Source organism: Ambystoma mexicanum, chromosome 9, assembly GCF_040938575.1.
Source record: "Ambystoma mexicanum isolate Mex_15411 chromosome 9, UKY_AmexF1_1, whole genome shotgun sequence".
In the NCBI taxonomy this organism is placed as follows: domain Eukaryota; kingdom Metazoa; phylum Chordata; class Amphibia; order Caudata; family Ambystomatidae; genus Ambystoma; species Ambystoma mexicanum.
In genome coordinates this window covers 467,789,970-467,934,148 of record NC_090931.1, presented here as the reverse complement: position 1 = coordinate 467,934,148, position 144,179 = coordinate 467,789,970, and positions in this window count along the sequence as shown.

Below are 144,179 nucleotides of genomic sequence, written 5' to 3'. Positions count from 1 at the left end.
CTACACGTCCAGATGATAGACAAAGAAAAAGACACTGCTAATGACAGTTGGTTTGGATCGCTCTTTTATTGGGTTCCACGATGGATGGCAGAAATGTACAAGTTCCTTGGAGCCCTGATCGTGTTAGTGTTGCTGGGATTCTGTGTGATTAGGATAATAATCACACAGGGCAGGTAGACAGCAAATAAGGCTATAGGGATGAAAATCATGAACAATGTTGAATCAGGATGGAAGGCCAGAGATCTGACAGATGAAGGGGTCAGAGATTTTGTGAAAGCCAGTATCCATGCACCTGAGGGAACAAAATTCCTGTATCCGAAGAACCATAAGAAGTATGTAGGAAGATGGATCTATTGCAGTCCAAATGGATAGTGCATGCTCATGACTTTGAACAAGGATGGACATGTGAAATCAGCTGGATGCCTGAAGGGAGTCATATAGATATGGATCCCTTAAAAGCATTTCTTCAGACAAGGATGTCTAGATGTGAAGAATGATGGGAGAGTGGTCGATTAAATCACCCAGAGGGAGGAGTGTAGTGAAAAAGCCAAGTACCCCCACCTCAATCACCTCACCCATAGTGCCTATATGTTGGCGGCCAGAGTGTGAGACATGTGCGGTACATGTGAAAATACCCATACTTAAGAGAATCTGGGAAGCAAGGTTCCCATTGAGAAAGCCATACATGCATATGAGACAGTATGTTGGCCATTTGAATGAAATTCCGGAAGAAACAGGACAGGTGAATGACAAAGATGAATGGAGATATCATGCACAAAGCAAGACTGACGTGCATAGAAGAGATGCAGAGACGAGAGAATACAGGCAATTCTATAAGGTACCAAGAAGCTATCAAAGATAAGAGACATTTTGGGATCAAAATGAAGAAGCTTATGCTAACGTGATAGATGAAGATATTAAGCTGTTTTTACACGTATGCATGCAAAGAAACGCAAGCAGACAAAGTATTCTTGAGGCTAGCTTTATAGTGAATAGATTGCGGCATCTGCCAACATGTATATATGAATATATTGGAGTCAGTAAAGAATAGATGTTTCCACTACGTACAATAGCAGAGCTGAGACAAAGAAGGAAGGCCACTTTTCCAGTATGTCGCAGTTAGAAACACAAGTGAATTACAGACGAATCTCAGAAAGGCAAGGCTGGATGAGCCAAGAAGCCAAGGCCATATCAGGCTGGGGTGAGCTGAAGATGTCAGAGGTCTATTAGAAAATAGTATTTTAATACACTAGAAACTCGATTTTGTGGTCTTCAGTCACGTGAGGAGAAGAAGTTGGACGAGTGTGATGGTCACACCTACGCATGAGGGCAGAGCGTGCCTTCACTCCCCTGAATTCTCCAGAGCTAAGAACACTCCAAAGGAAAAGTTCAAAGTCCTAATTGACAGCAGACCACTGAGGTGATGATAGATGGAGATGTTCATTGGTGGGAAGCTATGGTTAAAACAAGCTCACCAGCACCTGGACGCCCAGCCTGTGTGCTGTTATACATAGGTGGGAAGGTACTGACGGAGGTTAGTAGCCAACCAATAATAGAGGACCGCATGCTCAATGGTCCTATAGTTATTCAGCCAATAGAACGTTGTGTATTTAGTGACGTTCGTAGTGACCTGTTTAATGGAAGGGCTTAGTTGCCCTTTCTGATGTTAAGAAGCCTATCACATTATTCCACTGCAGTAGACGAGTATGGATTGTATACTTAGATGATCCTGTTAGACCCTATCAGACTTGCCACTAGGTTTCTGTAGTTTTCCACGTAGGATGACATTAGTAACACTATTTTCTGTTATATAAACAAGGTTTTTATGAAATGCATTGAGTGTGAAGGTCGAGTGGATGTCTGTTGATGTCCGTTGTACTCCCTGTTTTAGATAATTGATATTAAAACAGTTATCCTTCTGCCAACTACCTTAGTTGTTTCTATTACTGATGTTTGAATAATTTCTGCATCCATCTCAAGGGTATTGCTACCTCATCTTAAAAGGCTGGGAACTCCAATTCACGTGGTAGCAGTGAGAGGATGGTGTTATGCTTGAGCTAAAACATGGCGCTGGTGCACAGTGTATTCTGGGGGCACTCAGAGCCATAACGGATATTTAATCCATGCCTCAATGAAAAGCTGTACTTACTTTACTGAGAGCTGAATTTACTTTGCTGAAAAAAACATGCTTTCCAAACCTGGTATGCAGTCAAGGACATTCTGCTGGGAAAGCTGGTTTTGTTATGTCTTGTTATGAGTTATGGGACTGTTTTCCGTGGCGTTTGTTCTTAGGAGAGGGATGCGCTTTGCTCCTTGAGGTTACTGTCGGTTGACCCAGCTGGCAACCAACGGTTACCCATCAATGCGCAAGTGCATTGCCAGAAGGTTCGAGAAATTACCACCCCTTTTTGAGGAGTGCATATATGCGGAACTCCTCAACAGTCAGACGGGATAAGTACAAAGACCTCAGTCGGAAGGGGGACGCCTTTGTCCGGCATACCTGTGGGCTGTTGTGTTCTCGGCCTGGATGTTACCGGGGGCTTTCAGCTGCTTCTGACGAGATGAGGGATTCAGTAACGCCCACGGTGATGTATTTTCATTTTGAATTGTCTGTCTTTTCTGTGATTTATTTCTGTGTTATCACTTGTTGCTTCCAAGGTTTGAATAAATAGCCGTATAAGTGCTCATTATTTTCTAAGCGTGCGTGTGGTTGTAAGTCATTGCGTCATCTACCTGCGTTCAAAGTATTGGCTCTGCAATTGCGCTGGTGATTAATGACTGTCTGTGCACTCTGGGCGAGCAATACATTTTTTGCGACGAGGATGGGATATTTGTGATGAATTGCTCCAAATATTAAAGAATCTGTTTGAACGCAGATAGGCTTTGTTTGCATTGCAAGCGAAAGTAATTTGGCAGCGAGTGTTGGACTGTGTTAATCTGTTTTTTTTGGTGTGTGCGTGCCTGCGCGAGTGACTGCAGTGTGGAAAGGAAAATATATATATATATATATATATATATATATATATATATATATATATATATATATATAGAGGTTTTGTACATTATTGCAATGATGAATAGTTTGTTCAGGAAAAAGAGCGTTCCCGCTGCCGGTGAATGTTCTGAAGTTATCATTCCAGGCTGGGCTAAGAGCCCATATGATAAATTGGGCCAGGTGTGGACATGCGGCGCGGGGCTAAGTGAAACATGGGATCATGGATTAGAAGATGCTGATCCGTCTGATGTAATGTTGTGCTTACAACAAGTTTCAGTGGAAAGGGGAAGGGAATGCACCGCGCTGGGTAGGCGGGGTTGGGTCCTCCTGCATGCCTATAGGAAAATGCATCAAAGGAATTTGGAAATGAAAAATGATATTTTGCGATTGGAAAAAGAGTTGGCTGCAGAAAAGCATATTGCATTAATGCAGCAGATTCAAATGAAACTTTTCAAAGATGAAACTGACACATATCAGGCTGTGGCCGAGAGGGCAGTAGTCAGAGTAGCCCGGTATAAGTACAGGAAAAGACGGGGAGGGATCAACCAAAGAAAGGTGGCAGCTGTAATCGCTACTGCCGGTGTGGACTGGGATCCGGATAATTGGGATGGTGACATTTTTGACTCAACCAGTCCAGAGAGCAGCTCGGCAAATGAGTAAGATCCCAAAATGGAATTTAATCAGAAGACAGTGGTGGCTAAGCCAGTTAGAAGACGGCGAGCCGGGCCCCACCCGCAGAATCCTGCGGGTGGGGTTGTGGATTTAACCACGCTGGAGGATTACACTCAGCAGGAGGCTGGGGACATTTTTACCCGTTTGAGGCAAAAATCAGGGGAACCTTTATTGACATGGATGGTGAGATTGCTAGATGGGGGCGCCGCGGGGTTGTTGGTAGATTCCACGGACTCACCGTGTTTTCTACCCTTGTCAACTGACACCAATGTACAGGAGGTCTTAAGGGCAGGGCCGCCCCCTGATGAGAATGGCCAAGATTCACAGGTGTCTTTGTTGCACCTAGCATCCCAAGCATGTAACCGTAAATACCCCATTACCACAGATTGGCCTAGTGAGGAAACAAAGTGGTATACTTTGAAAGAGGCAATTCAAAAGGTCAGAGAGCATGCTATGGAAGAGGCAATTCACGTAGATGCTCCAGGACACATGGGGGCCGTGCCGCTCTCAGTTTCAACTAGAAATATGGTGATCAGAACTGCACCGTCCGCATACAAAAGAGTCATTATGACTTTGCTCGTAGGTATGACAGGCAAACCCACTGATAAGGTAGTGGATGCCATTCGGCAACTGCCAGATTTAGGGGAGTGGGACAAGAGTGATGACAAGCCTCGGGAGAGAGAGGGGCATAGTGAGAGAAGAACTGAAGGCAGGAGGCAAGATAGTAGAGACTCCCGAGTGTCTAGGAAAGACATGTTTTTGGCTTTGTTAAAAGATGGTGTGCCACAAGAAGAAATTGATGGCATTGAAACTAGGGTAATGTATGAATTATACAAAAAGAGAGGGCTTGCAGACAAAGAGCGCTATAAACAGGTTAAAAAACAGGCAGTAACCAAGCCACAGGGGGACACCTCACCTTCCGCTCCTCTTGAGGAAGAACAAGAAGAAGGGTCTATGGGGACACCTTCCCCGTACCAGCTAACATATGCTGATTTGAGGAAGGTGGTGAGTGCAATGCTAGAGGAAGAGTCAGGTCACACTCATTCAAAATTTGACTAGGGTTACGGCCAGGCTCCGGCAGCGTCTGCTCGCATAAAAGTTGATAGGCGGCCCCATGTTAATGTTAAGATTTTTTGGGGGCCAGGAAATACGCAAGGGGTGCGAGCATTGATAGACACTGGGGCAGAGGCCTCTCTGATTCATGGCAATCCAGCACAATTCAAAGGCAGACAATTTACTATTACAGGTCTCGGGGGAAAGGAGACCCCCCGCAGTACAAACTGAAGTGGAGATGAAAATAGGCAATTTGACTAGGCAGAAATACCAAGTGTTGATTGTCCCGATACCTGAGTATATAATTGGCTTTGATATTCTGGAGGGGTTGACTTTGGGACTTGGAGGTAAAACTTACCAGTTTGGGGTGAGTGCATTGACCTGCACACCCATTACCGTAAGCAAATTGAAGATGCCCCCAGTGCAAGTGCCTGTGGCAACCAAGCGGGTAGCAATGAAGCAATACTTCATTCCTGGGGGGCACAAGGAAATTTCAGACACCATCAAAGGATATGTGGAGGCGGGTGTAATACGCCCTATCACTACCACATGGAACAATCCTCTCTGGCCTATAAAAAAAGGGGATGGGTCTTGGAGGATGATGGTGGATTACCGTGAGTTGAATAAACACACTCCTCCCTTAGTGCCCGCGGTCCCAGATGCCATTACCTTGATTGAGAATGTCCAAAAGCTTGAGGGGACTTGGTATGCAGTGGTAGATTTAGCCAATGCATTTTTCTCTGTGCCAATTGCTGAAGAGTGCCAAGAGCAGTTTGCATTTTCTTGGAGCGGGCGCCAGTACACCTTTACAAGGTTACCTATGGGGTACATACATAGCCCGACTATCTGTCACTGGCTGGTGGCAGAGCACTTAGACAAGATACCGTGTAAACCTGACATACAAATCTCTCACTACATTGATGATATTTTGATTCAGGGCAAGGATGAGCGCAGTGTGCAAAAATAGTTAGAAGTCATTATGGAAGGATTGAAGAAGGAAGGGTGGGAGATTAACCCGAATAAAATTCAAGGACCAGCTGAAACAGTGATATTCCTAGGGATTCAGTGGCATAATGGGCATCGAGAAATGGTGCCGAAGGCCCGACAGAAAATACTTGAGTTCACCACTCCAATGAACAAAAAGCAAGATCAGCAGTTCATAGGGCTGTTTGGGTTTTGGAGACAGCACATTCCCCATCTAGGGCCGATACTGGCCCCTCTCTACAAAGTGACACGAAAGAAATATGAGTTTCAGTGGAGGGAAGAGGAGCAGAAAGCATTTGATTTGACGAAAGACACCGTGCAGCAGGTGCTTGATCTATGGCCATTAAAGGAAGGCGAAGTGGAATTGAATGTGTCTGTACAAGACAATTATGCTAACTGGAGTGTGTGGCAGAAACAGGACAGGAAACATGTGCCATTGGGGTTTTGGAGTCGTAAGTTACCCGATGTTGGTAACTCATACACTCCGTTTGAGAAGCAGTTGCTGGCATGTTATTGGGCCCTTGTTGATACCGAGCAAATGACGGTGGGCCATGATGTATTAATGAGGCCAGAAATACTGATTATGTAATGGGTACTGAGCTCTCCTAAAACACATAGGCCCTCATTACGACCTTGGCGGAAATCGAAAAACGATGGCGGAAATGTAATACCGCCATCGAATACCGCTCGGTGCGATTATGACCCGTCACCGTAAAGTACGATGCCATTAGCGACACCGTAGTGAACGCCAACGCTAACTGCACCAAGTACGCGCACGCGCGCCATGCAAAACCGTAATTACCACCATGGCGCAACGGTACGCGAATTCTGACCCTAGCGGACATTTACTTAACACCATCAAGCATGGCGGAAAGTACCATTCCGCCATGGTGAGAATTACGGCATCGTGAACCAACCGTAAATGGCCCTACTGAGTGCCTGTACACCACTCCCTGCCCACATTGCACAACTCCTCGTAGGTGCAATGAAGTTACACAATGCAACCAGTGAAATGTACAAGTCACCCATGCATGCCAACGAACAAATGAATGTAGGGGCTCCAAGTGCCTTGTGAGTGGCCATCCATATTTGGCATGTCACCATTGCCGTACTGATGCAGCACAGGCATGTGAAGGTTCAAGTACAGCAATATGAACTGAAATATGAGACAAAACAACAACAGGCCCCCATCGCTTGACACCAGTGTAAGGCAACATTCAAAGCAGTATCCTGAGGGAGACTGCACCAGCCCTGTACTCTTGCCAGTAAACAAACCAACCATCAGCATAAGCATGTACCACACAAGTTGGCAGAGTGACTGAGCAGCCAGGCTCATCTCAAGAGGGGCCAATGGGAGCTGCAGGGCACAGATGGCACGAATACAGAAGCTATTCCAATGGACATGACCTCAGTCTCCCTCCAAGAAACGCACGCAAACACAGGCATCTGTGACCAGCCATTTTCTGATAATCACATCATTCCACCAATCCACCTGGCTGACCAGCATCTGTTACACAAAAGCTAATCCCCCGCCCCTGAGCATGACATCATTAAAACAGTCATAATGGCAGCCCCTATCCCTGACCTTACTGGGCTTCGTAGGCAAACGCGGCCAGTACAGTACCACGCAACTATACTCAGAAGCCGGAACCCAATGCAGATCTTCTCACAAGACATCGCTCCACAAATAGGAATATGCTACATTACTTGCAAAGAATAATGCTACACGGTTAATATCAGAATAAAATTTTAATGCACATCAAATTCACCAAGCCCATACAGCTATTAGGTCATAAACTCCAAAATATTTTTCATTACTGTGGGCTGCATCCGCAATAAATGACCAGCTTCTTCTTGTGTGACGCCCTGTTCCTTCATGGTACACAGGGGCTACATTCACGTTCAAAAAGGCAACATGGAAGCGCCTAGAACCGCAGGGCCGTCCCATTAGGTAGGCACTAGTCCAGCTGAAAGGTTGATATGTTGCTCCTAGCCACTAGTACTGCGTAAGGGCATGTGGCCCATTGGCGATCGTCCCATAAGATCGTAATGGTGCTCCACTGATTAACTCAAAGCAGCAGGTGTCGGGAGTAAAAGCCATCTGCAGGAGTGGCATACAGATGGCAGCGGCAAAAGGGGAGGAGATACCTGTCACCCAAATGAAATGAAAAAGAATAGTATGGGCATCAGAACTTCATTTGTATTACTCACTTCAATGATCACACTAAATCTACAGCCATATGCATGCTAGCCCACTCAAAAGGATTATTTCCACCCAAAAATCAATTGCGAATCATAACTATATAAATCGAGGTGAAAACACTATTACAAACGAGTGTTTGTGTGCATGCGTCTGTTAAAACAGAATCCATTAGATGGGATTAGTAATGTGCATAGACACAAGTGTTTGAAGGCGCGTCGAGACAGGGAGGGTTCAACAAGGGCAGATAGACGATGGTCCCACTATGGCAGCTCTGCATCACATAGCGCAGGGGAAGGGGATAGATTCCAAAAAGCAATGTACATGGCAAACTCTCAATTAAATCATCTGTCCATGCATCCATACATCATTCCCTCATCCCGGTATAAAAACGCCTGATTATTTACTCACATAACATTTGAAATTTCCATTGAGTCTGTGCGTAATGCAGTCTGCAAAATCCACTGTGCTCCAGCCCGGAATTCTAGTGTTGTGAAGTAACATGTATTTGGGAACGTCCTGCCTTATCGTCCACTACGCTATTGCGCATCCCATACTATTCATATCAATCATTGCATTCTCGCCATGGCCCCTGTCCCAAGGACATTAAACAATAGAACGTTATATTTGCAGTCAGACCTGTGGGCGTCTCCTCGCCGCTAGCTGAAAACCGAAAGCGCTGTCCTTCGAATTCCTCATTTGCAACATCACGTCGAAAAGGCATCTGTGACCGCTTGAAATCACAAATTCATCCATGTAGTGCGGCAGTGTGTGAAAATGGCAACTGGCTTCACTCACAAATGGGACGCCCTGCCCGTCGGTGAACCTCGGTACAGTGCTGCATGAGGGTCCACCGTTAATCGAGTACTACATTCCACTGACCCTTCACAAGTTTGTTCGCGACTGCAAAGATAGTATGTGAAACAATGGGACCATAGCAGAATGAACATATAAACCAATATTTCACTGCCATCGGGATTAAATACATGATTGTAATAGCAAGATGCCATGCGTCACATTGCAGCGTTGTGTGCGGGACGTGCTCGCCCAAAGGGGATTGCAGCTGGCACAGGTGGAATGAATCACCACAGGTGGAGGCTATACAGCCTGAAAACACATAAATTGCACACCCAACCCCCTCCCACAACCACACCCACTCCAAAATGCTACCGGCAGGACTAGCGATGTTGGCCCTGGGGGACCTGATAGCACTGCAAGTACTCCAACTTCAAGAAGAAGACGAACACCAACTACTACAACAACCGGCCACACAGAGGAGACGCAGGAGGAGGAGGAGGGCAAGGCAGGGCCAGCAAGGCCCACCAGCACAGCCACTACCACCACGCAGGCAGCCCGCAATCCCACGCCTCCGAGCTCATCCGTTCAACCTCACTGCTGAGCAGATCCACACCCTCTACCGTTTGGACCGGGACACCATAACCGCCATTGTGGACATGACACACGCTGACCTTGTCAGCATGATAGATAGCCCAACCGCCATCCCACCCCTACTGAAGGTGGTGTCTGTACTCCACTTCCTGGCCACAGGCACCTACCAGCACACAGTCGGACAGTTGCATGGCATTTCACAGCCACTGTTGTCACGGACACTATTGCAAGTGCTCGATGCCCTCCTGAAGCACGCAGACGACTACATCTCTTTACCACGCTCGGAGCAGGAGATTACAAACACAAAAGTGGGATTCCATGCACTTGCCGGCATACCGGGTTGCATTGGTGCCATCGACTGCACCCATGTGGAATTGGTTGTCCCACATGCCCTGGAGGTCCAGTACCGCAACCGGAAACAATATCATTCTCTTAATGTACAAATGGTGTGTGACTCCAACAGGATCTTTACACATTGTTGTGCCCGATTTCCTGGATCAACCCATGATTCTATGGTCTTGAGGAACTCTACAATACCACGCTACATGGAGCGACACGCAGGGAACAGATCCTGGCTACTCGGTGAGTCTCATTTCATGCATGATAATGTGGGGTATGTGATGCGGCAATGACCTGGCAGGAAGGGTGGGGGGGATGCGTACGTAGCAATGTCATTCCACAAACATCCTTTATTGTCCACATACAGGTGATGCCGGGTATCCACTGAAGAGATGGCTCCTTACACCACTCCGGAACCCACAGAACCAGCATGAGGAGGACTACAACCATGCCCACTCACGTACCCGTGTAGTCATAGAACAGGCATTCGGCCTACTGAAGGCTCGTTTCCGCTGCCTCAGCAGGTCTGGCGGGGCACTCCTGTACCGCCATGAGAAGGTTGCAAAGATGGTCATGGCATGTGTCATGCTACACAACATGTGCGTACGTAGAAATGTGCCCATGCCCCCTGACGCAGAACTGCAAGCACCTGAAGATGGTCATGATGAGGGTGGGGATGTGGCAGCACCTCAAGGAGTCCGCGAGGCACAGGAGGCCCGTGAAATTCGTCAGAATATCATAGATTCATGCTTCTAGCACTCACGCCTGGTGGCTGATACATGGACACGGGACTTGTGGCACTGTGTGTGTCTGGAACATGCACAATGTGGACTGTACGCCTATAAAGGCCTCGTACACAAAGATCAATGTCCACACATCTCATTGGATGATTATGAAATGTTTATAGCATATGTGAAATTATATTACCACCCCATCGACCCGCCACCCAAGAAAGCCCAACACCCCCCCTCCACCCTCCTACCTCCCCCCCGAACACCAGTGTCCAAAGATGCTCATTGTCAGTGGGCAGACGCTATTGCAAGCCCCCTCTCCGGGTATCAGGGGCACCCCTGCCTGTGGAGCGCAGGTTCCTCCCAGATCTACGTTGGGGGCTGCCCTGGACGGAACTTGCAACGGATGATGTCTCTGCCTGCTCACGTCCATGCATGTCCCTAAGGGTTTGTGAGAGCTCAGTGAGCACACGGCGCACAGCGGCAAGTTCACCACATACGTCTTTGGACATCGCATGCAGTTCCCCCCTCAGGCTCTCGGTGCTTCTCTCCATTTGTACCCTTAGTGTCTCTGTACTTCGCTCCATTTGTACCCTTAGTGTCTCTGTACTTCGCTCCATTTGTGCCCTAAGTGTCTCAGTAGATGTTTCTATGGCTGCCTTAGAACCCCCACATTCATCAGCATGCTCCTTGAGGAGCGTGGCCAGTTGCTGCTGTTGCACGATCACCTGGTCGAGGGACTGTTGCCTCTGCTGGGCCATGCCCATTTGCGGTGGTGTCACAGAGGGGCTGATCACCTCATGTTGCCTTGCCACAGGGCTTGTGGGGGATGGCCAGTCGTCGTCTTGTGGGTGCCCCTGCGTGGTATCCTCATGGTGTACGGGATGAAACAAACAGGGGGATTGAGACAGGTCATGGATGGGTCCTACATCGACAGCACCGTTTTCTGTGTCGGAGCATGCTGGCATTAATGCAGTGTCACCTATGGTGCTGCTGCCACCAGAAGCAGTGCCTTCTGTGGCATCCATTGGGGGGACCTGTGGTGCTGCTGTTGTGGGCATGCTGGCTGCTGGGGTGCCTGTTTAAGTCCCCTCCTGTGTGCTGCCACTTGATTTGTGCTGCTGCCGTGTCTTGATCCGTGCAGCTGAGGTGGAGGGTCTTTGGCCGTTGGTCTTGGCCCTTTTTGCAGGTGTGCTGGTAGGGGTGTCCTGAAGCTCGTCGTTTGAATCGGACCCTGTGGTGGAGTAAAGGAGGGCGAGCGTTATTTATGGGTCTGTGGAAATTGGAATGGCAATGTATCACATGCATTGGGGTGGTACCTGAGGGTGATTTGGGTCAGGGCCTTGGAGGTGGTTTCATTTTTGTGTGGATTGAGGATGCAGTTGTTTTGCAGCCTGCAGTTAGGGTGTGCATGCTGCACGTGTAGAGGGTGTTTTTAGGATTTTTAATTATTTATGTATTTAATGTGACTTTTAAAGTGCGCTATCAGGCCAATGTATGTGGACGTTCTCCTGGACATGTGTTTCTGTTGCACTATGTGGACACATGGTACTTCACATGATTGGACATTGTGGATTTAGCATTGTTTTATTTGGCCCACCTACCTGATTCTTCGGATGTCTGCACTCCTTTCTCCATCCCTCCGACTCCCTCTATACTCTCCATTCCAATTGTGGAGGCACAGATTTCTTCCCAGGGGGTCAACTTGATGGGTGATTCCGATCCTCCCCCGGTAGCTGTGGCAATGTTACGGTTGGCTGATAGTATGCTCTGTACGCGTATCCGCAAGTCGTCCCATCGCTTTCTGCATTGCTGTGGGTTGCGGGGTGCGGTCCCCACCGCACTTACCCGCTGTGCCACCAGGGCCCATATGGCCTTCTTGTTCGCAAGTGCCGTCCTGGTCATTTGCGTCGAGAAGACGACGGCAGCATTCTCCTGGAGGGTCTCTGTGAGCACGGTGAGTTCCTCATGGGAGAAGTGGACCTGCCGCTTGCGGTCGCACGCTTTTTTAGCAACTTTTCCCATTTTGATTGTTTTAACTAGGGTGGCTAACGGGTTGGGATGTGTCTCAGGGTCGGATTTGTAATGGTTGTGTTGGGATTCTGATTTTATAGGTGTACGGCGTGCTGTTTCCCGTTCCGGCCCCATGTTTTTACTTCCGTTTCCGTATATTTACGGTCACCGTATTTTGCGATTACCGCTCATTACGGTGACCGCTATGATGGGTGGCGGAATTGCACCTAGGGCGCCCTACGACGGCGGTGAGGGGCGTTTTGGGGACATTTCCGCCATCGCGGACTTTGCACTTCCGCCATGGCGTAATGCTCGTGCCCGATGGGTCAGAATTAGCCGCACTTTACTCCATCGTGCAATGGCGGAAACGCTATTTACGCTATGGCGGTCAGGTCAGTTACTTTCCGCCAGGGTCGTAATGAGGGCCATAGAATAGGACATGCTCAAGAAGCCAGCATAATTAAATGGAAATAGTACATTCAAGACAGAGCCAAATCAGGGAAGGGTGGAGTTGCAAAATTACATGAGCAAGTAGCCAACATACCGCCCTCAGATTACGTACCACCGGAAGTGCCTGAAAAACGCAAGTCTCCTGTGAAATGGGGAGTACCTTATGGCGATTTGACCGTGGAGCAGACGGAGCATGCCTGGTTCCCAGATGGTTCGGCCCGATATGTGGGAACCGAGCGATACTGGGAAGCGGTGTCGTACAATCCCAAGACAAAAAAGATTTTGACAACGTCAGGGAAAGGGAAGAGCAGTCAGTTTGCAGAGCTTTATGCAGTTTACCAGGCATTGAAACAAGAGACCCCTGGTCGATGTCATTTGTACACGAATTCATGGTCAGTGGCGAATGGGTTGGTGGTGTGGTTGCCAACTTGGCAAAAGAATGGGTGGAAGATTCATTCAAAAGAGTTGTGGGGAAAAGAAATGTGGCAAGATATTGCAGAAATGTTATCACAAAGTGAAGTCACTGTGTATCATGTGGAAGCGCATTGTGCTACAGACTCATTAGAATGTTGGTTTAATTCTGTTGCAGATGAACACACCAAGATTTCATCTGTGGGTGCGGAGGCTCAGGAAGACGATTTGGAGGATTTGGCCAAGTGGGCTCACCAGAAATGTGGGCACCTTGGAGAAAAGGCTACTATCAGGTGGGCACAAGCTCGAGGAATCAGTATTCCTTTAGAGGTAGTGAAAACAATCATTTTGCAATGTCCAGTGTGCCAACACCAACAGCATAGGCCTATCCCTCAGATTGTTCGGGGTACATTGCGAAGAAGAAAATTACCAGATCAAATTTGGCAGATTGATTATATCGGTCCCCTGCCAATTAGTAAAGGTTGTCAGTATGCATGCACTATTGTGGATACATACTCAGGATACATGATGGTTTTGCCGTGCAAGCGTGCCACACAACTGAACACCATTAGGTTGTTAGATCAGATCATATTGCATTACGGAGTGCCTTTGCAGATTCAAAGTGACAATGGGTCACACTTTAAAGGCAAATTGATTCAGGAATATTGTCAGGAAAAGAGCATTGAATGGCTCTACCATGTGCCTTATTACCCTGCCGCTTCAGGACTGATTGAACGAATGAATGGTTTGTTGAAAGAACAGCTGCGCAAATCTGGAGATGGCAATTTGGCAGGCTGGCGTGATCGTGTGTTTCATGCGGTGCAAGTGCTAAACAATAGGCCTGTGAATGAGCATGAAACTCCTTTGATGTGGCTAATGACTCCTGCTTTACAGATTCAACCCAACTCAGTCAGAGAAACCCTATTGTACTGGGAAATTACCCCGGGTTCTTTAGCTCCCTATCGGGCGACTCCAGAGTCAGCAGGGGTAGACTTGCATTCCCATGAGGAAATCAGATTAGACCCAAGAGGGATTGTCGTAATTGAAACAGGGATTGGAGTACAAATTCCCCCAGAGCATATGGGATGGATTGCCCCTAGATCTGGCCTAGCATTGAAGGGAATTCAAGTGTTGGGAGGGGTCATTGATGCCGATTACCAAGGCGAGATCAAAGTCATCCTGATGAATAGTGGGGACCAATTGTTACCGATCCACAAGGACGATTGGGTGGCCCAACTAATTATTATCCCCGTTAAGTTGTCCGTGATTAAGAAGGGGGAGCCTCCTACAGTGTTAACTGCCCGTGGGGATCGTGGTTTTGGCTCTTCAGACAGTATGGTACAGGGTGCGAAGGTGTGGGTGGAAAGCCCAAGTGGCCCACCAGTACCCGCAGATGTCATTGCATCAGGCAAAGACCAAGTAGTTTTAGTGATGGAGCCCGGTAGAAAGAAATGGCAATATGTGCCCGCAGACAAATGTTACCTAAGAGAGTGATTTACAACACTGATATCTCTTTTCTGGGTTTGCCTTGTAGATCCTGTGTCTGGCTGGTGTAATTGTGGGACTAAATGGACTCCGTTCGGGAGAGTCAAACGGCATGCTGCTACCAATGAAAAATGTCACATCTGTGCCAACGATCAAGGAGAAACTGATAATGATGAGTAATGATGTCCAAAAGCAGCCCTATGCAGAAAAGGCAGCCAGATCGAAGACATGGATTTGTGAAATGCGGCAAACACGTCAGGCGCAATTGAAAACAACATTGATGCCAGTTATGCGAGAGGCATCTTCAGGACGGCGAAAATATCTCCAATGATCACCCAAACGGAGAATATGTAGACATACCTGGCACAACAGGTGCTCAACATTACGCACTTTTGCCTTACTGACGTGCCCAATGCTGAAGCCTTACTGACTACGTGCTCAGTAGCAGTGCCGATGCCAGTTCCGGTTCTAAAGCATATTTTCGGCGTCACTCACAATGATTCTTTGGTTCAAGATTCCGATATCAGGCAATCCTTTTACGTCTATGAGTACTGCAGGTTTTGCCAGGAAACAGATCGCAAATGGAGAAACTTGACACGTATTATAACCTATAATATAACTCAAGGCGATGTGTGTTACCTTATGACATGCAATGCAAAAGAAATTGGCAAATGCCAACAGCTCAATTTAACTAAACAGCAAAATCAAACTGTGTTCGAGAAACGATTGTGTTCACGAGTTCCACGCACATGTACCAGTGTGAATAACACTATGTCTTGTAATCATACAGTGATAGCTGCCAGTCATGTGAATCATGTGAAACTTCCAACCGGATGGCTCTTTTCAAGTGGCAACATCACATACACTTATATTCCAGCGAACATTTCCAGAGGTCCATGTGCCTTAACTCGATTAGGACTAATGATGTTCCCTTTACACCCAGCAATACCTCGAGGCAAAAGGTCAACTTTTGAGTCTCTGGGTTTATCCCCCAATCGTGATTCACATGCGCATTTGCTATCAGAAGCTGAGGTTCTAGCATTAACCCTTTCATTAGTGGGAGTTTGGGGTTTAGCTGCTGGGGGTTACAAATCTTTGATCAAATTAGCATGTTTAGTAGTCAAAGCACTCAATCATACTTCTCAAGCATTAGAAGAGTTACTCCTTGATAGCAAAGTTATTAGAAAAGTAACTTTGTAAAACAGGGATGCTGTGGATTATCTATTGCTAAAGCATAATTTATGTTGTAACACAGTTGAAGGTATCTGTTGTTTCAATCTAAGTGATCATTCACGATCCATTGAAAGTCATATTCGAGGTTTGAGGGATCTCATTTCTCAAGTGTCCCAAGATCATACTGGGAATTGGTGGGATTGGTCATTTTCATGGATTCCTGATATTGGGGGTACACTGCATTATGCTTTTGCTTGTATTTGCATTATATTAGCTATCATATTAGATTGTTGTTGTTGTATTCAATGCATTCCCAACTTAGTTTTAATATTTCGTTGGTTTCAGAGACCGGCTCCTCTGCCACTGGGCTATGGAAGATAAATATCCAAGGGTGGAATTGTTATGCTTGAGCTAAAACATGGCGCTGGTGCGCAGTGTATTCTGGGGGCACTCAGAGCCATAATGGATATTTACTCAATGCCTCAGTGAAAAGCTGTACTTACTTTGCTGAGAACTGAATTTACTTTACTGAAGAAAACATGCTTTCCAAACCAGGTATGCAGTCAAAGACATTCTGCTGGGGAAGCTGGGTTTGTTATGTCTTGTTATGAGTTATGGGACTGTTTTACGTGGCGTTTGTTCTTAGGAGAGGGAAGCGCTTTGCTCCTTGAGGTTACTGTCGGTTGACCCAGCTGGCAACCAACGATTACCCATCAATAAGCAAGTGCATTGCCAGATGGTCCGAGAAATTACCACCCCTTTTTGAGGAGTGCATGTATGCGGAACCCCTCAACCGTCAGACGCGACAAGTACAAAGACCTCAGTCGGAACGGGGACGCCTTTGTCCGGCATACCTCTGGGCTGTTGTGCTCTCAGCCTGGCTGTTACCGGGGTCTTCCAGCCGCTTCTTGCGAGATGAGGGATTCAGATACGCCCATGGTGATGTATTTTCTTTTGAATTCTCTGTCTTTTCTGTGATTTATTTCTGTGTTATCACTTGTTGCTTCCAAGCTTTGAATAAATAGCCGTATAAGTGCTCATTATTTTCTAAGCGTGCGTGTGGTTGTAAGTCATTGCGTCGTGTACCTGTGTTCAAAGTATTGGCTCTGCAATTGCGCTGGTGATTAATGACTGTCCGTGCACTCTGGGCGAGCAATACAGATGGTTAGATACCCATCGAGATAAGTAAGCTTTGGAGTCCCGGAAATATTGCACAACAACTGCCATTCAGCGCAAAGGACGTGAAGCTCCTTGTGGATAGCGGTTTAGTGTAATGCAAGTCTTGTACAAGCTAGGTTAGACAGGTCCCCCTGTTTTTAGTCAGAAAGCCCGCACGGCGTCTACAGGAAGCTGAACGAACGGAAGGTTGGAGAGACTACTGAGGAGGCGTATGATCCTGAGAGTCGGAGGTTGAAAAACACAAATGGTGAGTAAAACTGAGAGAGGTAGCAAAAGTGTGAATGGACAGTAGGTAAAGAGAACAATAAAGGAAAAATAAGTAACGGAGGGAAGTGGGGATAACATAACTTGAGAACGATAAACGTTGAATATTGTGTAAAATGTACTTGAGAAGAGGCCAAGCAATTAAGAAGTATTGTTAGGAGGGTCCACGATAGAGGGTATGCATAGATACCTGCGTTTTAAAGAACGTAACAGAAGGAACAGCACCTAAAGTCCCATAGCGGATGACGTAGGAAACAGTCTCGGTTAAAGACAAAGGGCCTCATCACGACTTGGGCGGTAACGGTAACGCTATTAGCGCGGGGGCTATTAGCGCGACCGCCATAGCCCCCGGCGCTAATAGCGCGGGATCACGACTTTGGCAGACTTGGGAGTCCCCATTCCCCATTGAGCCCATTCGGGAATGCCCCATTCCCCATTGGGCTCAATGGGGAAAATTCGCGCTAATACCGCCGGCGGATTTCCCGCCGGCGGTAATAGCGCAAATTTTCGGCGGATTTCCCCCCAGCTCAGAGCTGGGGAGAAATCCGCCGAAGTCCTGCTTTGGCGGACCCTTAAATCCGGCGGTAATAGCGCTACCGCCGGATTTAAGGGTTACCGCCAAAGTCGTGATGAGGCCCAAAGTCTAAAGAGGGGAGTTCAAACTCTGTAGGAGTATTTTTTAGAGGCAGAGTTAGTCTTCAGAAAAAAGGCTGAGATATATGTTTGTCTGGCCGAGTGTGTTTGTCTGTCTGTTTATTTTATGTGATTGTGTAATGATGACGAAACAACAGACAAAATTGATAAATGTAAAAAGGAGAAACGTGAGAAGCTAAAGTGCTAAGCGTGTATTTAATGAACTTGTATTGAGGCTGTTTTCTAGCAGATTAAAGTAAAAAAAATGTAATAATAAAGCGTTTGGAGCCTGCGACGATTGGTGCACACTCATATTGTTTTGTTTTCATTGAAAAGTATTATTGAAATTTGCAAGAAACAGTGAGTTTTGACAGTCAAAGAGTCACGTGTCAAAATGGAGGATATTACTCTGCTTATAGATTTCTGTAAGCACGCATCTAAGCTTAGACAGAATAGTGCAGAATGGGTTAAAGAAACCGCAGACAAAATGTTCATGCAATGGCCACAAGAGGGATCACTATCAAAGGGATTTCGGCAGCATATGACGACATATTTGCTTGCTGCATATAGGGGGAAAAAGGTAGACAAGCGACTAGCGAGCTTAGAGCTCTGGAAAACATATCAGGAGGAGAGAGAAGACATGTCTCCTGTAGATTGGATACTTAATATATGCAAAGAGGGCGGTGAGGAGTCTCCGCTCCACCCGCCACACCTGAAGCAGACGGCGATAGTAAGAAGGATGACGGGCTGTACCCATTAAGGGAATTCGAGGGAGCAACAGGGTATAGTGACCCGGTGTAATGAATCGCCTGTGCAAAACAAGGGACGAAGACCCAGATACAATTATTGAGAGAGATGTAATCTATAAGGTCCTAAGGGACAAGGCGAGACACAAACAACCAAGTATATCTCTAGATATAGGATGAGACATAAAGGGATGGACAGGAGAAAAGGATAAGACTGATGAGTTAGCGTTTATACAGAACGAATGGACGCGTAGTTAGATTTTGCTCAAACTTGATGGTAAAAAGCATCGAGGAGGTGAGGGAAAGGGTAAATCGAGAAAAACAGAAATTAAGAGATAACCAAAGGCAAAAGACGCAAAGATGAAGAAAATACAAGGGGAAAATGAGAGAAGAGATATGAAAGAAAAGAGAAGACAGGGTAAGGGAGGAATCAAGGAAAATAAGATACTTTGATGATGAATTAGAACAAAAGAGAAGGCAGAGAGCACGCAATCCTGATCACATGGGAAAGGAGGTAATGGATCCTAATCCAGTAGTGACATGGGAAGATTTAGAAGCGTTCTTCCCAACACATGAGCCAATAGCAGGTCCGCCAAGAGCAAATCTGAAGGATTAGTTTGATTCAAGAAGTATTGGGGACGCAATCAATAAGGCCTGTCATGATATGAAAACTAAAAAAGTACTGCAGGGGAAGGGTAAAAATTATCGACTCAAGAGTATGCAGGTGTATGACAGAGGAAGCCTTATGCAGTGTTAAAACCCAAGGAGCTGTCTTTAGATTGACTGACTCTGAACAGAGATGATGAAAAGAGAAGTCATGCAAGTTGGGGACAGGATATGTCAGACGAGGATAGAGATATATTATTTATGAGGAGGATGGTAATACATGTAGCCCTTAAGGGTGTTTTTCAATGGGTAGGAAAGTTAGATGGTCGGATTTAGACCTCCTTATATCTCGGGCGTCAGAATTGGTGACGCAGCTAAATCGACCTAAAGCGCGGTCCCATGGTCAGAGGGGGGACTTGCCACAATATATAAGCAGGCTAAGATCACTACCAGGTAGAAGGTGGTGCAGAACCATTGTCCCTGACACTGACAGACAAATGAGGGGTGACAAATGTGACTTTGGGAGTTCACAGTTTCCCCTGTTAGAGAAGAGCGGGGCCAGACCACAGTACATACTTTGGCCATAAATAGATAAAGATAATTTACGGTGCAGACTTTTGAGTTTAAATTCTCGTGTTGGGAAATAGATATAAAAGTTAGAGAAAATAACAGAAGAAAATATTCTACCCCAGGGGACATTTAAGGTCTCCTGATTGCTATTCATGGGGAGAGGGCTGATGATGTATGGTAAAGAGCAGGATATTATGATGTTACCATGGTAAACACAGCTCATAGTGGAACGCCGTTTTTATATTAAAAAATTACAGGCTGGAAAGTGCTGTATCTGGACATATCAGACATAAGAGCTATAAATGTGCTAAGGGCTGCTTGACAAAGTATAGAAGCAGCTTAAGAAATTGATGGGCATAGAAGCAACATAGTGGTCAGAGATTCAGTTGACCATTGCCCATTTTTGCAGGCTTTCTTGCAAGAAAAGAATCGCAACAAGGATAATGTTAGGAAAAGTGAAGAGGCAAGGGTAGTATAGGAAAAACTACCCAAGCACACCATTGAAGGGGCAATGTTGACTAGTGGAGATGGATCAGGTCCACAGCAATCAGCAAACATGAGCGTGAAAAATCAAAGTCAGTTTGACCAAGGCAATAATGGATTTATACCATGGGGAAGGGGAGGTTATTGAGGAAAAGGCTTCCAGAATAATCAGGGGAACTTCCAGAGTAATCAGAATGGGTTTCAGAACATGCAGAATGATAATCAAGATATGCAGTGAGGACAGATGAGGAGACCTCCACCTATATGTTGGACATGTGGTATGACAGGTCATTGTGTTTGCATGTGTAGAAGTCAAGGATTCGTGCAGAATAATCAATTTTTGAGAGGGGGGATTTCTAACCCGCCTGCATAGTCGCAGCAGAATGGAGATGGGTTTGCTCAAAATCAAACAGTGCAGTAGACAAGCACTGAGAGTGTAGCAAGACTGTAGAGGAGGTCCCAAGTACAGCCCGCACTCCAACCGTCCATTTTGAAGTACCAGGAACATTCACGCCGAAATACGTGACATATGATGAGCAAATAAACCAGCAGAGAGCCGCAGTGAGGCTCTGTCCAGTACCTATCAGAAGAACAGCACCTATTGAAGTACCGATACCAAGGAAACCATGGACAGTAAGGTATCCATAGAGAAAGCCATATCAACAAATAAGACTGGAATGAAGATCGTCTGAGTACAGTCCCTGAAGAAACCAAAAAGGTCTTAATGGACTGACTCACATATAGAAGATGTAGTAACGACTTGAGAATGATAAAAAGAGATGAAACACCATAAACAAAGGATATCGTGAACCTAAAGTGAAAGGACGATGTCAAACATAAGAAGCTTAAGCCATGAGCATGGCGAGAATATTCAACCAGTTTACACGTGTACATATGCTTGGAGCCGAAAGAAGGCTGAGAAAATCGTGCAGCTTGCTATGCTTAATAGAGGGATAGTGCAGCAAGCGCCACCTATACATATCTACCTCAAAGAAGTATGTTATATAAGTATACTTCCACTTTGCACAAGAAGCAGAATTAACCAAGACTACTAAAGGCCACACAAGAAGAGTTTCATATTTAGCGAAATGAAGAATAGAGTGGCAGAAACAAAACTCAGCAGAGGCAAATCATGCCGAGAGAACCAAGGTTGTATCCGTCAAGAAGGATAACCAGTAGTTACCATTAATTGAAGCAAAGAATAGAATATACTGCTCTGAAAGGTCAAGATGAGAAGCCAGAGGCAGGTGGTGGGTGAAACGAAAATCAAATACACAAATTATATGAAGAAGAGGCAAATTCACAGTGTCTGAATCACGTGACCAGCCGAGCGAGCAGAAGTGAGACCTCCACACCTACGCATGGCGACGGGCCAGGAGAAGATATCAGAACTTTCTAAACAGAAGATGTAGTCTTGAGTCCCACCACAGTGAAATAATTGACACACGGCCACTAAAGTGATGATTGATTGTAACAATAATTGAAGGAAGGCCGGGGAACTAAGGGGCGACATGCACCTGGCCGACCATTCTGCGTGCTGCTAAGCAAAGTGGAAAAGTATGAGTGGGGATGGTGCCAACCCAATCACGGTGGACCAAGTAATCTAGGGTCCTATAGTTAGTCAACCTCTAAACGTTAAAGGTCAGTGATGATGAGTGTTTAGTAGAAATGATGTGTTTTTTATGAAGTTCGTTGGAGTTGTGAAGAGAGAAGGAAGATCGCACATCTGCTGATCTTCATGAGACTCCCCGTTTTTTGTACTTGTCATTAAACTTGTCATTAAACGGACTCCCTTTGCCAAACTGTCGAGTTGTCATTATTGATTTGTTGTTGAAGTATTAATCTGCACCCTCATCTATCTCACGGGTGCTGTTATCTTGTCTTAAAGTGCTTCTGAGCAAACCCTGAGTCTATGGGCCAGTTGGGGGTCTCAGAGCACACTTGGTAGCAGATATCGGATGGTTATCGATTATCGAATAGCTAAGACACCCATTGACTGTCGACATAAAGTAACTCTAGGTCCTCGGCAATATCACAAGTCCTTTGCCATCCAGCTGAGTAGACCGTGACTCTCCCCGTATACAGTGGTTAGAGTAAAAATAGAATCTGAAGACAAAAGTCTGAAGGGCCCACATAACCCCTTCCCACTCCTACGGGCAGCTGAGCGGGTGAACGGCCGGAGAAGGCGGTGACGAAGGCGGTGATCCCGAGCATCCAGAGAGGAAACATCTGAACGGTGAGTGATAAAGACTAAATGCTTTGGCAAAAGTATATACCTAAGAACAAGTGAGGAAAAAGGTAACGGAGGGAGGCGGGAAATCAAAATATAGTCAGAGTGGAGTAGGATGTATATATATATATATATATATATATATATATATATATATATATATATATATATATATATATATATATATATAAGAGGGGAAGGAAATAGTGACTCAAAGGGTGACTAAAGTAGTAAAGGAGGATACTGGGGAGGACAGCCGAGAAGAGAGAGGGTACCGCGGGAGACACCCGAGAAGGGAGAGGATTCGCCTTATTCCTACACTTTAATATAGCGGCTATAAGAAACTTGCATCCAGAGTCCTGAATGAAGAGGAACAAATAGGTCATCACGGCGGTTAAAGACGCCCGTGAAAGGGATGAGTTTAAACTCCATGTCGGGGTAAAATATCAGAGGCAGAGGTCTATGTAACCAGCTGGAGTTCGTCTAGTCTGTTAACTTCTGTATTATGTGTTATTTGTTGTGACATCATAGGACGAAAGTTTTCCTTCCAAGAACTAGCATAAAAACTGCACGATTGGATACTTGGAATGTTGTAGAATGTAACCTGATGTTTATTGAGTAAAATAGAAGATTGGTGCGCGCTAATATTGTTGGAATTGTCTAAATACCAAAAGACATTACAAGTGTTGTATAAATAGAAGGTGAACAGGTGTAAGCATGGAAGACATAACTCCATTAGTACACCTGCGCAAGCAGTTGGCAAAACATGCACCTAAATTGAAAAAGTATTGTGCAGAATGGGTTAAAGGAACCACCAACAAAATGTTTATGCCATGGCCACAGGGTGGATCGTTATCTAAAGTGGTCTTACAACACATGATAACATGCTTGCACGGCACATACACGGACATACTCCTCTCCTTCCCTCCTCTGTGACTGTCTGTCTGCTATCCAGGAATGGTGTGCCGCCAATGACCTCTGCCTTAATGCCAGTAAGACTGAGATTCTACTCATCGGCACACCCACTCCCTCCTTCCCTGCAGCTCTCTGGCCAGCCTCTCTTGGCCCTCTTCCTGCTCCTACCTGCAAGGCAAAAAACCTTGGGGTCATCTTCGACTCCACACTCTCCTTCTCTCCTCATATATCTGACGTCTCTAAGAAGTCACACTACCAACTGCACCTCCTCAGAAGTATTCTTCCCTTCCTCTCCTTCCCCCAGAAGCTCACTGTCTCCCGAGCTCGGGTTCTCTCAAAGCTGGACTACTGTAACAGCCTCTATCTTAATCTGCCTGCATCTACTCTACGCCCTCTGCAACTCATCCAGAGCAGGACTGCGAGACTTGTCCTTGTCCTCAAGCCCAGGGACCGTATCACTCCAGGACTGAAATCTCTACACTGGCTCCCAGTGGCTGCGAGGATTAAGTTCAAAACCCTCTGCATTGTCCACAAGGCCTGCTGGGGCCTGGGGCCTGAATACCTTCAACTCTTTCTTCCTAAATATCTTCCTTCCCGAGCCCTTCGCTCATCCGTCTCCAACTCCCTCAGGGTCAGCCGCTTCTCGAAGCAACGAGCTGGCGGTAGATCTCTCTCTGCGGCAGGGGCCTCCCTCTGGAACAGCCTTCCTGCCTCCCTGAAACTTGAGGAGAACCATCTCCGGTTCTGGAAGCACCACAAAACATTCCTTTTTGCTTCTGCTTTCTCTCTCCCTCTCCCTCTCCCCTGCTCAATTCTTCACTAAACTGCACTGAATCTGCAACTGGGCCACTCTCACCGACCTCGGTACTGGGCCCAGCCACTCTCCACTTGCACTGCCTCCCTGGCAACCACTGCACTGCGGGACTGTCTCTGTATCCCTACATCCCCCCCTCCCAGCACTTGTCAGCACTTACCTTGCACTTGCCACAAGCTGGCCCTATCTTATTTATTTTATACTACTTACCTTGTGCTGCACTTTCCCCCCTCCCCTTCCCCTTGCACTTTTTCCCTTCCCCTTACCCCTGCACTTGCGCGATCTAAATGACACCTGGCCTAGTAGGATCGTTGTCTGTCTTCCCCTTGTTCCCCCCTCCCTGCATCGTCGCGCCTTGAAACACTTGTGTATAGGCGCTTTACAAATGCCATATCATATCATATTATATCATATCATATCATATCATATCATATCATATCATATCATATCATAACAAGTTAGACAAACGCCTAGCTAGTCTCGAGTTGTGGAAAATGTACCAACAGGATAAAGGGGAGGAGCTGCCATTAGACTGGATACCTAACATGTACAGAGGGGGGTAAGACGCCCTCAGCGCCACCCGCCCCATGTGAAATGAAAATTAAAGACAGTAAGGACGAAGGGTTATTACCAGTAAGAGAACTTAAAGCAGCTACAGGATATAGCAACCCGGCATATGCAACGCAGTGACGAAAGCTCAGACAAAGATAGAGATAGCGATATCACCTCCAAAGTCCCGAGGGACAAGGAGAGACACGAGAATGAGAGAAAAGATCAGACACAAGCAAGTACATCTCTCGATGCAGAGAGAGAAGGTAAACAATGGAAAGGAAGCGAGGATAGAACTGAGGAGATAGCATTCGCACAGAACGAATGAATGGGAGGGCAGATCCTATTGAAACTCGATGGCAAAGGCATTGATGACACAAAACAAAAAGAGAAGTTAGACGATGTACAGAGAAAGGAGAAAGAAAAGGAAAAAGGATTGAGTGACGAATGAATTAGGAAAAAAGATAGGCAGAGACAAGAACAGTTATATCACGAAGAGCAAGAAAGGAAAAATGATCGTAAACAGAGAGCAGCAAATGAGCAAGATAGACAAGAGCAGCGAAGGATAGAGGAAGAACAAAGGATACAAGAGAAAAGAATAAAGAGACAAAGGTATGAGGAAATCCAAAGGGCAAATGAAAGTAGAAACGCAAAGAAAAAGGAAGAAGATAGGGTCAGCGAAGAAGCGAGGAACTGCAGAGAATTTGATGACGATGTAGAACACAAGCGAAGACAGAGAACACGTGATCTTGAATATCTGGAGAGGGAGGTCAAAAAACCTGAGCCAGTAGTTGATTGGGAAGATATAGCAGAATTCTTTTCTGAGTATGATTCAGTACCAGGAACATCTAGGGCGAATATCGAGGATGACTTCAACACCAGAAGCATCAGGGAGACGATCGATAGAATATATGATGAAATGGGGCTAGAACAAGTACCCCAAGGGAAGGGGGAAGACGGGCGTCTGGAGAGCACTTAGCTTTACAATACTGAGGACGTCTCCCGAAGTAGTTGAAATAGAGAACTGCCCCTAGATAGGTTGGAAATAAGTAGGAACAAAGATGATGCAAGAAGTTGCACGAGTTGGGCACAGACAATGTCTGATGCTGAAAGAGAGGAGCATGAAGAAAAGGAGAAAGAAAGAAGGTGCGGAAAACGAGTCTCAGGAGGAAAAGGGATAAGATGGTCAGACTCTAGGGGGTCTGCACCGAGGGCATCAGAATCAGCTACGCAGTCAGACCGACATGAAGAAGTATCTCACAGTGAGAGGGGGGTGTCTCCACCACCCTATATGAGCCGACTAAGATAATTGCCTGGTAAGCGGCAATGCGGGCATATTATTCCTGCAGTAGACAGGAAAACAATAAGAGAAGAGAGAGAGGGCTATGCGTCTCAATTTCCGAACCTTGAGAAAGGTGGAGCAAGACCACAGTATATTCCATGGCCACACATGGATCAGGAAAACCTGAAAAATAAGCTTCCAATGTTGACATCGGGAACCAGAAAATGGATACATGAGCTAGTGAAAATGACAGGTGGGAACAAGTTAGCTGCAGGGGATATTAAAGGTCTCTTAATCGCCATACTTGGTAAAAGAGCAGACGATGTGTGGACACAGGCAGGTTACCCTGGTGTGACCACAGTTAATACTGCGCATGACGGGGATCCATTGAACAATTGCAGAGCCGCGGTATGGCAGACACTTCTGACATGGGCGCTATAAGGACACGTAAAATTAAGGAGTCGGAAGACCCGTTGCTTTACATCCAGAATTTCCAAGACACGTGGGTACTCGAGACACGGGAATCTTGGGGGAAATCCAGTGTTCTACCATATATTATGTCAAGGGCTGCCAGATCCGGTACAAAAACAGCTCAAGAAATTGGTAGGAATCGAGGCCAAACCGTGGTCTGAAATACAGTTGACCATTGCGCACTATTGCAGGCTACTGCAAGAAAAGAATTGCAAAAAAGAAGCTGCACTAAAAGGTGAAGAGGCAAAATTAGTACAGAAAAAATTGTCAAAATATGCCCTTGAAGGAGCAATGATAACTAGCGCAGATGGATGGAGCACGCAACAAGTTAATAATCCACAGCAGAATAATCAGGGCAATACAGGGTTTTACCCCAGGGGAAGAGGATTTAGAGGAAGAGGATGGCAGAGTAATAAGGGAGGTTTCCAGAATAATCAAGGAGGCTTTCAAAACATGCAAAATGGCAATCAAGAAATGTCAAATGCGCAAATGTTCAGACCACCACCAGTATGTTTGTTGTGTGGGATGACAGGGCATTTAGCACGCACATGCAGAAATCAAGGCATGATGCAGAATGTAACAGGAGCAGGCATGGTAAATCCACGTGTGTTTTTACAGCAGGGAGGAAATGGAGTTGCACAGAATCACACAGTACAACAACAAACGCCAGGAGCACAGCAAGGGTTGCAACCTCAGAATCCGGTGAATTTTCCAAAGGGACAGTCTGAACAGCACTGATGCAACTGTCACAGACAGTAAGTACAGGACAGGCCATGAACCCTGGAATGAGAAATAACACTGGTGATGGGGGAAGTCCATTCACACAGGGTGGGACAAAATTATATATGGACTAGGACAGCTCACTGGGAACCCTGATGTGTTCTATCCTATCAGTGACACCAGACCCTCACCAGGAACCAAGGGTGGATGTTGTTATAGGGGATAAAGAAGATTCCTTCTTAGTTGAGACGGGTGCAACACGTTCGTGTATATGTGAAGGCAAATTTGCCTTGTCCGGCGATGCTATAAATACAGGAGCTACAGGTTGTGTTCCTTTTACAAACACACTTCCAATCTCTGTAGGAGAATGTGATATGAATGTAATGCTGTTATATTCACGACAAACACCAGTAAACATCTTGGGTCTAGATCTAATGACGAAACTAAACATGACAATCTCGTTCACGGAGGAGGGCATAGTATGTTCAACTCCAGGAATGCACAATTTGAATGTATGCAAAATTATTAGAGCATACGCAGGGCACACAGCCATGAGGGCTATGCCATTAGAGCCAGAAGTATTTGCATATGGAATATGCGTGTTAATGGCAGAGTTAACAGGCCTTGCTGAGAAAACCATGAGGACCCCAGATGAATTTCTTTTCAGGCCAAGAATACCTATGCACGAGGAAAAGGGACAAGTATTTCCCTTAATGATACACACAGCCGCAATGCGAGGAAAAATGGCTCTGATTGATGGTTGTGATGATGAAAGCCGACAATGATGAACAGTAATCACCTTTGAAGAAAGGTACAGATTGACTGACATCACTGATGACGATCTCTTTGATGAGCAAGCAGACGGGGGAGAAACAGCAGTTGAGGTGAACCTCACCTTTTGGGTGAAAATGATCAAAAGAGAGGTGCCTCAGAGAATGATGTTAGCACAGAACCATCCTGAATATTTCGAGGATGACATAGCCCAGCTGCCTGTCTCAGTGTGAACCACAGGCTCCTATGACGTAGGATTATTGAAAGGAGTCAGAGAAGTGAAGATTAAACTGAAGCCAGGAGCAACTACCAAAAGCACGGCAATACCCCATGTCCAGGGAGGCAGATGAAGGAATTTTTAAGGCAATTTCTGCCATGATGGATCAGGGCATCTTAGTGACATCAGAGTCACCATATAATACATCAGTTTACCCCGTGAAAAAAGTAAGGGGGGGGTCTTGGAGGCTAGTGCAAGATCTACGGCCGAAAAATGATATTGTGGAGGCTGAGTTCCCTTTAGTCACTAAAACGGCTACAATCCTAAGTAATATACCTGTTGAGGTGAAATATTTCATGGTGATTGACTTTAAAAATGCATTTTTCTCAATCCCATTGCACAAAGACTCACAAGATCTGACATCATTTACGTTCAGATAAATGCGTCTGAAAAGCACGAGGTTACCCCAGGGGTACGGTGAGTCTCCTATCTTTAACAGAGTCCTGCAGATGGACCTAAGCAATATTGCATTGGAGAGTGTTGTCTTACAATATGTGGATGACATCTTAATTTGCAGCATGACAGATGAGAAATGCAGACGCAATTCTGTTCAGCTATTGACTATATTGGCTGAAAAAAGATATAAGGTTGACAAAGAGAAGTTACAATATTTTCAACAAGAGGTGCTATACATAGGTCAGCTGATCTCACATGAGGGGAAAAGAGTTACCCCAGAAAGAGCTGAAGCCATACTGAATACAGCCAAGCCACACATGGTAAAACAGATGCAGAGCTTCTTAGGCCTTTGTAATTATATCGGGGCATGGGGCTTCGACTACAGCTCATACATCAAGCATTTACTTCAGGCCCTAAAGAAGGCACAAATGACGAAAGAAAAGATTGAATGGTCTGAGACCATGGAGGAAGGATTTGCTGAACCCAAAAGAGCCGTTTGCACAGCACCAGTTTTAGGGATTCCCAATTATGCGGAGGAATTTTACCTGTTCTCACACACGAATGGCAGCGTTATGATGGCAGTACTGACACAGAGAACCACACTGGGGAACAAGCCCCTGGCATATTATAGTGGAAATTTGGACCCAGTGATGAGGGGCCATTTCCCATGGGAACAAAGCTTAGCTGCCGCAGTGTTCGCCGGTGAAAAAGCTACTACCATTGAAATGGGATGCTCAATGACATTGTATGTCGAGCACATTTGCTATTGTAGAGAAACCGAAAGGCACACTGACATCTCAGAGAAATTCTGCTTATGAAGTGATCATATCAAATCCATCGATGTTCGATGCAAGATAGTGAACCCAGCTATGTTTATAGCAGAGCGAGTCACTGAAGGAGAGCCAATCCATGACTCTGCAAATTATGAAGAATTCTATGATGAAATTCCCAGAGTAAAAGAAAATGCATTGGCAGACAGAGAAATTGTCTTCATTGATGGTTCTTCAAGAATCGTTAGAAATGATGAGCAAAGATATACAGGCGTTGCTGTGATGAAGCACACAGCAAATGGAGAATTTTGAGTGCTTCTTAGTGCACGAATACCATCTCACTATTCAGCACAGGCTGCAGAATTATTGGCATTGATACTCGCGATTGAGAATCACGCAAACCAGGAAGTGACGGTGTACAGTGACTTCGCCTATGTGATGTCTACAGTGCACGCAGGCATACGCGCTGGAAAAGGAGGGGCTACCTCCGAGTAGATGGCATGCCAATACAGCACGCAGTCTTACTGGATAGACTGATTAAGGCACTACAGCTCCCAGTGGGCATAGAGGTCGTGAAATGCGCCACCCACAAGAAGGGGACAGATTTTATCTCACAAGGAAATCAATCAACAGACACAGAAGCCAAGCGTATGGCATCCAAGAGTGAAACGATCATGGATGTGGAAGTCGCTAACGCAAATGAGAAAATGATAGTCACACAGAGTGCTCCTGAAAGCTACAATAATATGGGACAAACACAGTTAATGGAACTCCAAGGGGAGGCACCACAGGAGGAGAAGAACTTATGAAAGCGGCGAGGGTGTTCTTTAAACCCCTCTGAAAGCTTGTGGCGACAAGACAGCACTGGTAAACCAGTAATGCCTATAGCTCTGTTAAAAATAGTGCTGGAGAAGTTACACTATCCAGCACACATGACAAAAGAGAATCTAGCGGAAACACTCGCTGAAGACTGGTTCATACCGAATTTAGCAGAGCACGTTGCATTTTTTCTGGTGAACTGTATAATTTACCAACAGTTCACAGCTGGGCACACACTAAAGGTAATTAGAGGAGTCATTCCAAGGTCCAATGGACCTTTTCAGCACTTGCATGTCGATTACGTTGATATGATTCAAGTATGTAATGGGTACAGGTATCTAATTGTTGTGGTGTGTCCATTCTCTATATGGATAGAAGCAGGTCCATGCACACACCCAGATTCTGCCTGTGGGGCCAAATTTCAAGTGAGAGAGGTATTTCCCAGGTGGGCGGTATGCAAGTCATGAGATCAGATAATGGGACTCACTTTGTAAATGAAGTTTTTGAACAGATCAGCTTGTTGCTTGGTATAAAGCACAAGTTCTCATCGGCGTATCATCCGCAAGGTAACGGAATATGCGAGAAGCTCAACGGCTTGTTAAAGGAGAGGATAGCCAAGTTGAAGCTTACTCTAAGAAAGGGATGGTTAAACTTCCTTCCTTTGGCACTATATGCACTCAGAAACCAGCCTGGTTCTGACCACCATCTTACGCCACACAAAATAGCCACATGAAAAAGAATGCACACTCCCCTGACACCCAGAGACAGAGCTAGATGTGATGCCCAGTCGACAGGAGAAATCTTAGGGGCTCAAATACAATATTACTTGAATTGCATGACATCTTGCCTTACTGTAATTTGAAGCCAGCTGCAGCGACGACGAAAAGGGTGCAGGGCAGCACGGAACACAGAAGGAGTTACTACTGCCGACACAGCTCAAGGATTACATGTACCATCCATCTTCCCTGGAGATACCGTCATGGTAAAGCACCACACAAGGAAAAAGTGGGACGAGCCAAGGTTTAAAGATCCCTTTACAGTGGAAGACTGCACTCCCTCAGCAGTAAAGTTACAAGGAAGAAGAGCTTGGATCCTTTTAGGCGACATTAAGCCATACATCAGAGAAGGGCCCCTGCGTGCACCCTAGCACGTAGAGACTACAGACGACGGGGAAGAACCACAGCACGTGCAGACGAAATCCATGATGAGGAAGAAGGATGCATGAGCAGCTGAAAACAAGGACAAAGAACTTTGTGGAAAAATAAATTGTGGCTTCACTTTGGACATTCCTCTGAGCAAAAAGGGAGGATAAGGACATAAAAAAAGGACACTGCATCCTAGTTGCAGGGTGAAGAAGAAAAGTGAATGTAGAAGCCACAACATAGTCTCTTAACTTTGAACTTTGGACTGAGGCACACTGAAGCCTCGATTAGAAAAAGTATGGCAAATTTTAAGTGAGGACACATAAATTGGAAAAAAATACAGTATCCAGATTCCTTCCATACAGAGACATTATTCGGACTTACTCATTGTGTCCCACAACAGTGACATCACTAAGGACATTTTGAGATATTTCAAGCTGGTAATGAGATCATACCCGTCACTAGTGGGAAGGCTCACCAGTGTCACTGAATTTCTGCAAGACCCTGAAAACGAAAATACTATAAGGAGGCTGCTGACTGTGATTGCCGAACAGTTCCTCCTACTTCCGGAATACAGCGAGGAGAAACCTAATGTCCCAAGTGGAGGAAGAAGAGAATAGGCTCATTAATATACTATTCTTTCCCTAATTGAAGATTATCCAGGTCTTGTCGGAAGAACTACAGACGTATTGACATTTCTTCGAGATCAAGCAAATACCGAACGTCTAAGTATAATCCGGAATGGTATTAGTATTCAAGTAGCTCTTCACGCACACCGAGATAGCAGATACTGTTTGCATTGAATGAGAGCCAATAGTCCCAAACCTCAGCAAGGGCAGGACAAATGTCCCTGTCACCAGAAGACAGTAGGTTGGCAAGTAATGTTTTCTTTCGCCTAATAGAGGATTTTCCAGAGCTTGTGGGGAGACCTGTCGATGTTGACATCCTCACATACATCAGAGACCAAGCAAATTCCACACAGATGGGCATGCTTCTGCATGGTATCATGATGCAAATTGAACTTTCAAAACCATCAGCAGAACTATTTGAGAAGATTTTAAACTTTCCACCAAGGGACAGATCGAGAGAGTAACATCAGGGAGCTCATTTTTATTTTTCTGACAAGGACACAGCATGTCTTCGGGAATGAAGCAGATCAGAGGCATTGACTGGGAACTCGTATATTTTGAACATGCACAGTAAAGAGACCTACTGAATTATCACCTGATTTTGACATTTTACATAGAAAAAGAAACTGTATCAAGAGACAATAGACAACCCATTGCTCAGGCAAAGAGAGACAATTGTTTAGCACCTGCAACTCACAGCCAGAACCAGCAGAACCTAGAAATAATATTGTTTTGAAAGTATATTAAAAAGTTAGCATTTCTCAACAGATGATCGAGATGGGGATTCAGAGCAGCAATCTCATCCTCCCCCAGGTGGCGAGACGTCCGTACATTTCTGGAAGCAAATTCTGCCGATGGACCTACAAGGAAATTATGTATTTATGTATCATAGTCATCATTAATTTACTGTCGCTGACAATCAGAACTGCATTTTTTATTGGTGTACTAAAAGTTCCAATCCCAGTGTATCCACCTAATGGTACACACATGAAGCCCACAAAGGCACCCAGACCTTACATAGTCCTTCCAATCCCTAGGGAATCTGATGGTGGAGTGAGTGAATTTGAGATTAGCAATGACACACACACACTTATGATAACAAGCAAAGTGAAAAGCTGGAGACAAGGTCAGCAGAGCGTAAATGTAAAAAGGTTACTAACAACCACACGCATGCAAACATTGAATGCACGCACGCACGCCAAGCCTAGTGTCAATAACTGCAGAACCACAACTCAAAGCATGGAAGAAGAAGAGACTGCCTACTATGAGAAGTTCCACTACAAGTGAAGTGAAAAGACAAAAGGGCAAAGCTGAACTCCTGAAGATACGTAAGGAGCTGTATAATAAACAAACAGAGACAGCATTGACAAGCACATATGTTCCAGTGAAGGGAACAAGTACAAGTTCTACAATACAGCCATATACTAGCCCAATGACAGAGTGGATATGGACACTATTGACCAAAAGAGAAGGAATGCAAGAGAAGTTGGAGAAGAAACCAACCGAAATAACATTAATGAACACCCCTAATGCGACACTGAGGGAGGAGAAGACGAGCTCAAGGGAAATTTCACGAGCACAACTGATAGCAGAATCTATTTGGCTGTCATTAGCCAGAGCCAGGAAGAGGCAAGACGAAATAGAAAGAATCGCCAGACTTTCTTCCACTCGACTGGCACAGATGTAAATATCCGCACCGTGGGTCAGGATAGCTGAGAATCCTCCAGCAAGAAAGAGCCATACAAATGCATTCAGGGATGTAGTTATAGCAAACTACATGAACATTTTAAGGATGAAGAGGAGCATACACGGAGACGATAGTGAACTAAACGATTACTTGGACAGCACAGCACATTTGGGAAACAACATCTGGCACCAGCACATGAAAGAAGTGGGAAGACAGAGTTCAGAAGGGGAATGCTTTGTTTGTGCACTCCTACCGTATAGCATGGGGAAGTCCAAGATCTTTGTAGATGTAGAAATTGACATCCAGACAGCACACTGTCTCTCGCACGTAGCAATGTGCAAGACCAGAGGCCAGTTCATGTGAAGTGATGCCTCATTGAAATGGGCAACTGAAGTAACCGATCCAAATGAAGATGATTATGTCCAGGACATAAAAACACAAAACAGCGGAAAAACAAAGCACATCGTGATCAGATATGAGAAGCCTGGAGTTAAAGTAGAGGAGATCAGAAGATAAGCGAATCCAAGGATAAACGTCCAAGGAAAAACTCCAGAAGAGGCTTGAAGTTGGAAGAACAGAGGACAAATGCAGATTTGGGGAACAGTACTTTCACCAGACGGATGGGAGAAAGGAGTAGTGATCTGCAGAGCATGGATGGTCACTGGAGCCTGAAAGGAAGCAATTGAAAATTCACAGGAGATATGCAAGCCATTATGGCCAAAGCTTGCAAAACTATTGACATTGGTCGAAGACAGAGGAGGACCCTTGCAGATAGTGCCATTGGAGAATCCGAAACTGTGCTTCAGGAATAATGGCACAAGAAAGATGGGAGAAAACCAGAACGGTGGAAGAGTTTTTGATGCTCCAGGAAAGGTGCATGGAACTGCAGTAATTATGGATCATTATTGGGCATGTGGAACCAGAGCATATATCAGACTGCTGAAAAACTGGGGAGGTATATGCACACTAGAGAATGTCCACGTTCCAGCGTTGGTGATCTTGAAGAGTGACCTGAACATTGACAGTTTTCCGAAAGCAGATGCTCACCTGAGAAGGAAGAGATCTGTGGAACTAATGACTCGAATGAAGAGAGAGAATTACTTTTCTGCCAAATAAGAAGAAGCTTTTCATGCAATCCCATATGAACACAGGCTGTTCAGCCTCACCTCATCAGTGTTCACGACAATCTTCATGCCAAGATTTCAAGTTGGAGCAAATACTAAATGGTTGCAGATAACCAGATGGGAGTTAGTGCAGACTATCGACACAACCATAAAAGGATTCAACGCCATAAAGGAAGAGTTAAGGGGAGTTCGATTGATGACCCTCCAGACCAGATATGTCTTTGAAATGATCACAGCTATGGATGGAGGTGTTTGTGCAAAAATCAGAAAATCATTTTGCATATTTATATCTTCTCACAATGAAGAAAATTGAACTGTAACAGAAGCCATGGGTATGCTGACGAAACTACAGAATCAAATGGTTGATGAAACTGACAAAGTTGGTGACGGCAGTTGGTTTGGATCACTATTCTCATGGGTTCCTCAATGGATGGCAGATGCATTCAAATTCCTAGGAGCCCTGTTAGTGATGATACTGCTAGGATTCTGTGTTATCAAGATAATAATCTCCCAGTTCCAGAAAACTGCGGAAAAAAAAGCAATTGGGATGAAGATCATGATTGATGTCAAGCCATGATGGAAGTCCAAAGACTTGACTGATGAAGAAATAAGAGACTTTGTGAAGGCCAGCATTCACGCACCAGAAGGAACAAAGTTTCTATATCCCAAGAAGCATAGACATTATATGGGAAGATGGGTTTACTGCAGCCCAAAAGGATAGTGTCAACTAATGACGTGGAACAAAGACGAACATGTAAGAACAGCAGGAAGTTTAAAAGGAGTAATCAAGATATGGACCCCAAAGAGACATTTTTTCAGACCATCATGTATGGACCCAGAAGATGAAGAAAGACAGAATGGACTCATACAATGAAGCAAAAGAGAAACTGGAAGAAATGCAAATAGAGGTGAAAGTGGGCGATGAATCACTTCCAGAGGGGGGAGTGTAGAGGAGGTACCAAGCACAGCCTGCACTCCAACCGTACATTTTGAAGTACCAGGAACGTTCACGCCAAAATACCTGATGTGTGATGAGAAAATAAACCAGCAGAGAGGCGCAGTGGGGCTCTGTCAAGTACCTATCAGAGGAACAGCACCTATTGAGGTACCGATACCAAGGAAACCATGGACAGTAAGGTACCCATTGAGAAAGCCATATCAACAAATAAGATGAAATGAAGATCGTCTGAGAACAGTCCCTGAAGAAACCAAAAAGGCCTTAATGGAAGACGAATGGTTACGTCACCAGAACCTGGACTGACTCACATATAGAAGATGTACTAATGACCTGAGAATGACAAAAAGAGACGAAACACCATAAACAAAGGATATTGTGAACCTAAAGTGAAAAGACGATGTCAAACGTAAGAAGCTGAAGCCATGAGCATGGCGAGAATATTCAACCAGTTTACACGTGTACATATGCTTGGAACCGCAAGAAGGTTGAGAAAATCGTGCAGCTTGCTATGCTTAATAGAGGGATAGTGCAGCAAGCGCCACCTATACATATCTACCTCAAAGAAGTACGTTATATAAGTATACTTCCACTTTGCACAAGAAGCAGAATTAACCAAGATTACTAAAGGCCACATGCGAAGAGATTCATATTTAGCGAAATCAAGAATAGAGCGTCAGAAACGAAACTCAGCAGAGGCAAATCATGCCGAGAGAACCAAGGTCGTATCAGTCAAGAAGGACGAGCAGTAGTTACAATTTATTTAAGCAAAGAACAGAATATACTGCTCTGAAAGGTCAAGATAAGAAGCCAAAGGCAGGTGGTGGGTGAAACAAAAATCAAATACTCAAATTATATGAAGAAGAGGCAAATTCACAGTGTCTGAATCATGTGACCAGCTGAGCGAGCAGAAGTGAGACCCCCACACCTACGTATGGCAACGGGCCAGGAGAAGATATCAGAACTTTCTAGACAGAAGATGTAGTCTCGAGGCCAACCACAATGAAATAATTGACACACGGCCACTAAAGTGATGATTGATTGTAACAATAATTGAAGGAAGGCCGGGGGAAGTAAGGCGCACTCTGCACCTGGCTGACCATTCTGCATGCTGCTAAGGAAAGTGGAAAAGTACAAGTGTGGTTGGTGCCAACCCAATCACAGTGGGCCAAGTAATCTAGGGTCCTATAGTTAGTAGAACCAATAGGACGTCATACTTTTAGTGACATCTACAGTAGCTAGTTTTGAAGGTAGGGCTTAGATGCCCCACCTGACAGTGTTTACCCAATCCCCTTACTCTGTTACCATATACAGAGATAGTACCTATAGTAAAGTTACCTTTTCCAAGGTATGCCAACTTCTAAATGTAAAGCAATCTAGGGTCCTATAGTTAGTCAACTTCTAAACGTTAAACATCAGTGATGACGAGTTTTTAGTATAACTGATGTGTTTTTTATGAAGTTCGTTGGAGTTGTGAAGAGAGAAGGAAGATCGCACATCCACTGATATTCATGAGACTCCCTGTTTTTAGTACTTTTCATTAAACGGACTCCCTTTGCCAAACCGTCGATTTGTCATTATTGATTTGGTGTTGAAGTATTAATCTGCACCCCCATCCATCTCACGGGTGCTCCTATCTTGTCATAAAGTGCTTCTGAGCAAAACCGACTCTATGGGCCGGTTGGGGGTCTCAGAGCACAAGACTTTTAAAAATAGCAGTTGCTCATGTAGACATAGCAAAGCACAAAACACGAGGAAAGTTATGACTCACAGGATAAGAGGAGTCACTGTTGATGGAGGGAATCCTGTTTACAGATACAGGGATAGGAATGTATTCGCAATAAAAACGGCTTAATGAGAGATTTGAATGTGATTCATGTTATTGGAGACGCCTAAAATGCCTCATGAGGGAACCGAGGGTTGACAATAATATAGGAGGCAAATCTTTTTATGTTTAATAGACACAGATGTAACAATACATGTATAGGAGAGGGACATGTCTGGGCCGGTATTGTTATGATTAAGGCAGACATAAGCCCATATATTGGGTCAAGATTTCAGGAACAAATTGAGTATGACGATTTAGTTTTCTGATGAAGGCATAATATGCTCAAACATCAGGGATGCATTATTTAAATGAGAGTGAACTTATTCTTGAATATTACAAAGAGATTCTGGACCCAGTAGTAAGGGGTCATGTTTATTGTGAACAGTTCTGGCAGCTGCCGTGGTCGCCGTTAAAAAAGGCTGCGAGTATAATACAGGGATGCTCTATGACGTTATTTGTTAAGTATGTATTATTTGCCATGTTCGAAGAACTTAAAACCACGTTGACATCTCAGAGGGCTTCTGCCTATGAGGTGGTCATATCGAATCCAGCAATTAAAATAGTCAGATGCAGAATAGTGAATGCTGCCATGTTTGTATCGGAACCACTGGCAGAGGGTGAGCACACACATGATTGTTATAACTATGAGGAGCTCTATGATGTGCTCCCGAGGGTGAAGGAAAATGCATTGGCAGTTGGGAGATTCTCTATATCGACAGTTCTTCTAGAATCGATCAAAATGATGGACAAAGATATACAGGTGCTGCTGTGGTAAAGCACATGGCCAATGAAGAAGCTTGAAATATTGATAAAAGTGCACGGCTACCGTCTCACTTTTCAAAACAAAGCTTTAGAATTAGTGGTGCTGATTGTTGTGCTTGAGAATCGTGCAGACCCGGAAGTAACAGTGTATAGTGACCCTGACTATGTGACGCCGACGATACACGAAGGGCTACCATATTGGAGAAGGAGGGACTACCTCCAAGCAGACGGAACTCCGATGCAATAAGCAGTATCATTGGACAGGCTCATTGAAGCACTACAACTCTGAGTAGCCATCACAGTAGCTAAAGTGCACAGCTCAGACCAAAAGAGCAGATTTTAATTATGTAGAAATAAAAAAAACAGACGAGGAAGTAAAAACGTGTTGTATGTATAGAAGTGAGTATATTATTTGATATGTTTGATATGAATGAAAGTATGATGGTAATGATGAGTGTTTTTAAACTGTTGTAAATATTTTTGTTTAGAACTTAGTGATAGGGATTTAAAAGAAAAGCGCCTCAAGATAAGAAAGACTTGTGGACGCGAAGAGGGTGTTCTTTCAACCCATCTAAGGCATTGTGGCAATAAGACAACACTGGTAAACCAGGTGATGCCTGAAGCCTTGTTAAGGGCGGTGTTGGAACAGCTACACTACCCTGCACACGTTACTATAGAGAATCTTGCCACAGTGAGTGCGAAGGAATGGTTTGTTTCACATATAGCTGAATACGTTGCATTTTTTATAGTAAAGTGTACCGTCTGTTAAAAGTTTACTGCTTCTGCCATTGGTGCCTAGGAGGCAGCAAAACCCCATTTGAAGCAAATATGTACTACATGCTCTCTTTTGTGAGACACTTAGCAAAGAACACGTCTGCAAACTCTTTCAGGTCCTATCTGGCAGCAATAGGGGCCTATTTAAATACAATGCTTATGGAAAATGAAATGGAAGACCCTACCAGAGGGCTCCATGCTCACCTTTTAAGTGCTTAGTCTGCTTTGGTTGCCTTCCAGAGGCAGGTCCCCTTGCAGGAGATTGACGGGGCAGGGTGAGGGTGACCTCCCCCATTCTGCAAGCACTTTTTTCTAGATTCTAATTACAGAATCAACACTGTTTTGGGGCAAGCAAATCTAAAGAATCTTTTGACTAAGTAAAAAAGAAAGAGCAGCCAGGGAGAACTTCAAGCCAACTGTCTTTTTGTTTCTATGGATGCTTTGGACTCTTACAAGAGTATGGAGGGATGGGGACAGAAATAGGAGTTTGAATAGGCTACCCACCATAGTGACTTATGTACACTTAGCCCACAGTCCCCCTTCCTCTATTCACCCTTGCACCTTCCCCGCTAATAATTCTCCAATTCTGATGAGGCACAGGGACTAGTGGTTGAGAGGAGCACAGAGGTTGTGCAGCACGGTAGCATGGCTGGTGTGCCTGCGATAGTGTGCCCGTGCTGGTGCTTATCACAAAGTTAGACAATATACTGCTTTGCAACAAGTTCCGATGCTGTCCCATTCTGTGGGATGTACCAAGGGCATGGAGGACTGGGGACTGTGGAATAAGAGTAACATTTTCTTATGTTATTCTTTAAGGGAGGAGACACTCCAGTGAAGTTGGAGTGTACACTCTTCTCTACCCAGGAGTGCCTCTCACTACTGCCAGTTAAAGAACTTGACATCTGACACGATATAAGGTAAAGTATTATACCTTTCAGATTGTAAACTACCATGCAAGACAACCTGAAACAGAATAAAAAGCACTTGGCACATGCTTATTAGAGAAACACATGCAAATAATGTAAAGGTGGAAGACTGGCTTACATTCCACCCGAGCCTGTACTTAATTAGAGACTTGATCTATAATAAGTGTCACAAAGAGGGAGGAACGTGACACCGTGAGAACAGAGTTTGCAGTTTTCACACAGGTTTATATTTATACACCGTTCCATGTTGCATCTTCTAGATTTAACCGGAGAAACCATTGAGGCAGGGGATCACCACCTGCTCTGTGAGCTGGGCCCCAGAGGAGGTAGATGACATAACCCATGGGGTCCCTAGTGCATCCCTAGCCTATTCTGTGTGAATCCACAGCTAAAAGGAATCCCCACCATTTTCAGAAGGACACATCTATTCATAATCAAAACATTGCTTTGGCTCATGTTAACGAGACAATAGGGTTAATATCAATATAAACAATAGCAATGTGCTGGACGAAACTGTTAGGCATAAGCCCCAGCCAAGGAGAACGGGCTTGACACAAAGTGAAACACTTTTAAAAGACCAGGTGGTCCCCCATCAAACTATGCCCACATGACTGATGCTACAAGTCCCTGCAAAGTGGGAATTTGGTTTGAGTGGAGACAGTATTCGCTGACCACGTGCCACTGTTCTCTGAGTCCACATCATGCATGCATGCAGGAGGCACCCTGTGCAAGGAAGCAAAGGTTCTCCTACCATATCAAATCTGGATTCTGAGCCTCAACAGACCCGCCCCCTGCCATGGACACCAGCAGATGAAATACAAGATGGTGGGCCACCATCATTGAAAACTGGGCAACATACCCATGTTGCTGCATGCACAGCATTTGGAGAAAGCTTGGGGTGTCATATTTCTTCAGGCAGTTACCCAACCAAAATACTTGCACACAATTAAGCCCTAACTCAAGGCATTTGTACATTCAAGTTGTCAGTAGGTCGATCTGGTGGACTATAAAATGAGCTGCATGATTTGGTGAGGTGTAGAGGTTAGGAGTTTGAGACATGGAAAGCAGAATAGTGCAGAGTGATTTGGCAAGGCAGGCAAAGTTGGAGTAGAGGTGGTGGAAATCAAGGTGGAGGTGATGAAGGGGTCAATGAGGTGATACAGTGTAAGAAGGACATAGCTGAGAAAGAAGCTATAATGAGGAACTGTGGTACAAAGAGGAGACAGTGTGAACTAACAGTCAGGAGGTGGTGAAGAGGGTTGTATACTAATTGGCCTTTTCACAATTGACCTCAGGAGAATGGACCTCAAGAGGATTGACCTAATTTAAAAGGTCAATTAGGACATATACATGGGGGAAACCCCGCAATCCCCACCCAATCCAAAACCCCCCACAATCCCCCACCCAATCCTCTTATATTATTTTTAATCCAAAACCAACCCAATACATATATAAAATAACTACAAAATAATATAAAGGTCAATTGTGCAGAAGGTCAATTAGGACCGCTATAATTAGGTCAATTAGGACAAAAAGGTCAATTGTAAAAGGTCCATTTGGGTAATACCTGTGAAGAGGGCTCTGAAGAGAAGGTGAGGAGGAGGAGGAAGAGGAGGAGGACTGGTGGAGATATCCCCGAGAGGGGAGGAGAAGTTAAGAAGAGTAAAGTCTATGAGGGCTTTGAAGAAGAAAAGACCATGGTGAAGCAACAGAGGAAAGGAGTAGAGAAAAATGCAAGGAAAGAGAGCAAGTGAAGGCACCCGCAACAAGGGGAAATGAGCTAAGGGACTAGTTAAGACCATAGCACCTTGAGAGGCTGTAGGAGGATCTGCAACCACAACCAGGGGTTAATGTTGACAACCCTGCAACCGACTGCAATCTTTGCTAAATTCCTCAAGATTCCTACCTATAGCAAATGTTCAATCAACCCAAAGCACCAAGAGTTTTGTGACACTGGGCCAACAGCATGAGAAGACAGCTTGACAACCTTTACAAAAGCCAAACATCCAACTTTAAAAGAGAAGAAATAAGTGCCGGAGCAATTACATCCAAAGCATGCGAGTGACTTTCTTTTCCCCACAGGAGGAGGGGAAAAGGGAGGGAGTAAAATACTGGCTGCCTATTGTCCCCAACAAAGCCTTATTTGTTTATGGTCTTTGTGTACTCACAATATTACTTAAGTTCAACCTAATCCCTCAGAATTTATGTTGTTTACTAAAGACCCTCGAACTTTAAGACCTCGACTTAACATTGTCTGTTTATTCCTCGGCTGTGATAGCATAAATACAGGTTGTAACCCTCTGGTGATAATGAAAGAAATATAGCCAATTGGCAACATGTTAGCGGCCGAGACATTTATTAAGACTTGCTCCACTCCACAATCTCTGTTACAAGGTTCAGGCTATGGACCAGCTGTGGGCCTGGACACCCATACAGAAAGCGACACAACAGACAAAAGGAGCGTTATACTCCCAACAAGTGTAAGGATGGATCCTGTAAGACGTGTATCACTTGCTCCAAAATGACCTATGCTTCTTAGTCCAAAACCACAAGACCAGTGCTACAAACGCAAGGTTCCTAAATCCCCTCAAGAAAGTGTCCAAAAGAATGATTCACAGATTATTGCCACGGTTTTGTTCGGTCCTTCGAGGCCCTGGCATAGCACATTGTTTTTTTCATAGATGTATTGCCTGCACAGGGAGTGAAATGGCCTCTATGGTCATTTGACCCCTCATGCTGTCAGGGCTCTGGAATGTACAGTTGTGCAGTTCCCTCCCACCCATGCCATCAAAATCTTCTGGGTTTGACTTTAATGCCTGAGGCAACTTGAGTAGGTATTGTCACAAAGCTGATCAATATCAAAATAAGGAGGAAACTGAAGTTGATGGATAAAGGATATTCATTTATTAGGCATTGTTAAAACAATTGCCCCAGCTAGTGGGAATAAGATTAAAAAACTGGAACTCCTCACCTTGAAGTCCAAACAGTAAGGTTTCTATGTTCAACAAACGTCTTTAGGTTCAACAAACGTCTCATAAATGAATATCAGGGTTTGGCTCTTCTCAATCCACTGAACAGGTCCCAGAATACGTTTTCCCCTCTCAGGTACTCACAGTCTTGGGATTTTGAGTGTCCCCACACTTCTCTCCTGGCTCTCTGGGGTGACAATCTAGGTCTTCTGCTTCTCGTCCACGACTCCTCAGAGACCCCTTTGTCTTGATCTGTTGGCATTGTGTGTGCCTGCTCAATAGGCTTGGGCCGTGGCAGAAGTTAGAGCTGGGCAAGGTGAAAATGAGCCCACAAGCTTCCTTGGCTACTTGAGCTTCTCTACAGGTTGGGTCTGGGTCAGGGTGCCTTCTTCACTTCCCTGTCTTGAGATACCTACTCTATTCTCAAACACACCATCCTTGTTTATCTCCGTTATGAGTCACAATATCCAGTGCCTAAGGGGACTTTTCCTGCACCTCCTGACCTAACCTCTCCTCTTTCTATCTCTCCCTTTCTCTCCCTTTCTCTCCCTTTCTCTTCCTTCTAGGTACCTCACCACATGTTTGTACTTACACCCTTCCTCCTCTCACACCTTGCAGTGCTAAGGTGTGTCTGGTCTGCTCCTTCCCAACATCCCTAAGGTCTTTGCATCCTGTTTCTCTCTCTCTTCTCTCAATATCTTTCTTAATCTCTCTTTGAATGTACTCCTCCCTTAAAGTTTCCTCCAACCTCTTCCACTTGATTCTTCTCACCTCCACCTGATATTCCTCCTCACCACATCCTGATTCCTCTTCACTTACTCCTCCTTACTCTTGATATTCTGCCTCTGCATCTCTTTGTGTATCGCTACCTCCTCCTCAGTCATCCTGATAGTTCTCCACCCTACATTATTGTTAACCTTCACCTCTTCACTCTTACGGATATTCATTCTCTCCGTCTTCTTGGTCACGTTTACCTCCTCCTCACCAACTCCAACTCCAACCTACTCTCTTGCCCTGAAAGCTTCAAGCAGACCAGTCTCCATCTTGAATCTCTTTCCAGAATATTCTCCCTGGTGGATAGGCAACACTGCTGCTCTTTCTCTGCGTGTTGCTGAAAAGTCCATACCCCCTAACCACCTAATCAGTAAGTGTGCTATCAACTCCTTTTAGAGAGTAGGTGTGCAGAATACTTTTTCCCTTCTATGTAATTATGTAACAATGTTTCTTTCAATAATTTTAAAGAAGAGACAGGCTGTGTGGGACGCTCCATTGTGATTGGAGCTGCCAGGGATACATGAGCTTTCTGTTGTATTTTGAACTTTGGGGTTAATGAAGTGTCCTCGAGGCGTAACGTGAGTTCAGTACTTTAATAAGTATATAAAAGGAATCACTGGTAGGTACACAAGGTTGAGGACACAGGTATGGGATCTGGCAGGAAGACATCCACCGGTCCACAACTCCAGCAATCTCAGCCCCAACTGACACAAAGAGAATGTCGCTGTCACACCATACATAAACATTCCAGGCCAACATTCCACTAGGAGCACCACACTCACTCAATAGAGAATTACAGAACCTAACACATCTACCTCCTTATAAAACCCCAAAGTGGACCAGTGAATGAAACAATAAACAAAACTCCAACCAAGAGCAACAGCCTGAGCTCCAGCCAAAACCAAAACCATACAGTTAGCATTAAATACACACCACCATCATTACTGTGATGCTGGAAATGCATCGAAGGGACAGGGCCTCTGTATCTTTGTCATTTACTGCGTTTTATCGTGTGTTCTGTCGTGTTTTCCATGCAGAAGTCCACGTGGGACTCCTGGCGGTGCAGAAGACTTTCCTGTGGGAGAGGTACTCAACCCGGAGGACCACCCTGACCTTCAATGCTTGTTAGCTGAAGGGGGACCCTCCCGGGCAGACTTCTGTAAGGGTCAGAGAGAGTGTCACTCTCCCAAGGGTCTGAGAAAACAGGCCCTGTCCCAGGCACAAGGAGAAGTGCCTAGGATATTCCGGATCTAATGGGAGTGTGAGCTCCTTGTTAGTGAGCCCACTAAGCTTGAACCTGGTGCCCTTAAGAGGTTGGTGGTACCCCAGGTTTACAGGCTCGTCCTACTTCAGTTGGCACATGAGGTGCCCTTGGCTGGTTATCTTGGTACCAAGAAGACTAAGCAGAGGCTCTCTGCCCATTTCTACTGGCCTCGGATGGGATTAGAAGTGGAGACCCACTGCAGGACTTGCCCAACTTGTCAGTTGTCTGTAAAGACTGGAAGCAGTGCCATTGCCCCACTGCAATCATTACCAGTGGTTGGCATACTGTTTGAGAGGGTGGGCATCGCCATTGTCTTTCCCCTTGACCCTCCCACTTCAGGTGGACACTGGTTCGTCCTGGTCTTGGTTGATCATGCCACCGGGTACCCTGAGGCTATACCCCTTTGGACTGTAACTGCCAAGGTGGTTGCCAGGGCTATCCTGGGCATTTTCACCGGTGTTGGATTCCCTAAGGAGGTTGTCTCTGAAAGAGGATCCCACTTCATGTCTAGTTACATAAAAACAAAAAAGGGAAGGAGAAACATCAATGACATGTTAGTAGATACTTATAGAGAAGAGAGAAAAGATATGAGCAAGCAGATGCGTCAATGGGATCAGCCTAAGACTACAGGACATACACCATGCAGAACATGTTCTGTGTTCCCATTTATGAAAGGTTCCACTACTATAGATATTGGTTGGATGACACCATGGGAACAGAGAATCTTTACCAATTGCAACACCACAAATTTGGTATACCTGATTAAATGCCCTTGCGGTAGGAAGTATGTGGGTATGACTACTGGAACAGTCAAGATCAGAATTTGTGAGCATAGATCCAATATTAGAAGAAAAAGACTGACAGCCCCCCTTGTGGAACAATGTATAGCCAACGGCCACTCTGAGAATGAGATTAGCTGGACCTTACTAGAAAAGGTAGTGGTATCAAAAAGAGGAGGCAACATTGGAGCTATCCGCCTGAGGTGAGAACAACAGTGGATCTAGAGACTTGGCAGCCATTTGAATGGCCTCAACGAGGAAATGTGCTGGCAAACATTGGCTTTCCTTTAGAGGCAACATACTGGGATCGTCGCCTAGTATAATGGAGATAGGGACGTATGACCAGTGAGCACAGTATGGTCTGTATATACCAACAGATGTGCTGTTGATGGGACAAAAACTAGATCCCTGTAGCTCAATAGACAGCACAGCACTGATTTGGCATCTGAAGTGGATTTAATTTAACTAAATAGTCCAACTCAAATGCAATCACATACAGCAGGTGCGCTGTTACCAGGGAACTGGATAACAGAACAACACATCGACAGGAGGGGTTTATATACAACTACAAGGCTGTTACACCCTATGTAGAATTGATCCACCACTTGACATATGTAGTGGAAACTTATGAGCCATGATATTCTGAAGACTGAGCAAGAAATCCACGTTATACCACACTATATAACAAGTGCTTGTAATTATTGAATGCAATAGTGGTATTAATTACTAAACAGATGCAGCATCGGCTATGTGACCTTAGCGTAAATCCCAAGGGCCAGGAAATACTACACACTGCAATCGCTGTATAAACATTAGAGCTAACTATAACAACAGAAAGAGGACTAGACCGCCATAAGCAAGTAACATCACAAGGCTTTACGGCATAAATGGTTTGTCCCTCCAACATGGCAGTGTTGTTACGGAGCAAACCACATGCCATCAATGAGGCTTGCCAGAAGAACGAAGGAGGTAAGAGAATAGAGATCATTAGGATGCACCATATTGGCACACTGAGGAAACTAGTCTCGTTAAATGCCACATTGAAAGTGAGATCACTGCGGCTTTTTATGCATGCCAAGCCATAATAATGCACTGAACGGGCACACTGATTAAATAAGGTAGAAGGAGCTGTAATGGTAAATTCTACATCGAAAGTGGGACCATTGCGGCAAAATGCTATCCTAGTCGGGCTGTATATTAACACGCCTATATGTAGCCTCATAAGCTACTGAGGCTAAAGTTGTAGAATATGGATGACAAACTTACGGGCGCTAATCCACCAAAGGCCGTAACAATAAGTCTGTAGTCTTAGATCACATGGAATCATGATCTGATTCGAACCATTTGTTTCATCCACTAGTTGTTCGTAATGGTGGAATGAAAATTACACAAATCCATCTATTGAAGTGAAATCTGGTTCCCACATAGAAAATAAAGTTGGCTACCTATCCTTCAGAATTGGAACACCCCATTATCAATAAACATTCAAACATAGGGGTGAGTATCATTTACACACTGAGTATACTGATAATAAGTTTACAAGTTAATTTGTGCTCTGGAAAATATGAGTCAATGACACATTAATTAGGAACCCTTTACCAACAGGTAAGAGAGTGTAATTGCTGTACCAATGAAGATATAAGGACTACAACACTATACCATATAAATGACTTATTTGAGATGTGAGGCCCATTACATGGGTTCCAGTAATAGTACGAGTTTCTCTAGTAATGACACAGACTGACAGTCCCCCCTTCTGTGTTCCCCCTTTTAGGGTTTGAAAAAGAAAACCAAAACGTCCTACGACTTAAGTGAGATGCCCTCCCAAAACAAGACGTATTGAGCGCATGACAAAGAATTTGAAAACTGTATTTTTTAATCTTGCATATATGTCTACCACATGTAGGGACACAAGTCCAGAAGAAAGCGGAGAGTGGGTCCAATTCCGCTGAAACTGGTTGACGTATATTGATGCAGGCTGATTACCCAACCTCCTTAACTCACAAGAATAATAGTGAGCCGGGCAGAACCACATCTTCATATTTTAGACCAATAGCATGGGCACAGATGTATATGCTTATATGAAAAGAGTTGAAGGTCCAGATGCTCACATGCCTTTTTAGCAAACTGATAAATCACACCTATTGGAAGCAATAAGAATAAAAGCGTGAGCAATTGACTTCCATAGGGTGCTCCTAGTTTTAGTACATGAGGAAAGTAGTGAGAGAAGATAGGGCAAGTGTTTCACTTCTATCCCCTAACCTTGATAGGTGATAAAACAGCGCACTACCAGGGTCAGGCACACAGACCCAGGGATAGAGAGTCATTCTGTAGGGACATTTACAGAACTGTAGGGATCTGAGATTGAGGAATAACTTTTTAAAATAAATATGTGCTGTCTTTTGATGTGTTAGAACTGTAGTGGGCTGAGAGAGACAGGATGTGATAACCCGTTGACTTTAGTTGTGATAAACGGTTTTTCAACCATCTCACATTTTTGACAGACACTGGTAGGAAACTCTATACTATATCTAATATGTTGGATTTTTCACGTGGGCAAGATGTAATGTGCTTATTAATATTGTGCAAGACCACCAAGCTACAAAAGACATTGCTGAAAGCGTGAATGTTCTTATTAACATCGCGCAACACTGCCAAGCTAGGAAAGACACTGCTGAAAGCCGTGAATGTACTAATTAACTCAGCGCAACACCGCCAAGCTACTAAAGACATTTCTGAAAGCCTGAATGCACTCACAAGCACGCACATAAGTGGGAACCTTCCTTAAGGTTTCAATACCCTTTGCAGAATCGCTCACACGCACGCAAGGCACCAGAGACAATTTAAGGACACTGTTGTCACAGTCTACTAACTGCCAACCAATTGCTATGAGGCTAAAGGGCAAGGGTGAGATTAGGACCAGTTCTAGACTGAAAGAAAGCTACGCAGCCTAGAGAAGGAGAGAGACAAACTACCAAGCCAAAGCTGGACTGGGCATCACCCTCCAGTGAAGTAATTGGAGCCACACATGACAACACACCGCTGAGGTTGATAGCAGGAAGGAGAGCGCCATAAAAGAAACTCAAAGGTGAGAGGAGTCAACCAGGGGAGGTGGGTAGGATGTACATGGTGGGCACCAACACCCCTAGCAGTAATGCTCTTGCCCTAGGTAAGTGTCCCTGCAGTAGGTCGAGGTCCAGAGGTATGTATGGGTCCAACTAAGCACTACACCACTCAGCAAAGCGCCACAGCCCAGGTGCACCCGCAGAGTCCAAAGGTAAGCGTTACACTAAAACTATGCTGGGGAAACAGGAAGGAAAATCCGGTTATGTATGAATGAGCACAAGTCATGCATTAGAAACAAAAACATGACCTCAGAAGTAGCAAGACACTTCAAGCGTTAGAAGTAATCGAGAAACAGGATCATAATCAAGACATGATAAAGAAAAGAGAGCAAAGAGAAGCATACTGGATCGACAGTTTGGACACACTTGTATCTCACGGGATGAATGAGGAGTGAGACCTTAACTGTTTTCTGTAGGTATGGACCACCAGCAACAATAATGATATGATCACAAAGCTTTTTATAATCACTTGGACATGAGGCTATTTTTGCACCTTGACATAGATGGAACGATCAGATGACTTGTATGTAGGAATATGTTAATTACCTATTGTTAATGCTCTTTCACGAGGACGCACTGTTAACGATTGTGTATTGTTTCGATGTACATTCAGCATGGAACCACATAATAGAGGCCAGCACACTACTACTTTTACAGCCCCAGATTGATGGGGTTCAGACAGAACTGAAGTTCATTTATATGTCACTGCAGGCTTACTAACATAGAAATTGCATGAGAGAAGGACCCGGTAACAGAGCATCGCACGAGACATGACCCCCATATAATTGTGGGCACAGGTGAGGCTCAGACTAAATATGTAGTTTAGCTTGAACAGCATATTTTAGTTATCAACAAGTCCTCACTTCATATAGAACAGGCACTAACACCAATTTGCTTTGAACATTCTCATCCACATGAGGTCTCTACACCAGACTGTGATATGATGTGTATGTATGATAACAGCACAGCATTAGCCATGACTCAAATACTCGCATAAATAGCCTCTGATATTAACGTGGGTTGAGCAAGTAGCAAGAGCACACATGGTTTTAAGTGCCCAGCAAGATCACAGTTTAGACGCTCGCTTTCACTAATTTAAAGGACCACTTGCAGAGTATGATAACAGCACGATGATTAGCCATGATTTAATATTCGCATGAATGGCCTCTGATATGAACGTGGGTTGAGCAAGAAGTAAGGGCACAAATGGTTTTAAGCGCTTACCTAGAACGAATAACTAACAAATACCCTTAAATCCATGTTTATGTTTCTCTCCTGCATGTCTAGTGTGTATGTACGTCTTGTGGGTGCCCTACTTATAGTTATAAACTATGTAAATAGGTGGTTTACATGTACCTGACTATGCTATTGCTGTTTACCGTTCGGATGTAATTTTATTTTTACAAATTTCTCTGAAATGGTGGTTTCTAGAATGTGATTAACTGCACACATTACGACTGTTTCATGTGTGTCATCTGGCAACTTTGATGATTTCAAATGTGTGGACTACCTATGGTTAGTCTTGATCAGGCGAGAGCAAAAGGGCCTGATGAAGGACCTAGTGTCCGTAATGCATAGGCCCATATTAGCATTTGCTACTCATTTTTGTTTCACTAAATAATACCTTAATTTTTCTCAACTGGAAAACGATTTATTCAGAGAATAACAACAGATGTTACGAGTCTAGACTATCTTGATGATTAAGAAAACGAAGCCTTGGTGGGTAATAGGGTGTGTGGCCCACACAGAAGGCTAATAAGCCTTGGGCTCTATTTTCTTTGCAAGGAAGTAAACTTGTCACAATGTCCTTCCACCTCTGTTTGCCTGGGTAGAAGTGTCTCCCCCTCTAACTTAGTACTGACTCTAGTGTCTTGGAGTTGGTGCTGATGGCCTGCTCCTTTCCACCCTGTTATGAACCCTACCCTAACTTTAAGGTATTGGTTGTCCCTGCGATGAAGTGTCCCATTCAATCTGGATACTGGTGACTACTGGTGGATACTGTTGGCATCCTGTGCTGGCATTCTGTCTGCCCGTTTTATTTGAAATGGGCTCTCTTTTTTTTCATCTTGCACATTTGGAGCCGTTGTTCGCAGTTGTGCACCAATTGTGTGTTCCTATCTATGCCCCTGCAGCATGCTTTGCTTTGCAGTTTGGTCTGTGATCTACATTGTGCTTTGTCCTGGGCCTCATGTTCTGCACATCTGCAGACTCTGTTCAAGCTAGGCAAAATATGTTTCTCTCCCTTTGCTCATGTGAGATTTCTATCCCAGCTATGGAATCCCTTAGGATATAACTAATAGGCATGTTTTCTGGGTCTCCTGCCAGTGAAGGGAGGAATGGGGGAGCTCTGTAGACCAACCTTTACCGCCTCCAGAGGTTGGTGGGAACTGCTGGCTGGCTCCCACATCCACCATGAGTCACAGTGACTTTAGCACATAATGTAGAGCAGAGTAATTTTTGTTTTTTGTGGGCCCAATAAAGGTTTTTAGGTGCAGCAATGAAGTGTGATATGCATACGTTTTGGAATCCATCATAACCACTATCGTTGCTCTTGGCAACCCACCAAACCATCCTTTTGCAGACTTACAGAAGAGGAAACGATGTGCAAATCATGCTTGCACACATCCATCCAAAAAGGGGCAGTATTTCCTAAGGGGCAGTGGTTCCTTCTGCTCAAGACACCAAGCAACACTAGACATGCCTAAGCCTGGGTGTCATCAGTGAGGTGTAGCTTTTACTACGGGAACTCACCTCTTTACATACATATCCCACGTAGGGCAGAGGTGGAAGGGAGGTAGCAATCATTAGTTTGCCAAACCACTAGTTCATTTATTTTCATGGGCGTACTTTTCATTCAAAGGCGGATGAAGAGTATGCTGGGTTTTTTTTCTTTCTACTGTTCGAAGTTTAGAATCAGGTTAGCTCCTACTATCAAACATTGCTTATTTCCCAAATCACAGCCAGACTGAGACACATGCACACACGTCTAGAGGTGTGCGGACAACAACTTAGCAACCTCCTCTAACATTCATGGTGTTTTTCAGCCGAGCCTTTCGTAGTATGCTAAATGGGTCATTTCCAACTGAAAGACCCCCTACAGCAGCAGTTTCCTAGCACATCCATTGACAGTTAAAGTAGCCTCTGTGACAGTTGAAGTGAGCTTCAAAATAAAGCTCCCTTTTAAAGTTCATATTCATGACATCTACTAGCTTGACATACAAACAAAAAAAGGTTTGCTTTTATGTCAGGTGGTCAAATATTCTAACATCATGCATTATGTGTAAGCATGCCTTGGATGCTCATGGTTACCTTATTCTTCATGATCTGGACTTCCTTTATCTCACAGCGACATGGTTAATTGATGCTAGCGGCCCCATGATAGACATGGCAACTCCTCAAGGATATTTTATCCTTTGCAAAAATCGCAGCCATGCAATGGGGGAAGAGTGGCAGTTATTGCTAAAAAAACGCTTTCAATTTTTTGAAACAAAACCTCTATTGATAACTGTGGGATGCTGCATCTTAAACTCACACCATCTCCCTGCAGCTGTTTTAATCTAACAGTGGTCTACCGCCCACCTTGAGAAAAGGGGGATTTCAATGAGAGCCTAATACAATTATTAAAAACCATAACTGCCCCAAATTCTTCGGCCCATGACCCAAGGAAAAGGGAGGAATATTACTAGAAGAAGCACTGATGTAAACTGATTTCGAAACTGAAAACAACGAACCCACGGCCATATCAGGCAACATCTTGGATTGGGTGGTTTCCCATAATCTATAAGTGGTAATAACAACACCTCTCTGTGTATATGGTCCGACCATTACATAATTGACTTCTTAATTCTGTTAAAAGATGTCCCAAAAAAACCTCCTAACACTGCCAAAATTGTGTACAGTCGGAACCACAAAAACATGAAACCCTGCCACCTCCAGAGTTGTCTTCAGGATATTATGTCCACCACTAGTCACTTACACTATCCTGAAACTACACCTACAACAAGCACCTGATGAATATGTTAAATAAAGTCTCTCCTGTGAGGAGGAAACTGATAAGGGAAACCTCAAACAGAAAAAATTGATACACCCTTGAGCTTACTACTTTGAAAAAACTGAAAAGAAGCACAGAACAAACATGGCTAAAACAGCCAACAGAATCAAATAAGGGGAAATGGAAATCCTTGGAACTGGCCTACGATGTTAAAATCATAGAAGCCAAAAAGAATTTCTTTAATGATGAAATATCGAGTGCCAACAATGGGCCTCATCACGAGGTGGGCGGTAAGGGATTACCGGCACCAGTAAGGGCGCCGGTAATCCCTTACCACCCTACTACGAGTTCCCTTTGCGGGTCCTTCCCTAATGCCTGGTTTTACCAGGCATTAAGGACGGGACCCGCAAAGGGATACCGGGGTCAATAACGGTACCGCAACTTGCGGTACCGTTATTGCCACCTTCCCATTGAGCCCTATGGGGGCTCAAATGGGAATGGGGAATGGCTATGGTGAATGGGGAAATACCGGTCCCTCTGACCTCGGAATGGACCAGTAATTGCTCCATCCACCAGACCGCAGTCGGTACGATTTTGGAGGCAGCCATGGCGCTAATGGCACCATGGCTACCTCCAACCTCGTAATGAGGCCCAATAACTCTAAAAAGTTATTTGAAATCCTTAAACTTCTGGACAGCCCTAAAGCATTGGCCCAACCTATTCATCCTACGGATCAGGACTGTGAGGATGTCCAATCTGCCTTTGCAAACAAATTTAAAACAGCTCATGACAAAATCAAAAAAGCCCTGAAAAATGACACAGCTTCTCTGACCTCTCCCTCCTTAACATCTAAACAAAATGTAGGACAACGTACATTTTCCTTCAAACATATCTCCGAGTTAGATATGGGCTCAGTAATGTCGTCTATGAATCCAACGTCCTGTCAAGAGAATATCCTTCCGACAAAGCTTGTGCTGGATAACAAAGTAATCTTTATCCCATTCCTTATTAGATTTGTAAGCACCTCTTTTGACCATCTAGCTGTTCCAGAGGCAATTAAAGTCATCACCATCACTCCTTTGGTAAAAAAGGCAGGCCTGGACCCTAAGGATGCCAAAACCTAGGGCCATTTACCAACACCAACTTCTTGTTAAATGTTCTGGACAAGGAGCTACTTATCAACTACAAGCTCATTGTGAGGCAGAATGTATATTCCACGGTAAACAATATGGATTTGGAGCTTACCATAGCACAGAGACTGCTTCAATAGATTTGGAGACCAACATGCTCAAGATGGTGGACCAGGGGAAAATCCATCTATTGGTCCTCCTCGATCTTTCTGCAGCTTTTGATCTGCTTGATCAAGGACGCCTGTTCAACACTCTTACAGAAATTGGGAATGTTATAGTTGAATCTGCCAGCTGGATCTAATCTTTCCTATCCAACACACATTACTCTGTATGTTGGGAAAGTGCCTCAACTAAGTCCTCTCCAAACCCTTGCCTGGGTCACAGAGGGGGGCATGTATTTCACCTACACTAATTAACTTGTAAGTCGACCCCTTTGTAGCATCCTGGAGGGGAAGGGGATCACAAACTACGCAGATGACACCCAATAGATAAACTGGGATCACTGATACCCAAAGTGATTATTATCACCAAAATGGAACCTTGTTTGAGTCCTGTTCTATATGTATGTTCAATGTGTTCATGTGCACCCAGATGCGATGGGTTCACAGCGCATTATAAATAAATTAATAAATACATTATTTTGCATTCTGGGATGTATAATTTTCAAGTCAGTGTGTGGAAAATAATGCTACAACAATATACTTGTATACGGCTTTACATGTTTTCAGGTTGCTGTACAATACAATTTGTGTATTTTACGAGTCAATGCTATAAGAGTATTATTGTAGGCTTTGAAATCCAAAACCTAAATATGTGTACTAAGTAAAACTTGGAAGAGGTGCGGCAAAGAGCCTGAATTGCAGAGTGGGTTAAAATCCCTAATTCATTGTTTACACAAAGTGTGTCATCCTGGGTAAATAATGTAATCTCACTGTGACTTCATTGCAAACATTGGAATGCTTACAAGTGATTAAGTTTACATTGTTTTGAAAAAAAAGTCACACTTACAAATGGGCACATTTAATAATCTTAGGGACAAAATGGTGTAGTCTTGTTCTCCTCTGTTAGTGGTCCCCAAGGCCATCATCTAGACATGCTTTATTGTTGCACTGGCCCTCCCTCAGTCCCATATCACTTGGTTTGACAGGCATATACATAGTCCCACCACCCTGTCAGTGCACCAGAGATTCAACTACATTGGGGGGACTTCGGGGGAACCAACATTAATGTCCTTGCCTGATGCTGCTGCCTGTCACAGAGGTTGCATGGGCCATCTACAGCTCTGTCCCAAAGGAGAATGAGTGACATTCTTTTCTGTTCCATGTTATGCTATGTTATTGAGTCTTGCATAACAAGTGTACCATTTTCACTGTTTCTAGGCGTTTAAAGATCTGCAAGAGGTGGAGAAAGGGAGTTCTGATAAAAATTGCATTGTTACAATGTTGAACTGTACAGATGTGAACAATGTAAGGCTCTAGCTGGCGTGTACATTTTAGATATTTTGTGAGGTGTCTGGAGCAGGAGTTAATATGTCCTCTGCGTTGCTAAGGTAATTGTGTGGTTTTCTGTGGTGTCTGTCAGAACGGCGATTAAGGGGTGTGCAGAATTGTTTTGCCGTATATGCAATGGATTAGTGTGGCGTGTCGGGAAATTTAGTGTAGACACAGGCCTTCAGATAGTGTGCATTCCATTGTGTAACCTGTCTTGTTTCGGGGGAGGAGTTGTGTGTTGAGATGTGTTGTCGATTAGGGTGGGAGTTAGAATGATTTTGAAATGGTTATTGTTACCACATCTTTCTCCACACAGTGCCAAATTTGATTGCATAAACACACAATTTGAGCGAGGGAATTTGGGCATTTCGAAGTTCATTTTAGGCAGCAAGAGCAGACACATCAAGAAAGCGTTTTGTTTGTGTTCATTATTGCAGGCAATTTACCAGGAAGCCAATGAACAGAGGAGCGATAAAGCCGAGGAACAACCTAACATAGGAGATAAGCACCAGAGGAGGGTAACTCACCAGAGCAGCCAAGGCCCAGAGGAGGGTCACTCACCTATGCAGCCAAGGAGGATAACACAGGGGCAATGTGTTGGTCTTGGAAGCAAGACCACACATAGCAACAGAGGTTCGGACCGCGCTTAGAAACCAAACTCAGGTATTAAGCTTGTTATAAAAAAAGATTAAATAAATAAATAAAGCATCAGAGGGCTGCCATACTTGAGCAGCCAAGGACCAGAAGGACCAGGCACCAGAAGGCCAATAGGCCAGAGGGGAGTGACTCATTAAGGATCAATGGACAAAAGGTCCAATGGACCAGAGGAGCATCTCACAACGGAGTAGGGATGCAAGATGTCTGCATGTCATTAAGGCCACTACTCCACTCCTGGGCTTTACTTTTACCTTGGTTTTCCACAAACTCATTTTTACTGACTTGAAATGACTGCAGCCAGATGATTACTGGCAACTACAAAGTATGTTGAGGAACGAGTATGGGCTTGCCCAAAGTATTGAATTTCTGTTTTGCTCAAGTATTTGTTATTTATAAATAAAATGATTTATATTTATTAAGGGTGAAAAGATATAGTAGTATAAAAAGAACAATAAAGCCTTGCCTGCCATATCTGGATTGACTCCATTTACTCTACGTATAGGAAAATATCATTTTTACCCCTGACACTGGCTTTAAATGAGAACTTTTTAGGCTATTAAACAATCACAATATGTTTAAGCTATGTTTGTAATTGTGTGTTTTAGTGTAAATGATGACTCATACATAACACTTATGCATGGAAATGAAACACAATAAAATTTGACACACTTTTTAGTACATGTTTATGATTGGCTGAAAGCTTTCTGTTTATTAATACATTGCTAGGATCTTTCTGTCTGGGATGAAACCTGTGCCTTTTGTTATTATTTATTATTCAAGCCATTGGCAGGCCAAGCCCCAATGGAACAATGGCCAATGAAGATTGAAAACTAAAGGTCAAGGCATGTCCTGCCCCACCCTGCCACTCCTCTGCCTTTCCTCCCCTCTTCTGCTCCGCCTCCTGCCACCCCACTCCCTCTTTTTTGGATGCAGCCAGCATAGCATTTGTTCCTTTCTCCGATTTCACCGCTGCATAGGGCATTTTATGGAGTGCCGAAAAATGATGGATGGAAGGTTCTGAAACAATCCTAAACTGTCTGAGCAACTCAACAAGCCATCTTTTCAGTATATGGTTTCATCAAAGAGGTGAAAAAACATATACTAATCAGGCTTGGTCCCATTGCAATCGAAGCTTACTGTTGCAAAATATGACTGGATTTAGCTCTTAGGTAACGGTCTCCATTTATGAATGCAATATTTCCATCCCTCTGGCCCTCTCCACGAGCTTCTTAGTCACTCTGCACATTCCGTTCGCATTCCTTCTTTGAACTGGACCTCTTGATGCCATGCAATTAGTGCTGACGTTTGTAAATGCACTTTCGCAGTTAGGCTGTTGTACTGGGGCTTGGAGAAAGGAATATGGACAGGGTCAGATGACGTACACTTTAGCCAGCTCCTGGGGCACATTGTACTTTACACAGTGCTGTGGGATACAGTATGTGAATTGGCCATTATTAAAACTGTATTGTGTGCAAAAGGTCATTTTGCTGCCACCTATATATGACCGGGTTGGTTATCCCTACGCTGGAAGGACCTACGTGGTATCCCACTGTTGGTTATTCCTTATTCTTTACTTTGAAATACATATTCCTGTTCATTAAAGATACTCCAAAACTTTGTATGAATTCAATTGTAGTTGTCTTTATTAGTTAAGACTATCTTGCAATAGGCATGTTGCAATAATAGCTTTTTGTCCAATGCATTTTGGTCTTTTTGTGACCTTCTTCAGGGACTGTTACAAAGATATAAGATTTTGTGACGCCACTACAACCATATATAAGTGTTATGCATTGACGATACGTCAATAACTTGAAGAGAATGTATCGATTCACAGCATTTCAGTATGTTTTTCTATCTCCACTCTTCACTTATTTGTAACATAAACAAGAATGCCATTTGAATTCAACTTACGGCACATTGTAAGTATCAGATCGATTTTCTAATATATCTCTGTACATACATTGCTACAAATCATGTATACGAATGAAGGAGGCTGAAATGTCATTTAAAGCTTACAATTCACAATTGATCTAACATAATTCACTATCTATTATCACTTTATGGACACATGTTTATTCCATTCGAATTGGTTCCAACAGAAGATGAGCACCAGTAATAGAAGTAAAATAGCAACATTTTGAAGTTAGCAACAATTAAAGTAAATCTAAACCAAGAAAACAACAGGTCTGCTATACTAACGAAATGCATTCAAAATGGCCGTCACCGCGCCATTTTGAAAAAGTATAAAGACAGACAGGGCAACTAGCAATGCGCGTCTACCGAAAACATGTAAGACTCCCTCTTTAGGGAGATGAAACCCTAATCCTTCTGACACGCACACGCTTAATTATATATTAAATAACAGAACTCAGAACCCCATATTTTTTGATGCAAAGGTTATGCAAAACTATAAAAGAGGAACAAAGGAGGAGCACATATAAGACCAGAAAAAAGGTATGTGTCTACTAATAGATTTCTGAATATAGAAACACAAGAATAGTATTATAGATCAAAACTAGAATGTATGCTTGTTTAACTTCTACACAGATTTCAAGGGTAGCTATTCAGAGTAGACAAAAAACCTTTCGGATTTACCTTCCAAAACAGAGAATATAAGAAAAAGGCCAAGAAGTTTAGGAAAATTGCACACACAGGTTCTATTGAGAATGGTGATTCATGTGAAAATATTTAATTTTGTTAAAATGATAACAGATGATTTGAAACATATGTTTTTATTTTACTTTACTACTCAGTTATTTTATTCATTTATCTCTTTGTAACAGTCCCTGAAGAAGGTCACAAAATGCCAGATTTGCATTGGACAAAAATCAATTATTGCAACATGCCTATTACAAGATAGTGACAACTTTTTGCTTGCTAGTTTGTCATATGTTGATTTTATTTCCCATATTCTTTCAAACTATTTTCATTAAAGATTGGCTCATATTCTTTAGCCATGTATTGATTTCATACATTCAGAATATTTCAAGCATCTTGCACATTGCTTAAAATCTCATTATTTTTCATCCTTTTTATGTTTCCATGCAACGTTTCTCTCAGCACGTGTTCCCCCACAGTGTTGTCTGTGGGTCATCAGGAGAGATACCTTGATTTTAAATTCTACTCTAAATGCTGTTTAAGGATATTCTTTTCTATCTTGACAGAATTGAGAGAAAAGAACGTCTTCCTGTCCAAACTCTTTCTGATTGTTTCTCTGCTGCCAGGTGCGATTGCCTTGCATCCAAGGCCAGGATCCGCTTTCCTGGATGCTTGAAATATTCTGAATGTATGAAATCAATACATGTTATGTTACTTTGCATTTATATAGCGCCTTATGTACCATTGGTATGGTCTCAAGGCGCTGGTAGGTTGAACGCCCTCGGGAACCGAAGTTCAAGTCAGTAGAGAGAGTAGAGAGAGTCAAAGGTGCGTGTGAGCACCAGATATGTGTGCAGCTGTTGTGGCATTCGTGTGATAGCTGCTTCTTAGCGGTAGGTGTGGTGGTTGCGAGATCAGGAGTATGTGTTTGTTCTGGCAGGTTTTTATCCAGACCGATTCTGGCTGCGTTAGGCCTGAAGAGAACGCCTAGGCTGGAGGGTGTGTAACCAGCAGTGTTTAGTTAGAGTGATGGGGAGTATGAGGCAGATGATGGTATGACAACAGCTATACCGAATGGTGTTAAAGTATCGCTGTGTTCTAGTTGAGTGGTGGTGTAAAGAAGAGAGTAAGCGTGGAGATGTGATATGGTGGTTTACATTAAGTGTTTGAGATCAGGCCCACTCCGATAGTTCCATGTACTCCATTCGTTCTAGTTTCTCCTGGGTCATCCGTTTCACCCGGTTCATCGGTTCCACCCAGTTTATTCATTCCACTCACATACTACACTTGTTCCAGCCTCATACTTCCTTCGTTCTAATTACATATTTCATTCAATCGATCCACTTCATCCTTTCCATCCACATACTTTAATCGTTCTATTCAATATATTTGACCCATTTTGTCCACACACTTCACCCGTTCCTTCCTCATACTTAACCCGTCTCATCTATATACATTGCCCGTTCTTCCAGATCCATCCTCCGTTCCTGCCAGCCACTACCCGTTTCCTCCCTTTACTATATCCATTCCTTCCAACCAATTCACCTGTTCATCCACATACATCACCCGTTTGTTCCACGCTCGACACCCACTCCTCACTCTCCATCTGCTCTGAACTCAACATCTGTTCCTCGCTCCGCTTTTTACATCCGCTCCACAATCTACACCCGCTCTGCCCTCTACATCTGCTCCGCACTCTACACCCGCTCCGCCCTCTACACCTAGCTCCACCCTCTACACCCGCTCCAAACTCAGCACCCGCTCCGTACTCAGCACCCGCTCCGCACTCAGCACCCGCTCCGCACTCAGCACCCGCTCCGCACTCTACATCCGCTCCACACCCACACCATACTCTACATCCGCTCAACACCCTACAATGGCTGAACACCACCGCACACTACATCCGCTCATCACCCTACGTGTGTTCGAGACCATCACACCCTACATCCTTTCAACACCCTAAATCTGTTCGACAGCATACATCCGCTCCACTCTACTAACCACTCACACAACGTACCTTTGCACCACAACCTACATCTGCACCACGTTCTTATCTGTTCCACGATCTCATCCACTCCATGCCTTCATTCATTTTTCGCTCTCATCTGCTCTACGCACTCATCGCTCTACGCGCTCATTCGTTCTACACACTCATCCGCTCTACGCACTCATCTGCTCTACGCACTCATCCGCTCTACACACTCGTCCATTCCACGCACTCGTCCATTCTATGCACTCGCCCATTCTTTACACTCACCCATTCTACGCACTCGCCCGCTCTACGCACTTGCCCGCTCTACACACTCATCCGCTCTACACACTCACTGGAAGGTGATAGGGTTTTAGTTTGTCTTGAATATATTGAGGTCCAGTTTTATGCAGTGCTCAGTGAGAAATGCATAAGGTTTTGAAGGTCACCCTTCGGGCAACCAGAAGCCAGTGCACAGTTTTGAGGGCTGGGGAGATGTGGTCTCTCGGGCCGAGCGATAGTAGCAGTTTGGCTGCAGCGTTTTGTGCTCTTTGTAGTTTATTCAGTTGGTATGCGTGGACTCCGAGGTAGAGGGGGTTAGCGTATTCCAGTCTTGATATAACAATTGATTGGACCGCAGAGAGTCTGTTGGGAAATGAGAGGTATGGAAAGATGCACCGAAGAGTTTTTAGGTGGTAGTGGCAGGACTTTGAGACGTTGTTGACTTGGCGCGAGAGTGTTAAGTCAGAGTCTAGGGTTCATCCAAGGTTTTTTACTGAATTAGAGGGAGTCGGTGAGTTGCCCATGGCAGATGGCCAGGGTAGTGGGTGTGGAAGAAGTTCGAAGTTGCCACATACCATGATTTCTGTTTTGGAGGGGTTTAGCAAGAGGTGGTTTGTGGTCATCCAGAGCTCTATGTTGAGGAGGCAGGCAGCGAGGTCAGGTCGGCAGTTGGGTTTTGAGTTCAGGATTTTTAGAATTAGTTGAGTGTCATCAGCATAGTTGTAACACAGGATGTTGTGAGAATGAATTATTCGTGGCAGGGTGGCCATGTAGAGATTGAACAGGAGGGCTGATAGGCATGCTCCTTGTGGGACTCCCGTGTCGACTGGTCGGGCTTGGGAGGAATAGGTGGAGAGTAGCGTTGTTTGGTACCTATCTTTGAGGAACAAAGTTATCCATTTGAGAGCGGTTCCACGAATTCCTAGGGAGTGGAGGCGGTCAAGGAGGATTGAGTGATTGATTGTGTCGAAGGCGGCGGATAGGTCAAGAAGGATTAACGTGGCTCACCCCGCGGAGTCTGCCGTGTTTTTAAGGTCATCCCAGATTGAGGTTAGGGTGGTTTCAGTTCCGTGTCGAGCTCTGAAACCTGATTGTGCGGGGTCTAGGAGATTGTTGGCTTCGACAAAGGCATTTACTGCCTGATTCATGGAATCATTTGCGTGAAAAACACAGATTTGCGTGCCTTTCTGCCCGAAAATCCCCATACTTCAAACAGGGATTTTCCGGCAGAAAGGTGCGCAAATCTGCGTTTTTCATGCAAATAATTCCAAGAATCAGGCTGCTAGTTGGGAGTAGGCGGTTCGGTCGATGAGCTTGGCAAGGAACCTGGTGTTTGAGATAGAGTGGTAGTTTTTGGGCTTGAGAGGGTCGAGGGAAGGTTTTTTTATTAGAGGTTTGACATGAACCGTTTTGAATGCGTCAGGAGTCATTTATCATGGGTCTTGCTTGTTCTCCTGCGCAGGTAGAAGCAAAAGTTTCTTTGAGGGTTGTGGCCGGGCAAGGGTCTAGCGGAGAGCTGGAGGGTTTGCAGGCAGAGAGAAGTTTGAGAAATTGGTCGGGGGATATTGGACTAAAGGAGTCGAATGTTGGTTGGGTATTGGTCGGCGGCGGTGGGTTTGCCGGTATGGGGGGTGGATTGCCTGGTGGGTGTAAGAGAGCTAGTTTGTTGGTTAGAGCGTTTGTTCTTTCGAGTGCTGTGGTGTAAAAGTGGAGTGAGTGAGTCGCACAGTGATTGTGAGGGGGTCGAGACGGTGCTAGTGCATGATGGTTTGGTGAATTCGGTGATGATTTTGTGAAGTTCTTTGCTGGGGTTTTTACAGTTTAGGATTCGGGAGTTTTTTGCTTTCCGTATTTCGGCCTTGTACTGATGAAGGTCGCGGGCCAAGGTGGCTCTGCTCAGGGGGGTTTTGGCTTTCTGCCATTTGCGTTCTAGGTATTTATATAGTCGTTTAGTGGTCTTCAATTCAGGTGTGAACCATCTAGGGAACAGGCCACGGCGGGCAGATGGTTTGCACGAGGGTGTGAGCCGCATTAGTGGGGTGTTGAGCCATGAGTCAAAGGCATCAGGGGTTAGTTGAATATTGGGTTGGCAGGTAGGTGGAGGAGACTGGAGGAGTGTGTCGGGCTAGGTCAGGAAGGATCATTCGTTTTTTCCTGCATTTGCGTAGATTCGGAGGTTCAGATTCGGGTACAGGAAGCGGGTTCGGTGAGTGAATGGCGAAAGAAACAATGAAGTGATTGGACCAGATGATAGGGGTGGGGGGGTTTAGATGTATCGGGTTGTGGGAGCTGAAGATGGCATCAAGAGTGTGTCCTTGGGGGGCGTGGCCTGTGACCGAGCGATGTAGACGTGCTCTCCTGTCGCTCCCGGGCCGCCAACTGAATCCTGCTCGAAATCCTGAAAAAAATCAGCATATCCTGATAAAAACATAGCTACGGGTAGCGGAACCTCCACAGCATAGAACGCTGCAAAATCTGCTGGATTCAGACGCTGACGCACTTAGAAAACGCTGTTGAAGTCAGCGCCCCCAGAAGCCACGTGCGAAACTAAGATGGCCGCCAGAGGAAGAAACTGAGAAGCGGCCGCGCGGTACTACGCAGCGGGGGTGTCCCCGGAAAGAACGTCCCGCGCCACCTGCACCCAACCCATCGCTGCTAAAGACACGACTGGAAGCTGGAGGACTGGGGAGGACGACGACTTTCGCCAACCTTGCCGCCAACCCCTGCTACGGAAGGTCCCCTAGGCGTGGAACGCGGAGCCGGGAGCGGGTGCCCCCTCAGAGGCACGGACAGATGGTGCGAGCTGGTCGCTGCGGTGCCTGAACGGACCAGGACGGGATCATAGACCCGTAATGCTGACCCATGAGGTACCGCTGCTGTGCCCCCTCCCCCGCTCCAGCACAGCCATACTGTAACCGCCATCATAGCTGTGAGCACGTGGGGCGGCAAGCTACACTGCTGGCGTGAGACGGATGCCTCTGAGCCGAGAAGACACATCGCCCTCCTCTGCCACGCTGTCCTAAAAGTAGTGGTCCTACGGAAACAGGTGCGGAATACGTGGAAGTCGCGGGCGCTCCGGCACCCCACCTGCTGCTTGACCGGAGATCTTCGCTACGGTAAGGAAAGGGGGAGGTGAGAGACAACTGGCATAACCACGGTGAACCATAGAGTGTGGGGGCCCCTGTGGTGGACGGAACTTTTGCAGACCAGGCCCTGTTAATCTGAGACCCCTCCTGCAGGGCACAGCATACATCCATCTCTGGCTCTCTCTGAGCCGCGGTGCATCCTGTAAACCACAACGCACGGGCACTGCGTCGGGCACGGTGCCCCCGACAAGCTGAGGTGACACGGAAAAGACGGAGGGTGAACATAGTGTAAAATCAGCTTCCCACGAACCACACACGGGCCGATCCCAATGAACTAATAGGAGGTTAATATTGCAGTTACGCCATATTGGTCAGCGAAGATAGGCAATAGCTTGCCTCAGGACCACCGTATGATTGAAGCTACATAGCACAGCACAGATATTCTGATATAGGTGGCACTGAGCCCGCAAGATATAGACATTAAAACGAGGGCAATACAGGAAGGGGGGAAAGATCAACTCCAAGATGGGCAAGGAGAAAACAAAGAAGCTAGGGACCCAGAGCACCATGGAGCAATACAAAACTCCGGCCCCACTGCCCACAGCTGATCAAATCGGACCAGATAATACGCAAGAATCCTCAGAAAACATATCACTCAAGGATGTAATGAATGCTATCTCTAGCTCACGAACATCCATGGAAGTAAAAATGAACAGCATTAGTACCGATGTGTCCCTGCTGCGTCATGATCTCCAGAAACTGGTGGCTCGGACGGTTGAAACTGAGACTCGCATTTCAGTGGCAGAAGACGACCTACGAGGCATGAGTCAACAAATGAGCAATGCAATAGCGCGCATCAAAGCACTAGAGGAGAGAGTGGAAGAGGGAGAGGGCCGCTCGAGGAGAAACAACATCCGGATCCTCGGCCTGACGGAAAAAGCAGAAGGGGCGAGCATGGAGCTCTTCCTGGAACAGCTGCTTGCTGACATGTTTGCCCCAAAATCCCTGTCCAAATTCTTTTCTATTGAGCGCGCTCACAGAGTACCAACAGGCAGACCAATCCCTGGGGCACCACCAAGAACTGTGATCGCTAGGCTTCTTAATTATAGAGATCGGGATGCGGTGCTCCTGATGGCCAGGGCAAATGGCGCAATCACATATAACGGTTCCAAACTGGCATTCTTCCCTGATTTCACGAAGGAAGTTTAGAAAGCAAGACCAACGTTTGACCCACTGAAAAAACGCCTCCAAACACTGAATGTGAAGTACGGCCTGTTATTCCCAGCTCAACTAAAGATATATCACAACGGCACGACAGTGCATTTCACAGACCCAAGGGAGGCATGAAACTGGGCAGAACGTAATTTAGGAGGGGACTGGAACCAACGTTGGAGACAAGAAAATAGAAGAAATAGACCTCGACCGGACAGAGCACCAGACGACCCACCACAGCAGCAACCCGAAGAAGAAATGCCCCCAAACAACGACAATTAACAGCGGAGATAGATCATACAGACATCAGGATCCGTACCCCACCCGCTTAACTAGCAAGTAAGCTGAATAAGGAAGCTGGCGGTCCCGCGATGTGTCACTCCGAGCACCCCCCCTAAACACGACCCCCGGTCGGCATATCCCGCACTGGTCGTAGACTTGGGGAGTGCCGCAGACGTGTATCACTGCATGAGTATCACGAGTGTATAACTTTTGTTTGTTTAGTGTTTAAGTGACAATGGGGCGACAGATGCTTCAGTTGGGGGCGAAGTATGGGGAGGGGGGAGTTGGTTATATGTTCAGAAGATGGAATAGCTCAAGGAAATACCAAACTCTACATAAACCAGGTGTTAGTCAAACACTGCACGTTGTTCTCTGCAACAAGACTTGTGTAAGCACTGCCCCCGGGGCAGGTGGCTCTATCGTAACCCATAATCATGAACGCTAATGCATCTATGCGGGATGATAAGACCCGAGCCTTAAAACTTCTCACATGGAACGTCAATGGCTTAGGAAACAGCCTGAAAAGGAGATTGGTGAGACAGTTTCTGAATAGACATCGCCCGGACATAGTTTTTCTAACAGAAAATCACTTAGCAGGCACAACCAACACGTTGTTCAATCGCTCCAATTATTGCACAATATCACAGGCAGCCTTCACAATGGGAGCCAGAGGAGTGATGATACTAGTACACAAAAGACTGCCATTTATCCTCTCCAATACAACATTAGATACTGGAGGCAGATTCACGTACGCTACAGGAACACTCTGGAAAAATCAATATCTCTATTGGCGATTTATGCCCCGCCCGCACTACAAACCACGTTGTTAGAGGATATAACGTCTCTACTAACCAATAATACATCTGATATCCTAGTCCTAGGAGGGGACTTTAATGACGTCATGAGTAACGTACAGGACCGCACGCACCTACGTAATAGAGACCCCAACCGAAGGACCAACTTGGCTACATTTGTGGAAGCGTTTGGTATCAAAGATGCTTGGCGAGACCTACATCCTGAAGAAAAAGAATACTCTTATCTCTCCGGAGTACATGCATCACTGTCACGATTAGACTACTTCTTTGTCCCGGTCGCAATAATACACACAGTAACTCAAGCACAATACCTCCCAAGAGGCATTTCGGATCACTCCCCCCTGCTTATGACAATCACAACATGCAAACCGACCCCCCCACCAGTGTGGAGATTGAATAACTACCACTTGGGCTCCCTCGAGCTGATAGAACGCCTACAAAATGCCAGCAAGACATATTTTGAATTAAATGAGGGTTGGGTGAACTGCCCTATTATTCTGTGGAAGGCCTACAAACCAGTGATACGTGGTGAAATTATCTCCTGGACTACAGCACAAAAGGAAGCGCACCTAGTAGAACTGGAGGAGGCTGAAGCAAACGTGAGACGAGCAGAAGAGGCGCACTTAACCCAGGACTGCCCAGACAATGACAGAGCTCTAGTGCTGACCCAGAAAAAGTTACAAAACATTGCATTAGATAATGCTAAACAAGCTCATACAGCAATGAAAGCCAGGCTCTATGAAACGGGTGACAAAGCAGGGAAGCTGTTGGCCTGGCTCGAGCGGAGAGATGAGGGGCATAATCACGTGAGAGCAATTATGCCTCAGAACGCAGAACCGAGACTGGCGGATGCAGACATAGCTGAAGAATTTGCAAGATACTACGAGGATCTCTACAGAGCACCGGCGACCCCCCCTGAGACCTCCATACTGGAAGGCTTCAACCTCCCCTTGCTAAGCTCTGAACAAATGGCCTACCTGGAAGAAGAAATCACGGAAGATGAAATCACGGCAGCTATGATGCAGCTCCAGTCCGGAAAGACTCCTGGACCAAACGGCTTTCCCATAGAAACCTGGAAAAAGATAGGAGGTAACGAATTGGCCCCCCACTTACTTAAAATGTACCAACAGGCTCGAAACATAGGACAATTACCAGCAGATTTACAGAAAGCCACAATTATTGTCATACCCAAAGCAGACAAACCCCCCAATATCTGCAGCTCATACAGGCCGATCTCCCTCATCAACTCCGAGACGAAAATATTGGCTAAACTCCTGGCGATGCGCTTACAGCGTGCTATAACGTCCCTGATTCACCCAGACCAATGTGGATTTATGCCTGGCAGATCCACGAGAATGAACATACGGAGATTACATCTAATCATTGAACGAGCCCAGTCCTTGAGTGTTCCCCTAGGGGTGCTCGCAGTGGACTTCGAAAAGGCGTTCGATTCCATATACTGGGAAGCACTCTGGGGGATTATGCGGAAAATGGGTTTTCAAGAGCAGTTCATGTCCTGGGTCCAACTACTGTACAACGCAACAATGGCCGAAGTCAGAGTGAATGGCTGGACATCACGGTCCTTTGCTCTGGGAAAAGGAACGCTCCAAGGCTGCCCCCTGTCAGCCCTCCTCTTTGCACTGGCTATGGAGCCGTTGGCTCAACTATTGAGAGACAAAACCACATGGAGAGGCTTCCTGGGAGGGCCGGAATGGGAGGACAAAGTCTCACTGTATGCGGATGACTTACTGATATATTTACGAGATCCCAAGAAGACGTGTCCAGTGGTGACGCAGCTGCTGCAAACATACAGAACCTTTAGTGGCCTAAACGTGAATTGGTCCAAATCCACATTATTTGCATTGAACCATTTGGGAATGGACACCCCTGAACCCTGCCCTTATAAGATAGCGCCTGACCACTTTCAATACCTGGGCATTAAGATCACGAGAAACCTCAACGACTATGCTTCCAATTTTCTACAGCCCATCACAGAGCGATTTGCAGGGGATGTGCAGCACTGGATGTCTCTACCCTTGACCCTCCTAGGTCGAGCTGCACTGTTTAAAATGCTAACGCTTCCCCGCTACTTATACATACTCCAGAATGCCCCATTACATATACATGCGAAGACATTCCAAAAGATAGATGGCATACTTAGAAAACTCCTGTGGGCTGGCGGACGCCCGAGAATGGCACTCCAACCGCTACAGAGGTCAATATGGGAAGGTGGCATTGGCCTGCCGAGGCTACAGACATACTATTGGGCAAGCCAAATGTCGGTGATAAATGACTCAATACACAAAGACGCCACGATACCACATGTACGAGCATCGCCCCCACTGGAGATATATGCTGCAACACCCAGAACAACCCCCAGAAATATGGCAGCACAGACGTCGCGCATCTGGACGGAGTCACATGTTTTCATAGGATGGGGGGACAAGGTCACGCCGATACAACCACTGTGGAACAACAGAAATCTCCCTGAGGTAGCTAAATTGCCAAAGTGGCCAACATGGACGAGATGCGGGATAGAAACGGTGGGGGACATCATAGTAGACGGCGCCATCAGATCCTATGATGAGCTGATCATGGCTTTCGACCTACCAGAAGTAGAGAGGTACCATTACACACAGCTGAGACATGCCTTACAAAAACATCTTCCTGCTCTCTCTGATATGTCGGAAAGCACCCCACTGGAGCGAAACGTAATTACAGATCACATCCAAGCAAAGGTCACCACAGTGATGTACAGTGTTATTACCTCCTTTGCCACGCCAGAACTGGAACGACTGAAAACAAAATGGGAAACTGAGGTTGGGGAGATCATGCCAGAAGATTGGGTTCAGATACTAATGTACCCACGTGAGGTCGCCATATCAACCAGACTACGTTTAGTCCAACTAAAGATATTGCACAGAATCTACTATCCAAGGATAGCCCTATATAGATGGGGCAAAATAACGGAACCGAATTGCCTATGCTGCCGTGGAGAGGAAGGGACTTTCTTCCACATACTATGGACGTGTCCGAACATCAGCTATTACTGGCAACAGTGCTGCGATGTCCTTACAAGAGTCCTGCATCAGTCGATCCCCAGAGACCCCAAACTACTCCTATTAGGAGCAGACAGTGAAATAGACCTATCAAGGTATGAAAAGCTCTGCTTCAGGACGGCAACAGCAATAATCAAAAGAAACATAGCGCAGCTATGGGGGGCTGCGGAAATGCCGCAAGTAGACCAATGGATCACTGACGTCCAAATCCGCATTGCCATAGAAAGAAGGGTGTATAAGGCCAGGGGATGTCCCGAGAAAGCAGACAAAATCTGGAACAGATGGGAAGACGTGATGTGAACTCTCGAACATTCAATGACTACATGCCATAGAAAGTAAAGATATGTACTTTAGAGTAAAGAATCTTGTCATAAGACACGTTTTGTATGTGAACCATATGAGCAATTATTCCATCGAAAGTTGTTGTTGTTTTTGTTGTTGTTACGATCTGGTCCGATAAGGACCAGTGGTTGTATGTTATAAAACCAATAAAATATGATATTAAAAAAAAAAAGAGTGTGTCCTTTATAGTGAGTCGGGCCATTAATGTGGGGTTGGAAGTTAATCGCGTCTAGGCTCTCAACCGGAGAATGTGTCATAGGGTTTGTGGGGATGTCCAGCCATATGTTGAAATCTCCTACAAGGATGAGGTTGGGATGGTTTAGTTGAAGGGTGGCAATAGAGTCACAGAGGTTGTTTGGGAATTGTCTATCATAGCCAGGGTGTCTGTAGATTATGGGGAAGCTGTGTGAGAATCAAGGGGAAATGGATAGTTTGACGAGGAGTGATTCGCAGGAAGCAATGGAAGGTTGGTTGTCGATGATTGAGGCGTGGAAGTGAGACTTGAAGACGAATGCTGTTGCTCCTCCTCTAGAGGGACGGCTCAGTGGGATGAGGGATTCAACGGGGGGGAAGGCTTTGTTGGCGATAGGGGCGAAGTCGTCAGAGAATCAGGTTTCAGTGATGAAGACCAGGTCTGGTTTGTCAGAGGCGGGGAGGTCAAAGATGCTGTGACTATTTTTTGCTACGGATCGTGCATTAAATAGGATGCATTTAATTTCGGTAGGTGAGGTTGGTGTCGGAGCTGCAGCGATGGGGTGTGGGGGGATAGGGTGGAAATTGGAGAGCGGGAGGGGTGGGGTGGTTGATGATCGATGGAAATAGTGGGCGAGCAGAACAGTTGGCAGGTTTTGGGTGGGAATGGATGGACGTGTGTGTTAGGGTGATTGGGTTTGGCATGGGGGATTTGAAGGTGGGGTGTGGGGGATTAGGGGTTTCAGTTGCGGTCGGTGAGAAATTGAGGGAGAGGGGTTTCAGGCAGGGTGAGGCATGGGGGGAGTGAGGTGATTGGGGGAATGAGGTGGTGGTTCGAGACGGGGGGCGATGAGTGCTGAGAGATTGAGGGGGACCAGGTACGTTTCCTCTTTAGTGTCTTTGTTGCGATTGGTGTGTGTAATAGGGTAGGGGGGTCGGAGGGGGAGAGGGATGAGGCTTCTGTTCTTGCTAGGGCTAGGGAGGGGAAGGGGTGTGGTCGGGGGGATGATGGTGAGGGTTAATGGGAAAAGTGGGGGGTGCATGATTGCTGGGCAGGGTGTGCCCGGTATGCTAGTGAGGGGAGCGAGTATGATAAAAGTAGGCTGATCGGTGGGGGGTTTTGAAGGAACAGTGGACTTGGTTGGCTTGCCATAGTGCCCCTTTGGCTTGGTGTTTGGAAAGGGGATGGGTAGGGGATGTGGTGGAGGGTGGGATGACTTGGCTAAAGAATATGAGCCAATCTTTAAGTAAAATAGTTTGAAAGAATATGGGAAATAAAATCAACATATGACAAACTAGCAAACAAAAAGTTGTCATCTATTTTTTCTCACACTGGGAGCGCACTCCATCAGAGTACCAATCGTAAGAAAAACATAGTATTGTTACAGTCGCAATATTGGTACTTTGAGTGCAGATCCTGAAATAAACCCAATATATTGGCACAAAGGTAATCGCCTGGCAAAGATTAACCACAAGCCGAAAAGGACTGGACTTTCTATAAGAAAACGATTACAAGATAGTCTTAACTAATAAATTCAACTACAATTGAATTCATGCAAAATTTGGAGTATCTTTAATGAACAGGAATATGTATTTCAAAGTAGAGAATAAGGAATAACCAAAAGTGGGATACCACGTAGGTCCTTACAGCCGACCGGGATAACCAACCCGGTCATATATCTGTCATTATTTTGCACCAAATCCCCCCCACCCCCCACAGTGCAAATGGGGAGACATCTGGCGACAGGCCCAAATAACTGCTAATCTAATTATTAATTTTGCTCAACTAACTGAAGAGAGAAAAAAAGAAACACAGCAGTGCCCACTCACCCCCCATTCTGGACATTTTGCTGCCACCCCCACGTCATACCTTGACCATCCTGCTCCAAATGCATCCCACCCCTTCATGTGCTTGGCCAGGCCACACATTCCATGTGAAAGACATTCACATACCTCATGTTTATAATGTTCTTGTTTTAACACTATTACATTCATTCACACTCTTACATGCAACATATCTCACACTGACGCAGGTTCTGAAGTAAGCTAAGGTGGAGGAGCTGCTCTACTGAGAATAAACACGGCCAAATAACCTGTCCTATGGGTAGGTTCCCACTCAGGAGGATCTAAAACCACATTTTAGCTCACTGTACCTTTCACAGAGGAGAAATATTCGTTTGTATATCAGGCTGGTCCCACCCACAAGGGCAGTTCCCTATTTTAGGAAGCTTAAATATCAAGTTGCATCAAACAACCGTCACATGAGGTTGGAGGTAGATGGAATAGAATGGAGTCATGTGGAATGGAATGGAAGAAATCTTTGTTGATGCCTGGGCAGAAAAAATGTGATGACTTGCCTGACTTGCCAGAAGATGAAGCATGCAATCTTAATGAATAAGAGAAGTGCATTGCAAAGTTAGGCAAGCATTACGCACGCAAAGTAAGCATTATTTTGGAAAGATACACATTTGGAAAGAAAACTTACAGCATTAAGAGGTCTGGCTAGGACATGCAATTTGGCCACACAACGGATGACCGACTGAGAGACCAGGAGGAGTGTAGAGACAAGAAGATTAGGGAGCAACTCTGGTCCAAAAGGGATGCACCACTCAATGAGGTTTTGAGCATTACAAGAGAAGTAGAGCACACCAATAAGTGTGTAAGGACTCTAGAAAAGAAAGTTCAGGATGTGAAACTGCCGGAAGGAAAGAGAAGTGGAAATACAACTGATTTAAATGTGGCTGTTTCTGGAGGAAGACTCCAAACCAAAGTAAAACGAGTCAATATGAGCAAGCCTAATTCAAATTCCAAGTTCTCTGCCTCCAAGTTTACCAATTTGCATGAAGAGGTGCTTCCGATGTGATGCAGTAGGGCACTTTGCCAACAGTGTCCTTGAGGCCAGATGTCAGAAGTGCAAAAAGAAAGGACATTTAACCAAATGCTGCAGATTTGCTAATGTACATATGGTGGATGAGTGGTGTGCGGAATCAGAAGAAGCTGTCTTTACCGCAGACGATGAGGATGAAGTATATTTTGATGGTCCGAGATATTGGCTAGCGGTAGACGGATGTAGATTTAAAATGATGCCATCCAGCCTGGAAGGGGGAATGTTGAGGGTGCCAGAATCTGGTGTTAGAGCGTGAAGGAGCAGTTAAGAGAAATGATGGAGGCTGGACAGATAGATGCTGCACTGCTGATGGCTTTATGAAGATGTACTAAAGAATAAACTTATCTTAACCCTACGTCTACGTCACTCTCTTACTTCATATCAGTAATAGGAGACAGATAAAAGACAAAAGGTTTGAAATTTATATGCTGAAGGTACAGTGTGTAGATGGAGGCTGGTACGCTATATCCAGGACAAAAAGATGGTTTCGGGGTGATCTCAGCAGGCTTGCCAACAGGAATTCAAGTAGTGATAATGGTCACCTATAATAATTGAGTAACGTGTGCTTTTATTTATTTATTTATTTATTAGTGGTCTGTTATGAGCCATATTACAGCAGCGTCTCATGTCCACTTCTCCTGAGAAGGTTCCTGCTTTGACAAAGGTTGCTTGAGTTGGGAAAATTGCATATCCTGCAGTACAGAGCCAGTTCTTGAAAGATGCCAATGGTGGGTGATTTTGTGAAGGAGGAACCACTGGCATCAGTAAGTGAAGCTTAAGTGGGTTGACATCAAGGAAGTTGTTAGTCTGATGAATACCGTGATTGTGTTTGAACTGGGTGTGGGACTGGTGAAGAAGTTGCATTCACACTTAAAGTCATTCCTGTGCCCATACTTGGTTTAAACACGGACTCTTTTCTGCGATGGCTACCCACAGCCCCGGCAGTTTCCATTCCTCGTGCCATTTTTGTGATATTCTTATCTTACTGGATGGAAGGATCCCAACTTTTATAGTACAGTTTCGGTGTTTATACGCCTGACAATCAGGTCCAGGAAAACGTTCATTGTTATTGTGGCACTGTAACAATCACGGAAGAATTTGCCACGTGAGTTCTCCGAACGCGCCTCCGCATGGATTGATATGTAATTAGATAGCTTTACCAACATGGTAAGCAATGACTCGACAATGATGTGAAGATATTCAAAAATCATGTGTACTAATGTAAAAGTGTCTCGCGTGTATTTATAGTCCATTTTCCGGCAATTACTTCCTTTATTTGTCATTGTTGTTTGGCTTGGGTGTGGCAATGTCAACAAGGCACTGTTCATGCGATCCCATCCCAGTTCACCAGTAAACAAAGCCACTTACAGGGTGTTTCCCAATGATTACAGCTGTGTATGAGCTGACAACTTCAATTTAGGAATACAATGTGTTGCGACAAGGTACCATAATGCTACGTAAAATGGAAAAAATAAGCGTGACTTGCTAATTAATAGAAAAATATAATGCCCGGGAGACTGTAGCACAGGCCTCTGGCTCATGTGCCCATGAAATGAGGACTCTCCACAGAATAGTTGTGTGATCCCTTATTGTGTTTTGTACTTCAGATTTAGTAAACACATCCATGATACACTGACTCTTCAGTAGTGATATCACACTGCCTTGGAGCCTCTTTTTCAATCTCTCCCTGGGCAAAATGTGCGCCTTGGTCCTATGCCCTTGTCTCTCAATGCCCCTCCCCCCCTGCAGCTGATATGTGCTGCTACCCCCTTCATGCATGCAACATCACTGCTTTTACTGGGAATGAACATAGTGCAGAGATGAGGTTGCTTCTGAAACAGTTCATAGCGCCTATACTTGCTCGGAACATGTCTTCTTCTTTCTGACCTCCTCAGTAGAGGCGTCGCTGGGGGTGGGGGTGCTGAGTGGGCCATAGCCCCAGGTATTTTGGTTGTAACCCTGGATAGAAGCTCATAAGCCACAACCAAAAGGCTAGCTAGTCCCGAGTCCTAACAGTCCCAACATTAGCATAACCCCAGATCTTTTCTGGACCTAGCAACACACCTGCTCCCCATTCCTTTGTTCCATGCTCAGGACTCACTCCTTTGCTTTCTACATGTGGAAGCACTTCGTCTTGCCTGAGACTGGTCACGTGATGATATGCTTCGATTTCTGGGTCAAGATATTCTTCATCATTGCTTTCTCTTCCTTTCGTTTGTGTTGTGCAGTACTCTGCTTCTTGGTTGTTTCCTTACCAGGGCTCGTCAGTTGTTTCCCATCTAGCCTATTTTACCCACACCCCATTCTCATACTCCTCTAGCTGATGTCATTACCCACATCCCATTCTCATACTCCTCTAGCTGATGTCATTACCCTCATTCCATTCTCATACTCCTCTGGCTGATGTCATTACCCACATTCGATTCACATACTCCTCTGGCTGATGCCATTACCCTCATTCCATTCTCATACTCCTCTAGCTGATGTCTTTGTGTTCCTTCGAATGTTCTGTACTTGGACAGTTGTGCTGAACCGGAACGGAGTGTCTTTATCTTTATGAGTCAACTAGAACTTAACCCCATTACCTACGATGAAGTGGTGTATCTTCATGACTTTTCTGGAGTCATTAACTTCTTTTCTCTTTCTGTGGTGTTTCTGTTCCCTTTCTTTGACTTCATATGCAGGTATGATTGGTCCGGTCTCTCTGAAGATCCATGTTGGTGTCAATGTAGCCCTAGGCCTGATCTCACTATGGCACTGAGGACTGCTTCCTTACGTTAGCTCAAGCTGCCAAAGCCACTTGTAAAGTACTTTGATTTATGTATTTGTTGAAGGGCTCCCTCAACTTGATTATTACCTTGCGGGTGATTTAGAGCCAGAGCCACCTTTATGTTTTAGATGCCTTTTGCTTTAAATAGTCTTGTATTTCCTTAAACAAGGGGCTGTTGTATTTTGGAATGGTCAACATTCACTTTGATTCCATGAATTGTTTTCTGTCCATTTAGTAGCACAGTCTGTGAGTACTACAGCATACTTTTCGTGGCAGCCCATGTATTTCACTCAGCCGATGAAGTCTGTGGCAACATTCTGCATATTCTGCCATCTCATTCCACATCATGCAATGGTGCTTCTCTCACTGAAAGGCATTCGTATCTCTCATGGCAAACTTGACTGTCTTATACTTCTTGATCAATTCTAGGGCACCAGTAGTGTTCATTTAATCCTCTCTTCGTTAACTCATTTCCCGATGTCCCTCATGTTCTAGTTGGATGAGTCGCCCTCTTATCTGTGCGAACAGAACCTTTTTGTTTGCTCTCTTCCAGAGGTTTCCATCTGTGTAGTTGGCTGGCTGCTTTGCAGAATCGTTATTTGCCTTGTGCTGTGGTCTTCGAGGTGGGCCAGGCTTTGTTCACAAATTCTGTTATCTGCTTTGAGCTGTACTTCTTGTGTGTCTATTCACAGATATAGTGTATGCTTGCAACAAAGCTTTAATGTTAATTATTTGCAAGAGGTAGTCTTGAAAGGCAGTCCCTCTGTGTGTTCTGCAACCCTGTGGTGCATTCATTTGTGTAGTTGAACTCTTGCATCTTCGAGGCTATTTATCAGTCTCTGCAACACTGATGCAGCGGAACACAAACCAAAAGGCATGTGAATATACTGGATAGCTCTAAATTGGGTAATAAATGACACGAGATGTTTGAAGGTGACCTGCAGTTTGATCTGGTGATAAACGCTCCTCATCTCAACTTTGAAAAGATGGTTGCGCTATTCCAAGAAAACATAGTTCGAAACGGTAGACAATGGAAAGTTATCACAGATGACCTCACAGTTGTTGCCAAAAAGGTCTACACATACCTGAGCTTCTGCATGGGAGCTTTCGTCATTATAACAATCGGGCTGAATAATTCAGTTGCTTCAAATGGCTCTATGACATCGGGCCTCATTCCGAGTATGGCGTTAAGGGATAGCGGCCACCGGTAACGAGACCGGTGGCGGTAATCCCTTACCGCCATACTCCGAGTTCCCTTTGCGCCCTCGTCCTTAACGCCTGCTTTGAGCAGGTGTTAAAGTCGAGGGCGCAAAGGGGCCTCCGAGCCAATAACGGTGACCGTAATGAACGGTCACCGTTATTTGCATCTTCCCCATTCCCATTGAGCCCTATGGGGGCTCATTTGGGAATGGGGAAGTGCCTCGGTGAATGGGGAATTACCGCCCCGCCGACCTTGGAATGGGGCGGTAATTCCGCCATCCACCAAGGCGCTGCCGGTCCGGGTACGGCGTCAACCAAGGCGTTAATAGCGCCATTGGTTAGCGCCGTACTCGGAATGAGGCCCATCTTCTTTATGTAAGTCTTGCAGAGCTGCTTTGAGGTCTGCCATTGCTGTTACTAGTACCGCTCTGACTTTATGCTTAACCAGCACAGCATTCTTCTTCAAGTCTATTTCATGATTGCACGTTTTGAGTGATTTCATTGCTGAACTGACAAGAGATTTTTGTTCTCCTAATATATTGACCACTTTGGGCGATTAAATGACCATGACTTTGGTCAACTGCGTTGGGATCTAATTGTATGTCCCATTTTGCTTGGTGGGGACACCCCAGTACTAAGCTGCCTATCTTAGAGCCGTATCCCTTGATCATTGCCAACCTATATTTAACTGTGATGTTACACTTCACATACCACAGTAACGTGATCAATTCTTCATCTTAGTTGATGAGGCATTTTCTCATCTTTATTCTGTTTTGGGGCCATTGAGCCACAATATTTTGTATGTATCTTTCAAAATGGTAGTGCAATATGTGCCCAGATTGTCCAGAATCTGCAGGCTTCATCCATCAACCTCCTAGTGTCTACAATACCCTGGCTTCTTTGAGGTAGAGGATCACCCCTTTACTTGTTCCTTTGGGAACTGATGGCAGTGCCATCACTTTGGCATTTACTCTGATGTTTCTATTTGCAGACTTAGGCAAAGTGTTCAAACCAAGAACACGTGGTACACTTTGCCTCCTTTCAAGGAACCTTGAGTCACTGGCCATATGGCCCTTGCCTTCAAAGCAGAAACACTCTACCTTCAGTGTGGCTGGTCTTCTCGGTCTCCTTGGTATGCTTCTGCATTCTTCTGCCTTTTGGTGCAGAGCGTTGATATTGTATTGATTGGATTCTTGTTTTATGGCTCTTTGTGCTGCTGTATACCGCACAGCCTTGTGCACACTATTTACTATTGCCATGTCGTCCCCCAGGGGCGGTCTTAGCTTTGTGCTGTTTGTTCCTGTTCACGTGTATTATAGCAGCCGACTAACACCATGTATGTGAATGCTTCGTTTGCCTTTTTTGCGTCTCAACGGCAGGAGACGGCCAAATCCATCAAGTTCATCAAGTACTCTTCAACGGCTTGATTTTAAAACTTTAGTCTATTCTTCATAATATTTTCCCTTGCCACAAGACTCTTTACCACTATTTTTTAGGCTTATTCAAATCTGTGTGCAATTTGGCTCCCATATGCATTCTTTTCGGGGTCATTGGGGAATATACACGCTTGCCTTCTGTTCCCAAAGAACTGAACAATAGAACCACAGTGCTTCTAGAGAGATTTTGGCGTTATGTTTCCATTAGACCCATGGTATTGTTGGTGTTCCAGGTCACTCTATGAATGATTGGGGCTTGAATCTTCCTTTATGTCTTTTATATCCTGAGGAATTAGGATGTTTATTCCTTATTACTATTCCATCACCTCCTGTCTAAACGGCAAATTGAAAAATGCAGAACCTCAAAAATTACAGTGGAGAAAAGAGGATCAAGTCTGTTTTCATACCCTAAAAACCATCCTATGCAGTGAACCCATTCATAAAGAAACCTAATTTTAATAGAGAATTCGTACTCCAAACTGATGCTTGTAAAGTAGTCTTAGGTGCAGTAATATCCAAATGTATGATGGAATAGAACACCCCTTGGTCTGTATCAGCCTGAAACTATTTCCACAGTAGCTTAACTACACAGCCATTGAGCTAGAATCATTGGCTATTAAATGGACAATAGAGTATCTCAGATAATATTTAACAGGAAGAAAATGTAGGTTAGTGACCGATCATTCACCATTCACATGGTTAAGCTTCCTGAAGGACAGTAACCCTAGAGTAATGCACTGTTTGCTTGATCTTCAACCATTTTGCTTTAGTGTAGAACATTGGAAAGGCAAAGAACAGGGAAACACAGATTGTCAACCCTCATCCACCTTTCTCCCCTCACCTTCCTGTTACCCCATGTGTTCTCCCCTGTACTTATGCCACACCAATAGTACTAATAGTACTAGGAGGAGGAAGAATAGGGTTTACTCCACTGAAATGTCACCTCGAGATTCTGAGACAAGGAAGAATAGGGTTTACTTCACTGAACTGTCATCTCCCGATACTAAGACGAGGAAGAAACTTGGAGCCATGAAGAACCCTCAAGGCAATCTCACTAAACAGTCTAGTTCTCATATGAGATGAAGCTTAAAGATGGAAGAGGGACTAACTGGAGTGTCAGTCTCTCCCTGGAGGCACCGTGAGTGAAGCAGCCATACCTCCAATGCCAAAGTTTAGGCAGAAGCTGCTGACCGGGGCATAGATGGTGGTAGTATGGCATCCTTCTCTGCTCTGCCGAGCACCAGCAGACCAAATCCTGAAGAAGCATGCAGTCCAGCCGTGTAGGATGGCTGTACGATGTGGTTGAGCAGAGGTAAGCAGCCAGTCTCCAAGGAACTGCAGGGGAGCCATATACAGGAAACAACTTTAAAGAGCTGTCAAAAGATGCATGTAAGCCTGAGACCGAGGGGAGCACTGGGAGCACATACAGAAGGTACGACGGGCAAGAGAAACCAAAGGGAAGGGGTCTGAAACCCAAGAACAAAAAGCCAAGGTGAAGGGATTTGGGACCCAAAAACAAAAAGTCAATGTGAAGGGTTCTGGGACCTGAGAATGAAAAGCTGTTGTAATGGTGTCAAGGACCCACAAGTGAAGAACCAGTATACCTGGCAGGGGGGTATACCAGGGTACTGTAGGAAAACCAGTTGAATTAAGACAGGGACCCCCAATGACTGAGAAGGAGTTCCTCAGTCATACATCTTCCTTGTGGCAATACCTGGCAGGGGAGTATACCAGGTCTGCCCAATTGACCCACTTGAGAGGTTCACCAAGGGCATGAGAAAGGCCAGGGAAAGGGAGTCATTCCCCAGGCATTGTGAGAAGCCTAAGAAAGACCAGGGGAATGGAGTCACTCTCCCTGATATTGTGGAGCTTGTGAAGGAGCTTGAAAAAGGCCAGGGAAGGGAGACAGTCCCCTTCCTTTATGGAACTGTAAAAACTAGCCTGAGAAAGGTCAGGGGGAGGGAGACATTCCCCCTACTTTGTGGAACTATAAATAGCAGCCTGAGAAAGGCCTGGGAAAGGGAGGCATTCACCCTACTTTGTGAACTATACCCATCCAGAAGAAGGGAGTCATTCTTCGTAACCCAGAAGGGACAAGTCCGTTTAGTTTGTTTATAAGTATAATGGAAAGAAGTAGGCTTTTGACACAGGACAGTTGACTTTTTAGTTACAGACATTCAGACAGTTCCTTAGTATTTTGTCGAGGCAGGGAAACCCCTCTTAGAGTTAGGGATAGGTAGGATTTCCTTTTCATTTTATTGATAAATGAAAGTTTTTGCCTTCCACATCCTTACAGTAACCCTTACAAACACATACTCAAGCAAAGAAATGCATAATTCAGCAGAAACACACTCAGCATACTCACAAACCCTCACAGCGTACACATTGTAACATACACTAAAGCAAGAAAAGAAAATTCCAAGGACAATATTCAGCCAACATTAGCATAACCACACACGGCATAACCACTAAGCCACACTGCGTACATATTACAAACATATACTCAACCCCCACAGTGTACACATTCCAACATGCACTAAAGCAAGAAAATCCAAATCCAAGAACAATATTCAGCAATATACAGACAACATTACAATAACCACACACAGCATATGCACTTACCCCCACTGAGGACACGTTCCAACATACACTAAAGCAAGAAAAGGCATAATTCCAAAAACAATATTCATCCAACATTAGCATAACCACACACAGCATACTCACTAACCCACACTAACCCACACTGCATACACATTACAAACATTCACCCAACACTCACAGTGTACACATTTTTACAAACACTAAAGCAAGAAAAGACATAATTCCATGTACAATATGTAGCCAACATTACCATAATCACACACAGCATATGCACTCACCCCTATTACCCCAGTACGCATCACAACATACACCTAAGCAAGGAAATTCATAATTTAGGCAAGGAAAAACATAACAATTTACTAACCAAAAACTATATGCTATATAAAAAAACAAAAGTAAAGCAGCACATTTCTGTAAAACATAACACAGGCCTGCAAAAATATTCCCTTAAAAATATATATTCCCCTCATTTGTCAAATGTACTCCATCAATCTGAAAAATACTGTCTGTTTGACCCTTAATGTTCAGGCGAAAAATAAAATGTAGACCATGTTCAACAGAAAATGTGTATATTTATATATATCTGTTTAGAGTTGTGCACGCTCAATAGATTTTTCTATGAATCCACATTTTACATTTTGTTTCAAGAAAACATCCTGCTTGGTGTAGCAGATCACTTTTAATGTCAAAGTAAATTTCAGTTCCCTTGTTGTATCCAAGATCATTCCACCTGCATTGATTCAATTGAAATCAAGAGCTATACAACACTGGCACAATAACAAATAGTTTGTGAAGAATTTATGTTAGTACTTGGCGTATGTAATGCTCTATTCTAGTCAATATACCCAGGTATCCCCAGGTATCCCCAACAATTAACAAGGTTTTCAACTACATTTAAAAAACAAACAAAAAATAACCACACACATGTGAACAGTACATATTAAAATGCATGTGTAATAACAGATACGTATATACACATACAATAATTTGCATTACATTCAAAAAGCATACTGTGGAATGGTGTAGTAAGGAGTCAGACAAAGGGGTGGCATGTTTCAACAAGGTTACCTTTAAGAAATAAAGGATGCACTCTTGACTTTTAGACCTTTGGATATCACTTACTGTGATGAGGGAGATTACTCCTGAGGCTCTTTTTACTCTTAGTTCTCCGGGTATTGCTATTGTGACAAGGGAGATCACTCATGAGACTCTCTTGACTCTTGGTTCTCTGGGTATCACTATTGTGATGAGGGAGATCCTTCCCAATACTTTCTTGACTCTTGGTTCTCTGGGTGTCACTACTATGACAAGGGGAGCTTAGTCTTGAGGTTCTCTTCACCCATGATTCTGTGGGTATTACTACTGTGACGAGGGAGATTACTCAGAGGCTTTCTTGTCTCTTCAGCTGCCCCAAACCCCTACCGGGTCTCCCGCTGCTCCCGTTACCTGTAGCATGTCGGGACTGCATTAATGGTTGTTCCGGGGGTGATGGGATGACTCACGTTACTTCAGAGCTTCCTGCTTCCTTCATTATGCAACCTGCTTTGTCCTTGTGGCTCTCAGATACTTGGGCCACATGGCTCTGGCGCAGTTGCATGGCCACACGGTCCACCTCCCCGAGGTCACACCACCTCTGTCTTCTTTTCCACTCTTCCAGTGGTCAGAAGCTTGGCTTGCACAACTGTGCTTCATTGACCATTGCTGGATGTCCCCGCCAATGCGGATCAGCGTTCTTTCAGCTTCCCGTTCCCAGGTTTGAACTTCCCAGGATGAGCTGGCTTCATGCCGGTTGCTCTCTCTATTTCCCATTGAATCATCACAATATGTGCACGTATGCCTAATCTACAATACGCATAATTTCATATACAAACATTATGAGCATGTATACTGTCATGACGCTGCACCTATACTTATACTCACGTGACTAAAATAATGCTAGCTACAAATACGCACATATGCGTAATGCTAAATACACTTACATTGTAGTTTTATCAAAATTATTTTATTAAACAATGTTCAGAACTTAATTTTCAAAAGTACACATAATACATTAAAACAATGTTGCTAAAACACTTACCTGGTGTCACTGAAATGTGAACTTTTCGCCAAAACAAACTAGTTTTACAGTCACAAGCGGAGCGTGCAAATAATAACCAACTGTGCATATTTAATATAAATTAACCAATCAACATACAGAAACAATCCGCCGAATTTACGTTACAACAAACACAAGTGACATTTGTGCTTTAGCCGATACTCAAATGGGCAACTTACTCAAGCACCCCTAGTAAAAATATTAAACACTTCAATTGATGACAGTGACCAGTGCAGATGCAAGCCCTTACAAACATATGTATATATTTAATGAAAATATTAAACTTGCATTTTTTAAACTTTATACTTTAAAATAAATTACGTAGCACAATTTCATTACAGAAAATTTGAAAATGTCACCAACAACCACTCCTTTAGAGCCTTCAATGGTGCAAATCATTGTTGATAAAATCACCCTTTGCCAGTGAACATTGTAAATAATAATACCTACCCTTTTAGTTATTAATTTCATAATGAAATATAACAAGAACATTGGAAATACAACTTTAAACAGTTGCATACTTTGCATTTTTCAAAAAATCAATACGATTCATATACTGCATACCTTCATCAAGTGTGTTTGCACAATTCAGTTTGTAATAGCACTATATACAAAATGTCAATCCAAGCGTACCATTAATAGCATTATATACAAAAGGCCAGCATGAATGGAGGACCTAGCATACTATAAATATTACTAGATAGAAAATGTTAATACAAATGTAAGCAGTAGCATGCAATGATGCATTGCTTCAATAAGGGTATATGCAAAATGCAGTTGTTTGTGATGCTAAATTAAAAGTAATACGAAGTAAGCCGTTAGCGTAATGTTAATAGCACTATCTACAAAGTTTCAATATGAATGTAGGCACTAGTGTACTATATATAGTATCAGATTACATATAGCATACCAATGTAAATAGTAGCATTACATCCGCTAAAACACATTCAACATTAAAAGGGACGAAGCATCCAAGTGCATCAATGATTACAATGTAATAATTTCCCTCTTGTGGAATGCAAATAAAGACATACAATACATTGCAGGCAATTCCACTGCAGTTGCACAACCTATCTCAACAAAGCTGAAACGACAGAGCTAAAAGACCTCTGCGATGACATATCATCTGACAAAATACTGTCACAAAGGTTTTACAGCTTCGGTATAATCATGCTCTCCCATGGAGAATGTGGGTGCTATGAAGCTGCATCACGTTTAACAGGTAGAGCCTTATATGGCAAATCTGAACACATTGTCTGGATAAACCTTGGTCCAGCTTCATTAAAAAAAAGTACTCAAATCCTACCAAGAGATAGAAACAATAGCCTCAAATGATCTCAACAGCCAGGACATTTAAAAAAAACAATTTGATTGAAACATACTACTGCTTTGGAAAACATGTGCCTGTACGACATAGCCCAAAACTACTCGTACAAAAACAATGTCACACCAAATGAGATAACTGGCAAATATTCAGTCTCCACTTGTGAAGGACACCTAGTAAAACTTACCAAACCCAGCCTAATTAACCATATAAAGTTATCATTTAAACCTCTGCAACACAGAGAAATTTACTACATGGCCCTACTACAACCTTTTAAACCTTGGAGAAAAGAAGTAGAATTATTAGGTGACCATGACTCATTTGAAGCTGCATTTAAGGCAAATGAAAGCAGTATAACAAATGTCAATTTCAAACAATACAAACAAATGTTGGACAACGAATGCCAACGCCAACAAGCAGAATTAATTGAAGCTCTACTAGATAAAGAAACTCCTGGGGGCAGTCAAACTTCTCTTACAGGAAGCCACGAACCACTTGGAGAACCACTCATTCTAAATGAAGCAGAACTAGCCATGGCTGAGGTAGAAAACACCATGTATCAATCTAAACAATCTGAAGAAGACTTGTCAGTGCTCAAATCACAGCTACATGATGAACAATTCACCATTTATGTAGAAGTCACTGAAGAAATTGAACATGGTTTTAAACATGAAACTAAAACTTGTAGCAGTAAAAATTATAAACCTCTGCTCCTGTATGTAAGTGGCGAAGGCGGTTCTGTCAACACTTTCTTAATTACATAATCAGCACATTTCTACAAGACCTAACAAACAACAACCTTTCAGCTGTTGTAACAGCCCCTACAGTTGTAGCTGCCTGCAACATAGGAGGGATGACTTTGCACCGATTACTGCTCCACCCAGTAGAACACCCAAAAAAATTAGAATACTACAAATTATGCTGAAGTACACAGAATTCTGAAACAAATGAAAGTGCTCCTGATAGATGAAGTAAGCATGGTTTCCAACCTCATTTTGGCTTTAATTCATCTCAGAATGCAGAAGTCCTAAAAAACGACTACGAAGAACTGTTTGGAGGAAAACACAATATTGTTTTCGGAGACATCCTACAGTTAACACCAGTAAAAGGTCAACCTATTTTCAAAACATTACGACACAAACAATGCTGTAACACACTCAGCAACATTGGAAATATACATCTCTGGCAACATTTTTTCTACACAGAACTAATTCAAAACATGCATCATTCTACAGATTTCACCTATGCTAACATTTTAAAAAGCATTAGAACCTGCCTGCTTATTAAAGATGCAAAATCAATCTCAAATACTAGACTAAGCCATGAGCTATATTGGTGAAACACATCTTCTCCTGGTGTCATGGAACAATTAACTAGACAAAATATAAAATGCATGTCCTTAATGCCAACCCTTGCAAGCTGTAGTCAATTCAAAGATACAAAGTTGAAAAAATAAATGCAACCTATACTGCATATCAGCTCCAAGGAAAAACTAGAAGTGCACGGCATGACACTACCTATGTGTCAACAAGCAAAAGCACGACTAAATATCTTAGGAAAATGTATCACCAACACAGCTGGATTACAAAAAGTAAACTGTGTAAACTGCAGAGTAATTCTAAACTGTAACCTTGACATAGAACAAGGTTTACTGAATGGGGCAATTGGTACAGTTGTTGGCTCCCAAACATATCCACATGACAACAACATTCAATTTTTCAACATCTACTATGACAAACTCGCAGAAGTAAAAATAAATAGGCTACACAATAGCATGTTTCCTTCTTTTCAAAGTCATGTACACAGAGAACAATCCTCTCTACCTCATGCAAATGCTGTCACTATTCACAAATCTCGAGGTCTAACCCTAGATCACGCATTGATTGACATTGACAGCACAGTGTTTAAAGAAGGTATGAGTTACGTAGCCCTTTCACACCTGCATACCCTCAATGGCCTATTCCTAGTTAACTTTGATGCAAACAAAGTAAATGCTGACATTCCTTGCAACCTGGAATCCAACATGCTACGTGCACTGTATACCCCCACCTAGATATGTACCCTGTTCCTCAAAAAAGATATCCTTTAAAAAGAAAATGAATACAAACAGAAACTATATCAGATCTCCCAGCAATACCACTAAAGAAACAAAGAACAACTGCTGGTCCATCAAATAATACAACCACAAAACTCTCTAGTCCAAAAACAACTATACCACCATCAAAAGACAAACAGACACATGTCTCTTCTCAAAAAACAACTGCAGGCCCATCAAATGATACAGGGGCACAACTCTTTGGTCCATTTCAATTCAGCAACACAACTGGAGTAAATTGCTATGCAAATGTAGCAATCAATCTTCTCTTTCAAATGCCACCAATTTTTCACAACATTTACTTCAACGGATCGCACCAGTTGTGTTTGCAAATGCTCATTCTTCATAGAAATGCCACAAATAATCCTGACGGCACTTACAGTGTCTCAGGTATAAGGCAAGAATTGGACTACTGTACATGAATGGTAATATTCACAATAAATACGCAGGACGATCCACAATAATTCATAATGTACTTACTACAAGTACTAGAAACCACAAACATCCCTTTAAATGAAATCTTACAGATTTCACACAAGTGGAAACATGCATGCACTCTCTGCAACCATGTTCCCCAAGAGCACATCACTAATGCACTATTTGTGTATGTATAGATACCAAATTGTGAATCCATTCCATTTCACCAGCTTCTACAGAATGCAAATCATGGCATATTATGCCCTTTTTGCAATTCTAAAAATCATTCCAGCATACAAATAAACTCATATGTCCAATATGTGATACTAATGCTTCTAAGGTACAATGCAGATGGTACGAAAAAGAACTGTAAGCTTACTAACTTCACCCACAGCCAAGTAGCTCTTGGCAAGAAAGCCTTCACAACAGTGGGCATAATCTACCATACTGGTGCCACAGCAGCGTCAAGACACTATACTGCATATGTCAAAAAAAGAATTGGTTGGTTTGAATGTAACAACACTTCCATTACTCCAAAACATAGGTTACCAGCAAATCTAACAAATGCCTACTTAATATTTTTTCAACCCAAATTTAGTCACTAAAGAATAGGACAGTAAACAGTTAGAACTCACCAACAGGTATCTAACAACATCCATAATACTACAATATTACTTTTAAAACCCAAGACAGTTAGAATACGCCAACAGGTATAACTACTTTAAAAATACCCTTCATTGTAGCACACTTCAAATATGCCTTCATAGTTTTTGTTACTGCAATACTTCTTATAAAACCCCAAATAATTACAGTACGCCAAAATGACCACCAAATCAAACAAATGCCTACTTAATATCCCTTCACACCAATTGTACTCACTGAAGTATAGTACAATGAACAGCTAGAATATGCCAATGTGTATCTAACTACTTTAAACATTCACATAAATATAACACACTTCAAACAAACATATTATCAAACTTACACTTACATAATATACCCATGCTACCACACACAACTATTCTGTAACATGGACATTCTTTTAGACTATGTAAATGTCCCAAACTGTAAATAATTACACTATTTATTTTTTTATCCACTAAGGATTTTTTTGCCCAATTACCCAATGATCATTTAATGTCAACACAACAACAGTGTAGTACACACTAATGTTGTACCAAACATAGTACATAGAACATACTATTTATGAGGATCAAAAAAGTAAATCTATATGTACAAATGTATGCAATTAAAGGTTTTAAACTATCTTGTTTAACACATTATATTGATTTATTTTTCACAGAAAAAGAACCAGAGATTCTGGCTTCATTATCATATGCAACTAAGTAACCATATGCAGTATTATCATATGTGTTATCTTGATGGACAAACAAATACATATTCCATAAGCACTACCCTCAATTGTACTACAATCATAAATACCAAATAAACTTCAATTATATTATTCCACCATATTACAAATACTCTATATTCCCCTACAGTACCTATAATTACTACGGCCATGCCCCCAAGAATCTGGCCACCGGCCACAACCACCACAATAGAATTAAGCCATATAAAAAGTACCTACAATACACCTTCAAATAACAAACATGGATCAGGGGCATTGAGGTTGGATAGATTCTAGGAAAATAAACTCCACTTCAAATTTGGGTTTAGAGAAAAAGACATTATATTTAATTCTTTTTAAAATCAATATACATTTGCTTAAATAAAAACAACCATAGAAACTATATATGCCACAAATATTTTAGACCATATCTTTCATAACCACCTTTCATACACATTCATACTGTCTGATACTCCAATGTTTTCCACAGATGTTTAGCAGATATCACCAGTGTAACATACACTGTAGATTCGTTTCACTTATTTACTAAAATTACATCGGCCCTATGTTTCTTTTCAATTATATGCCTCCTCAAGCCACCTTTATAAGCGGGTGGCCTTTTTCTACATATATTTCAGTCGTATATTAGCACCATTATTGCCCCTAATTCTCAGGACCTTCTTCAGGACAAAATACAATAAACAGAAGTCAACTCTTTCTGTTTGTGCCATATAGTGACTATATTCATGCTCCGCGTCTGATTCGGCGTTTCCATCAAGAATACCCCACCAAGCCAGGACCGGACAGAAGAACCACCTTGAGAGGGGCGTTAGGGGGAGGGCTGTCATGACCTTTAACCCTGGCCAGGGAACTCAGGGCCTCTGCCCTCGCCACAGTATTTCTACCAGGCCCTAAGGGCCCAATCGTGCCCCTCTCGGGTACCCCGGAGCCAGTCCTGGCACCGTTGGCACCAGGTTCAAATGGCAGGTGAAGTTTCCATTGGGCAATGCACCAACATGGCTGTCCCCACAAGGATCGAAGTGGAACTGCAGCATGCAGTCTAGCATCCAGGGCGTGGCCCTCCCCTAAGGCACCTGGGATACCTGCTGGCTATTTAAACCACGCACGAGTTGGGGCATGCGCTTCGCGTTATTCTGCTCTTGTAGCGTGACGTTCACCGTGCTCAGCTCAGCATCCTTGGCCTGCATGGGCGAGAGAAGAAGAAGAAGTACCAGGTTATTCATCCTTACCTGCTCTGCATCCTGCTCCGCTGCTCCGGAAACTTCCCTGGGATTCGTCATCTTCCACCAGCAACATCCTAGAGAAGAGAGATGAGAAGAGGACAATTAGTAAGCTATCGGCCATCTGCTCCATCACCTCCAGGCTATGCTTACTCACCAAGCTCTACTGGAAGTCTACCGCCATATGGGCCTCTTTCATCCGATGCCCTGTATCCATCAGGCCACATTCTTCCAGGAATTCTTCTTCGGAAAGACAACACAGGTTAGCCTTATTCAAAGGACGCTCATAGCGCCGCGCTCTGCGCTTTCACTTACCTACTCGAGCTCAGCCCTCTATCTTGGCTCAACGTCTCCATCACCCCTCCTGAAACAACAAGAAGGAAGGTGAAGGTCTACTGGGGCAACTACAACTACGGACATTCATTCTTAACCAAACAAGAGACTTACCTCAAGAGGGGAGTCGCGGCCAGTCTGGACTCCCGGGCCATGCCAGTGAAGTAACTCAGCGGAACGGTGCCCAGCTACAATGCGCCCCTGCTCAGCACGGCAGGACAGAGAGCGCACCTTATCGAAACAAAAGGTGAGAAAGGCTCCAAGGGAGGGTCACAAGGGGGGCACGGAGAAGGAGGGCTCTGAGAAAAGGTGTTGTAGCTAAAACCGAACTCCTGTCTCCCAGAACAAACCCTCGGCAGCGCAAGTCCCCAAGAAGGTGCAGTGGTCCCAGAAGCATCCCAGACCAGTCGGGTACAAGGTGAGCGTAACGGATGGCCCAAAAAAACCTGGCTCCAGAACGAGACAACACCAAGGCATATCCAAACCTCTTCAAAGGCTTGGGCAAGCTACGTGGCTGCAAAGTGAAACTTCACATTGATCTGGAAATGAAGCCCATAGCCCAGCCCTACAGGGCATCCCGATAAACATTCAAAAACAGGTGGAGGAAGAAATATGGCACCTACTGGACCTCCACCTTATTGAGCCCACAGTGGGACCCACCCCATGGGTCTCCCCAATTGTAGCAGTACCCAAGAAATCGGCAGAAGGTTCCATCCACCTCTGCGTAGACATGCGCCGCCGCAACATGGCCATCCATCCCCGAGAATAACAGACATGATCCACCTCCTCAATGGTGCTACCGTATTCTCAAACCCTGATCTCAACAAGGGCTACTATCAGCTGGAGCTGGCACGGGAATCCAGGTACATTACCCCCTCTGTGGCTCACTTGGGGCTCTATTGCTCGAAGCGGCTGAACTTCGGCATATCTTCGGCTGGAGAGATCTTCCAGGAGGAGATCCACCAGGTAATTAAACACATTCCAGGATGTCTGAACTATAGCGACAACAACATCCTGGTATTTGGATAGTCAACCCAGGAACACAACGACAACCTACACAAGGTATATATGGCTCTAGAAGCAGCCAATGTCACACTTAACAAGGACAAGTGTGAGTTTGGCAAGCATACCCTCAAATTCTTTGGCCACATATTTTCGGATTAGGGCATGCGTCCCGACCCAGAGAAAGTCAAGGCAATACAAGAAGCCCCCCCATGGATGTGTCGGACCTCTGATCATCCCTGGAACTCACAAGCTACTGCTCTCGCTACCTAGAAAACTTTGCAATGCTAAGCTAAGCGCCACACTCAGAGAGCTGACAAAGAACAACCAGGACTTCTGTTGGACATCAGATTACAAAGCCGCATTTACAGAAATACAGGCTTGCATCGCCTCAGCCTCAGACATGGCATACTTCAGCACTGCCAAAGACACTGAGTTGACTGTGGATGCCAGTCCGGTGGGACTAGGAGCAATATTTGCACACTACAACCCCAGAGCTCCACCCATCAAAAAGGTTGTATCCTACGCAAGATGCAGCCTCTCTGCCACGTAGTCGAAGTACTCGCAGGCAGAAAAGGATATCCTGGCAGTCGTCTGGGCATGCAAACACTTCCACTTACTCCTATTCGGAAAAGCATTCACAGTGGTCACCGACCACCAAGCCCTTCTCACCATTTACGGTAATCCCCAGGCCTGCATGGAACCACGGATATAAAGATGGGGACTCTGTCTGCAGGACTATAACTTCTCCATCCACCACCGATGGGCAAGGATAAGAACCTGCCCAACTATCTTCACGGCATCTCACAGGACCATCACATCCGGAACACTCCATCGCTGAAGCTTACCTGCAATATATTACGCAGCAACTAAACCCATTCCTAGTAGCATGGAATACACTTCAACAAGAGTTGCCAAGCGATCCTGCGCTGACCATCTTCACACAGTGCATCAGTGAAGGCAAAATGATACATGCGGGGGAGGGAACCAAGCACCTATACGAAACATGGCAGGATGACATCAGAGCAATGTTGCTGATTTAGGAAGAACTCACCACCCCAGAGGATCAAATAATCATGAAGGGCTGCCGAATTGTACTGCCCAGGTCGCTACGCCAGCAGGTGGTTGACTTGGCACACGAAGGACACAGAGGGGTAGTTTTGATGAAGAAGATGTTGCGGCAGAAGATATGGTTCCCAGGCTTGGACAAACAAGTGGAGGACACCTAAAGAACTGTGCCATCTGCAGCGCAATAGCCCCGACCCCACGCCCAAACCCACTACTGATGTCTCCACTTCGGGGAGCAGTCTGGGAGGAGCTGGCATTTGACTTTTTTGGACCCCTCTAAAATGGCACATATGCCCTACTCGTGATCGACAAGTACTCAAGATAGCCGGAGGTCCAAATTGTGCCATCCACTGCAGCGACAGCAGTCATCCCAGCACTGGACCATATACTCACTGCCCACAACATCCCTCAGATGATTCAAATGAACAATGGCCTGCTTTCACCAGTATGGACTTCACCAACTTTACCAAATACATGGGTTTCAAACACAATAAAATCACCCCCCTCTGGCCTCAAGCTAATGGCATGGTGGACCGGTTCATTGGGAACCTAAAGAGGGCCCTGAAAGTGAAGCAGCTATCCAGCAAGCCATTTGACCCGACACTGTACCAGCTCCTGCACGCCTTCCGCCACACTACCCACAGCACCACAGGCAAATGCCCAGCAGACCTTCTGTTTGGTCACAAGCTAAGGGCTAGGCTGCTGAAAGGACCCCCGGAGGGCAACACCATACCGGAGGATGAGAAGATCTGAATCAAGGATGCTGAAGAAAAACATAGAATGAAGATCGTGGCAGATGAGAAGAGAGGAACCTGAGAGCACAATTTTGAGGAAGGTGACAGGGTACTGGTGCGCCAGACACACCGACGAAAGGAAGATTCCCGCTTTGCACCCAGCCCCTTCGTGGTCATGAAGGTGAAAGGCACCATGATCATAGCAGTGTATGAGAGAGGTTGTGAGGTCACAAGAAACGTGTCACACTTCAAAGAATGCAGAAGTGAAGTGGCTGCTTGGGAAACCTTTGAAGAGGAACAGGAGGACGGTGTTGACACAGGGGTCAGGGAAGACTTTGATGACCCTTAATGGGGAGATGGAGAAGTCTCTGGAGCTGAGGCCACCGAGGAGGAGGTGAGTGGACAACAGACAGATACCGTTTCCGCGGCTTTGAGCGGACAAGAACAAGCCGCCCTGTGCGGGCAAAGACTAAACCCATAAGACTCATTGAAGAGGTAGGCTAAACAGACTCAGTGTCTAAAAAGGGGTATGGTTGTCATGTTCCAAATACAACCCTATCCGCATTGTTATGTGGAAGACAGGGTTAGGATGGGGTGGGGGTGTAACGGAGAAAGGGGAAGTTACATCAGTTAAATAAATGTTGGAGTTGAGACCGGTACACCAGTGTGGGCCTCCTTATTGTGGACCGTATATGTATGCCGGTGCGGCATTCCACCAAAGGAGGGAAAGTGCTGACTCCCCCAGCTGACACTCCTTAAAGAGCTTTTTTTCCTGTGAATGCTAGCATGAGCTCCCTCACATTTACATAATATATTCCTGCAGTGGAACACACTATTCCTTCTTCAGTAAAAGATATTAGGCCTCATTACAAGTTCGGCGGTAGCCTTGCTGGTAAAACCGGCAGCTGCCGCCGAACTTGCACATTTTTCTGGTACCTGGCAATGGGGAAATACAGACCCTGTATTTCCCCATTGCCAGGCGCCGGAATGCATTACTCCCCATTCCCATTTGCTCAATGGGAATGGGGAGGCCGGATGCACCGGCACCATTCCTGAATCCGACATGGTCTGCTCGCGGGTGCTGTTCAGCCCGCGTGGTCAGACCTGGTGGGGGAAAAGGCACCCGCCAGCAGACCTTGTTGTTTGCTAGTCCAGTAACAACGGTACCACAAAGCTTACCGGTAACGTTGTTACCGGACCGGCAAACTTATAATGAGGCCCATTGTCATGTTAGGTTTCGTCATCAAGTCACGCCCTAGGATGTTTACCAGTGTTTGTCTAGAGTATAATAATGGCATACACATGTCATGTTCACCTATAGAAATTGGTACTTCCTCTGTAAATGGAAATAAATGCATTGCACAGAAAATCCCTGCACATTCATGACAACACCTGACACTGGATATTTTCCCTCACAGACACAGAAATGAGTTACTCCAGTGTCCACAAGAAATGAAAACGTCTTGCCTCCTATCGTCACCTTGACCCTTGCTTCCTCTCTGGGGTGTGGTGTTACAGATAGCATTGAGAACATCATGTCCTTCTGTGGGCTGTCCTATTGTGGATATAAATTCATGCCCATACCTGTGAAAGGATTACCTCCCATGACAGTCATATTCCCCGATCTGTGTGTGGCTATTTCGTGGCTCCCATTTCCATGGGCCATTGTTATGCACCTGCTTGTTGCATTGGAATATATTGTACTTGTGTCTGTGCCTGTTGCATCTGCATGGGTACTTGCTGTTGATGTAATTGCGGTGGCTGCAGCTGCATTGGTACTTGTTGTATAATACTTGTATTTGCTGTGCTTGTGGTGCATACATCTGAGTTTGAATGTGATCTTTGGCATAATATCCTTCTGAATCTGTATTGTACTGTGGAGTATATCCCATCCCTCCTATTGGAGATTGTTTCTGCATGCCTCCCATGCTTCTGCATACTCGAGCTAAATGTCCCAATTTACTGCAACTCCAAAATTGTGGTGGTTGTCCAGCATTAAATCCTCCCCTTCATTGAGGGTTTTGAAATCCACCTTCCCCTTCCCTTTGCCTCTTGGCATAAAATTATACCGGTTCTGATCCAGCGCAAATGTCACATTATTCTGCTCTTGTAGCGTGACGTTCACCGTGCTCAGCTCAGCATCCTTGGCCTGCATGGGCGAGAGAAGAAGAAGAAGTACCAGGTTATTCATCCTTACCTGCTCTGCATCCTGCTCCGCTGCTCCGGAAACTTCCCTGGGATTCGTCATCTTCCACCAGCAACATCCTAGAGAAGAGAGATGAGAAGAGGACAATTAGTAAGCTATCGGCCATCTGCTCCATCACCTCCAGGCTATGCTTACTCACCAAGCTCTACTGGAAGTCTACCGCCATATGGGCCTCTTTCATCCGATGCCCTGTATCCATCAGGCCACATTCTTCCAGGAATTCTTCTTCGGAAAGACAACACAGGTTAGCCTTATTCAAAGGACGCTCATAGCGCCGCGCTCTGCGCTTTCACTTACCTACTCGAGCTCAGCCCTCTATTTTGGCTCAACGTCTCCATCACCCCTCCTGAAACAACAAGAAGGAAGGTGAAGGTCTACTGGGGCAACTACAACTACGGACATTCATTCTTAACCAAACAAGAGACTTACCTCAAGAGGAGAGTCGCGGCCAGTCTGGACTCCCGGGCCATGCCAGTGAAGTAACTCAGCGGAACGGTGCCCAGCTACAATGCGCCCCTGCTCAGCACGGCAGGACAGAGAGCGCACCTTATCGAAACAAAAGGTGAGAAAGGCTCCAAGGGAGGGTCACAAGGGGGGCACGGAGAAGGAGGGCTCTGAGAAAAGGTGTTGTAGCTAAAACCGAACTCCTGTCTCCCAGAACAAACCCTCGGCAGCGCAAGTCCCCAAGAAGGTGCAGTGGTCCCAGAAGCATCCCAGACCAGTCGGGTACAAGGTGAGCGTAACGGATGGCCCAAAAAAACCTGGCTCCAGAACGAGACAACACCAAGGCATATCCAAACCTCTTCAAAGGCTTGGGCAAGCTACGTGGCTGCAAAGTGAAACTTCACATTGATCTGGAAATGAAGCCCATAGCCCAGCCCTACAGGGCATCCCGATAAACATTCAAAAACAGGTGGAGGAAGAAATATGGCACCTACTGGACCTCCACCTTATTGAGCCCGCAGTGGGACCCACCCCATGGGTCTCCCCAATTGTAGCAGTACCCAAGAAATCGGCAGAAGGTTCCATCCACCTCTGCGTAGACATGCGCCGCCGCAACATGGCCATCCATCCCCGAGAATAACAGACATGATCCACCTCCTCAATGGTGCTACCGTATTCTCAAACCCTGATCTCAACAAGGGCTACTATCAGCTGGAGCTGGCACGGGAATCCAGGTACATTACCCCCTCTGTGGCTCACTTGGGGCTCTATTGCTCGAAGCGGCTGAACTTCGGCATATCTTCGGCTGGAGAGATCTTCCAGGAGGAGATCCACCAGGTAATTAAACACATTCCAGGATGTCTGAACTATAGCGACAACAACATCCTGGTATTTGGATAGTCAACCCAGGAACACAACGACAACCTACACAAGGTATATATGGCTCTAGAAGCAGCCAATGTCACACTTAACAAGGACAAGTGTGAGTTTGGCAAGCATACCCTCAAATTCTTTGGCCACATATTTTCGGATTAGGGCATGCGTCCCGACCCAGAGAAAGTCAAGGCAATACAAGAAGCCCCCCCATGGATGTGTCGGACCTCTGATCATCCCTGGAACTCACAAGCTACTGCTCTCGCTACCTAGAAAACTTTGCAATGCTAAGCTAAGCGCCACACTCAGAGAGCTGACAAAGAACAACCAGGACTTCTGTTGGACATCAGATTGCAAAGCCGCATTTACAGAAATACAGGCTTGCATCGCCTCAGCCTCAGACATGGCATACTTCAGCACTGCCAAAGACACTGAGTTGACTGTGGATGCCAGTCCGGTGGGACTAGGAGCAATATTTGCACACTACAACCCCAGAGCTCCACCCATCAAAAAGGTTGTATCCTACGCAAGATGCAGCCTCTCTGCCACGTAGTCGAAGTACTCGCAGGCAGAAAAGGATATCCTGGCAGTCGTCTGGGCATGCAAACACTTCCACTTACTCCTATTCGGAAAAGCATTCACAGTGGTCACCGACCACCAAGCCCTTCTCACCATTTACGGTAATCCCCAGGCCTGCATGGAACCACGGATATAAAGATGGGGACTCTGTCTGCAGGACTATAACTTCTCCATCCACCACCGATGGGCAAGGATAAGAACCTGCCCAACTATCTTCACGGCATCTCACAGGACCATCACATCCGGAACACTCCATCGCTGAAGCTTACCTGCAATATATTACGCAGCAACTAAACCCATTCCTAGTAGCATGGAATACACTTCAACAAGAGTTGCCAAGCGATCCTGCGCTGACCATCTTCACACAGTGCATCAGTGAAGGCAAAATGATACATGCGGGGGAGGGAACCAAGCACCTATACGAAACATGGCAGGATGACATCAGAGCAATGTTGCTGATTTAGGAAGAACTCACCACCCCAGAGGATCAAATAATCATGAAGGGCTGCCGAATTGTACTGCCCAGGTCGCTACGCCAGCAGGTGGTTGACTTGGCACACGAAGGACACAGAGGGGTAGTTTTGATGAAGAAGATGTTGCGGCAGAAGATATGGTTCCCAGGCTTGGACAAACAAGTGGAGGACACCTAAAGAACTGTGCCATCTGCAGCGCAATAGCCCCGACCCCACGCCCAAACCCACTACTGATGTCTCCACTTCGGGGAGCAGTCTGGGAGGAGCTGGCATTTGACTTTTTTGGACCCCTCTAAAATGGCACATATGCCCTACTCGTGATCGACAAGTACTCAAGATAGCCGGAGGTCCAAATTGTGCCATCCACTGCAGCGACAGCAGTCATCCCAGCACTGGACCATATACTCACTGCCCACAACATCCCTCAGATGATTCAAATGAACAATGGCCTGCTTTCACCAGTATGGACTTCACCAACTTTACCAAATACATGGGTTTCAAACACAATAAAATCACCCCCCTCTGGCCTCAAGCTAATGGCATGGTGGACCGGTTCATTGGGAACCTAAAGAGGGCCCTGAAAGTGAAGCAGCTATCCAGCAAGCCATTTGACCCGACACTGTACCAGCTCCTGCACGCCTTCCGCCACACTACCCACAGCACCACAGGCAAATGCCCAGCAGACCTTCTGTTTGGTCACAAGCTAAGGGCTAGGCTGCTGAAAGGACCCCCGGAGGGCAACACCATACCGGAGGATGAGAAGATCTGAATCAAGGATGCTGAAGAAAAACATAGAATGAAGATCGTGGCAGATGAGAAGAGAGGAACCTGAGAGCACAATTTTGAGGAAGGTGACAGGGTACTGGTGCGCCAGACACACCGACGAAAGGAAGATTCCCGCTTTGCACCCAGCCCCTTCGTGGTCATGAAGGTGAAAGGCACCATGATCATAGCAGTGTATGAGAGAGGTTGTGAGGTCACAAGAAACGTGTCACACTTCAAAGAATGCAGAAGTGAAGTGGCTGCTTGGGAAACCTTTGAAGAGGAACAGGAGGACGGTGTTGACACAGGGGTCAGGGAAGACTTTGATGACCCTTAATGGGGAGATGGAGAAGTCTCTGGAGCTGAGGCCACCGAGGAGGAGGTGAGTGGACAACAGACAGATACCGTTTCCGCGGCTTTGAGCGGACAAGAACAAGCCGCCCTGTGCGGGCAAAGACTAAACCCATAAGACTCATTGAAGAGGTAGGCTAAACAGACTCAGTGTCTAAAAAGGGGTATGGTTGTCATGTTCCAAATACAACCCTATCCGCATTGTTATGTGGAAGACAGGGTTAGGATGGGGTGGGGGTGTAACGGAGAAAGGGGAAGTTACATCAGTTAAATAAATGTTGGAGTTGAGACCGGTACACCAGTGTGGGCCTCCTTATTGTGGACCGTATATGTATGCCGGTGCGGCATTCCACCAAAGGAGGGAAAGTGCTGACTCCCCCAGCTGACACTCCTTAAAGAGCTTTTTTTCCTGTGAATGCTAGCATGAGCTCCCTCACATTTACATAATATATTCCTGCAGTGGAACACACTATTCCTTCTTCAGTAAAAGATATTAGGCCTCATTACAAGTTCGGCGGTAGCCTTGCTGGTAAAACCGGCAGCTGCCGCCGAACTTGCACATTTTTCTGGTACCTGGCAATGGGGAAATACAGACCCTGTATTTCCCCATTGCCAGGCGCCGGAATGCATTACTCCCCATTCCCATTTGCTCAATGGGAATGGGGAGGCCGGATGCACCGGCACCATTCCTGAATCCGACATGGTCTGCTCGCGGGTGCTGTTCAGCCCGCGTGGTCAGACCTGGTGGGGGAAAAGGCACCCGCCAGCAGACCTTGTTGTTTGCTAGTCCAGTAACAACGGTACCACAAAGCTTACCGGTAACGTTGTTACCGGACCGGCAAACTTATAATGAGGCCCATTGTCATGTTAGGTTTCGTCATCAAGTCACGCCCTAGGATGTTTACCAGTGTTTGTCTAGAGTATAATAATGGCATACACATGTCATGTTCACCTATAGAAATTGGTACTTCCTCTGTAAATGGAAATAAATGCATTGCACAGAAAATCCCTGCACATTCATGACAACACCTGACACTGGATATTTTCCCTCACAGACACAGAAATGAGTTACTCCAGTGTCCACAAGAAATGAAAACGTCTTGCCTCCTATCGTCACCTTGACCCTTGCTTCCTCTCTGGGGTGTGGTGTTACAGATAGCATTGAGAACATCATGTCCTTCTGTGGGCTGTCCTATTGTGGATATAAATTCATGCCCATACCTGTGAAAGGATTACCTCCCATGACAGTCATATTCCCCGATCTGTGTGTGGCTATTTCGTGGCTCCCATTTCCATGGGCCATTGTTATGCACCTGCTTGTTGCATTGGAATATATTGTACTTGTGTCTGTGCCTGTTGCATCTGCATGGGTACTTGCTGTTGATGTAATTGCGGTGGCTGCAGCTGCATTGGTACTTGTTGTATAATACTTGTATTTGCTGTGCTTGTGGTGCATACATCTGAGTTTGAATGTGATCTTTGGCATAATATCCTTCTGAATCTGTATTGTACTGTGGAGTATATCCCATCCCTCCTATTGGAGATTGTTTCTGCATGCCTCCCATGCTTCTGCATACTCGAGCTAAATGTCCCAATTTACTGCAACTCCAAAATTGTGGTGGTTGTCCAGCATTAAATCCTCCCCTTCATTGAGGGTTTTGAAATCCACCTTCCCCTTCCCTTTGCCTCTTGGCATAAAATTATACCGGTTCTGATCCAGCGCAAATGTCACATTATTCTGCTGTGGCAAGTGTAATGTTTTTGCCATTGCTCCCTTATTTTTTGTCAATACTGCTCCTTCTATGGCATATTTTGATAATTATCTCTGCATCAACTGTGCCTCTTCCTGTTTTCTACCCTCTGCTTGATTTTTTTGTCTTTCTCCCTTAAGATTCTACAATAATGCACATCTGCAAATTGTATATCTCGCCATGGCTTCGCTTCCATTCCTGCCTGTTTCTTTAGCTGACGTTGCACCGGCACTGGCAGCTCTTGATATAAAATATGATAAAATAAGGCTACCGTTTTATCTCTTGATGCATGCGTTTCCCAATTCCATCTGTCCTGAATCTCCTGAATAAAGGCAATGGGGTCTTCAATGTCTCCCAGTTCCCTAGTTATTATTTCCCCAGTCCCCAATGTATCAGGATATTGTACTCTAAGAGATCGCCATACATCTGCTCTATAATTATTAAATGGTTATCCATCGTGCACTGTGTTTTGTGCAGTGACTTTCGGATATCCTGCTCTTCTCCAAATGTCATCAGCTCTCTCCCCTAGGATGGCTGATAATAGGACTTTAATGTCGCCTATAGCTAAAGACGCTCCTGGCGTTCTTTTCTCTAAGGCAGGAATCCATTTTCCCTCACATGAAGTTAAACTTGGTAATGTGCACTTTAAATTCTCCATATCCACTTGAGGCCACAATATATATTGTGGTCTACTCCCACCCCTTCTCTAATAGGGGAATTTTGACAGTCCTGATTCATAATCATACCCGCCCATGCTCCTTGTTTTCTCTGCAGCGTTGTTCTCTCTGGTTTGTTTCCATCCTGGAAATGCCCTTAATAATAATAATAAAAATAATAAATAATAATAATTTGGCATTTATATAACGCTACAAACCCTCAGGTATCTGAGCGCTGCTTATTATTACCCACAGTGTGTGGTGCTCATTTATCGACCTCAGAAGGATGAAAGGCTGAGTTTGGCCCCGCCGGGATTCGAACCTGCGTTAGCAGGCTCTGCACAATGTCAAAGCGAGCGCTCTACTCGCTGTGCCACTTATCCGGCTTAATCTGCTTACATAGGGTGGGGATAAATCCCCTGTACTACGTGATCGTACTTGCGGTCGTTCAACATATGGTGTTGGTTCTGGTGTTTTTTCTATGGCGTCTTCTAAATCTGATCATTGTACTCCTTCATCAATGCTCGATTCCCTTGAAAATCCACATGCATCCTCTCTCTCTGCCCTCTCATTCTCTTCTCTTTCTTCATCTGACATCATTATGCCCCAACTTGTGTGGCTGTTATCTTCTTCTATATTGTCAAGATCTAGCCTGCTTAAGGACATTGTTCTATGATCGTCTGTTATGACTTCCCCTGATTTACCCTCAGTTCCCTTTGATTGGGAACTTTCAGTGTTTTCTTGAGTATCATACCTTTCTCTATCCCTCATTTGAATTTTTAATTTCCCAAGCCTCTTCTCTATGTCTTCTGTGTCCTGCCCACCTGCCCTTCTGATCACAGCATTCCTTGCACTTCCCTTTTGGGGCTGTTGTGACCTTCTTTCTTCATCCAATCGTTCTTGTGCTTCTAGAGGCACTATGCTTCTGGGGCATAAATATTCGATTTCATGATCTTTTAATTACCTACTCCCGTTAATTTTTTTCTTTCTTCTACTTACTTCCCTTAACTCCCCTTCCTCTCGCTTTTGTTGCAACCTACGTTCTTTCAAACTTTGGGCTTCTACCTCTTTTTGTTTCTCCTCTTCCAATCTCTCCTCATCTTTTCTCATCTCACTACGCCATTACTCCCTTGGCGTACATTCTTTGTCCCTTTCGTCTTTGTTTATTCTCTCTTCTTCTTTCCCTACCCCTTGTTTCTCTCGCTCGTCCCTTTCCTCTCTTTCACGTACTCCATCAATGCCTTTATCATTAAGTTTGGGAAATATTTGACTTTCCATCCATTCATTCTGCACTATTGTCATGCCTTGAACTATATCCTTTGTTCCTTTGTTCCCTTCTGTCATTCTGCCTTTTCCTCTATCTCTGTCTATCTTGTCTTACTTTTCTCTCATCGCACTGTTTATCTTCCTCACGTTGAACCCGAAGGCCCTTTCATAAAACTGGAGCTGTACAAATTGCCTTCTTTAATTCTTCAAACCCCTTCTCTATTTCTTTAGTCCATTCTATGTCATCCTTGTTCACCTTTGCCTTTTTTAGAGCCTGCAAAAGTGGTCTTGTGTTTGAACTATAATCAAAGACCCATGCTCTAATATAGTTGCATAGTCACAGAAACTGCTGCATTTGCTATATTGTGTGCAGTTTTGCTGTTTTCAGAATAGCCTCAGCCCTTTCAGGTGTGACCTTTTTTCCCTCATGTGAAATCAACTGGCCTATATACAACACCTCTTCTTGACAATACTGCAACTTCTCTTTGTCCAATTTATATCCCTTGACTGCTAGGATAATCATTAACTGAATTGAGTCTTGCCTGCACTCATCTTCTGTCATTCTACAAACCAAAATATCATCTACATACCGCAGCACAACACTTTTCAAACCAATATTGCCTAGGTCCATCTGACGGCCCTATTAAAGATTGACGGAGACTCACAGTACCCTTCAGGTAAACAAGTGCTTTTCAGCTTAGTTTGTGGGAAAGATGATGATGTCAAATCTTGAGAGTCGTTATGCAACGGGATTGAGAAAAACGCATTTTCAAGTTAATCACTGTGAAATATTGTGCCTCAACTGGGATACTACGTAGTATCGCCGCAGGACTTGGGACTAGAGGAAACTCTACCGCTACAATCTGGTTAATTGGTCTCATGTCCTGAATTTCAGACCCTCCCTTCAATGTTTTCACAGGGTGCACCACGGTATTGCACAGTGACTCTGACGTCACTAAGATACCCTGCTCCATTAGTGCAGAAAAAGTTTTTAAAATACCCTCATCCGCCTATCGAAACATGGGATATTGTCTTGCTCGAGGTAAAATTGTTCCTGGTTTTAGCTTAATCTTAACCTCTCCTATCCCCTTCAACTGGCCTACATCATAGGGGTCTGTAGTCCATAATGAGGTTGGCACATTTTCTAAGTCCTCGTCAAAATATACTGGACGCTGCCGCACTATCATCATTCGCTGTGGAACCTCTCTTTTCTCTATTTTGATCCAATAGGTGATATGCATTTCAAACGGTACTTCATAGTCTGCTGGATCATCTTTAAACATGTCCTCATCTGTGACGTCAGTCAGTCTACACCCTTCCCCAATGGCAATCACTGTCCTCAATGGCCTGCCCCTGTCAAATCATTCAAGCATGGCCAATTCCCTTCATACTATGGCTGCAACTAGTTCTAGAGGAACCATCGCCCCCTTCATCCATAGGTATCTGTGGCCTCATCAGGTATTCTCATAGTCTTTACCACTAAGCCAGGTAGCCATGTTAATAGAATGCATACCCCATAATGGAAGACTTCAGGTTCCATTGGCACTACCCACAGGGCCATGTGCCCTGTTAATGCCATAATAAATTCACCCACGTTTAAATAGTGTATCCCTAGAGTAGAACACACTATGCCATCATCAGTAAAAGAAATCGTCATATTGAGCTTCATCATTAAATCTCATCCCAGAATATTAACTGGTATCTGTCTTGAATACAATAATGGAACAGACATGTCACACTCTCCCATTGAGACTGGTAATTCATCAGTGAAAGGAACTCTGCTTGTAGCTCCAGAGAACCCTTGAGCATTCATGGCATTTCCCGCTAACGGAAATTTTCCCTCCCGTATAGAAGAGCGAGTTGCACACATGTCTACTAAAAAAGAAAAAGATTTGCCTCCTATGGTCACATCAACCCTTGGTTCCTCTTGGGGGTCTGGCATTACTGATAGTACTGAAAACTTCAAGTCGCCCTGTGAACTGCCCTATTGAAGATATATGCACATCCCTGTACCTGTGAAAGGACTTCCTCCTCACACAGAAACACCCCCTATTCTAGGAGTTAATAACTACCCTCTGTTTGCATTCTCCTGTATCTGCATGGGTGCGTGCTGTGACTGTCCTTACGGTGGATTCAACGATGCTTGTGTGGCTGTTGTGCATGTTGCATTTGCAGCGCTTGTGCCTGATACATCGTCTGATCTTGTGCAAACCTATTCCTAGCCGGTGAGCTATATGCAGGAGGATAAGCTGTCCCCCTCTTGAAAATTGGCCATTCTGTAGATACCCTTGGCTTCCACACATGCACGCACATTGCCCTGCCATACCACACGTCCAACATATTGGAGGTGCTCTTCTAACTTGCCCTCCTGATTAAACCCTCCTTGCATATTCTGATTATCATTCTGAATATTCTAAAAGCCACTCTGATTATTTTGAAAGTTACCTCTACCTCTAAAATCCATTCCCCTGCCTCTCGGCATTAACCAATTTCCTCGTTGGTCCATATGGTGTTCATTATTTGCTTGTGATGCACCCATTGCTTGTTGCTGAATTCCCAGCCCTTCTCCACATGTCAATACCGCACCCTCTATGGCGTATTTTTTCTATATCGCCTGAACTAATTTGGCATAATCTAGCTTCCTAGTCTCTTCCTTCTTATTTTTCTCTTGCAGTAGTTGACATGGTGCACTATGGCCAACTGTATTCCTGTCCATGGCCTTGCTTTCATTCCCACTAATTTCTTGAGCTGTCTCTGTACTTGCTCCAGTAGTCCCTGACATAAAATGTGGTAAAATACTGCCACTGATTTTCCACACGGCTTGCGAGTTTACAAAGTCCACTGTTCCTGAATATTTTGAATGTAAGCAAGCAGATCTTCGCCTTCTTGCATCTTACGTGCCATAATTGCACCCATGTCTGACATGTCAAGATACTGTACCCTAAGAGCTCACCACATGCCTGCTCTACAATTATTAAATGGCGCTCCATCATGAGCTGCATTTTGCGTCGTGACACTTGAGTAGCCTGCTTGCATCCAAATGTCATCAGCTCTTTCCCCAAGAATGGCTGCTAGGAGACCCTTTTTTCTAGTTCATTAATCAATTTTCCTGCACCTGCCGTTAAATTAGGGAATTTACATCTTAAATTATCCTTATCCATCTTTGCCATGGAATATACTGTGGCCTAGCTCCTCCATTCTATAATAATGGAAATTGTGTGAACCCAAATTCACAATCAGCTCCCATTGTTTGCTTATCCAAAACTGGCACAATGGTTCTGCATTGCCTTCTACCCAGCAACGACCTTAGCTTGCTCACATATAGTGGCGATTCTCCTTTCTCACTATGTGACCGTCCTTTAGGGCGCTCAGGATATGCTATGGGATCTGGCGTCCTATCCTTAGGTTGTTCATATCAAACCATCTTACTTCCTTGTATGACTGCTTGCATCCTTCAGGACCACATGCGGTTTCTCCCTCCTCCCCACAGAAGGTTTGTCTTTCTTTGTCCAACATATCCAGTTCCCAACTAGTGTGACTATCATCCTTTTCATCTCTGTTCAAAGTCAGCCTGTCCAAATGGTAAATCCCCATTTCTATTGGACTCTATGGGAATGGGGTCCACGGAAGCACCAGCACCGTTAATAACGGTGCCGGTGCTTCCGTGAAAACTCTGCCGGTGGGTGCTGTTCCCCCTGGCAAGTCTGGTCTGACCTGCCGGGCGGGGTGGCAACCGCCCGCAGAGCTGTAATATGCTGGTCGGAAACAACAACTTTTTTGGGAAGTATTAGGGCTCCCCTCAACCCCATGGCGTGTGTGTGTGAGTGTATGGTGAAAGGATGCACACTTAAATGTATAGGTGGCTGCCTGTGTGAGTGCATGGTGAAAGGGTGCACACTTAAATGAAAGGGTGGCTGTCTGGGTGTGCCTGTATGGTGAAAGGGTGCACACTTAAATGTATGGATGGCTGGGTGTGTGTATATGGTGAATGGTGTGTGTGCTTGCGTTCAGGGGCACAAAAAAAAATACATTTCGAGGGGTAACCCTTCAAATGTTGGGAGAGGCGCTAACTTCATGGGTGGTGAGGGAGGGGCAAACTTATTTGTTTGGGGCATCTCATTTCTTTTCACATTTTAATGAGATTATTCTAGTGCCGTTTGAATGTTACAAGCAGTTAACTCTCTCCACTAAGGTTCAAAGCACCCACTTATGGACTGCTGTGAGAATGAGTGGTCTCCTGCTGCCTCTCTACCCTTCCAATCACTCCCCTGGCATGCCAGTATTAAACCCACATCACGATTTCAATTGCCTAAAAAATGTTGCATTTGAATGCAGGTACTAACAGTGAAATCTTTGTGTTAGTAATTGCTGGGCTCTTGTTAACAGCAAAACCCAGGTGCCATTTAACATCTGTGTCCTTTTATGTCTGGCAACTGCTCTAAAAGTCGACCAGGTTGAGTCATCATAGCCCAAAATTTCAGGGGGATGGGGGAGGGAGTGCTGAATCCCAGTCAACTCAAAGGTGTTGCACCAATACTTGCATTTATTGCCTTGATTACTCATTACTCCTAGCCCTATTCTTCCTCGTCCCAGTGTGTATGAGACAGTACTTGTGTATGAGGCAGAGTGCCTTATACACAAGTACTGGAATGAGGTAGAGGTACATGGAGGTACTGCCTGACTTAGCTACCTGTAATCATCATTACTCCTAGCCCACTTTTCCTCATCCCAGTACTTACCTATGAGGCAAAGATCCTCATACGTAAACTCTGGGACAAGGAAGAGGGACGTGGAGGTAATTCTGGGCCCAGGAGCTGAGTATGGAGGTTGGGGTAGGGTTGGGAGGGAGAGGGGATATGTGGGGGGCAGGATTGTGCAACAAATCATAAAGGCCGTCCATGTCCAGGCTAAGCAGGCATGATAATGTGGTATTAGTGGCCAGAGAGGCATTTTGGTGTAGCCAATCTAGTCATTCCTCAGTTTGGTATGACATTTTTTTAACTGGGCATTTCTGATAAAGCAGTTCTGCTAAGTGAATTACCTGGCTAGACTGCCATTTGGGTGCTGCCAGTCTAGCTGCTTTTTACTCCGGCTTTGTATATTTTTTTGGGCATCTGTGATCACATGATATGATATAAGTCATTTATAACATGCTTGTACACAAGTGTTTTTAGGCGCAACAAGACAAGGGTGGTAACATAGAGGGAGGACAAGACAAACAATCTTACTTGGCCTTAATTGTGCAAGTGCAAGAACGTGAAGTTCAAGGGGAAAATGAGGAGGGAAGTGCAAGGGAGAGGAGAGAGAAAAACAGGGCAGTATTGCTCTGAGTAAGTGCAGCCAGGGCAGCGCGGCTCTGGGTAGTGCAAGGAGAACAAGGGACTGTAGGGTTACAGTTGCAGTGCATGGTAGGCCCAGAGGCAGTGCAAGGGTGACTGATCAAGAAAGAGTCTGGACTCAGTGAGACTCTGAGGGTAGCCAAGCAACCAGTCGGTACAGCAGACAGGTAGGTCAGGTAGGCCAGCAGGGGAGGGAGAGAGAGAAAGCAGAAGAGAAGAGGAAAGGTTTGAGCTGCTTCCGGAACTTCAGGTGGTCTGGCTCAAGTTTCAGAGGGGCAGGGAGGCTTTTCCAGAGGGAGGCACCTGCAGAGAGAGATCTACCACCCACTCTCAGCCTGGAAAAGTGTTTAACCCTTACAAAGTTGTAGGTAGCAGAGGAAAGGGCTTGAGAAGGAAGATATTTTGGAAGAGCGTGTTGGATGTAGTGTGGGCCCCAGGCCCAGAAAGCCTAGTCGACAATGCAAAGGGTTTTGAACTTGATCCTTGCAGCAACTGGGAGCCAGTGGAGAGATTTCAGGGCTGGAGAGATACGATCTCTTGGCTTGAGGCCAAGGATACGTCTCGCAGTCCTGTTCTGGATTAGTTGCAGAGGGTGGAGTTTAGAGGAAGGCAGATTGAGAAAGAGGCTGTGGCGGTAGTCTAGCCTAGAGAGAGCCAAGGCTCTGGAGACAGTGAGCTTCTGGGGGAAAGTGAGAAAGGGAAGAGTACCTTTGAGGAGGAGCAGCTGGTAGTGGGACTTCTGGCGACGTCCGAGATGTGAGGAGAGAAAGAGAGAGTGGAGTCAAAGATGACACCAAGGTTGTTTGTCTCACAGAATATCGAAGGAAGAGGGCCCAAGGCGGGCGGCCAGAGTGAGAGAGGGAAAGCAGGGGCAGGAGTCCAAATGAGAAGGATCTCCATTTTACTGACATTAAGGCAGAGATCATTGGAAGCACACCAAGCCTAAATCGTGGATAGACAGTCAGGAATGAGCGAGAGAGGAGAGGAGTTTGAGGGGAGCCTGAAGGAAAGCATAGTGTCATCCGCATAACAATGAAAGTTAGAGACAAAGGTAGAGATCAGTGAGCCAAAGGGGCCAAGTAGAGGTTGAAAAACCAGGGTGAGAGGATGGAGCAGAGAGAAAGGGACCAAGTTGGACCTGGGAGGGACTGCCCAAGAGGAAGGAGGTCAGCCACTCAAGGGCATGATCCGTGATGCCCAGGTTCTCATGGAGTCGATTTATCAGGATTGATCAGGATGGTGTGGTTGACCGTGTCAAAAGCAGAGGAAAGATCAAAGAGGACGAGGACAGAAGGAATGCTGGAATCAAGGTTAGAGAGCAGGTCTTCACAGGTGTTCAGAAGAGCAGTTTCCGTGACTCTGGCAGCTCTGAATCCAGACTGAAGGTCATGGAGCACAACCAACAGATTCCGTGTGGAGAGTAAGCTGGGAGATGGCCAGCTTTTCCAACAGTTTGCCCAGGAAAGGGGTGATGGAGATTGGCCGATAGTTGGCCGAGCAGGCATGATCGGCAGACAGCTTCTTGAGGAGTGGATGAATAAGGGAGTGCTTGGGGAGAGGGGAACGTGCCAGTGGTGAAAGTGTGATTACAGAAATCGGCCAAGGCTGGAGTGAGGGTGTGTGCATTGAAACACATATTTATATCGTTTTGCTATCCCTTCAGTAGCACATTTGTGGGTATTGCGCAAGCATGATAATCTATGCCTGCCCAGAGTGTGGTGCAACCAGTGATTTGTTGCTGAGTTGGGGGGGCCTTCTCAGTATGGCTCGCAGGGGGGCCCCCACATTTTGTGTTACGCCACTGCTACGCACTTCCTCTTTTTTTCGTCTTTGCATTCTTTTATCCCTTAATTTCTGAGCCTCTTCCCCTTCTCCCTTCTTTTCTAACCTATCCTTTTCTTCGAGTGCTCTTTGCCTGTTGTCATACTTTTTTTGCTCTTCCGCCCTTTCTTCCTGTCTTTGTTGTTCTTCCTGATACATCTGCTCTCATCTTTGTCTATTCTTTCTCTTGTTCTCATCTTCCTTCAGTCTTCTTTCTTGTTCTGTGTCTTTTTTATTTTGCTTGTCTTGGTATCCCCTTCGCCAAACCTCTTCAAGGCTTTTCTCATCGAGCTTTAATAATATCTGTCCACCCATCCATTAATTCTGCACGAGTGTAATCTTATCAGATTTGTCCCATTCACCTTTCCATCTTTTAATCTCTTGTTCTATGTCTGTGGTTATATTTGATTGTTCAATTTTCTCTTCCTTGCCCTGCAAGACCTTAGAGATCTCTTCCTTCTTTTAGTCTCTTCTTGACTATCGTCACTACCATAAGCAGGCGGTTCATATATTGGGTTACTATACCCTTGTCGCCGCCTTCAATTCCTTTAACGGATACAGTACTGCATCTTCCGTACTATTGCCATTTACTCGCAGCGGAGTAAGGGAAGCAGAAGGAAGGCTCAACATCTTCCTCACTGCTCTGGTTAAGCATCCATTGCTCGGGGGTGGATCTTCCTGCTCCTCCTGCTACATTTTCCAAAGCTCTAAAATAGCTAACCTTTTCTCCAATTTCTTTCCTGTGAATGCTGCATGCAAGTATGTGGTCATGTGTTGTAATACTGCCTTTTCCAATAATCCCCCTTGTTGACATGGCATGAACATCCTATCTGCTCTTCCCATTATGCACTGTACTGTTTGATCTTGGGCATATGTTTTGGTAGTGTTTTGCAATTGTGCATCAGTGGTGTAACTTCTCCATTATAATGATAATGATGTGTTATATATATAGTGCCTTAATACAAAGCGCTTTACAAAGCACATATTTACATCCAATATCACCCAACAGAAATTGGTACTCATTTATCGACCTCGGGAGAATAAAAGGCTGAGTTGACCTTGACGGGTCAATTATGACAAGTCTTAATTGACTGTCTAAATTTACCAGTGATTTTACAGAAAATACGTTTCAGAAAAATAACAAATATGAGCGCGCTCCAACAATCGCTACTCCAAACATCTACTTCTCAATTGTCTCAATCTATCGATGGTCAGCACCGACAATAACCTAGGATAAATGATGACCTTTTTCTCTGTGTAACACAACCTATCTTTGTCGTTCCTCGACACTCGTCTAATGCATAAAAATATAAAACAAACAACTAATCAACTTTTTACATACACACCATGGTATATACTCCTTTTACCGCAGCCCCTAAATTACTCCGATATGAGTTTCAATCATCTCCTCTCACAGATTTAACTGTGCGCAGCCTGGTTTACCCACTTGGGTTTTGAAACAACCCCTTCTAGAATTCCTTGAATTAGGACTCTGAGCTTCTTATGGGACGCTCCTCGTGCAAAACACTTCTTTGCCTTGACGCTCTTAGTCTTACATCAGCCAACCCCCCCGTTACCTATTTATGTGGTGCCACAATCCCGTTTTCACAGTTTGCCAGTTTCCTCAATCTACTCACCATTCCCCTTTCGGCTCCGGACTATCGGGATCACCCCTCCTCCAATCGGCCACCGTCACCTTCAGTCCGCTTAGCACATGTGGAAACCAGGAGGGATTTCATCAAAGAGAGGCCTGTCCCACCTGTATCTTCTTTATTTGCAAGTTGACTATATCTGCCGTTCTCCACAGGAAACTTTCCGTTCCTCTGGCTAGATGGCAGAGGGAGTCCGATGTTTCGACTACTCCAAAGACCTACTTATCGATGGGCCTTTCTAACCATCCCCTTCTGCTACCACGTGAAACCCAAGGCCCTTTAAAACCAGGCAACACTCTGCAATCTGTTATTCTTCATTCTACTTTTAGTAAATATATCGTTATAATCTTTTTGAGCAAGCACCATCAATCGCTGCTCGTAATCGGTGAATCGAAATATTTTGAAAACCTTTTGCACCACTGTTCTTCTTACTCCTTCATTTACAGTTTCTCTCAATTATGTTTATATCACTCTTGGTTTTTTAATATCTTATAGCCCTCGTTTTTATGTGTATATTAATTTAATCTAATTTTAAACTTCTGATTGACGTCAATCCTTTATTTAAAAAGTGCACTAAAATTGCTTTTATTTATTTATATTTACTGTCATTTTATATCTATTTATAAACATGCAGAACATTTTATAAAGGCATATTATACCCCATACACATGCACACTTTAAAGTTATTCCCCTTTGTACATCTTCCTTTACTATTCTCAGTAAATGTATCTCATCTCTTATTAACTCTGTCTCCGAGCTTAATACGTGACCCTCTTATTGGCTTCATGCCTTAGGAATCCTTCAACACTCCTCTGTGGAGTTATGGTGTGTATTCTTTCCGTCCCTCATGAACCTGTGACACAGTTAGTCTTTTACTGAATATATATATATATATATTCAGTAAAAAAACTTTGTTAAAGGGACGTTATGGTTCCAAGCAAAACCGAAAAATCCTTGAAATTTGCCAGTTATGGTAAGCTAAGCAACCATAACTCACGCCACCACCGTGCACTGCTAAGACTAACACCCAGGACATCAAAGATGACATCACAAATGTGACATCTTTGATGTCCTGGGTGTTAGTCTTAGCAGTGCACGGTGGTGGCGCGAGTTATGGTTGCTTAGCTTACCATAACTGGCGAATTTCAAGGGTTTTTCGGTTTTGCTTGGAACCATAACTTCCCTTTAACAAAGTTTTTTCACTGAATTTCATAGGTTTTTAGTAGTGCAACTTAACCATAACGTCCCTTTAACAAAGTTTTTTTCACTGAATTTCATAGGTTTTTAGTAGCACAACTTAACCATAACGTCCCTTTAACAAAGTTTTTTTCACTGAATTTCATAGGTTTTTAGTAGCGCAACTTAACCATAACGTCCCTTTAACAAAGTTTTTTCACTGAATTTCATAGGTTTTTAGTAGCGCAACTTAACCATAACGTCCCTTTAACAAAGTTTTTTCACTGAATTTCATAGGTTTTTAGTAGCGCAACTTAACCATAACATCCCTTTAACAAAGTTTTTTCACTGAATTTCATAGTTTTTTAGTAGCACAACTTAACAATAATGACTTTGACTTTATATACATGTCATATGGAACTGATTAGATCTCTTCTTATGAACTTGATGTCCGCGAACTTATTTAATGTTCGCGGACATGTTCGGAGAACAGTACCACTACCTAAAAACTGTGGGGGGGGTGGTGGGGTATGTTTGATTGTTATATCATAATATAGGAACATTTAACAAATTCAAAAAGCAGCACACAAACACATTATATATAGTAATACTTAAGAAATGTAACCCATATATGTAACACACTAACCATTCATTTAAATACAATATGTTTTGAAATGGAATATACCACAAGAAGATAAATTGGCTTCCAACATAATTACCTCACAGACTCAACAGAACTGAGAACAAGACCAGACCCACTGAATACATAGGACTTATCTTACCAGAAATAGTAAGTGTACTTCATTTTACTCATATATTTATAAACTTTCTGTATTAGATTAAAAAATATATTATCTTTTTTTTTTCTCACAGAAATGTCTAGCACTCTGGAATGGCTAGAGGACAATTTCCCACATGAAGAAATGTCACAAGATAGTGAAACTAATGGTAAACACTTTATAATATAAACCATTTATTTATTATTTTTTTTATATACATTTAACATATATATTATTTTTTGTACAGAGCATACCAAAATAGAAAAAACTTCAGAAAACCTTGTTATGGATAACAGTCTTCACAATATAGAAGAAAAAATGGATGTATTGTTGGCTAATTTTAATAATTTAAAAACTTTTGTAGAAAATAATTTCAAACCAAAAACCTCGTACCATTGCCCCACATGTACTTGTCCCTCCTCACCATATCCCAGTCAATTATCCCCAAACCCTCTCCATAATCCAAAATGTTTTGATGAGACTCCCATCCCTTCTTCACCTAATACCAATCATGTTGAAACCCCAAATTCTCCTGTTTTTGTTTCTGTTTCTGCCTCACCTTCTCTGTCATAAATTATTAATATATGTTAAATAAATTTTAATTTTTATATTGTATTGTGAATAGTTTCTGTTTTTTTTTTAAAAAACAATAAAAGTGTCCGCGGACAGTGCGAGTGTTCTGAAATGTTCGTACATAAACGAAAATGGAGGTGTCCTGAAGAACACCACACCTGTTCGTACTGTTCGCTAGCAAGTTGAAACTGTTCTAAGAACACACGTGGTGTCCTGAAATGTTCGTAAAGAAACAAAAATGAAAGTGTTCTAAAGAACACTATATCTGTCCGTAATGTTCGCTATCAACTTAAAACTGTCCTAAGAACACAATTGGTGTCCTGAAATGTTCGTAAATAAACGAAAATGATGTGCCCTGAACAACAGTACAACTGTTCGTAGTGTTCGCTAGCAACATGAAACTGTACTAAGAACACACGCGGTGTTCTGAATTGTTCGTAAACAAACAAAAATTAAAGAGTCCTAAAGAACACTATACCTGTCCGGTACTGTTTGCTAGCAAGTTCAAACTGTTCTAAGAACACTATTGGTGTCCTGAAATGTTCGTACGTAAACGAAAATGGAGGTGTCCTGAAGAGCACTATACCTGTTCGTAGTGTTCGCTACCCAATTGAAACTGTTCTAAGAACACAATTGGTGTCCTGAAATGTTCGTACATAAACGAAATTACACGTGTCCTGAAGAAGACTATATCTGTCCTTACTGTTCGCTACCAAGTTTAAACTGTTCTAAGAACACACGTGGTGTCCTGAAATGTTCGTTTCACGTGTGACGCACTTTTAATTACTTCAGAACCCGAACAGTACCCGTAGGACATCAATGCGCATGCGCTAACCAATCTCCGTGCACTTGGTGTCTTGCGGACAGGTGCTTCCTTCGCAGACTAGTTCGCGAACGGATCATATGACCGCGCCCACGCTCATCGTGTGTCCTGAAATGTGGACACTGTTCGTGTCCCCGAACAATTTAAAAGTACATTTTCAGTTAATCCATAATATTTTTCAATAAAATCTCACCATGGCACAAGTCCCACATAGCAATCTTGAGTTTCTATATACCTTTTGAAACTTTCCGATCCTTTTTTTGTGTTCGATCTGTCCGCGGACAGTGCGCATGTCTGCGAACCGCGCACAAGCACCCCTATAAAAGACCACGCCCAAGAGCTTATTCCCATTGTGTTTCTGGCTATTCTTCAGAACACAGTGATTTTTGCTGCCACCTGCAGACTACACCATCATCCAGATGGCATCCTTGGCTGCTGAACTGCCACTTGGTGCTGCACCTGCTTCAGCACCACCCCCACCCCCTCCACCACCACCACCTCCCCAAGGGCCTGAAGAGGGGAACAGGAGTGAGGATGTGGATGAGGAAGAAGACGATGATGAGAATGAGGTAGAGGAAAACCCTACTTCCCGCACTAGGCGTGAGTCTTGGGTGTGGCAGTTATTTACCATTCATGGTAATGTTCCTAAGGCTCGTGCGAACCGTGTTACCTGCAATGAGTGCAAAATGATACTCAGTCGCGGGAAGCACGGTAAGTACAGCTTTGGGACCACTACTATGAAGCGACACCTGAGGTCATTTCACTCTGGGGCTATTCGCAGGGTTGTACCTTGCGAAGAACGTAGCAGGTTGATTTCCTCTACTTCATCCTCTGTTTCTGATCCTGTCACCACAAGGACCACCTCTGTGGGACAGTGTCTTCCTTAGGCTGCCTCACAGGCCATAAAGAATGCTGATGACCCTTACCTTTCGAGGGTCACAGTTGTATGTATGTACTGTGACACAGTACTCTGCAGGGGGGAGCGACTTCGGAGTGCTTTTGAGACTATCGTCTCAGAGCACGAGAAGACCTGCTCACTACCCAAATAAAACCCACTCTACATCTTCCTCTCTCAGCTCGCCCTTTCTTATACCTGTGGTTGGTGTCCCCCCCTTTACCCTCCTTTACCCTCCTCTGCTAGTGTGTCGTGTTTGAAAAACCAAATAAAATACAAAATTACAAAAATAAAAAAAAGAATAAGGCTCTTTTCAGAGCCGCCTTTCCCAGTAAAAAATAGAAGTGAAAATAAATGAAGCAGGGATCTTTGTATTTTTTAGAAGTACGCGGACAGTTCGCGAACATTAAAAAATTGGGTTGCTACTCCATCATAAACATTGTAATTTTCTCTGGAAAGAAGTGGTGGCTCTGAAAAGAGCCTTTGGGTGGTGTTTGTAAGTCAAAAATTGTAAATGCTTAACATCTACTTCAAAATCGTTGTTGTAATTCCAAAAAAGGTCGCAATGCATTTTGTACATTTCTCAGAAAAATCTGATTGCCAGCATAAGTAAGATGGACTCCATCTCTGCGAAAAATGTATGTAATACAAAACATAATATTTTCATTGTGAAAAGAAGACATGCCATAATCTCTTAGAAAGGCACAAACAGCCTTATTAAAATTGCGTCTTGCTTTTTCCATTTGTGGACCAAATGAAGAAGAACGAAGCCACATTTGTCTCTGCGCAATCCGTGAAAATATCACTTGAGAATTAGGAAACATGTCCATAACCTTCCTAAGTCCTTCTTTTGCAAAAAAATTCCAGTCATATGTCCTAAACTGTTCCCTCCACAATGATTTACAATTATGTCTGGATGTTGCTCTGTCTCCAAAGTAGCACAGAGAGGTAGCAAGTCCAACGACTTCATTCTACGTACTCCATGCCAGTGTACTTCCACATGTGGGAATCCAAGATCTACAGCTACTCCACAGCTTTCTGCATGCACCTTCAACCAATGTATCCACAAATCTCCAAAAATCCAAACAATCTGTTTTCTGAAACACACCCATAGCTATCTTTTGTTCTCTCAGCAAAAAGAGTATCTGAGTAAATCTCTCCTGGCACAACACACCCACCAAACTTTCCTGACCAATCCCTTTCAGTGTTTATTCTCATTTGCATGACTTCTGAACCCAAAAATCCCCGGATGTAACTCCCGATGTCTGCGAACTACCGCCATGTCCGCGGACATATCGTAACATGAACAGCCCTTCTACCATTTCCACTACACTCTCTCTGCCATTCCCTCATTGGATGTACCTCAAAAATCACATGACCATGCACCAATCACATTCAAGACCTCTACATCTAACTGCATCATCATAGATCAGCACTGCAAATGTACTCTGAATCTCTCTGAGTACAAGTGTCATATCATTGGCAAACAGCATCTACCCGAAATACTGTACAAGTCTTCAAGATTTCTACTTGCAGCTCCATGCATATCCATATGCATGAACACAAACTTCAGGTATGCATATTTTCTGTATAGTAGATGAACACATTTTCAAACAGACTTTTACCTTGCAAAATCTGTAAAATGAATTTACTGTACTTTTTTCAATTTCCTAAAATCAACTATCACTTATAAACCTTTATACTATTTACTTTCTTTATACACACACACTCAAATCATGTTAAACTAACATTTTTTAAATGAAATATATAGACTACATATATTCAAACAAAATTGCATGCAAACACAATCTATGTTTAAACCTTTATAAAAATACTTATACAATTTCATATTTTTTGTTTTTATTTATTTATTTACTTAATTACTTTAAATTAGACATGACATTGCGGCGCTATTACCTAGAACAGTTTACTTACAAAAATAGTGGTATTCACTAATATATTATAAATTTCACAAGACATAGTAAAGATATTTTTTTTTGCTACAGTTAGTCATTCAATACAATTTGTTCATTAAGAACATATCATATGTACTGAACTGATGCAATGTATCTTATGTAAATAAATTAGTTTAATGGTTTTAAAGAAGGCGCTGAGGATTTCAATTAAAAAAATCAATATCTAAATTAAAAACAGTGCTATATACAAACAAAGTTACTAATTTGAAGCTTTTACAATTGCAGTGAAGACCAGTTTCCTGAAAAGAAGCAGCCGAATTCGAAGAAGAAAGAAAAACTAAGAAGTTACCTGTTAATTTTAAAAAAAAAGTAAGTAAAATATCACCATAATATGTGTATTATTAATCAAATATACTATAACGTTAATACGAGCTATTTCGATTTCTAAAAATAGAGATTTTGTACCATTTTGTCCAAAAATGTCCATGTCTTAAACAGCGATTTACAGCCAGAATGGCCCACAAATTTCTATTTTTGGACACACAAATTACCCAACTGAACCACTACAATTTTCATATTATAGAACAAACCACTGTTTTAATTGTATACATTAGATTTACTATTTGTACTTTTCCACACCACTAGCTTACTTTTTTTTGTCATCTGAACCCCAGTTTAGTAACACATAAATTCAAGAATACCTATCCCTACTAGTTTTAGTTCCCAATGCACAATCACACACCATTACATACATCTTTATCATCTTACTCTAACACTCATGCACACAACACACATACATTCCAGAACACCCCAACCCATATCTTCTTTATTTTTTTCAACAGACCCTAAAGAATGCCTACCAAAAGTCAAGTCCGTAGAAATCAACGCAAAAGTAGAGCAAATGAAAATAAAGGTGTCCAACATAAGCATCCATCTCTAGCAGAATTTGTAAAAAAAAGTTGAAACAAAATAGCTAATACAATCTTTTAGTGAAACACAAGAAGTTTCAAGTACAACAACTTCGCTTCCTCTATCAAAATGTAAAACAAACCAAAAAACAATTAACAGAAAATCAGCTATCAGTACAGATAAAACTACTTCTTCAAATTTTAATATAGTGCAAAGTAAGCATACCAAGAAAAGTATTTTAGCCAAAACATACCGTCACAAAGTCCTTCAAAATCTTATAAAAACAGGAGAGAAATCAGGTTTAAAGCTTAAAACCTATCGTAGGAAATTAATCTTAGAAGCATTGATGGACAGTGCAATTCTTCTCAAAAGAAATTTATTTATTTTACTGTTAAACAAAATGAAACCACTAACAAAACTAATAACTAAATTACAAAAAAGACTTCTCAATAAGCGAAATATCAACAGAAAGAACTTCTTAAGTATCAGCAGAGGTGAATGGAATCACAATACAAGCACAGAACCATATTTTAATGAAGAAGCGTACAAACAAAAGCAAACAAATACAATTGCCATACATAGCAGTGGTTGAGGTTATGAAAAAGTGAATAATACCATAATGGAACAAGAAGTACTTCTTACAAAAATATGCCCTGAAAACTTAGAATTACCCCTCCATTCAACTGAATCAGAACGTCTAGTGTACAAATGGCCATGCACGTCAATGTGTAACATTCCCAAACAATGTTTCAAATCTTTACGCCAATTCCTCAATAAATATGTAAAAAGCAAAGACAAAATCAAAATTAAATTACTGCAAAATATAGATACCTGTCCAGTGCGCAAGTACACAGGACTACAAGGACATTCATTGGCCTGCATTACAGGACCTACTTGTAAAACCACTTTCCATGATATCAAAAGGATATCAACACATCATTCAACTATAAGAAATCTAGTCTATAAACTGTACTATGCTAAAAGTCCTGCTTTAGCACTAGCAAAGTTAAATAACATCCTTCTACCTGGTACAGCAAAAGACCTACTTGAAGAAATTCACTATATCCAGAAAAAATATTTTGGAAGTGAAAGCCATTTACAGAATGAAATAGCTTTAAACCAATTAAGCAACAATTCTACACATGGCAACCTTTTGCTAAACACATACAAAAAAGAAATACTAAAATTTAAAAGTACATCAGCTGAAGTACCAAACCATGTATGTGCATGTTGCCGTAGAATTTTTTATAAAAGTAACACAAAAACTGTGGACCTATCATACAAAATAGAAGACAATGAAGATTCTAAATGGTTTGAATTAGCTCTCTACCTTGTAGCAGAAAACAAATATGAAATAACTGAGCCCTTAATACTTTGCAGTTATTGCACTACAAAACTTGACAACAACCAAACTCCTTCACGTTCTATCACAAATAATTTGGAATTATACCCAGTACCAAAACCTCTACAACAACTTAATTTATATGAGAGCATCATAATTCAAACAGTACACCCATTTCAAGCAATAATACGCCTTCAACCAAAAACAGCAAAATTACCTCCCTCTGAATTGGTAAAAGGCATTTGTGGAAAAGTAGTTTGTTTACCATTAAATCTAAAAGAAAATGTGCATACTCTAGGAGTGCAACGTCCAATGCAGCAATCTTTAATTATATTAGTAAATGGAGTACCAACAAAAGACAAAAAAATATGGCAACAGCTGGTAGATTTATATAAAGTTAGAGAAGCCTTCCAATATCTTAAAGAGAATAATGAATATTACAAAGAAATTAATATTGAAGAAAACTTGAAAGATACAACTGAAATAATTCAAGAAACACAAGAAGCTGGTCAATTTGAGCTACTAGATCCTGCTACAATATCAAATACTTTAGACCATTATACAATTCATCCTTTGCACTGTAATGACACCGTACAAGATGTACTGGAAACTTACCAAATGCGTCAAACAAAAGGATCGCCAATCAGTATATGGGAAAAAAGTATAGAAGCACATGCTTTTCCTCTACTCTTTCCTACTGGCAAAGGAAGTTATGATGATAGGCCTATTCAAATATCAGCTTCAGAATACCGCTCATTACGGATGCATTCTGAAGATCCCAGATTTAGACAAAATGTGGAATACATATTCCACCTACTCTTTGAAAGTGAACTAGCAACTTTATGTTACGGAGTTGCACACATATTAAAATCAGGATCACACTTTCAAAATATGAAAGCTACACAATTATTAGAGAAAGTACAACAAAAGGATGAGGTTTTACAATCAAATATTACAAATCTATTAGCAAATATGCGTGGTACTAAAGAGTACTGGTTTCGACGTCATGGAGATGTACGTTGTATGATCAGAAACCTTGGCCCACCCACTTGGTTTGTTACATTAAGTTGTGCAGAATATGCATGGGAAGATTTACATGATTTCCTACGCATATCAAATAAAAACAAAACAAACATAGATATTCTAACATCTGGAGAACTTTGTTCTTTGGATCCTGTTAATGTTTCAAGATATTTTCACCATCGCTTCATTGCTATGCTACATTTTATTTGTAATAAAACTGTTCCTCCCCTTGGAGAAGTGCAACACTTCTTTTGGAGAAAAGAATACCAAGCCAGAGGAGCACCACATATCCACATGCTTTTATGGATTAAAGATGCTCCTAAATTTGGTCAAGACAGTGATGCCACTGTTTTACAGTTTATTGAAAAACATGTCACTTGTGAAATTCCATCAGAAGCCACAAATAGTGATCTTCATGCACAAATTTTACAATTTCAAAGACACAAAATTGGAAAATATTGTCATCGCAAATACAAAAACAAAGGCAAATACTACACCAAATGCCGATTTGGTTTCCCTAGACCAGTTACAAATACAGGTCAAGTAAACAACCTCATGTCTTCAGTTAGACATAGTGTTAAAGGTAAGTCACCTAAAAATACACATTACATAAAAAGAAAAGAAGAAGAAAAATATATCAATGATTATAATGCAATCATTGCCCACTTATGGAATGCAAACATAGATGTGCAGTACATTGCAGACAATTCTACTGCAGTTGGACGATATGTCACAGCATACTTAACTAAAGCAGAAAAGACAGAGCTCCAAGACCTCTGGAATGACCTGTCATCAGATAAAACAGTATCTCAGAAATTATACAGCCTGGGCATAAAAATGCTCACCCATAGAGAATGTGGATCTTATGAAGCAGCTGATCGTTTAACTGGTACTTCATTGTATGGTAAATCTGAAAATATAGTATGGCTAAGTCTTGTTCCAGCTAAATCTAGAAAAAGAGTTCTAAAATCATATGAAGATATAGAAACAATAGCCAAACATGATCCCAACAGCCAAGACATTTTAAAAAACAATTTATTGGACACATACTACCCAAATAGAAGTAATACTTTGGAAAACATGTGTCTATACCAAATAGCCCAAAACTACACATACACAAATGATAAGAAACCTGATGAAAAAAAAGGTAAATATAGAGTGACAGACTGTGAAGGCAGCTTAGTTAAACTCACTAAACCAAATTGAATTAATCATATCAAATTGTCATTGAAGACTCCTCAACATAAAGAAGTATATTACATGTCCCTGCTACAACTCTTCAAACCATGGAGAAAATAAGAACAATTACTAGATAACTATGACTCATATGAGGATGCTTTCAAAGCAAATGAAAGCACTATCACTGATGTAAACTTTACACAGTACAAAACAATGTTGCACAATGAACAGCAACATGAAGAAGAACTCCAAGCCCAACTAGATAAGGATACTCCTGACAGTAGTCAACCTTCTGTAACAGGAAGCCAAGAACCACTGGGAGAACCACTAATAACAAATGAGGCAGAATTAGCTATGATAGAAGTAGAAAACACCATGTGTCAGTATGAAGATAAGGAAGACTTAACTATACTACAATCAAAACTAAACAATGAGCAAAGTAGCATTTTTCAAGAAGTAACAAAACAAATTGCACATGGTGTAAAACATGAAAATAAAGAATGTTCCTGCCATAATTATAAACCTATACTACTGTACGTCAGTGGTGAAGCTGGTTCTGGCAAAACATTCCTAATCAAAATCATTAGTAAGTTCCTTCAACAATTGACAAACAACAAACTGTCAGCTGTTGTCACTGCCCCCACAGGTTTAGCTGCCTACAACATAGGTGGTGTTACATTACACCAATTACTACTATTACCAGTAGAAAACCAGAACAAATTAGACTATTACAAACGTTCTGCAGAAGCTGCAATGGAATTACGCAGAGTATTGAAACAAATGAAAATGCTACTACTGGATGAAGTGAGCATGGTCTCCAACCTGATGTTAGCTTTGATTCACCTCAGACTACAAGAAGTACTCAAAACAGACTATGAAGAGCTCTTTGCAGGAAAACACATTATTGTTTTTGGAGATCTGCTTCAATTAACACCAGTAAAAGGTGAACCTATTTTTAAAACATTAGGGCACAAACTCTGCCGTAAAACTGTTGCAGCATTGGAAATGTCAACCTTTGGCAACATTTCCAATACAGAGAATTAACAGAAAACATGCGCCAATCTGCAGATCTAACTTATGCCAACATTTTAAAAAGTTTGAGAGTTGGTATACTTTCTAAAGAAGCAGAAGCAACATTGAAAACCCGGCACATTGATGCACTTTATGGCGATAATGCATGTGCTACAGATGTTATGGAACAATTAGCCCACAAAAATGTCAATTGTATGGCCTTAATGCCAACTCTTGCAAGCTGTCTCAAATTGAATGAAATAATGTTAAGTAAAGAAATGCAACCAATAATGGAAATTAGCGCCACAGACAAACTAGATGTACATGGTATGACACTACCCATGTTTGACCAAGCCACAACAAGACTAAATAATTTAGAAAAATCAATCTCAAACACAGCAGGCTTAGAAAAGATGTTAAAATTATCCTTAAATTGCAGAGTAATGCTTAAACGTAACCTTGACGTGGACCAAGGACTAGTTAATGGAGCACTGGGTACAGTTGTTGGCTTTCAAACATACCCACGTGACAACAAAATTCAGTTTGTCAATATACTCTTTGACAAACTTTCAGAAGTAAAACGGATAGGACGCTCAACAGCTAGATTCCTTCTCTTCAAAGATATGTATGTACGCAGAGAACAATTTTCTCTAACTCTTGCATACGCAGTCACGATTCATAAATCACAAGGTCTTACCCTAGACAAAGCAATGATAGATATTGGTAACACAGTCTTTAAAGAAGGCATGAGCTACGTAGCACTATCACGCTTACGTACACTTGACGGTCTATTTCTAATCAACTTTGATGCAAGTAAAGTAAACGCTGATATTCCTTGCATTTTAGAATATAATAGACTTCGCTCACTATACACTCCCCATCAAAACACATATTCTGTTCCACAAAAACTAAAACATTGTAAAAGAAAACTAAATCAAACAGAAATGCAACAGGACGTCACTGCAAATCCTCCAAAGAGAGTAAAAGAAACTAATACTTCATCAAGTACCACAAACAAAAACAAATCAATTAGAGAAAGTAAACCAGGTACTTCTTTAAAGAAGGAAGACAAACTCCAAAAAAAGCAGTTAGATACAGAACTACCTGGACCATTTAAATTCTCAAATATAGTTGGTGTAAGTTGCTATGCAAATGTAGCAATGAATATTCTTTTTCAATTAACACCAATTGTTGACAACATTTACTTACACTTTAGAGACCCATTGTGTATGCAAATGTTAGTACTTCATAGAAATGCAAAAAACAATCCTGACAACACATATAGTGTTTATGGAATAAGACAAGAATTGGACTACTGTGCTGGAATGGTGAAATTCACTATAAACTCACAGGAAGATCGACAAGAATTTTTAATGTACTTACTACAAGTACTGGAAAACAAAAACATACCTATAAAGGAAATCTTCCAGATTTCATACATGTGGAAACATACATGCACTCTGTGCAACAATGTGACACAAGAAGAAATTCCCAATGAACGCTTCATATATATATCAATACCAAATTGTGAATCCATTCCATTTCAGCAACTTGTACAAAAAGCAAACCATGGTAGATTATGCTCTACCTTCAATTCAGATAATCGCTCCACGTTAGTAATACAAACACATAGTATATACATAATACTAATGCTTCTACGTTACAATGCAGATGGTACCAAAAACAACTGCAAGCTGACTGGATTCACACATAGTCAAATATCACTTGGTAAGAAAACCTTCACAACAATAGGTATAATCTACCACGCAGGAGCCACAACCAATTCAGGGTACTACACGGCATATATAAAAAAGAAATGTGGATGGTTTGATTGTAATAATAGTACCATTACTCTAAAGCAGAGATTACCAGTAAATCTTACAAACGCTTATTTGATGTTCTTAAAACCAAAATTTGATAAATAAACTGTATTTAAACATTTAAGTAAATTTGTGTTAAAAAATATAAACTGTTAGAATACTCCAAAAGCTATCTAACAGCTCAAAGATTCTACAACAACTAATCAGATAAATGAATACCACTAAATTAGGCCAAAAAATAGACAGTTAGAATATGCCAATTGGTATCTAACTGCTCCAAAATTTTATATCAAAACAAATGAAGAATCTGTTACTGCTCCAAAAAAAATACAACAGAGCAAAGTATAAAGCATTAGCCAGAAACAACAAGTGAACACTGAAAACAAACAAACAAATAAACTGTAGCATAACAAAAAAAGGTTTTTTTTTTAATCCAACATGGATTTTTTTTCTCCCACAGACATATTGATTTTAGCAACAAATACAGAAACTGAGCAAATTGCAGAGTACTCTGATTTGTACTCTACTAATATGAGGGTCGAAAAAAAATAAAAGTATATTGCTTATACAATGTAATAAGTCATTACAAAATACTAATACTAACATGCTATTTTCTTTTATCACAGAAATGAAGAAGAAAAACATGGACTCCCATTACTAGACCAAACGGTAAGTATACAATAATAAGGACAACCATAGCAGCATATCACATCCATAGTATCTAATACCTTTGTTCCTTATACATTTGTTTTTCACCCAAAGTTATAAGCATTATGAATGTGATATGCTGCGGTGGTTGTTGCCAGGGCATACAGTCTTGGGTGCATGGCCAAATGGCCATGCACCCAAGACTCTATGCCCTGGCAACAACCACCGCAGCATATCACATCCATAAAGTCAAACATTTCAACTATGATCTATGGGAAACTTTTAATGTCCGCGGACAATGTGAGTGTTCTTAGAACACTTTGAACTTGCCAGCGAACAATACGGACACCGTTTTCAGGACACCCCCGACGAACATTTTAGAACAACGCGATCGTTCTTAGAACACTTTCAACTTAACAATGAACAATACGGACAGCGTCCTAAGGACACCCCCTACGAACATTCCAGGACACCGGGAGTGTTCTCAAAAATGTCTTCAGAACACCCCCATTTTGTTTAGTCGCAAACATTTCAGGACACTGCGGGTGTTCCTAGAACACATTCAACTTGACAGAGAACAATACGGACAGCATTCTCAGGACACCCCCTACGAACACTCCCCGGACACCGCAAGTGTTCTTAGAAGCGTATTCAGAACACCACCATCTTGTTTATTTGCGAACATTTCAGGACACCGCGAGTGTTCTTAGGACACATTCAACTTGACAGAGAACAATACGGACAGCGTCCTCAGGACACCCTCTACGAACATTCCAGGACACCGGGAGTGTTCGTAGAAGCGTCTTCAGAACACCACCATCTTGTTTATTTGCGAACATTTCAGGACACTGCGAGTGTTTTTAGGACACATTCAACTTGACAGAGAACAATACGGACAGCGTCCTCAGGACACCCCCTACGAACACTCCCCGGACACCGCGAGTGTTCTTAGAAGCGTCTGCAGAACACCCCCATTTTGTTTATTTGCGAACATTTCAGGACACCGCGGGTGTTCTTAGAACACATTCAACTTGACAGAGAACAATACGGACAGTGTCCTCAGGACACCCCCTACGAACATTCCAGGACACCGGGAGTGTTTTTAGAAGCGTCTTCAGAACACCGCCATCTTGTTTATTTGCGAACATTTCAGGACACAGTGAGTGTTCTTAGGACAAATTCAACTTGACAGAGAACAATACGGATAGCGTCCTCAGGACACCCCCTACGAACACTCCCCGGACACCGCGAGTGTTCTTAGAAGCGTCTTCAGAACACCCCCATTTTGTTTATTTGCGAACATTTCAGGACACCGCGAGTGTTCTTAGGACACATTCAACTTGACAGAGAACAATACGGACAGCGTCCTCAGGACACCCCCTACGAACATTTCAGGACACCGGGAGTGTTCTCAAAAACGTCTTCAGAACAACCCCATTTTGTTTATTTGCGAACATTTCAGGACACCGCGGGTGTTCTTAGAACACATTCAACTTGACAGAGAACAATACGGACAGCGTCCTCAGGACACCCCCTACGAACACTCCCCGGACACCGCGAGTGTTCTTAGAACAGTTTCACTTTGCTTGCGAACAAAACGGACACATATTGAGCCCTTAGAACACCCCCCAGTCAGTTTATTTAGAACATTTCAGAACACCCGTGATGTCCGCAAACAAATCGAACACAAAAAGAACATCTAACACACAAAAAACACAACTTTCATCCTATCTCATACACTCCCACCCTCCCCAAACACTCCTACACACCAACACACTCTACTAAATACACATTTTGAACAAAGTTTCACCGCGCTGTCCGCGGATGTCCGCGAATCCAAGATGGCGGGCGCTACCGAAAAATCTGACGCGCTTCACGCTCCACGCCGCCCAATCAGCCAACACGTTGCATGTCCGCGAACATCACGGAAGACGATTGGCCAATCAGGTAACTGTCCACGGAGCGAACAGGGAAGTGTGTCCGCGAACCGAACACAGATATCACTAATTTTTTTTTACCTACTTTTTGGTCATTTTAAAAAACTACTGGACAGATTTTCACCAAATTTGCAAAAGCACGCTTTCAGGACCAAGCCGCTGCTCCTGGTCCAAATTTGGTGGAAATCCGTCCAGTGGTTTGGGCTGTAGGCGCGAGCAACATTTTTTTCCCATTCAGTCTATGGGAAAAAAAAAAGTTTTGGGACCCCCCTATAACGTTGCCCCCCCTGGACGAATCCTCACCAAACTCTGCAATAAAATTCAGAGTGACCCAAATACTTTTTTTTGCAAAGATTGGTGAGGATCTGTCCAGGGAGAGCGAAGTTATAAGCCACCCAAAAAGTGCTCTTCCCATGGAAACAGCAACTTAACCATAACTACATGGCCACTACCGTGGCCATGTAATATATATATATATATATATATATATATATCCTTCCTTTTTCTTCACACTGATGGAATCAGGCAAAAACGAGCAGCACTCTTCACTTCTCCAGTAAAAATAGTCCGGACATCCAGTTCAAAGTTACAATGCAGTCTTTATTAGTGCCTTGCAGAACGGCACAAACAAATTAAAAAGCCATTAACATGAGGCTCCCCCAAAGTGCAAAAATAGTGTGCGCGTTGGGAACGTTAACGCGTTTCGCAGCTTTTGCTGCCGCTTGATCACATATAAATATATATATATTTTTTTTTTAAATGAAAAAACTTTGTTAAAGGGACGTAATGGTAAAGTTGCACTAATAAATACCTATGAAATTCTGTAAAAAAACTTTGTTAACGGGACGTTATGGTTCCAAGTAAAACCGAAAAACCCCTCAAATTCGCCAGTAATGGTAAGCTAAGCAACCATAACTCGCGCCACCACTGTGCATTGCTAAGACTAACACCCAGGACATCAAAGATGACATCACAAATGTCATTGATGACATCACATGTCTGGCTCCACTTTTTTCCTTTATTGCGATTTCTTGGCCACATGGTTTCCTTCAGTAACAGTCAGTAATTAAAAATTGAAAAGGTACTCTATTTGTAGATTTATCCTTCAAGTATGTTCTTACAGTAATTCCTTTAGGGTCCAGTCAAATCATGTGATACATATGCATTGGGTAAGTGGCACCTTTGAAATAGAGCAATCATTTCTCTGCATAAAGTAATCAGTTAGAATATGAACACTTTCTGCTACTACTGCTGTTTCTTTCCTTACTTCAAAGTCCTTGTTTATACTCATATTTGTATGTGTTGTTGTCTCTTTGTGTTTTGTCTATAATAATGCAATTATGTAGTAAGTGGGTTTTATTACCTACTTATCACCTGTTTCACAGTACACAAAACTCTAATAAGAAAACAGTTATCATTTCACTATTCAACATGGCAAGCTTATGAATATTGCACCTCCATCATATATGCTGCACACAATGCCTATGTTTCTACATGAGTAGCTTAGTATACTGGATAGAACTTCATAATAGAATGCTATTTATATCAATGCATTGCTTAATGTATGTATTAATTAGCACTTGATATTTATTCCAATATTTCTTGCCACTTTTTGGTCAACATTATAATGAGAATACCTTCTACAGAGTTTTCATGAAAAGTAAATGTACATGTATGTGATGTCATCAGTGATGTCATCAATGACATTTGTGATGTCATCTTTGATGTCCTGGGTGTTCGTCTTAGCAATGCACGGTGGTGGCGCAAGTTATGGTTGCTTAGCTTACCATAACTGGCAAAGTTCAGGGGTTTTTCGGTTTTACTTGGAACCATAACGTCCCTTTAATAACGTTTTTTTTACTGAATATCATGGGTTTTTATTAGTGCAACTTTACCATAACGTCCCTTTAACAAAGTGTTTTCATTGAATTTTATTGGTTTCTATTAGTTTAACTTAACCATAACGTCTCTTTAACACATTTTCTTTTACAGAATTTCACAGGTTTTTATTAGCGCAACGTAACCATAACGTCCTTTTCAATAGATGAAGACCACTAGCATCCTAGGTCCTCAAAGTGGGAACCCCGGTTGGTAAAAAAATGATTTTTCTTCCCAAACCGGTACGCCTGCGGCGTCCCGGTGTAGGAAGGAAAATCTTTTACCACAATGGCCACCATGGAAAGGGAAGGCGGGGTGTATAAAGAGAACACAACAAGGCATCAGCGGGAGGTGGGGGAACAAGAGGTCCACAAGGGACATCATAGGAGGGGGGACAAGAGGAAGACACGGGACATGAGTGGGGGGGAACAGAAGGAAGACATGGGGCATGAGCAGGGGGTGGGGGCAACAGAAGGAAGACACGGGGCATCAGCAGGGGGTGGGGGAAAAAGAGGTCAACAAGGGGCATCATAGGAGGGGGGGACAAGAGGAAGACACGGGGCATGAGCGGCGGGTGGAGGGACCAGGAGAGAGACACAGGGCATGAGCGGGGGGTGGGGGAAACAGGAGAGAGACACGGGGCATGAGCGGAGGGTGGGGGGAACAGGAGAGACACGCGGCACGAGCGGGGTGTGGGGGGAACAGGAGGGAGACATGGGCATGAGCGGGGGGTGGGGGGAACAGGAGAGAGACACGGGGCATGAGCAGGGGTGGGGGGAACAGGAGGTAGACACGGGGCATGAGCGGGGGTGGGGGGAACAGGAGGGAGACACAGGGAATGAGCGGGGGGTGGGGGGAGCAGGAGGGAGACACGGGGCATGAGCGGGGGTTGGGGGAACAGGAGGGAGACACAAGGCATGAGCGGGGTGTGGGGAGAACAGGAGGGAGACACGGGGCATGAGCAGGGGGTGGGGGAACAGGAGGTAGACACGGGGCATGAGCGGGTGGTGGGGGGAACGGGAGGGAGACACGGGGAATGAGCGGGGGGTGGGGGAACAGAAGGGAGAGATGGGGCATGAGCGGGGGTTGGGGGGAACAGGAGGAAGACACGGGGCATGAGCGGGGGGTGGGGGGAACAGGAGGGAGACACGGGGCATGAGCAGGGGGTGGGGGAACAGGAGGTAGACACGGGGCATGAGCGGGTGGTGGGGGGAACGGGAGGGAGACACGGGGAATGAGCGGGGGGTGAGGGGAACAGGAGGGAGACATGGGGCATGAGCGGGGGGTGGGGGGAACAGGAGGTGGACACGGGGCATGAGCTGGAGGTGGGGCGAACAGGAGGGAGACACGGGACATGAGCGGGGGTGGGGGGAACAGTAGGGAGACACAGGGCTTGAGCGGGGGGTGGCGGGAACAGGAGGGAGTCAGGGGCATGAGCAGGGGGTGGGGGGAACAGGAGGTAGACATGGGGCAGGGCATGAGCAGGAGATGGGGGCAACGGGAGGAAGACACGGGGCATGAGCGGGGGTTGGGGGGAACGGGAAGGAGACAAGGGGCATGAACGGGGGTGGGGGGAACAGGAGGGAGACACGGGGCATGAGCGGGGGGTGGGGGGAACAGGAGGGAGACACGTGGCATGAACGGGGGGTGAGGGGAACAGGAGGGAGACACAGGGCATGAGCGGGGGCTGGGGGGAACGGGAGGTAGACACGGGGCATGAGCGGAGGGTGGGGGAACGGGAGGTAGACACGGGGCATGAGGGGAATGGGAGGGAGACACAAGGCATGAGCCGGGGATGGGGGGAACAGGAGGGAGACACAGGGCATGAGCAGGGGTTGGGGGAACAGGAGGGAGACACAGGGCATGAGCAGGGGGTGGGAGGAACAGGAGGGAGACACGGGGCATGAGCGGGGGGTGGGGGTAACAGGAGGTAGACACGGGGCTTAGTGGGGGATGGGGTGAGCAGGAGGCGGACACGGGGCATGAGCAGGGGGTGGGGGGAACAGGAGAGAGACACGGGGCATGAGCGGGGGGTGGGGGAACAGGAGGGAGACATGGGGCATGAGCAGGGGGTGGGGGGAACAGGAGAGAGACATGGGGCATGAACGGGGGGTGGGGGGAACAAGAGAGAGACACGGGGCATGAGCGGGGAGTAGGGGGGAAACGGAGGGAGACACAGGGCATGAGCAGGGGGTACGGAGGGGAGACACGGGGCATGAGCGGGGGGTGGGGGGAACAGGAGGGAGACACGGGGCATGGGCGGGGGTGGGTGGAACAGGAGGAAGACACGGGGCATGAGCGGGGGGTGGGGGGGAATGGGAGAGAGAGACACGGGGCATGAGCAGGGGGTGGGGGGAACAGGAGGGAGACACGGGGCATGTCCGGGGGGTGGGGGGAACAGGAGAGACATGGGGCATGAGCGGGGGGGTGGGGGGAACAGGGGAGAGACACAGGGCATGAGCGGGGGGTGGGGGAACAGGAGGGAGACACAGGGCATGAGCGGGGGTGGGGGGAACAGGAGGGAGACACAGGGCATGAGCGGGGGTTGAGGGGAACAGGAGGGAGACACGGGGCATGAGCGGGGGGTGAGGGGGAATGGGAGAGAGACATGGGGCATGAGCGGGGGTGGGGGGAACAGGAGGGAGACACGGGGCATGGGCGGGGGGTGAGGGGAACAGGAGCGACACAGGACATGAGCGGGGGGTGGGGGAACAGGAGAGAGACACGGGGCATGAGCAGGGGGTGGTGGGAACAGGAGGGAGACACGGGGCATGAGTGGGGGGTACGGAGGGGAGACACGGGGCATGAGCGGGGAGTGGGGGGAAAAGGAGGGAGATACAGGGCATGAGCGGGGGCTCGGGGAACGGGAGGTAGACACGGGGCATGAGCGGAGGGTGGGGGAATGGGAGGGAGACACGGGGCATGAGCGGGGGGTGGGGGGAATGGGAGGAAGACACAGGGCATGAGCGGGGGTGGGGGAACAGGAGGGAGACACGGGGCATGAGCGGGGGTGGGGAGAACAGGAGGGAGACACGAGGCATGAGCGGGGGGTGAGGGGAACAGGAGGGAGACACGGCATGAGCGGGGGCTGGGGGGAACGGGAGGTAGACACGGGGCATGAGCAGAGGGTGGGGGAACAGGAGGTAGACACGGGGCATGAGGGGAACGGGAGGGAGACACCAGGCATGAGCAGGGGGTGGGGGGAACAGGAGGGAGACACGGGGCATGAGCGGGGGGTGTGGGAACAGGAGGGAGACAAGGGGCATGAGCAGGGGTTGGGGGAACAGGAGGGAGTCACAGGGCATGAGCGTGGGGTGGGGGAACAGGAGGGAGACACGGGGCATGAGCGGGGGTGGGGGTAACAGGAGATAGACACGGGGCATGAGCGGGGGGTGGGGGGAGCAGGAGGGAGACACGGGGCATGAGCAAGGGGTGGGGGAACAGGAGAGAGACACAGGGCATGAGCGGGGGTGGGGGGAACAGGAGGGAGACACGGGGCATGAGCAGGGGATGGGGGAACAGGAGAGAGACACGGGGCATGAACGGGGGGTGGGGGAACAGGAGAGAGACACGGGGCATGTGCAGGTGGTGGGGGAACAGGAGGGAGACACGTGGCATGAGCGGGGGGTACGGAGGGGAGACACGGGGCATGAGCGGGGGGTGGGGGGAACAGGAGGGAGACACGGGGCATGAGTGGGGGGTGGGGGGAACAGGAGGGAGACACGGGGCATGGCCGGGAGGTGGGGGGAACAGGAGGGAGACACGGGACATGAGCGGGGGGTGGGGGGAACAGGAGAGACATGGGGCATGAGCGGGGGGTGGGGGGAACAGGAGAGAAATACGGGGCAGGAGCGGGGGGTGGGGGGAACAGGAGGGAGACACAGGGCATGAGCGGGGGAACAGAGGGGAGACACGGGGCATGAGCGGGGGGTGGGGGGAACAGGATGGAGACACGGGGCATGGGCGGGGGGGTAGGGGGAACAGGAGGGAGACACAGGGCATGAGCGGGGGTGGGGGGAACAGAAGGGAGACACGGGGCATGAGCGGGGGCTGGGGGAACAGGAGGTAGACACGGGGCATGAGCGGGGGGTGGGGGGAACAGGAGGGAGACACAGGGCATGAGCGGGGGTGGGGGGAATGGGAGAAAAACACGGGGCATGAGCAGGGGGTGGGGGGAATGGGAGGAAGACACGGGCCATGAGCGGGGGGTGGGGGGAACAGGAGGGAGACACGGGGCATGAGCGAGGGGTGGGGGGAGCAGGAGGGAGACACGGGGCATGAGCGGGAGGTGGGGGTACAGGAGGGATACATGAGGCATGAGCGGGGGGAACGGGAGGAAGACACAGGGCATGAGCAGTGGTGGGGGAACAGGAGGGAGACACAGGGCATGAGCGGGGAGTGGGGGGTACAGGAGGGAGACACGGGGTATGAGCGGGGGGTGGGAGGGAACAGGAGAGAGACACAGGGCATGAGTGGTGGGTGGGGGGAATGAGAGGGAGACACGGGGCATGAGCGGGGGGTGGGGGAACGGGAGGTAGACACAGGGCATGAGCGGGGGTTGGGTGAACAGGAGGAAGACATGGGGCATGAGCGGAGGGTGGGGGGAACAGGAGGGAGACACGGGGCATGAGCGGGGAGTGGGGGGAACAGGAGGGAGACACGGGGCATGAGCGGGGGTGGGGGGAACAGGAGAGAGACACGGGGCATGAGCGGGGGTGGGGGGAACAGGAGAGAGACACAGGGCATGAGCGGGGGTTGGGTGAACAGGAGGAAGACATGGGGCATGTGCAGGTGGTGGGGGAACAGGAGGGAGACACGTGGCATGAGCGGGGGGTACGGAGGGGAGACACGGGGCATGAGCGGGGGGTGGGAAGAACAAGAGGAAGACACAGGGCATGAGTGGGGGGTGGGGGGAACAGGAGGGAGACACGGGGCATGGGCGAGAGGTGGGGGAACAGGAGGGAGACACGGGACATGAGCAGGGGGTGGGGGGAACAGGAGGGAGACACGGGGCATGGGCGGGGGGTGGGGGGAACAGGAGAGACATGGGGCATGAGCGGGGGGTGGGGGGAACAGGAGAGAAATACGGGGCAGGAGCGGGGGTTGGGGGGAACAGGAGGGAGACACAGGGCATGAGCGGGGGAACAGAGGGGAGACACGGGGCATGAGCGGGGTGTGGGGGGAACAGGATGGAGACACGGGGCATGGGTGGGGGGGAGGGGGAACAGGAGGGAGACACAGGGCATGAGCGGGGGTGGGGGGAACAGAAGGGAGACACGGGGCATGAGCGGGGGCTGGGGGGAACAGGAGGTAGACACGGGGCATGAGCGGGGGGTGGGGGGAACAGGAGGAAGACATGGGGCATGAGCAGGGGGTGGGGGGGAACAGGAGGGAGACACAGGGCATGAGCGGGGGTGGGGGGAATGGGAGGAAGACACGGGCCATGAGCGGGGGGTGGGGGAACAGGAGGGAGACACGGGGCATGAGCGAGGGGTGGGGGGAGCAGGAGGGAGACACGGGGCATGAGCGGGAGGTGGGGGTACAGGAGGGATACATGAGGCATGAGCGGGGGGAACGGGAGGAAGACACAGGGCATGAGCAGTGGTGGGGGAACAGGAGGGAGACACGGGGCATGAGCGGGGAGTGGGGGGTACAGGAGGGAGACACGGGGCATGAGCGGGGGGTGGGAGGGAACAGGAGAGAGACACAGGGCATGAGTGGTGGGTGGGGGAATGAGAGGGAGACACGGGGCATGAGCGGGGGGTGGGGGAGATGGGAGGAAGACACGGGGCATGAGCGGGAGGTGGGGGAACGGGAGGTAGACACAGGGCATGAGCGGGGGTGGGGGGAACGGGAGGAAGACACGGGGCATGTGCGGGGGGTGGGGGAACAGGAGAGAGACACAGGGCATGAGCGGGGGTTGGGTGAACAGGAGGAAGACATGGGGCATGAGCGGAGGGTGGGGGGAACAGGAGGGAGACACGGGGCATAAGCGGGGAGTGGGGGTAACAGGAGGGAGACACGGGGCATGAGCGGGGGTGGGGGGAACAGACCGATATCTGGGACATGTGGTACACGGCACCACTGTCTCCTGCTTACCTTGCTCTCAGACAACCTTTCAGCATTCTTCTTCTATCTCCCCCTTCTCAGCCTGTGCCAATCTGAAACTGGATCTGAGGAGGCATCTTGCAGACCCAGATGGCCAGCTGGGGACCCCCACTGATTCCTCCCCTCCCCAGTGTTCCCGGCAGGGCCCCCTGCCATTACCTCCAGAGCTCTTGTCCGGCAGTCTCCCTCCTCCGTTTTCCACGGGTTGGTTGACAGGCTTTTTATCCAGAGTGGATGGTGGAGGGACTTGCAGACGTGTCCCCCTCTACCATGCACGCTCCTCAGACAGCTTACACCACTTTCACATGAGCGGTTGATGGTTGGTGCCGGTGCCTGGCGTCCCTCTCCCTCTCGGTCCGTCCTGCTGTTAATACGCAAGGCTGCTGGTATCTTACTGGGCAGGCAGCAGATCCCACTCCTCGACCCTCCGCAGGCCACCATGTGGTGATGGCGTGTCTCCTGACAGTCTGCAGCAGCCCGGGACATGTTGTATACATGGTCTCTGTTGACAAAGCCTCTCGATGCGAACGATAAACAAAGATGGCGGAAGTCTCTGAAAATACGACTCTCTGCACGCTTCACCGCAGCTAATGGGAAAGTGCGTCACATGTCATCAAACGTCATGCAAACCGCTTGTCCAATCCCTCTCCTGTCTGCGGAGCGAACAGGGAAGTGTGTTCACGAAACGGACATAGATATCACTAATTTTTTTCACTTACATTTTTGTCATTTTAAAAAAAGCTACTGGACGGATTTACACCAAATTTAAAAAAGCACGCTTTCGGGACCAAGCTGCTGCTCCTGCCGCAAATTTGGTGTAAATCCGTCCAGCGGTTTGGGCTGTAGGCGTGAGCAAAGTTTTTTCCCATTAGGTCTATGGGAGAAAAAGAAGTTTTGGGACCCCCCCTATAACTTTGCCCCTCCTGGACCAAACCTCACCAAACTTTGCAAAAATTCAGAGTGGGCCATATACTTTTTTTGCAAAGTTTGGCGAGTATTGGTCCAGGGGGAGTGAAGTTATAAGCCGCCCAAAAGTGCTCTTCCTATGGCAACAGCAACTTAACCATAACTACATGGCCACTACCATGGCCATGTAATATATATATATTCAACACACCACAATACAATCCCTCCCCCTTTATCTTTTCCATATTCAATGGTCTACTCACATCCGCCTATTCAGCTCAAGTCCCTCGTCAACGACTCTCCCACAATCAACTAGTTTACCTTCAGTCCGTGGGGAACCGGTGGGGACTGGACAGGAATTTTATCAATGGGGGACCTGCCAAACCGGATCTTGAACACGTGCTCTTTCACGCTCCGCTCTCCACAGAATATTATGCGATCGTCTGGCTAATGGTAGGAGCCGGCGATTGTCTGGGGTCTTGATCTGGGCCTAGATCTAGGTCATTAGACCAGAAACATCTGCACCACTACCAAATGTGCTCTAACACCTTGAAGCATCTTCTTTGTTCTAGATGGAATTACCAGTAATTATCTAAGACGAAATAACTGGATAAACCAAAAAAAGATGGCAAAATACTGCTTTAATCTCAATGAAAGCAAGCAGGGAGATATACAGCTATCAAAGTAGATGCTCAATATCACATATTATTTTGCTTGTACAGAGTTTATAAACTTTCACATACGTCATTTATGACATCATCCTACTTGACATTTTATAAAACCAATCACCTGGAGGGACTGGATTAGAGGAATATATCTACTTATAGAATTATATAAGGATTAATATTTAATTGGCTTTCCCTTGTCTGTAGGACACGCCCTGAGCTACTTCTCCATGTCACATACTGATTACAGCAGAGAAGTTTATAAACTTTCACATACGTCATTTATGACATCATCCTACTTGACATTTTATAAAACCAATCACCTGGAGGGACTGGATTAGAGGAATATATCTACTTATAGAATTATATAAGGATTAATATTTAATTGGCTTTCCCTTGTCTGTAGGACACGCCCTGAGCTACTTCTCCATGTCACATACTGATTACAGCAGAGAATATGGCAGCGGGGTAATAACTGCGACATTGTGTTTTAAAGTGGTTGACAGGCCTTTAATTGGTTGGCAACCCTATCCAACCTTGGACTTTCGGCTTTTTTAGCAGCACATGAACAGAACGAAACCTAGGTGTTCGAGCTGCGTCAACTTGTACTCTGTTTTCCCAATTAGTCCATCACATTTCCTCGACCTGATCCTTTCCCAAAGTCCTTCATTTGTAATTGACCTCCTAGTCTGCTCACTGTATGGGGACATACGAGGGAGTGCGAGCACACCACAATCTTAACTCAAAGCTCTAATGAATAGACTTTGTTTTGAGTTCTTCATCATGTTTCAGGAGACCACGATTTTGTCCATTTTAGCCTCTCAATTACTGCTATTTGATTTTGTTAAGCAGGATTCCATTAGCCTTGGCATCTGCAAATGTCCTTGCCTCTCCTAATTTTAGCAGAAATATGTCTTACGCACATGGCCTGTTCATTCGACTCCCTTTGTGCCTTGCACCCATCTCTCAAATAGCCTCCAACATATGCCCTTATTCTGCGAAAACAGCTTCTTCATCAACTCTTTAATTTGCAATCCTAGGCTCGTATTTAGAATTAGCTGTGTTGATTCTTTAACACAGGCCATCGTCCATTTTCTTTCAATGGCCGACCTAAATGTAATATATATACCTCTTTTTAGCAAGTTTCTATGTGCTTTTCTACCGTGCGTAACAACATATGTACAGTTGTTGGTCAGCAAGTTACTTCATCTTCTTATTTTCACGAAAACCTCATCTTTAGGTACATGTTTCTATTAGTGTTTCGGTTACATCATCAGTCTTAAGTATTTTCAAATCATTTAATCATAGGCTTATATATCTTCTTCATGACATCATGTTGTCGCCATCAAACCTTTGTTTAGAGTTAGTCCATGATCCCATTGCTGCATTCTGGCACTTTGGCAGTGGAAATCCTTCTTGGTAATTTCCTTCCTGTAGAGGAGGAGCCAAATGCCTTTACCGGAAGTCCGGCCCCCATTTTGCCTATATGTTGGAAGCCAGAAATTGCGACATGCACAACGCCAATAATGGTACCTATCTGGGATATCCCACGAAGAATTCTTGAAACAAGTTATCCATTGAGAAAGCCCCTCATGATGTACCAGCGGAGAAATGTCAGTCTCTTAAAGGAGGTCCCTGAAGAAGTGCAAAGTGACAAAGGCAAGAGCATGGTGATGTCACATGAAGCAGAGGTGACGCACCAAGAAGAAATGCCAAGGAAGAGAGTGTATAGACCTTAGAGAATCTGTTGACCAAGTAAAGAATTGAGTAACATTTCATGTGCGGAATAAAGAGTGCACCTCCGAAGAGCACTGAAGAAAATATAAAATCGCTTTTTAACTATACAGATGCTGTAACGCAAGTAGGATAAGTAACCATGAAGGCTGGCTACATGTAGTGAATAGACTGCAGGCGGTGCCGCCAATATATATATATATATATTCAATGAAAAAACCTTCTTAAAGGGACTTTATGGTTAAGTTGCGCTACAAAAAACCTATGAAATTCAGTGAAAAATCTTTGTTAAAGGGACGTTATGGTTCCAAGTAAAACCGAAAAACCCTTGAAATTCACCAGTTATGGTAAGCTAAGCAACCATAACTCACGCCACCACCGTGCACTGCTAAGCCTAACACCCAGGACATCAAAGATGACATCACAAATGTCATTGATGACATCACTGATGACATCACATGTCTGACGCCCCCTTTTTTCCTTCCCTGACATATCTAGGCCACATGATTTTCTTCAGTAACAGTCAGGAACTAAACATTGTAAATGTACTATATTTGTAGACTTATCCTTCATGTATGTTCTTACAATAATTCCCTTATGGTCCAGTCATATCATATGAAACATATACATAAGGGAAGCAAAACCTTGAAAGACAGCAATCCTTTTTGTGCATTAAAATTATCAGTAGAGTTATCAGCACTTTCTGAAAGTGTTTATGTTTTTTTATTACTGTACTTTCCCTGATATATGCTCATATTTTTATATGTTGTACTCACACTATTTTCCTTCTGGTCCAGACACATCATGTGATATATATAGATAGGGTAACAGCTTTGAAATAGAGCAATCATTTCTCTGCATAAAGGTAATCAGTTAGGTTATGAACACTTTCTGCTACTATTGCTGTTTTTTCTGACTTCAATTTCCTTGTATATATTCATATTTGTATGTGATGTTGTCTCTTTGTGATTTGTCTATAATAATGCAATTATGTAGTAAGTGGGTTTTATTACCTACTATCACAAGTTTCACTATACGCAAAACTCTAATATGAAAACAGTTATCATTTCACTATTGAACATGGCAAGCTTATGAATATTGCACCTCCATCATGTATGCTGCACACAATGCCTATGTTTCTACATGACTACCTTAGTATACTGGATTGAAGTTAATAATAGAATGCTATTTGTATCAATGCATAGCTTAATGCACTGATTAGCACTTGATATTTATTCCAATAATCTATGACACTTTTTTATTAACATTACACTAAGAATCCCTTGCACTGACTTTTCATGAAAGGTAAATGCACATGTGATGGCATCAGTGATGTCATCAATGACATTTGTGATGTCATCTTTGATGTCCTGGGTGTTAGGCTTAGCAGTGCACAGTGGTGGCGCGAGTTATGTTTGCTTAGCTTACCATAACTGACGAATTTCAGGAGTTTTTCGGTTTTACTTGGAACCATAACGTCCCTTTAGCAAAGTTTTTTCACTGAATTTCATGGGTTTTTAATAGCGCAACTACCATAACGTCCCTTTAACAACGTTTTTTCACTGAATTTCATTGGTTTCTATTAGTGCAACTTTACCATAACGTCCCTTTACCAAAGTTTTTTCATTGATTTTCAAAGGTTTTTATCAGTGCAATTTAACCATAACGTCCCTTTAACAACGTTTTTGCATTGAATTTCATAGTTTTTTATTAGTACAACATAACCATAATGTCCTTTTCAATGGATAAAGACCACTAGCATCCTAGGTTCTCAAAGTGGGAACCCAGGGTGGTAAAAAAAAGATTTTTCTTCTCAAACCGGAACGCCAGCAATGTCCCGGTGTAGGAAGGAACATCTTTTACCAGGATGGACACCATGGAAAGGGAAGGCGGGATGTATAAAGAGAACACAATAGGGCATGGGTAGGGGGGACCAGGAGGGAGACACGGGGCATGAGAGGGAGGTGGGGGTAACAGGAGAGAGACACGGGGCATGAGCGGGGGGTGGGGGGTAACAGGAGGGAGACACGGGGCATGAGCGGGGTGTGGGGGGAAACAGCAGGGAGACATGGGGCATGAGCAGGGGGTGGGAGGCAACAGCAGGGTGACACAGGGCATGAGCGGGGGGTAACAGGAGAGAGACACGGGACATGAGCCGGGGGTGGGGGGCAACAGCAGGGAGACACGGGGCATGAGCGGGGATGGGGGGCAACAGCAGGGAGACACAGGGCATGACGGGGGGTGGGGGGAAAATGAGGGAGACACGGGGCATGAGAGGGGGTGGGGGGGTAACAGGAGAGAGACACGGGGCATGAGCGGGTGGTGGGGGGCAACAGGAGGGAGACACGGGGCATGACCGGGGGGTGTGGGGCAACAGGAGAGAGACACGGGACATGACCGGGAGTGGGGGCAACAGGAGAGAGACACGGGGCATGAGGGGGGTGGGGGATAACAGGAGAGAGACACGGGGCATGCGCAGGGGGTGGGGGGAAACATGAGAGAGACACGGGGCATGAGCAGCGGGCAACAGCAGGGAGACACGGGGCATGAGCAGGGGGTGGGGGGAACACGAGGGAGACACGGGGCATGAGAGGGGGTGGGGGTAACAGGAGAGAGACACGGGGCATGCGTGGGGGGTGGGTGGCAACAGCAGGGCGATACAGGGCATGACCGGGGGGTGGGGGGCAACAGAAGGGAGACACAGGGCATGAGAGGGTGCTGGGGGGTAACAGGAGAGAGACACGGGGCATCAGAGGGGGGTGGGGGTAACAGGAGAGAGACACGGGGCATGAGCGTGGGGTGGGGGGCAACAGGAGGGAGACACGGGGCATGAGAGGGGGGTGGGGGGAACAGGAGAGAGACACGTGGCATGAGCGGGGGGTAGGGGGTAACAGGAGACAGACACGGGGCATGAGCGGGGGGTGGGGGGCAACAGCAGGGAGACACGGGGCATGAGCAGGGGCAGGGGGAAAATGAGGGAGACACAGGGCATGAGAGGGGGTTGGGGGTAACAGAAGAGAGACACGGGGCATGAGCGGCAGTTGGGGGGCAACAGGAGGGAGACACGGGGCATGACCGGGGGTGGGGGGCAACAGGGAGACATGGGGCATGACCGGGGGTGGGGGGCGACAGGAGAGAGACATGGGGCATGAGAGGGGGGTGGGGGGTAACAGGAGAGAGACACGGGCATGAGCGGTGGGTGGGGGGCAACATGAGAGAGACACGGGGCATGAGCGGGGGGTGGGGGGCAACAGCAGGGAGATACGGGGCGTGAGCGGGGGGTTGGGGGGAACAGGAGAGAGACACGGGGCATGAGAGGGCTGTGGGGGTAACAGGAGAGAGACACGGGGCATGAGAGGGGGGTGGCGGGTAACAGGAGAGAGACATGGGGCATGAGCGGGGGGTGGGGGGAAACAGCAGGGAGACACGGGGCATGATCGGGGGTGGGGGGCAACAGGAGAGAGACACGGGGCATGAGAGGGGGTGGGGGCAACAGGAGAGAGACACGGGGCACGAGCAGGGGGTGGGAGCAACAGCAGGGAGACACAGGGCATGAGAGGGGGTGGGGGGTAACAGGAGAGAGACACAGGGCATGAGAGGGGGTGAGGGGCAACAGCAGGGAGACACGGGGCATGAGCGGGGGAGCAACAGGAGAAAGACACGGGGCATGAGCGGGGGGTAGGGGGTAACAGGGGAGACATGAGGCATAGCAGGGGGTGGGGGAACAGGAGAGAGACACAGGGCATGAGCGGGGGCAACAGGAGGGAGACACGGGGCATGACCGGGGGGTGTGGGGCAACAGGAGAGAGACACGGGGCATGAGGGGGGTGGGGGATAACAGGAGAGAGACACGGGGCATGAGCAGGGGGTGGGGGGAAACATGAGAGAGACATGGGGCATGAGCAGGGGGTAACAGCAGGGAAACAGGGGGGCATGAGCAGGGGGTGGGGGGAACACAAGGGAGACATGGGGCATGAGAGGGGGTGGGGGTAACAGGAGAGAGACACGGGCATGAGCGGGGGGTGGGGGGCAACAGCAGGGATATACAGGGCATGACCGGGGGGTGGGCGGCAACAGAAGGGAGACACAGGGCATGAGAGGGTGCTGGGGGGTAACAGGAGAGAGACACGGGGCATCAGAGGGGTGGGGGTAACAGGAGAGAGACACGGGGCATGAGCAGGGGGTGGGGGGCAACAGGAGGGAGACACGGGGCATGAGAGGGGGGTGGGGGGGAACAGGAGAGAGACACGGGGCATGAGCGGGTGGTAGGGGGTAACAGGAGACAGACACGGGGCATGAGCAGGGGGTGGGGGGCAACAGCAGGGAGACACGGGGCATGAGCGGGGGCAGGGGGAAAATGAGGGAGTCACAGGGCATGAGAGGGGGTTGGGGGTAACAGAAGAGAGACACGGGGCATGAGCGGCAGTTGGGGTGCAACAGGAGGGAGACACGGGGCATGACCGGGGGGTGGGGGGCAACAGGGAGACATGGGGCATGACCGGGGGTGGGGGGCAACAGGAGAGAGACACGGGGCATGAGAGGGGGGTGGGGGGTAACAGGAGAGAGACACGGGGCATGAGCGGTGGGTGGGGGCAACATGAGAGAGACACGGGGCATGAGCGGGGGTGGGGGGCAACAGCAGGGAGATACGGGGCATGAGCGGGGGGTTGGGGGGAACAGGAGAGAGACACAGGGCATGAGAGGGCTGTGGGGGTAACAGGAGAGAGACACGGGGCATGAGAGGGGGGTGGCGGGTAACAGGAGAGAGACACGGGGCATGAGCGGGGGGTGGGGGGAAACAGCAGGGAGACACGGGGCATGATCGGGGGTGGGGGGCAACAGGAGAGAGACACGGGTTATGAGATGGGGGTGGGGGGTAACAGGAGAGAGACACGGGGCATGAGAGGGGGTGGGGGTAACAGGAGAGAGACACGGGGCACGAGCACGGGGTGGGGGCAACAGCAGGGAGACACGGGGCATGAGAGGGGGTGGGGGTAACAGGAGAGAGACACGGGGCATGAGAGGGGGTGAGGGGCAACAGCAGGGAGACACGGGGCATGAGCGGGGGAGCAACAGGAGAAAGACACGGGGCATGAGCGGGGGGTGGGGGGAACAGGAGAGAGACACAGGGCATGAGCTGGGTGTGGGGGGCAACAGCAGGGAGACACGGGGCATGACCAGGGCGTGGAGGGCAACAGGAGAGAGACACGGAGCATGAGCGGGGGCAACAGCAGGGAGACACGGGGCATGAGCGGGGGGTGGGGGCAACAGCAGGGAGACATGGGGCATGACCCGGGGGTGGGAGTAACAGGAGAGAGACACGGGGCATGAGCGGGGGGGCAACAGCAGGGAGACACGGGGAATGACCTGGGTGGGGGGCAACGTGAGAGAGACACAGGGCATGAGAGGGGGTCGGGGGGTAACAGGAGAGAGACACGGGGCATGAGAGGGGGTGCGGGCAACAGCAGGGAGACACGGGGCATGAGCGGGGTGTGGGGGGAACACGAGGGAGACACGGGGCATGAGAGGGTGGTGGCGGGTAACAGGAGAGAGACACGGAGCATGAGCGGGGGGTGGGGGCAACAGCAGGGAGACACGGGGCATGACCGGGGGTGGGGGGCAACAGCAGGGCGACACGGGGCATGAGCGGGGGAACGGGGGGTAACAGGGGAGAGACACGGGGCATGAGCGGGGGTGGGGGGCAACAGGAGAGAGACATGGGGCATGAGAGTGGTGTGGGGGTAACAGGAGAGAGACACGGGGCATGAGAAGGGGATGGGGGTAACAGGAGAGAGACACGGGGCATGAGAAGGGAGTCGGGGGTAACAGGAGAGAGACACGGGGCATGAGCGAGGGGTGGGGGCAACAGCAGGGAGACACGGGGCATGAGCAGGGGT